Genomic DNA, 144,179 nt, shown 5'->3' with positions numbered 1-144,179 from the left:
GGAAGCTTTTGTTCATAGGCTGTGTCTGTAAGGCTGTAAGGCATTTGTAAGGTAGCTGTAGCTGGAAGACAGGCAGTGGAAGAAACCCAAAGGGAAATGGAAAAGAAAGGTAAACAGGAGGAATAGCATTCTAGCCAGAGGGCTTTAATAATTGAGCAACAAATATAGATATAAAATCGATGAGAAATGCTGATTAAGGAATGTACAGGAAAATGAATCTGTGGTGACTGAGGATATATTCCTCTCAGCACAATTAACATCTCTCAGCTGGCTTTAAGAAAAAAACACAAAATACAACACATTCCTCCAAGTCTAGAAAGAGGGGGCTGAGATGGCTCAAGGCTACAAGCTTTGAGCTGCCACCTGTGGGAGTGATCATTAAAGAAATATTTCAGGCTCATGGTGGCTAAAAATTAAATACCTTTCTGCACAAAACAAGGGCCTCCCCCTTGCTCTGTTGCTCTGATATGCGAATAGCCCTTGGGCTTGAAGCACCTAGAGCAGAAATTCTTGTGTTTTATATGTGAAAGGCTTAGGCAGTCATCGCTTAATTTTTGCTATTTATCCTTTTGACTACTTCATTAATCTGTGAAAAGCATGCTATGTATTAGAAATGAAACCCATATAATTAAAGCAGAATCTCAGGTAAGTGATTCCTCTTTCCTCCTCTGCCCCCAACAGCGAGTAACAGTTTCAAGTGCTCTTGCACAAATGCCTTTGCAACACAGTGCCTGTGTTGTTAACAATGGTGAAAATGAAGTAAGCAGCAGGCACTGGCTGTTCCATGAGGGACTAATATTAAAATACATATTCCTTACTTGATCCTCATTTATTCCAGAAAATCAGAGGCTAAAAAAAAAAAGACTCAGCTTGCAAATTAAAGGGAACAGGACTTACAAAAAACCTTAAAGTCACTAAGGCACTTGAAAAAGCAGAAGCAGAATGAGGAAGGTTGAATTACATGTGTGTAATGTTGGAAATATTTCTGAACACAGCCAGCTGCATCCCTGCTTTGCCCTGTCCGTTGTGGAGCTCTATATGAATGCTATTTCTGAAACATTCGATTGCTGGTGATACTAAAAAAAAAGACCAAGCAAACATGGAATTTCAGCAGCAAAAGACTAGTCAAGTGCAGCAGTGGGTGTGGAGAAAGAACAAAGAAATCTGTAACTGACTGTGATCAATTATAAATACCACTGCCATCGGACCAGCCGAAAGTAACTTTCGTAGGAAAATTATTTATAGGTCTGAGAAGGGTACACTGTTCTTGTTATGACGGCAAGCTAGCACACGCGCCTCGCAGAATGAGAGGACTGTGAGCTCCTCTTTTAAAAGTAATGCAGCTGTCTCTCTCCTAAAGCCGAATATATTTTATATTTGGTGTGGATGTTTTCCTCTGAGCAGCGCCGGGCGCCGCTGCATCATGGGTAAGCGGTATGCAGATGAGCACCCTACAGCCAGCAGTTGGGAACTGATGGAGAAGGGAGCTGTTGCTTAGGTTTTTTTCCCAAGTAGCGGAGCAGACATTGCAGGTGATCCCTGGCACGAGTTAAAAAAAGCTGTTTGCAGGTAATCTTTAACAAGTGAAATGTGCAGGGTTTACACGAGCAGTCCTTCATTGAGCACCGCACTCTGTGCCCGCATTTCTGCAACTGCAGCCCTCCAGAGACACATGAGCAGTGTCACAAATATATTCGTACCAATATATTGTTTCAGTTACCTCTGGTGTAGCTTATAACAGCACACAGCTCTTTCTCTGTTTGAGCTGTCTCTGAAGCCTTTATGTCACTGCTCCACAGCCCATCTAGGCTGCACATGGGATGGAGAGGCCAGTAGCAAATGGGCATGGATGGAATATGGATCTCAACAGCTGCTAAGAAACTATTGTCGCAAAACAGAACATTTTTTTAATTTTTTTTTCCCTGCAGTACTAGAGCCAAAGGGCATGAAGGAAAGAGCAAATTCAGAAGGCAGAGTTTCAGTGAAATACTCTGCTTTCATATGAAAGCAGCTGAAGAAGAGTCTTCCTCCTGTCCCAGACATTCCACCTGCTCCTCAGCAGTGCTGATAACTGCTTCTGCAGCAAACCCCCCACACACACGTGGGAGAAAGTGGCCTCGGTTTTGTAAGCCAAAAAAAAGCCCATGGAATATGTGGAGGGTCCTGGTTAGTGCAGATTAGGTCAGCAAAATAGTTTGCAGTGCTAAAGAGCACAACTGCGAGGGCAGTGCACCATAGCACTGAGTGTACAGGTTTGGACTGGGATAGAGTTGATTTTCTTCCAAGCAGCTGGTACAGTGCTGTGTTTTGGATTTAATATAAAAATAACGTTGATAACACGGTGATGATTTAGTTGCTGCTGACCAGTGCTTACCCTCAGTCAAGGACTTTTCAGTTTCCCATGATCTGCCAGCGAGCAGGTGCCCAAAAAGCTGGGAGGGAGTTGGGTCAGGGTAGCTGATTCAAACTGACCAAAGGGATATTCCATAGCATAGAACCTTATGCTCAGCAAATAAAGTTAGGGACCTGGCTGGGAATTGTTGATCACTGCTCAGGGAGAGCCTGGGCATTGGTCAGCAGGAAGTGAGCAATTGTACCGTGCATCACTTATTTCTCTTGGAATTTATTCCTCTCCCTTTCTCTCTCTCTCTTCTTTTCCTTATTATTATTATTATTATTATTATTAACTTTATTTCAATTATTAAGTGGTTCTTGTCTATGAATTTTATCTATTTCCCATTCTCCCCATCCTCCCGGATGTGGGGATGGGTAGTGAGCAAGCAGTTGTGTGTTACTTAATTGGCATCTGGGGTTAAACCACTACACTGGGGCAGTTCTTCTGCCCTCCAAAGTCAATATCTCACTCACTGCTGTTTCACTGCGCTGCAGTTCTTTTCACTGTCCCCCTTCTGATTGTCCAGCAAATGAGACCTCGCAAGCAGCTAGGGAGCCTCTTTTGTTGACCTAAACCTAAACTCCCGAGGTCACACCTTTACTCCCTGATTGCACAGTCCCACCCTCTTCCTTGTATCAACACAGCTTATCTTGGAAAGTGATACAGTGGCAAAGAACAGTTCAAATGTTACATTTTTCAGCCCAACCAGCGCACAGTGGCAGTGACCAAACAAGGAATTGCCCTGGAAAATCACCAGGAGCCTGATTTTAGATTGTCTTCAAATTGCTTTGTGTGCAGTAGCTCACTGTCTCATCTGAGGAGTAGCCTAAATGATCCTAAAGACAATAAATGTTACTCCCAGTGATTTCAGAGAGATTGGCTTACAACGTTCCAGAGACTCAATTCAGCGTGTTGTCTGTGATCTATCAAGCTTCTTTAGGCTATAAAAAAAGTGAAAATATAGACATTCCTTGCTCCAAAACCAGAATAGGAAATGTGATTATTTGCACAAATTTGGAATAACATCTGAGTTTCAGAATTCAGGCTATTTGACCTCTATAGAGGAATGCTGGTATCATGATGGCACCATGATTATTGGATTAATGTCTTCAGAACAGTACTGCATTCAGTTTTCATTCCAATACCCATGAAGTAAAATACCAGAACTTTGGTGTTCTGACACCAGAGAAACCAGGAAGTGGAAAGTCACAGCTTCATCCAAATTGTTCTTCCTGAAGGCACAACAGTCTGTTGTACTTGAGACCCAGCAAGTTCAGCTTGGGTCAGAGGAAGCTTAGTATGACACAAATAGGGTCACTGAAGCAGAGCCTCTTTCATGAGAAAGTAGTTTCCAGCCAGCAAAGTTGTGTGTTGGTTTTAATTTTGTTTGTTTGTTTTGAATGTTCTGTTTGGGTTTTGTTTGATTTTGTTTGGTTTGTTGGGGTTTTTGTTTGGTCGGGGATTTTTTGTTTGGTTTTTTTCCTCCTGCACAGTTCTTTTGGCTACATAAACCTACTGACAATAAAGGCAGGCAGGGAAAAAAAAAGTGTGTCATTGTATAAAATCAGTTAAAATGCAATGCACGGGATGCACACACTATTTGGAATGACCCTTGAGATTATTTTCTACCTCTTGTTTTTGTCAAATACATAGGTAATGATGTATGTTTGGTTAGGGATTTGTTTATACAACACAGTTCATTTACACGTTTTACATCAGAAATATTGTATCCAGGCTTTTTCAAACAAGTTCCTAATCTGACAACAACTTTTTGGACTTTATAACAGTTGGAATACATTTCACTTGCTACTACTTCGAAATCTGGGATTTTTTTTTTTTTTAAAAATTTTTCTCCTTCAAGAAGTTGCAAAATTGTGCTGCTCTCAGCTGTCTCTCAGTGCTTTTGAGTTGTTCTTACAGCAGGCTCCAGCCAGTGAATATGCATTGGAAGTAATCTCTTTTCACCCTTAAAAGGGATTGTATATTTCCCTTGAGTTTTCTTACCCCTATTTTTACATGTAGTGTTTTACAATGGGGCCCTACTTATTCTACTTACCTTCACAGATACACCTTTTACCTGTTGCAGAGATTTTCAAGGGATTAAATCCTTGGGTTAAGTAATCCCTTATCATAGCAAAGACACAAAATATTTGTAAAGCCTGGCAGACAATAGCCCATAGAAAGACATCATCTGTTCCCAGTGCATCATCTTTGCCCCTGTTCCAGCCACATCTCCACAGGCCTCAAATATGGTATTATTTTAGCACACTAATTAGATAACCTGCAGCATGGACTGGGCTTCAGAGCTAAAGATGGGGGTATTGGTCATCTTCTATACCACCTTTTTTAAGGTATATAAAATAATACAGGCTGGAGTCTTGCTACCTGTTCCAGAAGACCCCACCTACAGTGGACACCCACTTTGAATGTAGTAAGACAGGTGGTTTATTTTAATAAGAGTTAAAGAGGATTTCTTTATGTATCTTGAATTTGTCTGTGGTGAACCACTGAGCTCTCCTGACTAGCACTGTTAAGTTTAGTGCTGGCTTCTTCTCTCTCATTACCCACTATCTCTATGTTTATCTGTGTCTTTGGAGACTTAACCTACAGTCAAAATATTTGACATGTTAAGTCAGAGAGTTAATGTTGCTGCAGAAACCCATATGGATCCTTACGTAAGGTTACTTTGAATTAATTTTTACAGACTGAAAAAGGTGACAAAGATTCTACAATGTGTTTCAAATATAGTGTGCTACACAGCACACTTAAATATCTAACGTTACTGATATTTAGGGTATTGGGGTATAGGGGTATAGGCATTAACTAAAAGGAACAAATTGCCTCATTTGACACTTCAACATATACTGTAAACAACATTCCTAAAAGTGTTTGAGGAATACAAGGAAGCACACGATTTGATGAGCATCTTCACACCATCTTTACATCTGACAATGTAAAGAATAAGAGGTGTCCTCTTTTGTTGTGCAGGAAGGGAAAAGTAGCCTACATTAGTCAAAGCATCTTCATCAATAAAAGGAAATTCTTGAGAAGAGATATTTGATCAATATTGCTGATTTTAGCAAATAGTAGTATAGCTGACATCTCAGAAAAAATCTTGTTCATCAGGATACTCATTCAAAGTACTGAAAAGTAAAACTTCCTGGATTTCCATACAGCCCTAATCTAGTTAAAGAAAAGAAAGGCACCTGGAGCCAACAAGTGATTTAATGTAAACCCTTCCAAGTGAATTAATCTGGCCAGAGGGTTGTAGTGGGTGGAGATAAGGACCCAAAAACATCCCTTTTCTCCATTACCTTATAATTCCTAAGAGAAACACGATTTATTTTTTATAATGTTTTCCTGAATGTCCCTGGACTCATAAAGTTTTAAAAGCATCATAAGTGCAGCCAAGAAGCCGTGGTAAAACCAGTGTTTGGTGCTGCACATTTCATACTGATGGCTGAGCGTCCTGGTCTAAATCAACCAAATACAACAGTATAATATTCATTTTCTTTGAAATAACTTCATTTTTGTTCTCAGTACCATAAGCTCTCTAATTCATTACAGGTTTGCAAGTGTCCACTGAAGACAAAGTAATGTAAGGAGTAACTTAATTTTTTGCTAGCATATACTGCTTCCGCTTTCTTCCCAGGAGTTTTAATAAGACCATAATACTCCAGAATTATCAGAAGCCATGTGTAGCAGCAGAACAACTGCTTTGCTGTTCTGCTTTTCCTTTGTGTCTATAAATGCAGTGGTAAATGGCAGGATATTTCAGAAATTGAAGGACTAATCAGAGAAGGACATAATGAGTTGGACAGGGAGTCTTTGTTGTTTCACCTAAGGGAAAGCCTATAAATTGGCATTCATGTAATTAGAAATCTGAACATAAATACCACCTTTCAAGTATTTCCAGACATGAGGAAAAATGATTTTCTAATTTATCTCTTTCTGTTTTAAAGGTACAGCATAATTTTGTAATCTGAATAAGATAAACATTGCAATTTATTAAGATTACTAAGCATAGCAACAAGCCTTCCCATCTCTACAGGAAAGAGATCATGAGCAAAATAGCTAAAGGCTTGTGATGTTCATAGTTATTAGCTTACTTGGAAATGATCTGTTCAGAGATTAAAGCTAGTTTTATTTAATCCTGTTCAGACAAGTTTAGGAAAAGTTACATAAAAACTGATTTCTATAAATTTCAAACAAGAAAATTATCTTGTTCTTATTTTGTTCTGACAGTCCTGGCCAAATCGGTTCAAAAGTTTTTTTCAATTTATATTGCCCATCAAGGAGTCTCTTAATAGTCTCTGTAATTCATCTTTCTAATCCGACTTGTTCTTCCAAAGCTAAGTTTGTATTGCAATTTCCTAATTTCTGATGTCATGTCATTTTATTCAGTAAGCCACAGATGCTGAAATCTTAATACAGTACTAAAGTTATGCCCTGTATAAACTGGTATATCAGCTACATTTATCATTTGGAACATCTCTGCTGAATTGCTTTTGATAGGCCTGAGCAGGGAATAAGACTTTGTTGTGGTAACAGTAGGGATTTAAATATAAAAATACAAGTGACTGGCATGGATGCCAATATAATCATGTTCCAATATATCTCTGTTCCAGCTAATAAAGATTTAGGGCTATCCTTCCGAAGTGATTACATCATGGTTTTAACGCAGTGTTTCAAATAATCTTTGTTATCAGTACTTAGCACTTAACTGGCCTTCAAGAAAAAAAAAAAAGATGCCTCTTTGCATTTATTTATTTATTTTTTGTTTTCTTTACAATACATGTTTTTATTAAGTTTACCACCTTTTACTATACAGGCAGTTTATGACCAAATGCAAGCAGTTCAATGGTTTATGGCAAAGCACTGCTTAGTTAACTCTCATTTAGTAACAGTGTCAACTGAAGTCTTGATCTAGCAAAATATTTAAATATTGGCAGTATGTAAGCATGCAGTTATTTCTGTCAGTGTTGAAAATATTGTGCATAAAGCTTAATGCTGAATCAATGCCACAGAGTGTTTCACCTGTGCTGGCTGACTAGACTCTGTTACAGATATTTTGCTGCAAAGGCTTTGGCACACTGCGTATTTGTGCTACAAGTGGAAACCAGTCCTCCTCTTGCTGTTTTCACTGCAACCCTCCCCAAAACAAGTGTTAGAAAAGGCTGAGGCTTAGAGACACAAGAAACTTAGGATAATTCGGTCTTTGGCAAGCAGATGTGGAGCGCCTCCTAACTTTTTTATGCCTAAGTGTCTCTGCAAAATTGAGTCTCAATGATTTGCTGTAAAGCAAACAAAATAAAATTAACTCTTATTTCCCTTTTCGTCTTATCTCCCCTGCAGCTTAGCTTATGTTGATGTCAAAAGTGAGACATCTGATATTCTAGAAACTTAAACAACGGCTACTTTCTACACTTCAAAAATACACTATAGAATATTAAAGCAGTTTATTTTGACAGACTACAATGAACTAGGAAGGAAGGAGTCAAAATTTATGATACTAGTGATAGTAAAGATACTAATGTTTAGAATGTTAGAAAGATACTAATGTTTTTTCTATCAGGGGAAAAATAATAATAATCACTACGTTACCCTTAAACTAACAGCTTAATGTAAAAATATTTTATTCTAAGGTGTCAGTTGAGGCTAATGAAGAATTCTAACATTACTTCATCTTTCTCAGAGGACCTTTGACTAAAGTTATGTGACGCTTTAAAATGTACTTTAATAAGGAGTTAATAGCACTGGGCAAGCACATACACACACGTTACTGGATATATTCAAGCACAAGTAATGTTTATATTGCTACAACACCCAGGAATGACCTAAGGAGGCCACTTTTGGATTCAGTTTACTTTCATAGTAATGTAGACTGTTATTCAGGTTTGGGCCAGAGATTCTCATTCTGAAGGTTTTCCTTCCAGACTTTTTCTCCTTGTATTGTAAGTCTTTTTTTTAACATTAAAATGGGATGAGAAATTGAAGTTCTTCTGACTTTGGGTTCAAAACACAGCATTTAGGTAGGTTTCAGTACAAAAATCCTATGTGTTTGTGGTCGTCATCTCCTCTTCTCAAGAAAAATATTCCTTTTTATTAAAAGTGTTGGATTCTTGCCTGTAACAACATATTTTATTACTTTTATTCAAGGTGGAGTGAATATCTGGAAACATAGCTCTTAGATTATCAGCTACAGTAGGAAACTGTCTCTGCTATTTATCTTTTAGTTTAAAATTCATATAGAAACTTGTAAGAACTGGCTTAATTTACAGGTTTTCATTGTTGTTTTTTTTTCTAGGCCATTCATAAGGCAATAACCAAATACTTCACTGAAAGACATAATTTGGATTTTTGTATGATTTTAACTTTTGACACAGCCACACCTTGGAGTCTTCTAATGCCAGGCACAATAACCCCTTCTTGGTTTGCTCAGCCTTGCTCAGACTGTGACCCCAGGCAGTGCTTACCTGATACACTTGAGTGTCAGCAAGGCTCCTTGGCCTGTCTTCCTCAGTTGCCAGTCCAGAAATCTAATGAAATAAAAACGAATGAGGTGAAGTAATTTACTCACTTTGCTCATTACAAGTGTAGAGGAATTGGGGGTCCAACAGCTAAATTCACCATCGCTGTCACTGCAGCTGAACCTTGGCCAGAGGGGCAGACACGAGTCCCGACACTTCCAGAAAAGCAGCCAGATGAAGAAAGGGCCAGCACTTTTTTGTTGTATTTTCGTTTGTCTTAGATATTATATAAAACAGTTGTGATAGTTTGAAATGTAACCTACCTCACAATCTAAATCAAAATAGCATAAACCTTAAAACAAATCTAAATTACAGCTTTTGGGGCAGACACTAGAAACTCCCCAGTAGGGTGAAAATATAAATAAACCCTTCATTTTGATTTCAGTCCTCCTGCCCTAGCAGACCTTTTCACAGCAGCAGAGATACAGAGCCAGATTACACATGGCAGTAGATACAAAGTGGATGATTTTTCATCATGAACACACTGGGAAAGCCACATATTTACCATTGTTTCTGTTAGACAAGAATACTTTTGCTTACTGCTCATTGTGGGTAGAATCTACAAGAACTGCTCTGATTTTCACTGAGGCTTAATACTTAGGTCTTGTCTTAGTGAACAGAACCCATCACCTTTTTCACTGTCCCATAGAGCAAACCCATACCCTCATTATGCTCAGTGTCAGGGAGAATTGCATCAAAGTAAAGGGGATTTTTTTAGACATTCAAGATATTACTGTACAAATGTTTGACATAATAGTTAAATTACTCATCCTGGATTTCTGGAGGTACACCTTTCCTTTATGGATTCTGTTCACTTCAAGAACAGGCTTACAGCACTGTTAGCTTTCAGTGACAAGAATTTTTTATCTTTTCAATTTTTTTCTTTTAATCAAGTGTCATGTACTTTTTTTCCTAGTCACCCTTGCAAAGATAGATAAATCAGCCTATAGTCTTAAGAAATCCATCTTCAAATGACCTTTCCTACAAAACGTTTTTCATGAACACTAGTAAATCCTTCTGGAGAGCAATGCTTCTACAAGTTGTTTGCACTGTATATGTTCACCCACCTTTCACCATCTCCCATCTGGGTGAAACTTGCATTTTTCTACTGCAATATTTCCTTTCCAATTCTCTTTGGTTTTTAAAAGTAATGGTCTTTGCTTCCTTTGTTCTATTTTATTCTTTGTGGGTTAGGTAACACTGGCCACCTAAATCTTAGCAAATTGTAAATACTATTTTTTCCTCTTGCTTTTTATTTAAAGCCATCATCAGTACTATTTTGAATTCAAGAGAGTAAAACATGAAAGTTGTACTTAAAGGAGATTGTAAAATATTGCTGAGGTAACAATTTGCAAGGAAGTTTTCTTCCCTAAAGTTTGGCTTTTTATTAATTTTATGCAAATATTAATAAAATGTAACAAATGGCAGAGGATGGCAAAATCTCAAATCTTTGTGGGGTATTATGCTTTATTACCCACTTACAGAAAACACAGGCATTCATTGACTCCAGTGGGATTCACCTGTGTGCTCAAGTGAAGCTTCATAGGCCCAGACGTGACACTAAGACATCTTGCTTTCCCTGGTACTGGAATGCAGAGCTTCCTGTGGTACTTGGGAGTGGCTTGGCTGCATATATCAGTGCTGTACAATCACTTAGGAACCTTTTGAAATGCCCAGGGAAATTGTATGAATCAGACAACTAAGGTCAATCACTAGGATTCTACTTTGGTCACGAAGCCAGATTTATCATCTCTATTTTTAGGTTGTCTCCTTTAGTGGATATTATGGCCCAAGAACCTAGAATCATAAAGTTATTACTTCTGCCAAAAAAAAAAAACCACACAAATTTGAAAACTCAATGCTCCTTACATCATACAAAGAACTATTACACTCACTTTTGTTTCAGAGGTAAGTGCACCATGTAGCGAACTATCTTCTGTAAAAATTGCACCAGGCAGTGAGAACTGACTGTCACAGCACAAAGGGTTTATCTGAGGAGCTACAGGGTCACTCAAACTGCAGACTGATAAATGTGCCCCACAGCTGTCAGCCTGTTAGAAACAGTAGGCACCTAAAAGGCTTTAAAAAGACCAGTCAAGGTTAGCAGTGGGGTGGAATATAGAAAGGTTAGTGTAACTAACAGTAATAATTTCTGTGTACCCACTACTATCGGACCAGCCAGCGCTGAGCTTCACTTGGCTCTTATATAACTCTCTCAAATCACTGTTCTAGTCTAGTTAGGATGATCTATTAATTAATCCAAGCAAAGAAGGCGAATAATGTCAAGTATATTCTTCCTGTCATGGGCACTGGCAAACAACGCCTCTGCCCCCTTGCCACATTTCTTTGGCAGTTCAGAGAGCAGAACTAGTTCTTGGTTTACAACTAATTTGCATGATGGGAAATATAAGCAAATGACTGGGTTGTAAACTCGCCTTTCTGTGCTACGACAACGTTGAGTTGAGCAACTATCGAGAGAGAGCTTTAGTTACTGAATTAAAAATAATAGAGGCTGCTTTGAAACTACCATGCAGAAGCGGGTTTTGTGGGGCTAGTTCTACTTTCTGAGCTCTTCCGCGTATGATTATGAAAAAACCCCACTCCACGAGCCTGCTGATAAAATGCAGCAGATGGCGGTAACGCACAAAGGAAACATGGTCCTCGGCTGATCTCGGGATTAATCTGAGCACACAGACTTCACCCTTCCTCACACTGACTGCCTGGCCTAGAGCTGCTAAATGTCTCCATTTTACTCGTCTGGATTTCAAGTCGCTTTAGCTTATTTGTCAGCAAATGTCTTAAATCAAGAATCAGACAGGAAGATTCAAAGCTGAATGCCTTTACAAGTTCAAAAGAACATCACTGAGATGTTGTCAGCATAAATAAATAACCTGAAAAGAAATTGCTGCTGATATTAAGACACATCTACTCAGAAGTAGAATGTAATCTTGTCTTCATTTTAGCAATATTTTTAAAGCACCTGTGCCAGCAATTAAAATGGTGAATCAGATAAATTGAATTTCATGGCTTTTAAAAAACATTGATTCATGGATTCATCCCTATTTGAAAAAGAGCAGTACAACTCTCCTCAGTGCTGTCAGTTACAGTATTTCCTGCAAAAGTATAAAAACTTTCAGCTAAAATAGGGCATGTCTTACTGAGAAACGTTAAGCATTATTGACAGCTGTTGAGAGATTATTATAGAAGTTTTAGAAATATTTGACTAAAAATGGAGGGAAAAAAATCCTCCTTTTGATGCCACTTCAGCAGGAAGGTCTACCAAGTCTTTCCCACTCCCAGCTTCCATGCTGTCCCTAGCTCATTCTGTATTCTGTCAGATTAATAATTCTGGGCTCCAACTCACAGCTTGCACTGAAGTAGTGCAAGACCCAGCTTTATGATACAGACAAATTTAGAAGAATTAGCTGAAAGGTGTTGCATCTGATTTTCAGCCACTGACAAAATATGTATCAAACCTGAGATCAGTGATACCCTTAGTTAAACTCTTGGGCTGTGGTCTGTGACAAGGGGGTTGTGGCTGCCCCGGCTGTAGGGTAGTGAGAGCCAGCATTGTCAGAGATGATGAGCTGCAAAGTGGCTTGGACATGAGTCGTCAGAAATCATGAATTATGGGCTTATGTGTGCTCAGATTTCAGCCACCCTGTAGCTGCGTTTTCAAGTGGACACGATTTACACTCAGGTGAATCTCACACAACAACTACGATCTCAGTGCACATTGAGGCATGTGCTTTCAGCTGCAGCCATGGCTGAAATTCCCTAGATTATAAAAATTATATAATTATAGAAATTATACTTATATAAATTATAATTATAAAAATTATTAAAAAACCCAGATGTATAGAATTCTGTTTCCTCACCTCTTTGGCCCCATGATTTTATTTGTGTTAAAGATAGAAGCAAACTGTTGTGAGTTGGGAAAGCCCAGGCAGCACCTAATGGAGGGTACTGAAGCTCCTTTGTTTCTCCCAAATGAATCTGCCCTTGATTTTAACCAAGAGGTCAAGAAATGAGCTTAAAAAGAAAAGGCAGATGAGGTTCACTGTTAATCACAGATCTCGTTAAAAGACACCCACAAGGAGTTTATTTTGTCTTTCTGCTTTTCATCAGAGTTCCTTCGGCCCAACTGCAGGGTTTGCTTAGGCTTTCCTCTCTCTTGGGAATGCCATCAGTGGCCAATGTTTAAGTAAAGTGCCTTAATACCTAGAACTGAAGACAGTTTTGATTACTGTCTTTTAAAGATTTGTTAATTTTAAAAAGGAACAGTAATTTTTTCTCTTTTTTTTTTTTTTGGTGGCCAAGAAAGTAAATGAATGGAAAATAAAATAATAAAAAATAAAAGCTTTCTTTCTTTCTTCCTTCCTTTCTTTCTTTCTTTCTTTCTTTCTTTCTTTCTTTCTTTCTTTCTTTCTTTCTTTCTTTCTTTCTTTCTTTCTTTTTTTTTTTTTTTAATGTATAATTACATCCATATATTTTTTGGCCACAATCAGCCATCTCCACTGCAAAACAAACAAATAAAAAAAATACTATCACTAGATGATAGTAACAGCAGTTGTCTACTGCAAGCCAGTGCTGGTAGCCACTGGCTAACAGAACCTATGCTGCAGGTAAAACTTACGAACAAAGAGCCCATTTTCATTGGGGCTACCAATGCTAATAAGTGCAATACTTAAAATTATGTTTAAGCAAAAGTAATTTGATAAAGAGAAGCTGATCTAGGAATAATCCTGTAGAATTCATTGCCTTTCAGAAGGGAAACAAGCAGAGTCCAGTATGAGTGATTTGACCCAGAAACCTCAACACAGAAAACTGGGTATCTTTTCTGTGTCACAGATAGTTCAGATCATCGTGGACTGTGACACTTTCCTTTTCACAATGAGAAGACAGCGTTCTTACAGTGATTCTTACTTTTCATGTATCTACATATTTGTTGCTACCCTCAGAAAAACTATCTGAAACAAACTAGTCAATGAAAATGAAATTAATTATTTCATGACTAACAATAACATGGAGGCCAGCCTCTTGGCATCCCATCTGAATACTTCATGTGACATCTTTTGTTCTTCAGGGTTTATTTGCTTAAAAAGTTCACTGTAACATTATTTCCACTTAGAGAGAAAGCAAAACTCTATTTTCTGCCACTATTGTGATGGACGTAAAGCAATACTTCTGGCCGTAAAATAAATTAATTGAAATTACGTAAAACCTCATCTTATTCTATGCTGTATTTGGAGTGACTGTCTAAGCATTTATGTAAAATCATCTACAAGCTTTACAGTAACTACAACAGCAGCTCTTTAGTCTTTAAAAGAAAAATGTTATTACACCATATGTATCAAACAAATACAGAGAAGATAACGAAGATTACTAGTATAACCTCAGCTATCTTGGATATGTCCTTAACATAAAATTCAATCTTCTCATTTTTCACAGCCAATGAGGCATATAGAGCTGCTTCTGGCAGAATGCTTTGGTACACCTGCATTTAGAACAAATGTTCTTTCCTTATTTTGTGCATTTAATTTCAAATTATGCCTGTCACTTTACTTTAGTACCCTTTTATGGACTATTTTTTATTTTTGTGAGGAGAATTGCAGAATGTTTTCTCAAAACCCCAAACCAATTATATTAAAGGAGGTATCTGAGGCAAATTCATAATCTAAATATTCTTTCTTAAAAAAAAAAAATTCTTAATTTAGGTTTTCCTTTGATTATGGTAAAGCAGAAATGATCTGACAGTGATTAACCATACCGCAGAGTCAGTTCTTTGGATCATTGTGTGTGCAAGAAATAAGGCAGTGCTCAATCTCCTCTGCAGATGAATGCAGAGATATTGGAAAAGATTATTACAAGAAATAGTGATACTGGAAAGAATAATTATGTGAAATAGTGACTCAAGTAGGGAGAATATATTCTCTTAAAACCAGCAAAATACCAAAAGGACAAAAAAGAAAAACAACAAATGTAGAAAGTAAAAAAAAAATTAGGATCCTAGAGTTATATATTCTTGTATGTAAAAATTATCTATTCCTGCTCTACAGGAAACAGGAAAAGATAATAAAAAATGGGAAATGCATTGGATTACAAGAACTTGTTCTGTGTGTGTAAAAGGTATGCACCATTCAGAAATTTTATCTGCTTATTTTATTATAGGTTTAACTGTTTTACTTTAAATCATGGCATGTACTATTTATACAGGCTTAAACAGAATATTAATTAGAAGTGACGGTTAAGCCTGAATATAAATCAAGATGTTAAGTGAGTAGTCTCAGTGGACATTTATAATTAGCATTTGAATGTATAAGTAGATATTAATTGCAAGCAAAGAACTGTAGAAAATTCTATAGTTTTGAGAATGGCGGGGATTGGATTTTATGTGACTGCATTTATTCATGCAACTCATTTGGAAAAACACGGATTCTCTCATCTCTCATTTTCCCCAAACCCACAGCAAGCAGATTTTCTTCATGTTTGTCAAGACAATGGCTGGGGTTTTTTTCTCAGTCAAAAAAGAAGTTGGCTGGGATTTCCTTGACCCCGGGATGCTGGATGGCCTTTTACAAATCCTGCACTGAGAGCAGCAGTGCACGTGCCAAGAGGCATTCGAGCAACACGTTTAAATAACGCTCAGCCGTCAGCACCCCAAGAAAACCGGAGCACAAGTGCCCAAATAGAGCCTCATGTTGTCCTTCTCATCACAGGGCCCTGCTTACTGTGGCCTGACAGTGATCTGAGAACTCCCTTTGCTCCACATATTGCCGCTGGTAGGAAAGGAATTGGAATTTTAATGATAATTTCATTAGGGATTCATAAGTCTCAACAAACCCCAGCTGACTCTCCATCAGCTGTGCAGATCTGGAGTGTTAACAAGTAGTTAAGGGTCTACTTTTGTCAGAAGTACAAGAATGTAAAATTCAGGGAGAGAAGGGAGAGATCACGTAGTAAAATAACATTTTTTAAAATGTTGAAAACAAACACTTAAAATACTTTATATTTCTAAATATCAATATATAATAAATACAGTATTCTAAAACTAATACTTTAATTAGGAATATAAACATTTTAACTGCATTTTTTTGGGCAAAAGTATTAGTTTCTAACTAGAAACCTGCACCCAAATCAGTGTTTGTACACTGTGTTTTTGTCTGCACTACCAGAACTCAAACCAGAAAATAACACTATTATTAATTTAATCCCTTGTCCTCATTACCAGTGCATAACCTGCAGTAATATATTGTGTGTGTTAAAAATACTACATAATCCATAAGGAATATATAACACACTATTTAATTTTCCTGCATAAAGCAGTAAACCAAAATTTACATGAAGCCGATCTGAGCATTTGCATTCTGACACCTATTTAAATTTTACTTCCATAAAACAAATCAAAACAACAGTAAAGAGTGGGAAAAAAAATTAAGTGCAGTGAGCTGTGAATTTCCATCATCATTGTCATAATTGTTATCATCATTGCCATTATTATTACTACTACTCCTCTTATTTTTTTAGAGAATGCTTGGTATTTTAAAATCATGTTGGAAAATTAAAATAATTTTTAGTTATTAATTACGTTATTTTTCAGATAATTAGGTCTCTGATATTCTGCTATCCAGGGTTTATGAAGTGTTTTACAAAAGTCTGCATCATCAGTATTCTCTGATAAAAAAAAATAAAGAAACAGGTGTAAAAATTGTGAATTGCTCCAAACACTATGATACAGCTGGGAAAGCAAAGAACAAACACAAAGCTTCCAGACTCCTATCCATTTCCTCTGTTGTGTCACCAATGAAACAGAGCACCAGCAAGACGTGAAAAGGATATGTAGGCTTTGAGTGGATTTGAGTGGATTTAAATAGGAAGTAATAATGAAAGGGTGCTGGAAATTTTTTTGTTTATGGTTGGTAGATGAGCTGGTGGTCTTTCTAAAACCCATCAGCACCTTGCAGGAGATGTTTGGCATACACAGACATATTAACAACTAAAGAAGATGGGACCAAAACCAAAGAGAAAAAATTAAACCAGTGCTATACCTCACGAAGTAATCCCTCATGACTGAAGTCCTAAGATGATATATTTAGGACAGCAGTCTTAAAGGTTATTTTCTAGCTCATCTGGTCTAACAGTGGCTATCACAAGCACTAGATCCCGTAGTTTATATCACAACCCTAGCTGGATCCATAACTCTTTCTCCTTTGGCCTATTTATAGACTACCTGACATCTCAATGCCTTCCCCTTCCCGTTCTGTGCATCCCTCTTTTTGTCTGTTTTTTTTTTTTTACTGATTTACACTCAGATGTTTGTATTTCCTTCGTCTTTTCCACTCTGACTTCCTGAAAGGGATGCCTAGAAATCCCTCCCTCCTTCCCACTGCTTACCGTTCTTCTCTGTCCTTAGTCCTTATTGGCTGCACCAGGGCAGCTCCATTTCAGGGAAAGCCCTGCATAATGGTTAACACTTCAGTGTATTTGAGGAACATCAGAGTTGCTTAAAAATGCTGCAGCAAACTGAAACCCTGGAAATCTCCAGATACATAATTAATTCTTAAATGTGTATTTGTAGTTGACAAATTGTAAAATATCAGAAGAGTTGACCAGGCATACTACAAACATCTTCAACTCTTTCTGGCCTATTATACTTTTTATTTTGAATGGTTATACAATGTGTGGTAACAAGTTGGTTGTTTCAGGCCATGGTGTAATCACATAATTGTGGTCTTGAAGCATCTCATTGACTTGCTAGGCCTGACCTGCAGTTCTCAAGAGTCGACAGTGAGGATACTCAGGCAAGAGATAAAAGATAATGTGTGGATTGATCTATGCTAGTGTAAGCTTAAGTAAAACAGAACAGAAGACAAAATCAGGGAAAAGTAGCTGGAAAACACTGATTAGAAAGGACAATAATTCAATAAAATAAGAAATCAGTGAGAAGCATCAGTAAATTGTAAAACTCTATCTGTCAATCTTATTAAAGTGTAGAATGAATTACTCCATGAGACCATCACACAATCTGACGAAATCATAGCTTTCCAAGTTTCAGACCAGAGTAGCTATTTGTAATTTTTATTTTTTAATGATAAATGCTGTTCCTCTTGGTTCTTCCCCCAGTAAAAAATAATGTGTGTGTAATTTGCCCAGGTGTGACAAACCTGCCAGAAAATGGGTCTAACAGTCCAAGAGCACTTGAAATTATTATTATGTAAAGTGAAATTGTCAATACTAAAAATACTTTTCTTCATAACTGTGAAGATATTATTGTGTGCTATCCAAAAATCTTAAATAAGTTTACACTTATAAAACAGGTGTAGATATTAGCACAAAACAGACAATAAACTCTTGGAGCTTGGATGAAATGAAGTGTCATATTCTTACAATATCAGAATTCCTATGAAGTATCAAGGAAGATGAATGTTCTATATTGGACACAGTGTGCTTGTCATTTTCCAGATTTTGACATTTCAGCTGGTTGATCTTCAAAAACTGAGGCACTTGGAGACAATCCACAAAATTATTAGGATTATCCTATTTACAAAACACTATGGTTTTATTGAAGCAAGGCAGATACCAATAGTGTGTTAAATTTTGAAAGATGCTGAACTTAATGGCTGCACCTATTATTGTTTTCCAGTAATAAGGATGTGCACAGTCCTTTCCAGAGTTTGTCTTGGTATCTCTAACACATATACTGCTTTCTTTTTTTTTTTTTTTTTTAATAAAAAAAGTTCTGTAATTAGAAATAAGCTGCCCCTTTTAATACAAGATATGTATGCTTACAGAAAATGTTATTGACCTTAAGGATAGAAAACATGTATTATTTTTGGTTATTCCCAGTGTTAACATTTTGGTCTAATCCATTTTAGATCTCTGGCTAATCTCAGACATTATTTCCTAAATTAGGACACTAGCAGCTTATGAGGTATGATCACATCTCACTGAGGCATGCGATGCTAAATGAATAGAATGTCTGACTGTGATTCCGTGATACCATAACCTTGAATTTAACACTTAGGCCAACACCAGACAAAAACTACAGTGGCCACTGTAATTTGAAACACTAACCCAATATAAGCTCTCCCAGATGTTTCAAATGTGTTTATGGCCTCAGGTGGAGAACTTTGCAGTGGTAGGATTTAGGCCAGAGCAGGCTAGTCTCTCTCTCTCTGAACTACTCTGACCTTGAGATGCCTTATGGAGCCTCCATTTTACCACGGCTGATGCAAAGTCTGCATAGAAAACACACCTTCTGAATAAGTACATGTTCTCAGTAAGTCAACAGCAATATGATCAGGGAAGACTATCCTGTCAAAGACTTTTCTCTGCAGGCCTACAGTATCTTTATATAGCATGTCTAATGTGGCAGACTGGTCATAACAAAGTCACAACAGGGCCCTCTATAATTTTTCAATTACACCTAACTAACTACTTCTACACTCAAATTTGATATTATATATATTATTTATTTTGTAGGGTATTGGGACTAAGTCTGAGTATTTTTCAAACCTAGTACCAAAGCAGCCTCTACTGATGATAAGATCCCTGTCTGAATTTTGGCTATTCAACAACTGGGACTAAATCCTCTTCTGATCCCTCCTTCTCCTACTCTACGGATAGCATATACATAGGCTCTGGGTTTCCTTTCTTTCCTTTCAGTAAATGTGAATTCTAGATGTTCTTCCTCAGGGAAGACAAGAAATGGAACAGAAGAAAATTAGTTGTAGTTGATAAATTGGTGTGCTCCATAGTCTACATATGTTATAAAAAAGAACTGACTCTTTTACACACACATCATGTTTTGAAACATATACACTAAAAATTTAGAAACTATGGTATGATACATAAATGAAAAATAAAGTGCTCTTGTACCAACTCTTACATTGCTAATCCCATGAGAAATAGTCAGGGTTCATAAACGTTTTTACTGCCATTGGTTATGGACAATGAATACTAAATGGCTAAATAACAGCTACTCAAGGTCTCCACTTGCTTCTACAAGCTGCATTTCTTTTTTATTCAGCAGCCACTGCAGACTTACACAAAGAGCTTAGGAGTAACTGTTAATTTGAAACATTCACATTTTCAAGGCAGGCTTATTTGCAAGTTAGGTTGCAAATCCAGCTCTAAACATATAAGTCTGTTTCTTCTAAACAGATCAAAATTATGTGTCTCTTGGCAGACTTGACTTCAGCTAGAAGACATGACTGTAAGTAGATTTTGGGGGTAGCAGTGCAGTGTTTCTCCTAACATAATTGGGGATTTTTTTGTACATGCTATTTTTACTGGTTCTTTCAGTCAAATGAAATATCTTCTATTAAATTCAGTATAATAGTAAATAGTAAAAGGTCAGATGTTTCCTCCATTAAAAAAATTAAACAAAAACCCTCCGCCTGCCACCTCCCCCCACCAAAAAAAAAAATTATTTTATAAATATACACTGGACCACTTGAAGTCAGAAAGATTGCTGACCATTTAACTCAGGTCCCAAAAGTTATTTATGTATTATTGTGTGTGAAAAATTGTTCAGAAAATAAATTGACAAAGGTCACACATTATTTAATGAAGAACATGCCAATTAATACACATCTTTCAGCAGTCCTTAAAAGGATATGTATTTTGAGGCTGTTTCAGCAGGGAGGTGCTGGGATTCCTCTCTTTGTTAGCAACCGTCTGGATGTTGTTCACTTTGGGTTAATGAGTAGAAGATAATTAAAAACCTCTAATCTTACAGCATGGAAGTGTTCTCTAATTCACTAATGCAGGATGTTAATGCAAATATCAAGCTTCTACAGCAACATCAATGTGGTCACAATGTACATCTGGTTTCTTTTACAGTACACTTTATACAGAAGAATTACAGCAATCAAAGTATTTGGTTATTTTCATTGGAGTTCTGTTTTGTTATTAAGCAAAGGTCTAATATTTTTCCAGACAACCGTGGGCAGTTTAGTTGGTTTGATCCAGATGTTAGTATCTTATTATCAAAAATTGTCAAGTTTCTGCAGTTTGAGAGGGGCCACTATCCTGAAAAAATGTAACAAAGAAAACAGTATAAGAAAGACTATCTCCATTCAGTGTGGATTGCTGACATGAGAAAATTAGTTTTGCATTTCCTGACTTCTGCCATTTTAACTGGGTAACTGTATGTGTGTATGAATGTAGGGCTTCATTTATTTATTTTTGCATCTAATTTCCTAAGTTTTTTAAAAAAGGAGGAGAGCGAATGAAAGCACAAAGCCTTCTGTTTATGCAGTCTAATGAAGCTGATTTGGTGCTTTTGATGTGGTATTCTCTGTGTGCTGGATAAGGCACACAGGGATAAGTGTTTCTTAGCTGTGCAGTTTAGGAAAGTCCTCTAAACTGCCAGTGTCCTTTGGATACAGCTTGAATCTTGGGATTAATAAAGTTTCTCTTTACCTGCCTTCATACAGTTTTTCAGGAAAACACTGTACATACTATAAATAATTGAGCTACAGCTCTGAGAACAGGCAAAATTTACTCAAAACATGAATCTGAAGCTGTTCATGCTGGACATTCCTGCAACATTGCACAAACTGGTTTTAACGATGCAGCTTCTGCAGCAGTTTTCTTGTCTCTTGAGTCTGTACACAGGGAATGGCAGCAAAAGCTGGTGAAATAAATTTGGATACTCATAATGTGTGTTCAATGAGCAGCTGTCAAATGGCAGCAGTTCTTCATTATTGATCCTCTCTATCTTCACAGTAATGTGAACTTCTCGACCTGAGAGAGACACTTTGTGAAAGAGGCACTATGAAAGAGCATGTCATGCGCAAAGCCTATGCATTTGACTTCCACGCTCTGAGGAAGCACAGGGAGAATTCTGAATGGGTTACATGAAGTATGGGCTAAGAAGGTGGTATAAGTGCAGCACTTCCAGATGGTAGTCCATTATCTTTAATGACCCCATGCAAAAAAGTATTCATGAGGTTCTGCTTTTGTGCACGCATCACTATAAGGCAGAAGATCAAATACGAAATTAATCACTCAGATTTTGATTTATTTTTGTCTATTAGCCTAGTTTAAGAAACAGAGTGCAGTCTCATAGCTTGTCACCAGAAGAGGAAGTAACACATACTGAAGAGGCACCACTTTATAATAAATTATCAGACAGTGGGAAGCAAAATGCCCTGTTTACTGATGGATCCTGTCATATTGTAGGAAAGCATCGGAGACGGGAAGCGGTTGTATGGAGACCCCTATGACAAGCCACAGAAACTGCTGAAGGAGACGGTGACTCCAGTTAGTTTGCAGAGGTGAAAGCCATACAGTTGGCCTTAGACATTGCTGAATGAGAGAAACGGCCAAGACTTTACCTCCATACTGACTCATGGATATTGGCAAATGCCCCATGGGAGTGGTTGCAGTGATGGAAGTAGAATAACTGGCAGCACTGGCATTGTGGCATCAATACTGCTGTGGTGAGATGCTGCTACCTGGGTGGATAACCTGATTTTGAAAGTACATCACGTAGATGCTTATGTATCCAAGAGTCAGGCCACTGAAGGACATCCAGAATAATCATCAGATAGAAGAGGCTGCTAAATGTGAGTGTCCCAGGTAGATCTGGATCAGCAACATAATTGTGAATTATTTCTAGTTCAGTGGTCCCATGACACCTTGGGCCATCAAGGAAGAGATGCAAGTGATAGATGGGCTCATGACCGAGGGCTGGACTTGACCATGGACACTGTCACAAAGGTTTTCCATGAATGTGAAACATGCTCTGCGATTGAGCAGGTCAAGTGGTTAAAGCGTCTCTGATATGGAGGATGATGTTTGCAATCTAAGTATGGGGAAGTCTGGCAGATTGATTATAGAACACTCCTAAAAACCCATCAAGGCCCATGCCATGTGCTTACAGCAGTGGAAGCAGGCACTAGGTGGCTGGACACATATCCTGCCACTGTCTGAAACTATCCTGGGCCTTGAAAAGCAAGGCTTATGGTGACATGATACTCCAGAAATAACTGAGTAAGACAACAGGACTCATTCCTAAAACAACTTCATAGACACCTGGGCCAAAGAACATGGCATGGAGTGGGTGTATCACATCCCCTATCATACACTGGCCTTCAGAAAAATCTAATGGTACAATGGACTGTTAAAACGATGCGTGGTGGTGGGACCTTCAAATGTTGGGATACACATTTAGCAAAAATTGGGTGCACTTGGTGGGTGATGGGGGACAATGAGGAAGTCTGGTGTGTGCCTCAAGGGAATTTGATTTTGCATGAGAATAGCCAGTGGATTACATTGTATGATGTCAATTGCTACACAACACTGTATATCATCACTTCTGTGGTGAATATATGCCATATCATGGCTAATACAATTAATGAAGGATGAAACTTTGATGAAACTGGACAAGCACATTGGTGATGGAACCAGAGCTGGCTTTAACCTGCAACAATACAAAACCACGCACTATTTTTTCTTGCCCTGAAAGACTGTAACAACAGATCAAGTCTAAAGATTAGACTAAATTAACTAAGACTAAATTAACTCAATGGATTTTTATAGGATAGTCCATAGACTAAGGGAATGATATTTCTGTCTGTCTGTCTGTCTGTCTATTTATCTCTCTCTCTCTCTACATCTCAAAGGAAGCATGATGATGCGTTGCTGGGACCTGGCATGATGTAAATGGTATGGAGTAAGGTGTGGATACTGTTGTGGTTTTGGCTGGGATAAAGTTAATTTTCTTCCTAGTAGCTGCTACAGTGTTGTGTTTTGGATTCAGTATGAGAACAATGCTGACAATACACTGATGTTTTACTGTTGCTGAGCAGTGCTTACCCTAAGTCAAACACTTTCCAGTGTCCCGTGCTCTGCCAGACCTGAACTGGCCAAAGGGATATTCCATACCACAGAATGCCATCCTCAGTATATAAACTGGGGGAGATGGCTGGGAGCCACTGATCGCTGCTCAGAGACAGGCTGGACATTAGTCAGCGGGGAGACAGCAATTGTACTGTGTATCACTTGTTTCTCCTCGGTCTTTATTGCTCTGTCTCTCTCTCCTTTTCATCATTATTATTACTATTACTATTATTATTAAATTTATTTCAATTAATTAACTGTTATTAACTCACAGGTTTTATCTTTTTTTCTGATTCTCTTCCCCATCCACCTGGAAAGATGGGGGGACTAAGCGAGTGGCTTTGTGGTACTTAGGTTGAGGTTAAACCATGTCATAACTTCATGAAAAAAATGCTCTTCAGTTAACCTCCATGATCCATGGTAGACGTCAAGCCACTGCCCGACTGTGACCTTCTGAAGATCTGCAAGAATTACATGCAGACAAGTATTTGCATGCTCTATGGTGTAACATTGCCCTTTGTTATCTGAAAAGTTGATCCAGCTGTGGGCAAGGTTTCTCTCTCCACATATTTGGCCACCTAAAACAAATATGACATGATTTAACTCCTACTTATCTTCCAATACTGATTTCAATATTGCATTCAAATCATCCAATACAGAATGTTCTTTGAAAAGAATTTAAATATTTCACAAGTAAGTTTCCACTCTAACAATTATATCTCAAGACACTAAAGCTTCCTTTTCTCTTGGCATCAAAAGCACTTTACAAACATTCATTAATCCCATCCTCATTTTGAAAATGTGAGAATTAGCACATGGAAGTGCAGTAGCAAAAACACATGAAGTAAATTAAAGAAAGAGTAAATCACATCTGTTCCCTTATCCTGGACCATCTAGTCCTCACACCTCAAGTTCTCAGCAACTAATCCTAAACTGAAGAACTAGAATGAAATAACTCACAAACCCTATTCTTCAAAACACAATCCATTTCATAGAAATGTTGTTCAGCCTTCTCCATTCAGTAATAATGTTTGAAATTGATAGTAGGAAACTCAGCAGAATATAGGCCAATTTTCAGTTCTTAATAAATAGCTGCTAACAGTAGCCTCAGATAGAAACACGTGTTTTGATTGAAGAGATTAGTTAGAAGATTTTCACCCTTTACCAATCAGTTTAAAACATAAAGTGATAATGCACTGTTTTGCCATTTAAAACCTTTTCAATAATTTTAACCTTTATTTATTTCTGCATTTTATAAGTTTTGTCATGAATGAAATACCACCCTAGTTTTACTACTGCCTGGATAACTAGAACATACCTATGTGACTTCCATCAGAGCATAAGTCACAAATTTTTAATTTTGGTATTGGGCTTGAACACACATAGTGACTAACTCAGCTCATAAAGTCAGATAGCTCTTTTGGCTAGGTAAACCCACAGAAATTCTAAATGCTACTCCCTGTAAAGCTAGCCACATAGTTTAAGACATCCAAATCAAGACCAAATACTCTTGGAAAACACAGCAACTTATGCAGAACATCAGCATTTTGCTAAATCATTCTGTTTGCCAAATCATGTCCTTCTCTGGAGGACTGCCATCCCATACCTGAAGGCTGCAAAAAGCAAAGGATTCCTGCTTTTTAAAGAATGGCAAAATATTGTCAGATCACAAGATATATGAAAAAATATTGCCAGCTGCTCAGCGTACTGAAACATTCTGAGAGAGCACAGTGCAGATGAGAGGGCAGAAATTGGCTTAGAATCAGGAAATATCTTGTACTGGAACAATCAGCCAACATGCAAGAAAAAGCCTGAAAAAACTGTAGGATTAATTATGTAACATACATATGTTTCCCATAAACTCAATTTTCAAATTCAGAATAAATTACAGTAATTAAAAGCATTCTCCAGTTCAGGTCAAGACATCAGAGTTGTTGAAATTCTGGTAACTACTGATGGGTGATATATTTTCTTTGACCTTTTCTACTACTGGAAGTTCAAATTTTTTTTTAAAAATCTTTTTAAAACCTTTTTTTATAATTTTTGTTCATTTGTTTGAGAAAAAGGGCAAGGTAAGCAAGTCTTCAGGAAGAAAAAAAAATGTAGGGAGAAAACACCTCTATGATTTTTAAAATTCTAGACTATTTCTTTATATCCCCTCACCACACCTATGATTTGATTGAATTTTAGCAGCATAGTGTTGACTCTTCTTACTTGCATGCAGCTATTGAATGAAAAGTGACAACAGAATATGATTTATATATGACATAATAGAACAAGGTTTTATTCTGCTTCTGTTTGTGCTATTTGAAGGAATAAGCTTTTAGAGTGCCAAAATTATTGCTAGCCTTGTTAACTACTTTGGAAGCAAAATAGTTGACATAAGGATAGCCAAATCTGTTCCTTTATGAAAGTGTAATAAGACAGAAAATCATTTCTTTGTCAGATAATGCTTCAGTTTATATGACACAATTAGATTTGCAATAAACTACAAACAGATTTGATAATGTCACTTATAACAATAATCCTGGAAGAAGTAATAGTGTACCATTCAGCTCTCTGATGCCAATGAGCTGAAAGCAACCTGTCAGGGAGCAGCTGATTACCCAATCCAGAGTTACACATATGAAACCGAAAACAGACTTTGGCACAGTATAGTTCATATTTTTTTAATTTGTCTCCCAACTAGATAACAAGTTTATCTCCAGTCTACATGTATTAATATTCCAAACACTGGGCTCATTAGTCTAATCAAGCGATGGGAAGACCACACAAATGTATGGATTGTTCAGCAACCCTGACCCCACTCATTCACACGCATGTAATAGCCCTGCCATTCACTCATGCATAGAAATGATCACAAAAGCAAACAATGCCATGCTCACTCATTCACTTAATTAGTTAGTCACTGTTTCACTCACTTGGTTGACTCAGTCCTTCGTACTTACAGCCTTAGAATCTCATCTCACTTTCCCAGTGAGTAATGCCAATTAAAATTCACTTAAGACCCACATAGCTTGAGAAAATCAGAATTACACCCTCAGTCTGACAGATACTAACTTCATGAAGCAATCCCTCAATGTGACTTGGAGTATTTTAAAATCTCAGGTAGAAATTTAGTGCTGCATAGGCCTTGCCTAGCCTTCTCTTCTCTTATTTACCTCCCTTGTTTTAAAAGCAAAAGATGGGTTTCTGCCCTTGGTGTTATTTATTTAAGCAAGCATTATTAAAGGCAAAATGTGTTTTTGCACATAAATTATAGACAAGGTTTCTGCACATATGTAGTTGTCAGCAATCTATCTTTCATAAAACACTTCTCAGCATCAGTCTGAACACTCAGTTATTTCATAATTTTCTTGGCTAAAGTCCAGTTCCCTTAATTTCTCTTAATTTTATGTTTCATACCCAGAGTGAAGGCTTCAGAGAGGAAAGTGGTATGTAACATTTTAAAATTGTTAATCCAATGACCTTTTTATTCTATGATACAAGTCTGATACAAACTCAAATTGGTCATTCTTTCCATTACATATCTGACAGCATATTCAGCTGACATCTAAAATGTAATGTTGTCTGTCTCTCTCTTGACCAAGACTTGCATAATTGCATGATAGGCTTTAATGTACAGGTCTGTCTGTATTTGTACACACACATAAATCACTGCAACGGTGATTCTTTCTGTCATAAAGCACAAACAGCTTATCATCCTCTGATTTTAGAAATAGAATATTATTTTTCCAGTAATAGCTTTCTCAAACTAGCGTTGGATGATTTTTTTTTTACCATTTTGATCTTCAGAGATGTTTATATAGTAAAGAACTGCATATATGGTAAAAAAAACCCCTGCCAAATAGCTAGGAAGTAAAGTCACTGATACAATGTCTGAGTAGTGAAGGGATTTGTGTGATCCTTTTTTAAAATTTGTATTTATTTGTGAATGTTTTCATCGAGGGCTAAGACTGGAAAACAAAAAGCCCAGGGTGCAAATATGATACATATTTTGTATTTTGTACATCTTTATAAACTTTAGTCAGCATCCTATTTTTATGATTTGTATTAGCTTATTTAACAGGTGGTTGAATATAATTATCTTTTTACTTTCACTGTAAAGTCCTTACCATACATCTTCTTAAACTCAAGATTTTTCTTCTTTTTTTTTCTTCTTTTGACCATATAATTTACTAGTCATGGCAAGATTTAAGAGTTTATCAAATACACTTTCAGAGTGCAGCTCCCATAGAGATGAGAAGACTGGGTACTTTCCGTTTGGTTTAATCACATTTATATTGTTAAACAATATTTTCATTTTTACATTTATGAATTAACTAAGCTTGAGTATGTCTGATCACAGGCAGGTATACATAATATAATACGTATTATTACCTTTTAAAAAATGTAGGTAGGACCAGCACAACTGCAAATATCTCTTAACTATTTTAGATGTAAGGATTAGGTAATTCTAGGACAGAACAGGACAAGACTGCACCTTTACAAAGGAAGAGCTGAAAGTAGACACAACGTTAATATCAAAGAGAGAATGAGGAGGGGTAAATGACGCTAAAAATGGAGGCCTTCACATAGACATGGGAGGGTGGCTACATTTGGAGGTAATATTTCTTTTGGAGGTGAAATGATGAACAGAGGAAAGAGATTTCACAAATGCATTTGCTTTTGCAAACAGTTTGACTTATCACTACATGTATATTGCGCTTTGCTGTCTGAAGAAGTACCATCTGCAGCCAAACATGAAGATTTGATTCTAGTTAGTGAACCCTGTCTGCTAGGGTAATATAGCCACTGCCACTGAAGAATTTTGATGTTTCAGGAACACAATATTCAAATAGAGCTCAGGTTTTTAATCTTGGATTTGTCCCAATGGGAGAGTATCATCCATCAACACTCATTGAATACTCACTTGAATCTTGAAAATTGCAGCAAAATTCTCCCCTCTGAGTGGCACACAGCAGTATCATACAGCTACACTGCCAAAACCACCTGGAAATGGAGCCAGGGCACTGCAATTTAAGTTCTCAGGGATATGCTTTCATTGCACTTTTGCTACATAATACCATTTAGACCTTTAAGTGGTTTGAATGTAACAGTAAACACAGGTCAGATAAGGAATAAAAAAAAAGGAAAATACAAGCAGGCAAGGATAAGAGAGTATTTTTTTCACACAACTTAAGCAGCTACTGTGACCACAACATAATCAGAGGTAGACTCCTTGAAGTGAAACCATTACCTATAGATACTTTTTAAAGTCAAGTTTATTTCTAACTGAAGGCAGGGGAAGTCAATCAATCCCTTTCACAAATTGAGATGTGCAATAAGTTTTATCTCTGCATATTCAAAAAAGTTAACAGAAAATCACTTACATTGCTTCTGTTGTTGTATAAAAACAACATTGGAGCTTTCCTTTGAGCAACATTTCTCCCTAGTCAAGGGAATACTGTCCTGTATTTAATGCAGAGCCATAGTTTGAGTTAATTGTTTGCATCAATCTTGATTCAACCTTTGTTTGTCTTGCACCCCCAACAAAATCTCCTTGAACACAGTATGACAGAACTGAGGTGGCTCAGCACGTTGAAAACACTTATACTCAGTATAAAATACATTATGTACCTGTACCACAATACATGAGGCCAACATTCTGTGAAAGGTCAGGTAGCTTTCCATTACTTGGGTGTGTGTGGGGCGTGTGTGTGTGTGCGCGATGACGCGTTTACAGAGCTAAGAACCAGCTTCACGTGTCAGCTTCAGATTCAGGCAGCCCGTAAATGGCACAGAAATATGTGCATTTTCCTGTAACAGCACTTCATCAAATCCTGGTCAGTGTAATTACTGTTACACCTCCTTTCCATGCATGCAAGTCTATTTGTTTTTCATGGTGCTCTGGTGTTGGACAACATACCTCCACTTGCCACTGTACATGTTTTGCCCCGTGACTGCTTGCACCTCCTCTGGTTAGGTGAGTCCCCAGGTACTGGGTCTTGTGACAAGTGCATCAAGTCAAACGGCAACCACACGTCTGCTTGCACAACAGGCACAGAGTCTACGGCAGGAAATAACTTCTGCTGGCTGATCATCTGATTATTAAATTCAGTTCTACAGAGAAGCATATAGTAAATGGGGAAAAAAGAGGTCAGAAGGGGTTTGTGAGACAGGTCAGAAAGCTACATTTCTTTCAGAGAATTTGGTCCATAAGCACCATGAAGATATTAGTGGAAAAAACATTTTAAAACATAGTTCATCTTAAAATGGCTAGTTACAAAACAGAGGCATTAACTGTTTGCCAAAAGCTAAGTCAAACCCCTTGTTTTTTTATAGTAATGTAACAAGAGGCCAACTCTTAAAGAAGTGTAGGGTTTGTGCTGAATTCTGTGTAATCATTGCTGTGCATAACAGTTGAATATTATTACAGATTTACTGTTTTAGGCTGTACTTACATTTCCATGTATGTAAACACTTTGTAAAATCTTACAAATTCACATGAATCAAAATGCAGAATTTTAGGCACACAACAAGCCGAGGCATCAGGAAAAGTACAGATTAGCATGAGGAATTGAACGAGCAGTGTATGGAAGGCACTTTATAAATAAATAAAATACACTAAAAGAAAAAAGAATACAAAGAAACAAAGACCATGCTCCTAAACGTTCTGCTGGATGAAATATTATTTGCAGTGTTGCAGGCTTTGACTGTAGGGGTAGGGATAACCAGGACAGGTGTGCATCCTCCTTCCCTCCCCAGCATGGAACAACGGAGCTCAAACACAAGCAGACTGAACCTCTTGAGGCTGTGTGACTAACATGTGGAGTCCACCAGTCCGCGCCACAGAGGAGACCCACCCAAAAGCTGCACACAGCTTTGTTACACTGCGATTCCGAAGCACAAAGGAAAGTGACGCTGCGATCAGCAAGTCACCAGCTTATCTACAAGAATTCCAGATGCAGCTACCGGCATTCCTACTCTGGGCTGCGGAGGCCTAGCTGTGCTTCTCCTTAACAAAACCAGGCAGACAAGGGGAAAACTGGCCAACAGCTGTGGTTATTTCAGGTTAAGGTACTTCCCCGACTGGTCTTGCTTGGTTCACCCAGCCAGATGGAAGAAATACGATATGATTGTGACAGTGAGGAAATCATTAAAATAATACATAAAGAATAACCCATGCTTTGGAAATACCACCTTATTCGAGATGTCAAAAATCTCTAAAAGAAACCGCTCAATTTTAATTTTGCTTTGTAGCAAAATTTTATTTGTACCTTTTTTTTGTTGTTGTTGTTTCGCTGGATTCAAATGCTTTTCTTTTAAAAGGTGAAAACAGGCACATAAGTACACCCCCACAGAAACAATCATGGTTAGGAACATCCTGTGATACTGTCAAACAATTATTTTTATGTCTGATTGATCTTGGTGATCTAGCACTGACAAATCCTTATTCTACTACTCTAGTCATACATACAACATGAACATACATGTTACATTAACCTGCTGGGAACATGGAAAAGGCTCTTCTACAGAGTATTAACTACAACAACAAAAAAAAGGTAAAAGCTTTCAACAGTTCCAGAAGGGTCTAAAACTGATACATTTTTCCTGAGCCTCACTTTATTTCATTGTTATTGTAACACGTACATATTTCTTCAACATTAGTTACTTTTCTCAAGAGTAACTGTTGCATGCTGTGATCAGAATTCACTCCTTTCAGAATGACTCCTCAAAATACTAGATTTGGTAATTCTTTCAAGAATTGTTGCACTATTTTTGCCTAAAGCACAGACCTAAATGTCTCTGCATGACACAGATCCTTCTTTTGTCTTACAAAGTAGTAGTTCTTTAATCAGAAAAATATAGCAGAAACAGAAAACAATTTAAGTGGTTTATTCTATGAAAACAGAAAGTCTGTACAGAGTTTGTTGCAGAGTTAAACCGCTGTGTAGAGAATCGAACAGCTGCTAAAATTCTCCTGCATGTTTGAGACAGCCTGAACTATGGATCAGAAAATCAGCACCTAATGGAGTCCTTTGCCAAGAAGTTCATCACTCTAAGAGCCTCGAACAAAGCCTTGGTGGAAAGGTTGTTTTGCTACAATACAAAGCAGGAAGCGGTAACTCCATTCAAAACGTGTTCAGTTTTCCAGTAAGCATCAGTTTCAGGTGTAACCTGTGAATAATCTTCTGCGCAAGAGAGAAAAACAACATGATCTTTGCTGAGGTTTAGTTCACAGGGTAGGTTCTACAGCACAGGTTTTTCCACCTTGTGTCTGTATCTGTTACAGAAGGTTACTCCATGCTTATTTATCAATGGTAATTTTTACTTGCTGACTAAGACCAGGTCCCATGAAGTGCAAACTGATGGATCAAAATAGATCACAAAATTTAAGCTGTGAAGGGACTGGGTAGCCATTTTGGTGGTGGCAGCCATCTTGGGGCAGAATAGATTCAAAATAGCTGAATTTTCAGAAATTACTAGTATTTTGCAAATGTGATATTTTTAAGATAATCTTTCCAACTGTCAGCCACTCCACTAGCATATGAGGAAGGGCATAGCTACTTACTACACCACGACATGTAACCGTAACAGGAAACCTTTTCTGCTGCACATTTTGCTCATAGCTCACAAAACCCCAGAGATTTAAAAAATAAAATAAGCTACTAGTAGAACCTCCTTTTCAAAGCCATGATGTAAATCAAGAACATACAGTGTAGGAATGCCCACTCTTGAGATCTCACTGCAAGTTTAATATCTGATGAAGTCTGAAAATTATAAGTACTTACATACAGAGAGGCAGAGACTATAAAAGCACACAAGCACATCACCTTTGAGTAGAAGAACACTGAGCCTTATTTGACATGTAAGCCAACTGCTTGATTTGGGAATGTTGTGTTTGTGATTTATTTCCCACACGAGTGACTTTTACCAGGACCTCATTGCACTGGCCACTGCTCATTTTTGGAGCTTTGACCCTGAAGGCATACTAAGGTATTCGCAAGGAAGAGGGGAGCTGATAGTAAGGAAGGATGACGGAAGCGGACAGTAGAAGGAAGGTTTCTACTGCACTTTGGAAGCAGCACTTGATGTGGAATGCGCAGGAAAGGGACCTGGTCACAAGAGAAGGGCAAAGTACCCATTAGAAAACTTTTTCAGGCAATTTTACTTTCCACTGCTGGAGGTGAAGAAAGGCTGGAGTGACCAGAAAGTGGGATGACAGTAGAGCAAATGTGCACGAATCCTCAAGGTTTAAGTACAACCTCGAAACAAGATTGATGAGCACGGCTCACAGATTAGAAACGGGGGTAAACGATAGCAACCTTAAGAGACTGGAGACAGCACGGAGCAAGCAACAGGATCCGAGTGTGATGCTGAGCGGGCACCTCGCTGCTGCTGCTGCTGGCACCGCGATTTATGACCACCCCCTACGACAGGGGGGAAATCGCGCCGGGTGCTGAGCGGTGAGGGAGAGGAAGCGGCGGGGACAGGCGCTATGCACCAGCGCGGGGCTGGTGCCGGTAAAGTTTGGGCAAGCAAAGGTCACAGACACGACACGAGGCAGCAGCGCTGGAAAGTGACTCAGCCGGCCGAGACATCCGCCGGGGCTTCCCGGCGGGGCGGTGTGAGGGGGCGCGGGCTGTCCCCAGCCTCGGAGGCTGCGGTCCTCTCCTTTCCTTTCTGATATCCGTGAGCCGCGCTCACGGGTTCGGCGCGTCAGCCAGCGGCATCCTTTGGGAATGCGGGTGCGCCTGTGATTTATACCCACCAGTAGAGTCTTTTACCACTCGGGATCTCACCACCGCGGAGCTTTGCCCCTGAAGATGTACTGAGGCACCCATAAGGAAGAGGGGAGCTGATACTCGGTAAGGAAGGGTGAGGGAATTGTGGAAGCAAGGATGCGGCGATTGCTCCAGTGCACCCCGGAAGCATCACTCTGTGTGGGACACGCAGGAAAGGGATCTGGTCACAAGGGAAGGGCGAAGCACCCATGAGGAAAACTTATGTTGGCCATTTCATTTTTCACCGCTGAAGATGGAGAGAGGCTGGAGTGACCTCCAGCGGCTGAGCTCCCGCGCCGGAGCGGAGCAACAGGCGGAGTGGCGGGGACGGACCGACGGCCGGCCCGGAGGCTCGGGGCGTTCCCGCCCCCCGGGACCGTTACGGCCGTTGCGCCTCTCCCGCTCTCGGGCCGATTCAAACTCGGCAGCGGCGCCGAGCGGGAGCGGGAGCGCGGCCCCTCCCGGTGCCCGCCAATCCTCTCACCTCCCTCCTTGCCGTCTCCCCTCCCTCTCCCCCCTTCTCCACGTGAGGCGGCCGGAGAGTTTCAAGCCTCCCCGGCGCGGCGCGGCCCCGGGCCCGGCCCCGCCGTGCGGAGCTGTGGGGGGGGCCGGGGCGGGAGGGGCGCGAGGGGCGGGAGGGGGTTGGGGCGGGAGCGCGGGGAGCGCGAGCCCCCCGTCCCCCCGCGCGGGCAGCGCGAGAACAAAGAGTTCTGCCCACCCCTCTCTGCCCCCCCCCGCACGTGGGGAGCCGGGCCACGCCCCTCGCCCCGCCTCCCGCCGCACCCGATTGGCCCGGCGAGGCCCCGGCCGCGTCCGCCCGTCCAATGGGGGCGGCGCTCGGCGCTCGCCAATGAGCGCGATGGCGATTGGGCCGGCGCGTTTGGCGCTCGGTCCGGGAGGGTGAATCCGGCGGGCGGCGGGAGGGGAGGGCGCGGGAGAGCGGGAGCGCCGGGCGGAGCTGGCGGCGCCACCGGCACCGGCGGCAGCGGCACCGGCGGCGCGGAGCCCGGGCGGCGGGGGGGCGGGTGAGTGACAGAGCGACACCTCGCGGGCTCGAGGCGGCGGCGGCGGCGGCACCGGGAGCGGCTATTTATACCCGGGTCCTTTGTCATGGGGGAGGGGAGCAGGGGAGGGGGCGGCAGCGAGCGAGGGAGGGATGGATGGGGGCGACGGCGGCTCCTGAGGAGCAGCCTCCCCCCCGTCCCCTTCCGTCGGGGCGCCGGCGGGAAGACACGCGCGCTCCCGGCCGGTGACAGCTGGAGGGGGGAGACATGGAGTCTGGAGTGCCCTTTGTCTAAGTTGGCTCCGTCCAGCCCCGCCGGCGGCTCCCATCCCCGCCCGGCAGGGCGCAGCCCCGGGCCGGGGGCGAGCTCGCCGCCGCTCCTCTGAAGGACGGGGGGCGGCTGGCGGGAGGGAGAGCGGGGAGAGGGGGTAGACCCGTCGCTTCCCTTCCCCTCCTCCCCACTCCTGCCGGCGGCACGCGGCGGCTCCGGCGGCGGCTCGGCGCGGCAGGCGGGAGGCGTGTGTGTGAGCGGGGGAAACCCGTGTTCCTGCGGCGGGGAGCGCGGCGCCGAGCTTGCCCCGCTCCTCCCGAGAGACTGGGACAGGTCCGCCCGGGTCCCGGAAGCCGGGGCGATCCGGGCAGGCAGGCTGGGAGCGCCCCGGGCCGCCCGCCCGCACCTCGGGACACGGGGGCTGGGCGGGGGGCTCCCGGCCCTGGCTTTGGAGAGCTCCGGGTTCAGGGAGCCGGTTCAGGAGGGGCGAGTGGGTAAGGCAGTCTGGCGGCGGCTCCGGCGAACTTCCCAGTCGTGAAGGGCACCGTGCGATCCCGATCTTCTAGACCGCCGCAAAAAAGTTCATAAGGAGCTGGAAAGTCTGGTGTTTCGGATCTGATGCGGTGCGGAGCACTCTTTAAAAGTGGGGTGTCTGGGGAGGTGCGAAGGAGGGCACTGACTCGGCAAAGCCGTCTCTGAGCAACAAATGTGAGGTTGGATAAAGAAATAGGTGTGTTGTGGCATCACGCACGTGTATTTGACATTGTCACGTATTCATGGTGATTCGCGAAGTGTTACTTACACAAAAGAAAAGGAGTGCCTGTGTAGATGTGGCAGGAAGGGGATAATAAACTTCTACATTATTCAAGATACTTATTTCTAACTTACAAAAGCACTACACTGATTTTATTGGAACAAGAGAAAAGTTTTTTTGTTTTTTAAAGCTGGAAGTAAAGATTCTCAGTCTCTCTGACAAGAAACATTTAACAATTTGAAGAAGGTAATTTAATTATTGCAGGTTAAGAGTGTCTTTGCTGAAGTCTACCAACTGTAGTTTCAGCTATTGTGAGTTTGGTTCTTACTAATACAGATTTCAGTGAAGAGTTTTTACCAGCAGATTTAGTGTAATCTTCACTTCTAAATTGGGATTTTTCTCATAGATATGTTCATCTTTTTATAGGGGTTGGCACATTGAGATTCTTTATGCGACTTATAAAAAATTTAAAGGTCGTTCTTTGTTTGTCCCCAGTGTCTATATCAAATTGAGAGTCCGGGGAATGTTTATTTGTGGTAACAATAAAGCATCTTCAGAAGGGTGAGTATTACTTGTACATAGTGTACTATAACTAGTCTCACCATAGACTATTAACATTTAAATATTTAAGAGCTATGAAGTCTTTCAGAAAATGTGTTTCTAGTGTTTTAGGACTCAAAAGTTTTGTGTGACATGTGAGTGTTTTTGAGAGCTAGTACTTTATCAAGTACTGGCTATTTCATAAAAAACATTACGTTTCATGTTGTGTAGTTTCCTTTACAAAAGACAAAAAAAAATAGCAAAAATATTTTTTTCCTTCCTCTGTCTCCATGAGAAATGAAAGTAACAATTAAAGTTAAACAACCTGTGGAGAAATCTGTGTCAGTAAAATGTTCCGTGAGATGCCAACTGCTATTTTTGTCTGGAACTTTGGAAGGATTCAAGATTTTAACTTATGAGGAAAATTGGGGAAAAATTTAATTTTTACTTTTCAGGTTTTTTTTATTTTAATACGTAATCTCACCTTGAAAAGTGTCAAATACTGAAAATCCACACCATCAAAAAGTCATAAAGTGTTTCTGCTCACTTTAAAATGAGCTAAAGCAGTGGTGTGTAAACTCAGGCCAGAGACTTGAAATTCAAGCTCAGTTTTTTTTTCCCCCCCCCTGCTGTGTTTTTTTCCTTTCTTGCTAGAATTGCCAACAGGCTGAAATATGGTGATTTCTTTGAAGATATGCTTTTAATTTTTTTTTTTTGTTAGTTCCATAGCATTGCAGCATTCAGAGGTGAAATGTACGTATTCCCACACTACTTCTTACCTACAAAGAAACTTCTGCTTAGGGAGAAGGGAGTTTTTGTAGTGCATTATTGAATGCATGAGCTGTATTATATATAGGGAGAGTGCAAGCTAATGGCCACCTTTCTGTAAAGCAGCTTATGTCAGAATAAGCCACGTCTAGAATCTAGTGCAGTCCAACAGTGTTCCCAGGAAAGTTGATGCACTTTAAAACTCCTCTCAAAATTAGTCAAAAAAAAAGTGTTCTGTCACCATTCACAAGATAATTCAGCTTCTTTAGCTGTATAGATCATGCATGCATTTTAATAAGTTCGCGGCTATAATGTTAAAACTGCAAACCAATTTTAGATAACAGTACTGTATTCATGTGATTGAACAGTGAGAGTGATTTCTAAAAATGGCTGCAATACTGATAGAAGGCACACTTAATAAATGTCTGATTTACGTTGTGTTCGAGCAAAAGTGCTGTGGAAAACTTCAGTGTTGGCTGTAATCTGAAAGTTCTGTAATTCTACAGTTAGTGCTTATAGATGCATCTTTGCTGACTTGTAGAGAAGTATCTGTGAATCTTAAGAGGGAATAACATTTTTCCCAGCAGTGATGCTGAAAATCTCATGAACAGAATCTGGCTTTTGCTAAGCAAGGAAGTTCACTGAGTTGAATTGGTAATTTTTGCGGTATTACTTATCCACTCAAAATTCAACTTACCAGATTTTTAAAAAAGTGGAGGAAATGGACTGCATACTGTAAATACAACTCATAATGATTTGATGTTTGAATAATACTTACATTAGGAAACAAGACCACTGATAACAGAAGCTGTAGGATGGTAACAGAAGATTTATTTTAATGTTAAAGCTGCTACCAACCTTCTGTTCATGCTGTCAGCGAGGTCCATGGAGAGCAATGCTGGGCTCATTGAAATGGTATCTGATTTAAGAGAGCATCTGTAAATGTATCTATCTATAAATGTGTCTATACATTTAACATCTCAATATGACCTGTACAACTTTTCTAGAGTGGATAAGTCAATCTTTAAATGGACGAGTTGCTCTAGCACTGGCATAATTTAAGTAGTAATTTCAGAAAAGCAGCTACATCTGCGAGGGGGAAGGGTGAGGCAGACTAAAATCTTGTATAAAGTGTATCCAAACTGGTAAAATCTTGTATAAAATGTATGCAAAACATAGAGGGGGTGCTTCACAGGGGAGTAATGAAAACACCAATTACAAGTTATTAGAGTGCTTGGATTTTCTTTTTAGCTCAAAGTAAAAGTGCAAGAGTTTTGTTGAGCTAAAGATTAAAAGGAAAACAATATACAGAATTATTAAGTAGGTATTGTATCCATTTTCACAGAGATCAGTTAAAGACTTTGGAATGATGCTATGCATATCTAATTGTGGATGAGGCGAAACTGAGAATGAAATTTGTTGAAGGAGGGAATAGGTTCTGTGGAGCTCCAAGCAAGAAACAATGAAATTTTCTAAAACATGTGACTTTCTGTAACTGATAATAGTAGGCAGTTTAATTGTCAGTCTTTTTCTAGTTGTATGCCTTGATTTCCACTATGATGGATCAGACTGTGGACTTGAGGTCTGGAACCTCAATGAAAGTGATAAAACTACATCCAGTGTAATTGTCAGAATATGTATTCTGAATTAAAAAGATAAAGTAATACTAGTAAACTTGGGTAGAGGCAACTCTTAAGGAGAAGAGTGAAAAGTATAATTTGCATTTACTATTGGCAAATTAATCTTCTTTTAAAAAACAGTAAAAAAAAAGAAACGAATTCTTAAATATTTAATGAATTATTTAGCCACAGGCTTGTAAATTGATTGTAATTTAAAAAATACTGAGAGAGAAGAGAATGTGTGTTAGTGTTTCTGCTGTGTCCAGAAAAAATTGTAAACAAACAACACCCATGCCCCCAAATTAATGTGGGTCACACTCTTTATTTTAGGAATCTTTTGGCTACCTGGCTGAAGTCTGGATTATGGGATTTTTCATTTATTTTGCCTCTGCTCTGTTTGTGAAAATCTACTGTTGTCTTGGAATGATTTAAAATGCATACTCTGCTTCCTATCTAGTGGTAAAATCAGTAGTACTTTTAAGGTGAGAAGGCCATTTGGAAATTTAGATAGATACTGCACGTGATCTGAATGCTGTGGATAAAAATAACAGTGTAACGATGTGAGTGGATCAGCACTGTTGTCATTTGCTTGAAAATGTGATGTACTTCCAAAGCTTCTAATTGGGATATATACGATTTCATTAAAAAATGAGGTAAAACTGACACCTCACTGTGTGCAAATAAAGAATTCCCTGACACACAATTACAGAATACTCCAGAATTTGCTATTAGTTTTCTTTTTCTGTATGTGCATATGGTGCCTGCTTAAATAACGTTGTGTGTGTAATTATGCAAGCAAAGTAGTACAAATTGCAATTCCACATCCTAGGCTTTCTAAGATATGAAGTGAAAATAAATCTTTACAGGAGGGTATGATTTCTTTATACTTTAAAATTGTCTTTTAATCTAGAACCAGGCCTATTTCCCCGTCAGTTTTTTATTGTATCTGGCTCCTTTCCATTCTGCCTTTTACGTGGTTAGTTCAGTTTTTCCTGCCATGCATTCTCTTCTCACAGCCTGCATGTTCAGTTTAAATCCCAAAGCCATCAGATGTAATTTAAAGAAACAAAGTATTTGAAAGGAAGGAAACTCAAACCTTACGGTTCATTTATAATTTTAATTTTTTTTAATGTGAACTGGTTTCCTTTGCATGCTTCTTGGTGTGAGTGGATCTGGCAAGCTTTATGTTTTTGGTGTGTAGTTGTCTGATTTCGTTTCTTACTAATAAGATAAAAAATTCTAGATTTGTAACTCATTTTGCTGCTTCAGTCAGAAATCATGGGGATATAGATATAGATATAGATTCTTAAATTTACCTGAGAAATTGTACCATGGCAAATGGATTAAAGTCATTATTCTAATATCTTTTTCAGTGATACAGTTTATAGTCAGGACATCATAAATTTTGTCCTTTGTGATAACTTCTTCCTATTGTATGTCCACTACTTGTGCCATGTTTCTAGTGAGTATTTATTGCTAATGTGTTTAGTGCAAGTTAAATCGACTAATTATTGGGAGAAGAGTTTGAAATATGTTGTTTCATTCTTAAGGCAGTTTATCCATTACTGGTGTTCAGCACGTGGTTGCTTTGAAACTGGGAGATGTAATCAATCCCAAGACCTAACTATTTGCAGTTCTCTTCCATAGCCTAAAGGAAATGTTTTCTTTTTCACTGGAAGGTGGTAGTTTTTTGTTTGTATGTTGGGGTTTTTGTTTTGTTTTGGCTTTTTTGTTTGTTTGTTTTTTAAGATAAACTGTTTATTGTTAGTTTTCTCCATTAAATCAAGCTTCTGGAAAAGTAGTATCTATGTTTTTTCCCTTTATAAGCAACATTAATGTACTGGTGGATTAATCCTCATATACCTTAAAGAATAGGGATGCTGTACATTAGACCCAGTTTAATGTAAAAATCTTTAAAATGAGAGTTTTGTAAATTATTCTTACGGTTGCTTTCATCATTTGAAGCTCAGTTTGCAGTTTTTTTGAGGCAACTGGCAAATACCAGTTCAGCTTCAAAGTTTGCCAAACTGTTCTACAATAAATTCTGCATACATGGAAGGGTAATGTCTGAATTTCAAAGTTTAGGCTATTTGCCTATGAAGGGAAAGAGTAGGGAATAACTGTTTAACTGCTGACTTGTTGTGTGTCAAGGTTTTTTCTGTATGGAGTGCGTGTTGCTTTTACATGCATGGTTTGAACTGAAGAACCTGTGGCTATTTTAGTTTTTAGACTATAAAAGGTGTGTCCACAAAACAAGTTAAGGAGGAATAGTCAGTGCACTTCAAATTCACATCCTAAATTATTTTGCCTGTGGAGACATGTCTGAAGTGTTCCCAGCAAGTGTTACTTTTTCTGCCAGATTTATCCAGGATATCAAAAAGCTAAATTTTTAAGAGATGGAGGTGTTAGGCAACAGAGGTTGACTGGAATTTGCGTGGGAGTCATCTAACTTCTCTGGGTTCTGTGAATGGGTGTGAAGAGAGAAATTTGGAGGTACACATTTGAACAATTCAAAGATGAATTTCAAGTTTTATGCATGAAACTTTACTTTCTCTAGACAAATAGCCAGGCTTGGTCTGATGTGAGAAATGTGCAATGGTTTTAATGGTGACTTGTAAAAAGTATAGTAAAAACTGGACTTGAAACTTCTTGTTGTTGTTCTGCTGTTTAGGGTTTTAAAATGTATTATTTGTTTTTTGAGCCAAATAGTCTTACTCATGCATGCAAATATAGTTTAAAGTATTTATACATGCAGATATCCAAGTGAAAAGTAAATAGTTGCATTACCTGCTGCACTTCAATCTGCTGATGTTGCCCAAACTGAAGGGAGATGACAAGTCGATTTCAGTTACTGCCAGTTTTGGTTTAGTCTTAATAACAAAATACTTAGTTATGATCTCCCTGTTCTCTATTCCCCCTCCCCCACCCAAGTGGACGAGTACTTGAACTTCTTATTTTTATTTCCAAACCGGTATTTTTCTAAAAGTATCAAATGTTGAAATGTACTGGAAGAAAGTGGTAATATTGGGAATTTAGTAACTTTTTTCTGTGAAGTGGGTCACTCTTACTCCTTACATGGTATTCAGTAATGATTTCATGTCTGTTTTTGTTTCTCTAAATCCTGAAGTAGGGATACAGAGATTTTTTTTTTTTTTGAAGGAAAGAGTAGTTTGAAAGTCGCAGGCTTGCATATACAGACTAATGGAATACTCCAGTAAGGATTTATCTCTTTGTTTTAAAGACTGTTTGAAAACAAATGATACTGTGTTACTTTTTTTATTCTACTGTTGTATTTGTTTAAGGAAATATATTAGAAATCTAATTATTAGTATTGAAATCTTATTTTCTTAATAACAGGCATAACTTTTTTATTTTTCTGTACTGAAGAGAATGAAACTGAGAAGCACCCATAGCACTATTTCTTGATAAGTATATGTTCTAAATGAAGGACTCCCACAAAATGAGATAGTGTGAAAATAAATCCCAAAGGCAGTACAATTAGGAGAAAAGAAGTCATCAAACTGATGACTTCCTTTTTTATGTCTCATAGAAAATCAGAAATAAGCTTGATTTCTGGAACAGTTCTGTTGTTGGATCTTGCTCAGGTACTTTATGTTTAATCAACGTATAGTTACTGCCAAAAACTTCTAAAATGATGAGGGGGGGTTGCCAGGACCAATTTTTTTAATTATTTAAATTTCCTGAAGCAGGTTGATTGAAATTAGTTTAGATATTAAGAAACACATACAATTTTGACTGTATTGTTTGAAGTACTTCTGGAAGATCAAGAGTTACTTATAAACTCTGAGTTGCAAAGTTTTTAATATGCTGGCAGATAGGGCAAGGGATATTGAATACTGGCAGTTGCTTTGCTTTTTTAGTCTTCTAACCCAGAAAAATAAAAGATTCTCATTTAAAACCAGCAAGAAGATAAATTAAGATTTCTCATGTTTTTCCAGGAGGGAAAAGGGAGTGAAGCACCATTTCTTTTTCTTTAATATCCACGAGCTACTTGACTCCTCATTCTTCCCTTTCTTTCTTCCTTGTCCTTGGGAGTTCTGAATATCTGCCTGGTCAGTGTATAATGGTGGTAGAAACTCCTGAGAAGAATTTTAAAGCAACATAGTGTTAAACTACCTGTGTGAATGAACTATTAGGGGAGAAGGCAAGAAATAAAATACTATGGGAGGCAAACTAATATTTATATTTAAAAACATCAAATGGAGAACATGGTTGAAGAGAATGTGAATTCTGTGAGCCTGAGAGCTGACATGTTTCCTTCCTGTCTTGTGTGTCAGTAACTGAACTGCTCTGACTTACTATGTGAGGTGAGCATTTCAAATCATAAGTGGTATGAACTGAGCACATCCAGAAATTGATCTGCCGACACAGGCATTTAGTACTGTCATAAGGAGCTGAAAATTGAATGCCTAAGGCCGTAGTTCACTGTGTCCTTAGGTGGGGCCAAAGTGGCTGGATGCTCATTTTTCTTCACTCAAAAGCAACAAGATACTTTCAGCCAGAGGACTTCCTTGCTTCTGTCAATGTCTGGCTGCAGAAATGCTCATGCTCTCAGGAGGGAAATGATAGCACAGGTGCAGGGACAAGTGGCAAGTAAAAGTGCTTCTTCTTGTAGCAATGCCAGCATAAAGTAGGGGTGAGGCTTGAAAGTCAGAGCCATCTGGTCCTCCACGCAGTTTTTGTCTGGTATATATGGGCAGTAATGAGAAACTGTGTTTGAAGAGGTTAATTTAACTGTTAAAAACAGACTGGAAACAATAATGGATGAAAGAAAGTGCATGTTGTGATCAACGCAAGCCGAAGTCAGGGTTAAATATGGGGAGGGGAAACAGGTGCTCCTAACAAATCTGGACCAAGGGTTAGAATTCCTAATATCTGAGATAGGAACATTTCCTAGCAATATCTAGGCATACAATGCAGGATTTAGCTGCTTTAAAGAACTGTATGTAATTATGTTACATACTGGAGCAGAGAACAGTGACAATGAGTCTGCCTAACTGTGGTTAGCTGCAATGGCATTGCTTGAGTAGGGACTGCTGTCTGTTGACACATCAGTCTGCAGCCCTAAATGGTGTTTCTCCCTAGTAATTTTTTTCTTTTTAATGACTTCCCTGATTTTTAATTACTTTTGTTCTTTATAAAATATGTGCTCACGCTGAAGCTTTTCATGATACCAGAGCACTTGTAGTCCTTCATGAAACTTTCAGAAAATACACGTAACTTAGTGACCTGTAAGCCATTGAGGGAATTCTGTTACATTGCTTAGCTCGGATCCAAGGTATTGCTTCTGTTATAATATTTTAATGACCACTCTAGTGGTAACTAGTTTTAGTTTGGGGAATAATACTGCAAATAAAAAAATAGTCTTTGCAGTTAATAAGTTAGTTTCGTAGTAACACTACTACAAATAAGGAGTTTCATTGGATTAAGTGTGTCATGAACCTGTACTCGTAGTTCACTGATAGCCTCTCATACATAGTGTAAGAAAAAAGGGTGTGCATAGTCATTTTGTTTATGATAGATCAAGGTAGCACATGATGACTAGGTGTGAGCTTGCCACAAAATGGTCCAAAAAACACCATGTTTGGGAAGAAATAATTGAGAAGGCACATCTTTCAAGTTTCAGGGAGGAAAGTCATAGAGTAGTTGCGTATTGCGAACATGAGTACCATTTGACATGCTTAATGATTTCTTCTAGAATATGTTTAGGAATGGGGAAAAAAAAGAAAGTGGAAAAAAAACCCCCAAACCCAAAACACAACTAACAATTTAACGTTCCAGGGTGGAGATCAGGCTCCTAGTCTCAAGCATGCCAAGTTACAAGGTAAGGCTGTAGTGCCTTAAATGGCAGAAAGTGAAAGGTCTGAAAAGAGTGACACTTCAAAGGTATGAAGTGTTGGGCTATAAGAGAAGCAGAAGCCCACTAGGATAAGAAGACACCTAATTTGAAAAAAACAGCCCTTTAATTTTTTTCATTTATTTTAAACATAATGTTAGGTCTAAGCACTCTAGTTAGACTACTTTCTTAATTAGTGAAGAGCTTTCAGATCTGTCTTTTTTAATTACAGTTTTTAAGACATAGAACTGAAGGTTCTAACTGTACTGTTAACCAGACAAGGTGTCTTTCAAATGAACAAACACATGGAACAGTAGTGGGAAGGAGTGAGTGAGCTACCTAGTTGATGGCGTTGTAAAAGGAGACTAACGTAACAAATGTTTCTACTGATTATAACAGTCAGTGATTGCACACCAAACTGAAGAGTTCAGTCTGATTAAGCTCTTAATCATTTTAATTCACAAATTATTGTTCCTTTATTAGTAATGTTGTTTTTCACAATGTACCTGTAGCTGATTGAAATCCTGAGTGTTAGGATGCAGTAGTGATTGTTTTCACCTTTTGAAATATTAAACTGGAATTTATAAGGCAAGTAAATTGCATAGCATGAGCTTTAAGAACACTGTGATCCTTGGTTTTGGTATAGTGGGCCCAGCTGAGAGTTGTATTGACTTGTAAAATAGTTTAGGTTGGTGAGTACATTTAGAAATCATGTGATCCGGTCTCCCACTTGGGTAAGGCCAACACTGAAATTGTGTTTTCCAGACCACTTTTAAAACGTTTTCGAGAAGGGAGATTCTAATGCCTCTCTGCTTAATACATACCTATAATGGACCACACTCACTGCGAAAAATTTTCTTCCTATATGGAAATGAAATCCCTTGCTGAGTCTTGTCGGTTACCTCTTGTACATTCCTTTTAGGATAGATTAGCATGTCTCAGTAGAAGGGCTAGAACAGTGCTCAAATTCTGTGATTGTCCGGGTTTAGCTCAGATTTGTGTAGAAAAACATGCTGTTTAGGTAATTAATTCTTTTGTGTAGTGGTAGAAATGCTTGGAGTAACTCGTCCAATTTTGATAAGACCCAGGAACAGATAAAAACATGACATGTTCTTAAGAGTGTGTTTAGGAGGCTGGAAGCCTACCTGCAGTATTCTAAAAGAATATTGATAAGAATAAATAGAACGTGCCTGAAGCCTTAGATTTGTGCTAATACTCCTTGATGATTGATTTGAACATACCCAGTTGTTATGAATGGCTGTAGTGGGAGGTGTGAGGAAGAACTGAATTAAACGAACCTCCACTACCTTAGCTTTTCATTTGTCTTGTCTGGCAACTACAGTAGACAAGTTACAAATGGTTGCTGCTATTGTTTGCCACTCAGTACATCTTTTCAGAGCAATGTTTAGTTGATCAAGAGATAGCAGGAAACAGCTTCTTGAAAGCTACTCTGCAGAAGTAGTTAACACATTAACTGCTTTGACTGTGCAAAGTCTTGTAAAGAACAAAAAACCGACAAGGTGTGAAGAGTGTGTTTTATATGGTATGGAAGATAAGTGTTCTAGTCTAAGGCAAGTGCATGATACACCGTAATGGTTTGCTAACATCGAAGGGGAGATGGTTTTGTTGCTTTCTCTTTACTCTGGTTTCATTGTTCCTCTTCTTCCTTGCCATCTTAGGTGTTTATCTTGCCAGCATGAACACTTGTGGTCCAGTTAGGACACTGCTTCATTTGAGTGCAGAAAAGATATGAGTTGATGTAACTGATCAACTCAATTAAATTTATCATATTTGCCGTGTAAAATCTGTCTGAGATGCTGTAGTGTAGACAGACAATGAAGAGAGGAAATTAATGCCATTTTAAGATCCCACTTCCTTTCCCAGTCCTAGCTGAGAAGTACACTAGGGTGTATTTGTTATCAGCTTCCAAGAGCAAACAGGTAAGTGAATGTGCTGCTTAGTTTTTGTTAAGTTGAAATGTTCTTCCAAGCTAAATTCTGCTAGGTAACTGCTAACACTAGTAACCATTCATTACATCAAGCAGGAGAAAGCACACTGGCCTTGTGGAAGCAAAATCTTTGGGTTGTTGGTACATAAGCAACCCCACAATGTTGTAGTGACTAGGCTGCTTTTAAAAGGGATGCTACTAACTGAAATGTGTATTAGTGTTGCAAATAGAAGTTGCAGGTAACTAGCTGTCACAATAATAGGAGCTTAATCGTGATGAGACTGTTCATAGCATGCCTATTTATAGCTGCAGACCTTCTGCCTTTGGTGTTACCATATTGCCTGGAAAGCCTATTATAGCTACTATCAGTCTCTTTGGTGGTAGGGCTAACAGTAAAATATCTTGAATATATGTGGTTGTTACTGTGAAACAGGCACTTCTACTTGCAAGCCAGAGGTTTTCTGCTTACTTGAAGAGGAGGAAGAGGAAAAATTCTGAAATTTAGTTGATTTCACACAGTCATTGTTCCTTAGTTTTGGGTTGGCATTGGTACATCTGAGGCTGTTGGTGGTTCTCATCCTTACATCAAATTTGTTAAAGTTAATAGTTTTGTCTTTGACAATAGCTTATATAAGTTCCATCTCTTGACTAATCAAGAACATTCTTGCAGAACATGTAATCTTGTTAGAGTTGATCATGAGTGTTTTGTTAACCTACATCATTCGCAGCCACTGAAGCCTGTCAGGGTGAGGAAGCATAGGTGAGTCGTATGGAGTTACCTGCTTAGGTCAGTTCATGAACCAATCTTTTTCCTTTACATACTGCCAGAGAGAGCCCAGTAGAGGTTAAACCCCTGTCCCTTGTGTGCATTCAAGAATTCATGGCTTGAACAAATTTGTGGCTGCTGAACAAACCAGCATGTGGAGCTGATTTTGTTGAAAAATGGTGTTTTAAAACCAAGTATATTCATTTTCTGGGCTGTTCAGACAGATTTTTTTTTTTTTTCCCCTGACCTAGTTTGATTACAGAACCATAAGCACTTAAGCTCTTACAGGAGAGAAAGATGTGTAGAAGTGGAAATGAGTGACCACTTACACAGTGGACAGATGATGTCTTCTCCAGGTAAAACTGACACCAAATAGCATTTGAGGAAGATAGTTGAACTGATGGCAGCATTTGATGTAAGTTATCTCTCAAAATTTATACTGCTTTTAATGATATAGTACTTCAGCTTATAGAATATCAACATGAGGTAAATTTTTAAACATATATAAGTATTTTTATGTACTTCTTGTTTTAAAATCGGTTGAACTGCACTACTAAGTTAAAATACTTCATTTCTATAATATAAAATAATAAAAAACACACCACAGTTTACTCCCATCTATTTTTCTGTGACTATTATTCTAAAAGATTTAATGTACTATAGTTGTTTTTGTAGTGAAATATTATTGGTAAACTATGTTAATATTTCCTATGTTGTATTTCAGAGATAGAGATTTTTGTTAGTTCGTCTGGTTTGGTATCTGAAATATCCAAACTGACACTGGCCTTGGGAATATTTTTCTTCCCATGGAAATGAGAATGTGGTATTTTATATAGATAAGTTTAAAAGAAAACCATGTTTTGTTTTGCTTTAGAAACTCCTGAAAGCAGAGTAGCAACTACAAAGCTTCTAGGCATAGTTTTGTGTGTCTCTGCTAACAGCACAGGTAAAAAGCCCTTTGAAGTTCTGTGAGTGTCATTCTTCCCCCCACACCTACATAACTTAATGTGGAAAACGTTAACAGCTCTGAAGTCACAAGAGTGAAGAATTTTTCTTGCTTAGCCATAGAGAATATTACTGTTTCTTTACCATATTTTTTCCCCAGGAATCTCTCTGTACTGTTAACACAAGTTTGATATAAATGAAGGAGTCAGATCTGGCAGATTACAACATTAAGTTATAATTAACTTCAGGTTAGTTTTTTTGAAGTCTAGCAATATGTATGTATTTTATTGATAGTTTATTTGCAGATGCTCAGTAGTTGTAATAAGACTCTCCTGGAAACTGCTTACTCTGGAAAGGTTTAGGACAGGTTCATAGAGAGTATTGTTTTGCATTTACAGTGCATGAAGTAAAATACTAAAAGGAAATTTCCAGCAGTTTCTAAGCAGTAAAGTTTAGTTTAACATGCGTGAAAAATAATTAGCTGCAGTTGAGCAATCATTTCATTGTATTGTGCTGTGTAAAATCCTATAACAAAAAAGATTTTTTGAGGTAGCTTGGGAAAATTAACAACTTTGTACCTGAACTTGATGCTTCGGGTTTTGATACTTGAAATACCTTATTTTTTGTTTGTTTGTTGTGTTTGTTTGTTTTGTTTTGCTTTCTAGGAAGTACTGAATTTTTTTGCAGGCTTATGAAAAAAATCTGGTTAATCCCTTTTGTTGCTAAAATTCTAATTTTTGAGTTGAACATGAAAGTTGTCCTAAACTCTACTGCCCAAGTAAAAATGTTTTTAATTTGTGAAAAAACATAGAAGGGTGTGGTGGGTTGGTTGTATGGGGTTGGTTTTCTTTGGTTTTAGTTTTGGATTGTTTGTTTGTTTTGTTTGGTTTGTTTATTTTCTGTGAGTTTTGTAGATGCTTGAAGAAGTTCTGTGTTGACTTCAGATAGGGTTTATATAATGATTTGTCCATTAGTAAGATTGCATAAGCTCAGGCTGAAAGACCTGTATGCTGTCTGGATCTGATAACAGCTCACAGCTCAAGAGCATGCCTGCCACTCCAGAGCAAACTGATGTATAAAACCAGTGCCTGTTTGTGTTCTCATTGCCTGCACTAGTTTTTCTCTAGTGTTGGCCTGATTTTCTATCAAATTTCTTCTGCTTTATAACTGTGCACAGGAAGCCACAACTGTGGATGGGATAATCAAACTCATCTGTGCTTCAGATAAAGTGACTAAAAGTGAGGTTTTATTTATCCTTGGTCAGTTTAATCCAATATTTGGACAGTACTGGAGTGAGAATAAAGAGTTGGAAAGGGTGGGATGACTGTGAGGTGCCATTGCTGCTGAGGAAGTTGCTTTGGTGAGCACCTTCATTATGTAACATTGAGTCTAAATTAGTAAGTTTATAGTATTTAACATGAGAGTTCATGAAACCAGCTCAGATGCATGCTTTGGGCTTCCCAGTTAGTGGAAGTAAGTCACTGCTGACAGAGCTGTGGGCACGCTAAGGGTGAGATGGAAGAGATCAAGGAGCAGTGTGATTCAGTTCATTGAGCAGGGTGTTGCAGTAAATACATTCCTTTCGAGCTCGAGGTTCTGAGAAGCAAATGTGAAAGCATTTTGCTTTATGAAAGGTAGAAGTAGTACTTCCCCCTACCTGCCCATACCCCATGTGGATGGTTGTATTCCTTCCTTACTGTAGGCAGCAAAAAGCATGATTACTTATTTTGTTGTTCTGTTTGCATCAGATTGCATATGCAGTTTCTCTGTTGGGTTTTATATTCCCCTCCATCCTCCGCATTGAGACTGTTAGTTAGAGCAATATTGTAGCAGTTTATGCATATATTTAAAATATGTGAATGACCTTATGAGTGTAATTAATTCACAAAAAAAGAACTGATAAATTATACTGTGCAAAATATGTTTTAATTCATAAATATCTCCAAACAGGAATCCTGAGTAGAGGGAAGATAATGTAGTATTTTTACAGCTTACAATATTGTGTAATATTAAACACAATTATAAACTAATAGCGTTCTTTCAAAAGGGCAGACCCACTCATTTGTTCTTCCATGCTTTTCAGTTGAAAATTTTCATTAATTGATTTTTTTCCTGAAATTTGGCACAGTAGCCAGAGGAGCTTAAATATAGTTTTTGACAGCCATATGACTGTTTGAATAGACTGCCTAATTTAGAGAATTATCTGTGTACTTGTCTGTCACTGATGGATATTGCCAAAATGATCAAAGAAAAATAGGACGTTGTCTTTAAATAAGGCTATTTCTGTGTTCCGTAGGCAAAACAGGAGCAATTTGAGCTGAAATTGTTCTACACTTCTTTGTCTCTTTTGTGAATCCTAGATGTATTGAACACAGTTTGTCTGCTGAAAGTAAATGTTGGCTGATTTAAGCTTATAGACATGAATTTTCAGAAAAAATTACTATAAAGAATGTGGATCTTGTATGGAATTATGAAATGCTCAGCTGGGTTTATTTAAAACACAAATGTATATGCTTTAGGGGCTCTGCCATATTTTTTCATTTCCAGATATGCAAGTATGAGTAGAAACTGAAAAGAGTATCTCTTTGTTTCTATTTTCTTGTAGATTTTTTTTTTTTTCTGGCTAAATCAATGTCTAGGTGGCTTCAGTATGTCTCATTCCTAATAGCATAGTTCGATCCCCTTACTGTTCAAAAAGAGGGGTTAGTTATGTTATTTTTCTTGTGTTTGGTGGCGGTTTGTTTGAAATTGCATTGGTTCTCTCATTAGTATAGTTACCTAATGTTCAGTGCTACCTCTGCACTTAGGTACACCACTCATGGGTATATTCTATAGCTCAGGAAATTAGATATAATAGGACAAGTAATGGAAAAGAGTGGATGTCATGAGAGCTGGGGAGCAGAGTGCAGCAACGCTGAGCTGTATGTGTGGGGTAGGCAGTGTGGAGTCCCTTCAGCTCTGCAGTGCTGTGCTCCGGGAGGGCTGGCTGCGTTCAGTGCAGCTTTGGACCCAAGATGTTAAGCTTTTGCATTTAAGTGTGGCTCATGCATCTCCTAGTTTGCTGTGGAATCAGGATGATTGCCCAGTGTGGAATGAGACAGGCTGTCAGTCTGTGAGTGTTGACTCTAGAATTGCTTGGGATGTCTCACCACATTTCTCAGTGTTCCCTCTTCTGCAAAGAAGGTACAGGGAGTTAATGGCAAGGTTTCCCTCTTCAGCGTGATGCCAGGTGAGATCTGTTGAGGTCAGTTCAGGTTCTGTATGGAAGTCATTCTGCGCTTTGGGAGATGAGCTTTCTCTAGAAACAGTGTAACTGCTTTAGAGTTGTGCTTACTTTCTTTGTATCTTTGTTGGAGATGCCCTAATCTGCCCTTAAATAACTGAGTTAGCTGCTACATAGTTTCTTTCTTTTGGATAAAACTTTTCAGGACTGGGATCTTTGGCAGTTAGGTGGTTACTGCGGACCCTTTTTATCAGAAGGATAAAAAATGGGAAAGAATAAGATTTAAGAAACAATAGAAACAACTAGCAGAATTCAGAAGGGGAAATGAGGACAGAGAAGAGGGACAAGGCCTGGGGGCTCTCAGAATCAGACCATTGCACTGAGACAATCCAGTATCATGTTTTCTTTATTAAATGGAAACTGTTTAACACTGTGCAGTCTTAAGACTGGCTTAACGCTTCTTGGACAGATAGGTTTTAGCTTGTGCCACTTTGGCTGTTGTAGGGGATATTCTGAAACTTTATATGAAAAGTTGGCTAGTTCTGACAAATTGATCTTAACATTCACTGCTTTCTCTACTCTACAATCCTAGCTGATTCCCATATAACATAATTTAAGGAAAATATCCAGGGTTCTTTTCTTGTCTTACAAAGTGAAATCTGTGCAGTTTTTTACAGCTCAAAGTACTTTCATAATTTCTACTGTTCACATTTGTAAGAAAGTGATTTGGGAAGGGTTTTTCTAACACACAGGTACTAATGCAAGTAGACCAATAGTAGGCTTGAGATAACATGTACAATCCTGAATTTACCTCAGAGATTGAGTTTATGTTGATGTTTCCCTGACGTCTTTTAATTCTCTGAATTACTTTTGCTTGCAGGGATGGAGGTGATGTCCAGCAGCCCTCTTTAAGACTTCATAGTTCTGTCTCATTTTTTGCTCCCCCAAGATTCCCTGTCCTTCCCTGTGAAACTTCTTATCCTGGTTTCTCAGGTTTAGCATCTTAAATGTATAGTTTTGGGGACAACCTTTGAACTGACATTGGAAGTTGCCAGTAGTATTTGTCTGTAGTCCTAATGTGAAGAACTGCACTGTGAGAATTAACTCTGTCCACTATGAATATGCTCTTCTTGCCCTACCCCCTGCCTTGTTTTTTTTTTTTTTTACTTTTGTTGTTGTTGTTCTGTACTTTCTTCTGAGATTTGGGACAGAATTTGAGACTCCTATCATAGTACATATGTTAACAACACTGTAATTCTACTATGGTGATGTTCAATTGCCCAGAAACATAAAAGCGCAGTTCAGTTGGTTTGAAAAACTGCTGCTGAGAGTTCATTAATATATTAATTTTGAATATTGCTGAAAATTTTTTACAAACATGCATCCAGGACAGTTTTTATTTTTTCCTGAGCTATATTTTTTCTATAACCTATCTATGCATATGTTTCCTTTCCAGTCAGTGCTTTTTCTCATAATATGGACTTACCATTTAAGAGGAAGTTTTTAATTTGTTTGTACTTATTTGACTTAATATATGACGTATATCCCACCGACTATTGCACAATAATGTTATTACCTTATCTAGAAGAACTTTTTCTTGCTATAACTTGACATAAGCAACAGTGGAATTTTTTTTCACTTTCTATGATTTGTTTTTTGGTGCGCTGAACATTAAGTCATTTTCTGTATTGTGCACCAGATAGCAGCTTGAAACTAGTGGAAGAGGAGTGTTCTTATAAGTCACGTTTGTTTTCAGATGAATGACCTGAGTGTAAGTTATGCTGTTTTAAAGGGAAATGTGAATCTTCTTGTGAAGTGTTATTTTTTTAACATTTTAGTACAACAGGTAACAATGATGTTCATTGCTGGAAAATTGAATAGATTGGATTTTTTATTTGATGGAGATACATTTCTCTCACATCTTAAAACCGTGTTTGTGGGGTCTTCCTGGGGCTGTATTTAAGTTGTATGAAAGAAAGATGGAAATTCAGTTGGGTTTTGTCAGTTTGTTTTGTTGTTGTTTTTAATCCAATTATATATGATTTCCATATAGATCTGCTTTTGATGAGTAGGGCTTATCTGGCAAATTAATTTCAGTTAAGAAAGCTTTTTTAAGCCCGAGTCATTTATTATTCTCCAGGAAACTAGAATAAGAAGGGCTGTGGTTGATGCAGTATTAGCACAAGTAAATGTAATCTGTGTTTTTGTTTTATGAGCTCTGTTACTTCAGTATTACCAGCTGAGCTTTCGTTTGTCTTTGGAGTTCACTGGTACTTTTTCCATGTCTTTTGGCTGAATTGTAACTGAAGCAATTTTGACATTCTGTATTGTTTACAAATTGAGATTCTGTTATTTAATGGCACTTACTCTATATCTAATTTATTTCCAGCTAATGGGATGTTTTTCCGTATTTTTGCTTTGCTTAGTTTAACATATAATAAAATGTATTTTCTGTACTTCATGGTGTTTTTATGCTGTTCTCTAATCAATATCATAGTGCACTTTGAGTCACTGGTTGTCTTGATTGTGTTCTAACATGAATGGTCCAGGATTATTTTTTTAAATTATTATTTTATTTTTTTATTTCTTGTAACTGATGGTGTTGTGACAAATAAGATATAGGAGGATTCTACTTGCTGCCTTGTGCATGGAAGCAGTATAACTATGTTTGATGCTTTACTCTAGATTTACCTTCCTGTGCTGGTTCTCCATCCTCCCCCTCTGTGTAGTCAGGTGCATTATGTGGTACTTATTTGTATTTGGTGTCTTTTTTAATCAAAGGATATTTCCCATGATTTGGGCTGACAATTCTACTATTTGTTTGTAGATTAATTTTCCCTCTAAATCTAAAACCTAACAATTTTTCTTACAAAATATGATTATTAAGTCTTGCATGAAGATGTGTGTCAGGCTCTTATAGATTTGTTACCTTTTCTTCAGTGTAAATGAAGGCGTAATCTTGAGAATAAGAAGATTCTGTGTTAGTTCCCCCCTCCCCATCATAAAGTCTGATAGAATTCAAATCTGACCTGTACAGAGCTACTGAAAATAGAGCAACAAGCTTCCAATAACTTGGATAAAGCTGTACTTATGATTGTCAGGGGAGCTGTGGTGTGGGGCAGTGAAGAAAGCACTGGGCCTTTGACTTGAATCTGAAGATGACACCTCTGTTCACGTTGACCTGCCTTGATAATTAGAAGGGCTGTAATTGTTACTGCTCAAATTAGTTATGCTTGTTTGAGAATATATTAACCTTAGACAACTGGACATTTCAGCCTTGCATCCATGATGGCTATTGTGAATGATATTTTGAGCTATTTAGTGAAATATTGTAGGTTGTTACAATGCAGCTTTTGTGAGGAAGCCAGTCTTTGATGTAGTGGTTTAGTTTCAGGATGCTGTCAAAATAGTCTTTGCCAGCATAGTCGCAGCATACGGTCCTTGATTTTGAAAAATACTGAGCAGATTGGCACATTCCAGCAATGTGCTTGGATTATAATGTAAAAATACAACTCCATTGCCAGCAGTCCTGTAACATAAAAGTGAAGCAGTTGGCACTAGGAGGGTGATCAGCAAAAGTGGAATCAGTGGACAGTCTGGGTTTTTATAGAACGCTTGAAAAAAGAGCAAATTCTCTTATTCTGTCTATTTCAGAATTATTTGTCTATATTTCTAGAATTTCTTCAATCTTGAGTCTGGGTAGGAGGACTGTACTTGGGAGTACCTCTTTGCACTCGAGGTCAGTTCTAGAAGCCCATTGTAGGAGTTGGTGTCTTAGTGAAGAGGACCACTCCTGCAAGGAGGAAAAAGTTAGTCTGCCGTGAACATAGATCTCCAGAAGATAATTTACAAGGCTGACTGTAAGGATTCAAGTGTTTATCTTTACAGTGGGAATCTTGATTTGTTCCTCTTTCACCCCTTTAAATCCACCAGTTACCTTTTTAGAGAGGCATTAGAAGTGGTTAAAGCAAGTGTGAAGGGTCCCACTGATCTGCAATTAAAATCACTGTTTTCCAGTGTCTCTCACGTAAATGCATTTTCTTTTTTTTCTCTGTTGGTTTGGGATGGTATCATAAGTGTCTGATTGAGAGGAATTAAAGTAATTAGAATCTGAAAGGTGTTAAAGGAATATCTCTGTCCTACCTAACTTCACTCTCACTTCTTCTGTAAGCAGTGGCATCATATTTGGTAATAATAACATGATGTTGTCTCTTGTAGGATAATCATGGGTCAAACCGGAAAGAAGTCTGAGAAGGGACCAATTTGTTGGAGAAAACGCGTAAAATCAGAATATATGAGACTGAGGCAGCTTAAGAGGTTCCGACGTGCGGATGAAGTAAAGGTGCTTTGTCTTTTGGTTCTATCGCTTATGAAATTATACAAATATTGATTTCCCTCTGAAGTATGAGGTGTCTTGCAATTAACATCTGCTATAACAATTTCACTGAATACTTCATTAACCTACTGAAAACTTGTCTTAACTCTATGGTCTTATAAACAGGTGTGATACATTTATATGAGAATGTTAAGTATCAAAAGATACTGTGGAGAGCAAGTATGGCAACTTCTTTAGCTGCATACCCTTTAGAATTTAGTTCCGTGCTAAACCTTTTGAGTATCTAAATGTGCAAATGTGGTTTGAATTGAGGAAAGGGATAATGAACTGTATTGAATCTCTCTGACATTTAAACAAAATCTGTATGGTTGAGTTTTGAGCACCTTTTTTTTTTTTTTTAACCTGTCTGGTTTTGTTTATTTTTTTAGTAAATGTTATAATGCCTTAGGATGCTAGCAAATGAATTTAGAGTCTTTGATTTATCTGTAACGTTGTGATTAATTTTTAGAGTATGTTTAATTCTAATCGTCAGAAGATACTGGAAAGAACTGAAATCTTAAATCAAGAATGGAAACAACGTAGGATACAGCCTGTTCACATCATGACTTCTGTGAGCTCATTGCGCGGGACCAGGGAGGTTGGTTAACATGTGTTGTGGTAATTCCACTTACAAGGTTGTTAGCATGTTTTCGTTTTATTACTGGAAAATTGGTTGCTCTTTTCCTTCCCTCCCCTCCCCTCCCCAGCATGATATGGCTTGGTAGCTTAATATGTTTTGTATGAGTCTCTTAAAGAATTTATTTATGATTTACTTTGATCATGTGACTTCTGGAAAACAATAAATATGTAGCAGGCTACCTAGCTTTAAATGAAACACAAAAGTGAAGCTTCTTTATTTCTGGTAATACTTGGATCATATCTCAGCATCCTTTAATCAAACCGTTTTGTCTCTGTGGTATTGGGAGTTTACTCTTGCATCTGTTGGAGTTTTCCCCAAGTTGTACAAATGTGTGGTTACTTTGGTTCTTACTGAGTTAAAGCACATGAAATCTGTGAACACACCCACTTGACAAAGCCTTCTTTATATTAATTAAAGTCATTTAGCCACAAAGATCCTAAAAGGAATTAGTTAGGTTGATGAACCCTTGTGTTACACAAGCAGACTGGAAGCTAAATTTGTGAAAAACATTTCCATAATTGTGGTGCAACTTGAGCACCTAAACTGGTGTTCACAGAATCACCCAATGGGTAAGGTTAGAAGGGACTGCCTCTCTATTCAAGCAGAGTCATCCTACAGCATGTTACTCAGGATTGTGTCCTGTGTCGTGTTGGTAGCTTGAACAGTGGTTTAAGCCCATTCCAACTTTCTGTATTCAGCCCAGGTTAATTTATTTTCTTTCTCGGTTGCTCTTTAGGCATTTCTTCAAACTAAAACAGTTTGAAGACGTTTTATCTGTAATCTGAAAAGCTAGGATGAGAATGAAAAGACCTTAGTGTGAATAGGTTAAAAAAAACACTTTATGTACGGATTTTCCTTTTCCTGAAATTTTAGTGGAGAATTGAGGGACAGAGGTGTATCACAGAGGTGCATTTATGTGCATGTGTGTTCAAATGCAAGCTGACCAGGAACTTTGAGTGTTCTCTTTTAAATGTTCTTGAGTATGAAATTACAAGTACTGCTCTCTCCCTATTAAATGGCACTGTGGAATCAGAACTTCTGATAATAATTGGCACAGGTACACATCCAATTTTCACCTTTTTTTTTTGTTCGTAAAAGATCATTCCTCACAATTCCTCTTTCTTTTTATTTCCTTTTTTTAAGCTTGGTGTTCACTATTCCTTATGTCAATTTCCTGCCTGTATTGACAGAGCACACTACTTACTGCATTCAAATCCAGTCTCTGTCTCACGAGTCAGAACTCTAATGCTTGATTTAAGATTACTATGACTTATAGTGAGAGAAGTGAGACAAAGAAATGGTGGAGACTTTAAAAGATTACTTTAAAATCTCCTCTTCTTAATATGCTGAATTTCTTCAGAGTTGCATAAGACACTGGCTAGAAATTTAGTGACTTGATGGAAAGGTTCTGTGAGTGCCTTCAAACAGTGATAATAACATGTCCTGTGCTGGCCTACTAAACATCAAGCTGGGTTCCACACCAAAACAACAGAGCAACATAATGGAGACTTAGTACCAAACATTTTGAGTCATTTTGACATAGCCTATTTTTCAGCCTGAGACTTCTAGTTCCAAAGATAAAAGTAATTAGTTTTTTTACTTTTGTATTTTTCTTTAAAAATACATGAAAAATATGCTAGATGGCTGCTAGCTAGAGAATTAAACATTAACCTGAAATGGAAATAAAGCAGTAGCATAGCAGAGATAGCGTCTTAAATATTCATATACGGAGCAGAAATCTAATTTCATTTGCTGCAAATTAGAAAGAAAAGAAATAAATCTGGCTTGTGTCATTCTACTGGGGTACTGTCTCTGTATGCTGTTTGTTACATTACTTTGTGTATTTCTTTAGAAATGTGAAGCTCTGTTCATCTTTCCCTTCTGGAAAGGAGAAAGATCTTTTGTCTCCACTTTTTTCCTTTCAGGTAGCTATGATAGCTGTTCTAAGCTTTGTTTTACCTATCTCCAAATCCTCTTTGTTGTACTTCTCCTAGCTTTGTATGTTTCTGTCTGCTTTTGATTCTAACTTGTTTTTCAGAGTTCTTCATACTACTGCCCAAGTATTTGAGAGAAGTTGACCTGTGTCAGCTAACTATTGACTAGATGAAAAATAACTTAATTTTGTCTATATTTCTATGGATTGTTTATCCTTTGGAGGCTACGTAAATCTTTGAATCTCTAGAACAATAGTCCTGTAGCTGAAAAACTCATTGGCTTAATACACAGAGTTGTGTATTAAGAATTAATTTTCCTTTTTCCTTTGTAAGCAGTGAGCATAATTAAAGGCTTGAGGATAGGATGAAGGTAAACTGACAATAATGGGAAAACAAGGCAGGAGTTAAAAAGACATGGAGGTTTTATTTATGTAAGGTGCCTTGCTGGCATTAAAGTAAAATTTTATTTATTTTCATAACATAAATAATACATGATATCTGCAGTGTATTGATCTGAACCCAGGGGAATTCAGTTGGCTCTCAGATGGCTTGAGTAAATGCACTAACAGCAGTGTAGCAGCAACAGGTATTAAATCTGTTTTGAGATAACAAACTTAATTTGTATCGTAGGTTGAATAGTCTGAATAAAATACTATCACAGCCACTTAATAGTAAGTGGAAAAAACCCATCATGATCTATTAGCAAAGGTATCGACATAGAAATAATTCTTGAAGTTTTTTCCCACTGAAATTATTTGTAGTATTATGCCCTAAAAAAATGATGTGTTTTTCGAAGGTCGATGTTTTGAGAAACTCTTTGAATTTTGTACATTGAGAACTACTCTGTGTTTTATTTTTGTTTGGTTTTTTTTTTCTGATGTTACTATATAAGTGTAACTTCAACCTCTTATTTCAGTGCTCTGTCACCAGTGACATAGATTTTCCAAAACAAGTCATCCCTTTGAAGACTCTCAATGCTGTTGCTTCTGTGCCTATAATGTATTCTTGGTCTCCCCTTCAACAGAATTTTATGGTAAGTTTAAACAAGTGCTGGGAGGAGAAATGTATGGAGAAAAGGGAAGTGTTCATTTTAGAAGTAAACCAGCAAAAATCCATTGCCAACTATCCTCTCTGTCTTCAGTATTGGTAATAAGGCAGTAATAATCAGAAATAAGCCCTCCTCCCCAATAAGCCCTTCCTCAATAAAATAAAGTTAACTTTGATTTCAAACTAAATCTCTATCCTCAGTGAACCTAAGTGTCTCTAAAATCTTGATGTAAAGTTTATTTAATTCAGGTGACCTATTGTCTTGTGTGACCTTTACCAAATGTTGATTTATTTGAAAGTATATAATTAGCTTAATGAGAAATGTTGTCTGAGGAGTATGAATACTTTTAAGTAAGACAATCAATCAACATACCTGTAGCAGAATAATAATTCTTATGGCATAAAGGGAACTTAATCCTCAAATAGTCTCCCCACGTAATGGTCATTCTAATTTAGCACCCAAGTATGGCTTTTTTTTCTGATTAGCTTCACTGTATGCAGAAGCCATAACTCTAGATTTCTAAAGTAGGTATTTGAGTTATTTGAAAAGCTTAGTGTATTTCAAATCTTTGTCACATCATTTTGTGTATGACCACCTTTGTTGACTGGTTATTATGATAATAATAGTAACATGGTGATTTAAATAACCATTTTTATCAGTATATGTACAGAGTTCTTCCACACATTTTTCTACTTGCTTTCAATTCATCAGTGTTCGATATTTTGGGCTCCAGAATCTTGATCAGCACGAAAGTTTACATTTATTTTCTTAATAATAGAAGGTTCTTTTGTAGATGCAACTGAGTATCAGGGTCCATAAATTCTACTGATAAAATATGGGAGTATTAATGCATTTAGTCTATATGCAGACAAAAAAAGACAGTGGAGTTCAGATTAAATTGTCAGGCATGTTTCTGCTTGCTGTTTAGACAACTTGAATTTGGAGTCTTTTTGTGGCATATTTTCTTATCTCTGGCAAACAATGAAGGGGTGGTTTCCATTGTGGTTTCCAACATTACTGTAGAAGAGATCCACAGGAGGGCAAATGAACTTGTCAGATGTAAGTTTCCCAAAGCTAGGTAACTTAGTGGGTTTCCATAGTAGAAACTTTGTGGAAACACTGCTAACCTTGAGACTAGGAGCTAGTGTTAGTATTTTGAGCCAGTCACCATGAGTGCAAAAAATTATTGAACTTCAGTGATGGTTCTGTTTCATTTCTTTAATTAATGGTAAATGTACTAAAGCAGTGAAGCCAGTTAGTTGTGATAGCTAGACTCTTGTACATTGTGGAAAATAGCAATGCAGAAATGGTCACTTGAAAATGCAATTTAAAATAGTTTGATTATAACTGTTGTTCCTAGGTAGAGGATGAAACTGTTTTACATAACATTCCATATATGGGAGATGAAGTGCTTGACCAGGATGGTACCTTTATTGAAGAACTCATCAAGAACTATGATGGGAAAGTGCATGGAGACAGAGGTGAGCCCAAACACTCAGGTATACTAATCACTTCTTCCTACATAAATAATTGTTGTAGTATTGCTTGTTAAGGCTTGATGCTTGATTGTTACAGTAGTGTCTCTAGAATCTCTACATTGTGTAAATATTGGGTATAACTGGATTCCTTATTTAAATATATTGCTTTGCATTTTCGTAAGGCTAAGGGTTTTAAAGTAGTAGTATGGAGAAATTAAGCACATTATCTTTTCCCTATACCATACAGTGACTCTTGGCATTCAGTTTTGTGCCCAGAGCTTTGGAATAAAATATTGTAATGTCTCTGTGTGTCCTGCCTAGCAGAAAGTGGCAGGAGAAGTATGCAAAACTCTGATAATGACAACAATTGCAAATGCAATTCAATAGAATAACCTCTTGTAGCTTTGTGGGGTTTTGTATATATTTATTCTCAGATGTAGTTTACCTCTTCTCCCTTGTCGGAGCTGGACTACATGCAATGTAATCTGTCTCTTGGTTTGCTAAAGTCTCAGTGAAGTGGCGACCTTTCACTTGCTCTGTGTGCTCACTCAGAACTGGTTTATACAAGTTTTGTAGACTGAGTATACAAGTCTGTATACTGAGCTTTACAGCTGTAAAGGTTTCTCTTGACTACTTCCCTTTACAGAAACATTACCCACCCACTCTATCCTTTCACTAAAACAGGGAATAATAGTTTCTTAAAATTGATTATATTCCTGTTAATGCTGAAGTGATTGAAGAAGAGAACTACGTTTTTTGAGTTCATTATGTGCTTCTCATGAAGCTTAAGCCTGTGATTCAATAATAAATGCTACTTGGTCTTACATTAGACTTGTTAATGTCCTCAGGATAGCTAGTGCCTTCATATTTCATAAGGAACATAAAATGTTTCGTGGTGTTTGGCCTTTGGATATTTTTACAGATTTACTGATTGCTGATATCCCTGTCAGAGAACTGGTTATGTCAAAATGATGACATTAGTAGTAAATGTCTTCTATGATTTAATTTATTATTAAATGAGTCTATCTTTAAAATTAGTCCTGTTTGAGCATCTTGAGACCTAAGTTCATGATGGCAATTGTCATTATGGGATCTTCAAACCTGTATATGGAAAGTAGAAAGACTTTTTTTAGTTTCCCAATTACTCGTATTCTTGACTGACTGTAATTAAATGCTGTGGGAATCTGTAGTCCAGAGGCATTCCTGTGTAGGAGTCAGAATTCTGAACTAGCTTTATAATTGCATGTTTGGGAGATTAATTTGTACTAACCTGTGTGTGTATATTAAGAGTTCTGTTTAAAACATCCAAATGGTGTTTTCAGTGTCTACATAGTAATAAAACTATTAGTTTCTGTCAAGTTATTTTGACATCCAACACCAGTCCAACTTAAAAAGGACGGCGATAAGCACAGAAGTTCCTGTACAGTTCATGGATATTTTTTGAAAAATAGCAGTTTCTGTTAACACTGATTTTTCCTCTGTGCAGAAATGCCTTATTGTTAAATCTCTTCTGCCCTCTGAATGTCACAACAGAAAATAAACTAATAAGTAGATATATGCAGCATTGTATCCTTCAGTTTTCTCTTGAATTTTTTGTATATAACTGCATTCTTTTTTTATCACCCTGCTAGTGGTGTCTGTAGGGAAGTGGATGCTAAGGGACTACCAACCAAAAATCTCTCATGAGATTCCCCAGCTGACTGAGAATTACTTTATAGACTGTTAACATGCATTTCCAGACTGGCTTAACTTATCGTGTTGGAACTGGGATTCTGGCATAAAATCTCCTAAATAGTCTAGCTGGTAATATTTTTTTTATCTTCCAAGGAGGAGAGATTTATATATGTGTACTAGTATGAAGCATAGGAAGTAGGGAAAAGGAAAATGTCCACAAGTTTCCTTCTTGCATTCCCAATTGTCAGTCTAAGAAATGAATAATGAGTATTTTTAACTCATCTCTTGTTCATACACTGAAACTAAGAGGGGGAAAATACAAAATTGTTTTTTATAAACAACAGCATTTACCATAATTTAATTGAAGTGTAGGGAGGATTAAAAATACTTCATATACACCTTGTGCTTTTGTACTCACTCACAATTTTGCTGAATTTCAGAATGTGGATTTATCAACGATGAAATATTTGTTGAGCTGGTCAATGCCCTTGGTCAGTATAGTGACGATGAAGATGATGATGATGGAGATGACAATCCTGAGGAAAGAGATGACAAGCAAAAAGATCGGGAAGGTAACAGGATGGGTATGTCTGTCTGCAGGGGTTAAAAATCAAACCCAAAGCTTTTTATTTAACCACCAAATAAACTTGTTCAAACTCTTCTTTATACAATACAGTTTTCAGGTCTAAAGTAGCAGGATTTTCATAATTTCCTTTGTGATTTATTTCAAGAGTTGTACAGAGAATACTGCAAAGGGCACTTATGCCACTTTTTCTTTATCTGCATACTGAGGCAGTCAGATGCAACAAAAATTAGTCAGATATCTGTCTAATAAATGCTTTGATGCTCTTCAAAAAATGAAATATTATTCTAAAGTAGGCAGAGTTCTGAATTGCCGTCTCCATCTGCTGGTGAAATAATTGTTTCTCCATTTTTACTAATAGAGTTTTCTCGGCAGGAAAGATCACTTAACCCAGTTTAAGTTGTCTGTCATTTTTTCACACATTAGAATTCTGGTGAAGTCCCCCTTTGTCTGAACACCTTCTTGAGGTAGCAAAGAAACAGAAATATAATTTTCTTGTTTTCCAAATGTTTTGCTTCCTTGACAGAGAAAGAAAGCCACCCACCTCGGAGATTTCCTTCTGACAAGATATTTGAAGCCATTTCCTCCATGTTTCCGGACAAGGGTACAGCAGAAGAACTGAAAGAGAAGTAAGAAAGCATTTCTTAGGGCATATTGCTGTGTTGCTCTATGAAACAAAGATTCCTCAACTTCATTAAATATTTGTTGATTAGGAATGGTCCCCCTTGCAGCTAGTTCTGTGGCAGTTGTGTAACTACTGCAAGTGATACTTGGAGGGAATTGGCTGTTCCCACAGAGTCAAACAATAGTGTTTATTAGCCTTCGTTTTAAACTGGTAGAAAGGGTATGCTTGTGTGTCTTTAATAATCTATGTAATTTTTTGAGGTATTAAAGCAAAAGCTTCTGTTTGAAAAGAGAAATAAATCTCCTTTTCAGAGTTAGTGAGTAATATGTATGAAGAGATGATGGTCTGGAAAACAGACGTATTCTTTCCTAGTCAATTTTATATTTGTATTAATGAGTTTGAAATTAAAAACTTGTTGTATCACTAAAAGATTGACTTTTCAGCTGGCTCATATTTCTTAGTTTTTCTTTTTTTAATCTGTCATTGAAAATGCAAAGTGATACCGGAATAATAAATAACTTCCATTACTTTCTTTTAAAGATACAAAGAACTCACTGAGCAGCAGCTTCCCGGAGCTCTTCCTCCTGAATGCACACCGAACATAGATGGACCAAATGCTAAATCCGTTCAGAGGGAGCAAAGCCTGCACTCTTTTCACACACTCTTCTGTAGACGCTGTTTTAAATATGATTGCTTCTTACATCGTAAGTATGATTATAGTGTGCTTGTATATATCTTGCTTTTGCAAGTCAGGATACAGTGCAGTAGGAAGGAAAGAGAAGAAAAAATAAAAACATCAGTATCTCTGAAGTTTATGAAAACAGCCTGTCCATGTTGACGTTATTTTGCAGTGAAAACTATACCTCAAAAAACCAAATGCACCTCTGTGGGGTAGTTTGTTATCCTTTTTGCATTTAGGACTTTGTATAGAATTCCTGACTTGGACCAACCTGTAACATCACTTCTCTTTATATAGTCTGTAAGAAAACTGCATTATTTTCTACTATCAGTTCTGTGTTACACTTTCTCAGTTTATGCATGGAGAATGGAATGTATTTTTCCATAAAAATTCTTGGTTATTCATCAAACTTGTTTCATTTTCCAGTAGGGAGAGTAAACGCTTATGAACAGTTTTATCTTTTATTCTCTGAAGTTAATAACTTACTTATTTGAAGAATTATTTCAGAGAGTTGAGTTAAAAAATTTTGATATCCTTTCCACTGAATTGCTTTCATGTTGCCCCATTCTTTTGGGGGAAGGATTTAACAAGAGCTTAGCAATGATGTTAGTTTTCACTTGCAAAGTGTGAAGAGTAAGAGAGATTCTGAAGTGCTACCTGAGGCAGTTCTTGCTCAGAGAACAGAGTCAAATGTGAAGGGGAAACGAACAGTCAATTATGAACTGGTTTTGACTTGTAGTGGAACACTGTGATGCCCTCAAATTAATTTTCTCTTTTGACTTAACTGTTCATTTGCATGTTCCACTGTGAGTGCGCATGCATGTTCATTTGGAAATCTTTGTGCTTTGTCAGCAGCTCCTCATCCAGCAGACATGCAATCTGCCTGTGTTTGTACTTCACACTGAAGGCTTTGCACAATGCTGCTGCTTTTTAGTATCCCTTAGTTGCCTTTCAGTCTGAGGAGGAATTGGAGTTGTTCTCAGGTGGTGGGGAGGAGGGAAGCTTTTCACATTCCTTGTTCCAACAGTATTTGTGCCTTTTGGAGCTAGGTCTGTTAGTTTCACTTTCTGCTTATATTCTGTTGACAGCCCTTGCTTGAAAATAGGAGGAAAAAGATAAAAGGAAGCTCTTACTTCTGAATAATGTTAAAGAACAGTAAGTTTCTGGAGGTATAGCTGCTGCCTTGTCCAGCCAGATTGAACATGATGTGTTCTGTGAAGCTGTAGATTTTGTAGTAGCTTAGTTGCCTGGATGACTCATTCCAAGAAGTGCTGTGTGCAGCCTTAGTCTGCAGGCCAGGGAAGTGAAGCTGCATGCTGCCTCTTGGCAATCCATTTGTGTGGCAGGGGTTATATGAGTTCTTGACACTCTCAATAGTTTAGCAGAGAGACTAAGTGCCATTTTAAAAGGATTTTGACTTTTTAAGTCAACGAAAAAGCATTATCTGGACATAGTGAGAACAAACTCTTCCCAGGGGCACCTTTGAAGACCTTAGGTATTTCTGCAGCAGTGGTCTTAGGTCATTTTTCTCACTGATTTTATAAACTTGTAGGATTTTTCCAATGAACATGTGGGTTCCTCTAAAATATGCATATATTTCATTAGTCTGTGGATTTGCCTTTCACAGTCATTTTTGCAGATTGACAAAAGTAGAACTGAAAGGTTCCACTGACCATATGTTGGTACCTGCTACTTTGGGGAGCCTCGTATTGCCAGTTCACCGTTCTGAGGCACGAACTCTGAGAGACTTCTGTTCTCTCAGTGCTGTGAAGGATGGGTTCATAGTGTTGTACATTTTGACATGTTTTTGAGTGCCCATTTCAGCCAATGGGAAAGTCCAGAGTCTTTGGTTGAAACACTGACTGGCTGAAGGACCTCAGTTCTCACACTAGCAGCATCCTTTAAGCCGAAAGTGCTGTGCCTCCTTTCTCTATGTTCATAACCTTGAGGTGTAAGACAAAGTGTTTATGCTGAAAGATTGCCTAAGTTCTTGTTGCTGATGAGTTTTGATACGTCCCTTATTTAAGTCAGTGTTCTTTCCAACCTGGTGCATGTCCAACGCTTCATTTAAACTGTGCCTCGTACTTAAAAATGCCCAAACTTTAAATCATCCCCTCAGAATTTCAGGGCCATAGCAGCAAGAGGGATGAATAGCACTTTCACTGTGAAGGCGTTCAAGAGGTACCTTTGTGTCATGATGGAGTGTGAAATTACTGCTTATGATAATGCTCCTCATGACAGCCTATGCAGCACATGCATTGTCACTGATAATGATGTATCTGTTACTTGATCATTGCAAAGAGATCTCTTGAAGCTTGATTTACACATTCACTATGTAGCCTCTGCACTGCACACTGAATGTAGTAAACTGATGCTTCAGTCACCATTCCCTGAAAACATACCCAAATTCCACCTCAACAATGACTGCTCACTGCTTTGGATGCATTGCTTCCTTTTGCTTTTGTCCATAGCAATACCAAGGAAAGAGGATTGTTTTCTGTCTGTGTCTGTCTGTCTGCGTGTCTGTCTAGAGCTAGGAATTTATCTCTTAAAAAGTGAAAGAGTCACTTGTATGACCTCTTTGCTTCCTGTGAAATTTTAAGACTGTTGGTCAAAACTCACCAGGCTCATTGCTGGGAATAAGTAACTCATCAAAAAAAAAAAAAAAAAAAAGACCACTCTTGTTATTGGAAGGCTGCACTAAGCAATTTTCAGTGTCTCTGCAACAATTTAACTTTTAAAAAAAGTTGATAACCTTTCTACAGTTGCCTCTGTTCTACTTCTTGCACTTCCCAAGTGCTGCAGGATGATGTCCTGGCTTCTGCAGATGACATTTTTGATGAATTACTTTGGCAATGTGGTGGGCCACAGTGATCAGATTTGTACTCTGAAAGGTACAAATCTCTGGAGAAGGCAGAGAGAATAAAAAAAAAAAAATAGAGGAATTCTGTTGGATCTGGTTTTGCTTCTTGTAATTCCCCCTCTTAGATTCCATTTTTGCTAAGATCAGCCTTACTTTATGGAGTTTCCAGTCTTTGTTCTAGAACATTTGAGTTAAATATAGGAAAAGTTATCATTAGATTTTTAACATGTCAAGTCCCCTTGACGACCTGGCAATCCCTTTATGTGCAGGTGATGACATTACTGAAAAAACTTGTGTACCGACTTCATTTGCTGACAGCAAGGAATTATGCCTAAATGTCTGGACTAACAAAGAATTTAGAAGAAGGAAAAGTATCAGGTAGGGGGAATTTCCCAAATAGCTTGACTGTGAAGCAAATGTACATTTCAGGCTAAACCGTTGCCTGTGTACTTTCACAATATGAAAAATATGAGAGTTGAGCCCATTGGGGATGAGACAGATAATAAATCTCAAAGAGAAAAAATATGCTCAGTGAAGCAGTTTTAGAATTATTTTCTTGAGGAAATTATTAAAGAAATACGGACTTTAGTTATTTAGGAAACCCTACGAAGTCTTCTGTGATTTTTTTGAAAAACATTATTACTGATATTTGAAAAATTAATAATACAGCTATACAAATAGTTTTATACTTACCCTGGGTCCTTTCTTTGTAACAAGCCTTCCCCCCAAAAAAATCTCTCACAACAGTGGTGGTAGATTTTGACTACAGGTATCTTAACCATTCTATGTTGGGTGTTTTTTAAATAATTTAATACAAGATATAATTCTAATATTAAGTATCAGAGCCTACTTTTGAAGTCTCTCTGGTTTAAAAATATCAAAGGTTGATTTATTTCACTACCTTGCAAACTAACTAGGTTTTCATTGTCCAAAGGAAAACAATTTTTGAAAAAATTTTCATTCTAGGACCTCGCACAATGAACTTGTGAGAGAAGTGTTTGCATCTGCAAGCGACACGTAAAAAGAATAGTTTTGATTTCTGCACACTGCAGCACTCTGATATGGATCATGGCTTGCAAATGTTTTACTGCTCTTTTGCATTGATGTAAAATTATTTTTCTTGTGCTATGAAGAGAAAGTAAAACATTATGCAGAAAAAAAAACCTGAATGAGATTATATACTGTGCAAATTTAAAGATGCAGTGTTACAAAATGTGGAGGTTTCCCCTCTGTTTTGGGGGGGGACACTCCCATCATTTCGTTGTTCCTTAAAAGCTGGAAAAAGGTGGAATAACTTGGCATTAAATTGCTAGTTCTTTGTTATTTAGCATATTTTACCTAGAGAATGCATGAACACTTCAAGGTTACTTGAAACATATGAGAAGTGACATACTACATAAAAGCTTTTAACTGAAACCTGGGGAAAGAAAGTGCTAATAGCAACAATATGCATAAATTACATTCCTATGCTTGCTTGTAAGTAATTTTTATGAGCTACATGCCCATATGTAGAAAATTAAAGCTTTTTTGTGTTTCCTGATTTATAAAATGTAATGTATTTTTTTAATAAAGGGATGCAATATTTAATTAGTGATACTATTGTTTATAATATTGTTGATAATATTGTTTATACCATTTTAAGAAAGCCTTGGAGAATATGTTGCTTCTCTGGGGTTCCATGTGCTGTTGTCATTAATACAGGCACAACAGTATAGAATGTATGATTTGATTTTCAACCTGCCCTCCTTTATGGGAGGGGGGCATGAAGGGTTGATTCCAAGACAGAGTGGTTTCATCAGAGAAACTTTCTTAAGAAGTGCTCACCAGCACTGGTCACCCTCCTCACTGATGCTTGCAGAGCTACACTGTGAACCAGACCGCTGAAATGAAATTTGCTTTTAAAAACTTTGTCTATGAAGACATATTTGGGCTCTGCCCACATTCTTTAAAAGGGAAGGAGCTGCATTTAAAAAGCTCAGTCTTGAAAGCATAGCTGATATATAGAGAGAAGCCTTGTGCGTGATCTAGAAACAGGATAAGTAGGAAAGCCTATGGTGATGGTTAAAGAAGGAGAGGGATGTCTGTCGTGTTGGTATGGAACTGCAGTTTTAGGTTAATATGGGTAAGAGGGGAGGGATTTCATCTTTCAGTTTGAACGTTAGCATTTATAATTCACTGAATGTTTAAAAACTTCACTGTAAGTTACAGTTGCCTAACTGCAGCTGTGGTAAAACTGCAGCATAAGTACTTTTACGGAGCCTGGAAATTCCACATTTTCAGATGAGCATCTTTTCTAGGCCTTCAAGGAACATTAACAAACAGACGGCTAGCACTGAGTAGTCTCTTTTTTTTTCTTTTCTTTTCTTTTGAACTTTAGTGCATTCCCCATTTTTGTTATTTGCAGTTCTGTATGCCACTGTTAACACCTTTAGAGGGACAAAGTCTTTACTGATATGTATCTATTTGTGTATATATGTGTGTACATATATATAAAAAAACAGAATAATGTTTTCTTGCACCCAGATGAATTTTTTTTAAAAAGAATATTGCAGAAAACTAAGGATAGTATTTAAAAAAGCTCCTAAGGTAATTTGGGAGCATAAGTATATGAGTTTTGATGAGAGTCTAGTGGCAGGTTTTCCAGGCTTCAGTTAAGTAAGTGTTACGGAGAAGTTCCCAAGACTTCCAGCAAAACTATGTAAGTCAGTCTCTCTGAAAGCACCCTGCTGGCAGGGATTGCACGGGAAGACAACAGGCTCTGGCAAAGAGAATGGGTAGGAAATTCTACTATCCTGTTATAAAGATGCTCATGTTGCATGTGTAACATACCCAGTTCTGCTCTTTTCCGAGTTACTGCTCTGCAGCTTATACAGAGCTGTATAGAGTCCATCAGATAAGGAGCAGACACTTCTCTGCAAGTTGCAGACTTAACTGTGGTTGTTCTGATCCATAGTGACTGTGCAATGCTAACTTATTTTTACCCTGCAGCTGGGATACAGGAACTGAACTCTTATATCCCATCAGCTTAGTTGGAGTGCTGATAAACTAATAGAGCAAAAATGCTTACATGTCTCCTCCTTGATGAAAATATAAAGTTGGATCCATTACCTTTCCAAAGAGGGCTTGGGATTTTTTGACAAGATAGGAATTGAACAACTGAATCTAACAGATTGAAAGAATGATCATGCATTAATAGAAGCCCTGAATAATTCTTGTTTAACATGACAACAAATTAAAGTCTGTTCTTTTGTTAGGAAGGGAGATAGAGCAAATCTTCCTTGATATATGAAATAAATGTGATGATTGTCTTTGCTGATGTAAATGGGCATAATGGCTTTAAACTGAAGGGGAATAGATTTATATTTGATATAAGGAAGACGTTCTTGACTGTGAGGGTGGTGAGATACTGGAACAGATTGCCTGGAGAAGCTGTGGATGCCCCATCCCTGGAAATGTTCAAGGCCAGGTTGGATGGGGTTTTGAGCAAACTGGTCCATTAGTGGAAGGTGTCCCTGTCCAAACTAGTGGGTTTGGAACTAGATGATCTTTAAAGTCCTTTCCAAACCATTCCATGATATGTGAAACTTAACCTATGTGTCGTCTCTGTGTATTTAAGTGGTAAGTCAGATGTCACTACATGGGGTTTATTTTGTGGGTTTTTTCCCGTTTGTTAATATTTTTTTTCCGGTTTAAGTAAAGTCTCGGTAAACCTTGTGTTTTGAATACTGTTTAAGGTTAGATATTTAATAAATTTTTGTATGAAAACTTAAAAATGTGATGTTTTGATTCAACAGCATTCCATGCAACTCCTAATACTTATAAACGAAAGAATACAGAAACAGCATTAGATAATAAGCCTTGTGGACCGCACTGTTACCAACATTTGGTAAGATAATTTTATATGTTACAATTCACTGAGTGCTAGTGCTAGCTGCAGTATAGCAGGATACACTTTATATAAGGACACACTGGATCTAGGATAGTGCATATACTTGTGGGCCACTTGCAGTCAAGTAGGTTATCTTCAGTTGATGTGAAAGAAAAGATTTAACTTCCAATCATCTTAAGTAGGAATACATTTTAGATCTGTTAGATGTGGCCTGAGATACTGTAGGGAAGAAATACTATTACCTCCTAATGATGGTGTTGCTGCTATGTGTCCAATCTAGTCAAGGAACTGCAGAATAAGATCTCTTGTAGATTATATCACAACTAAACATTATAGGGGTTTTTTAGTTTGCCGAAGGCAGATTCCATAGAAATTAATAAGGTGAGATGTAATGTAATTTCAAATCTCTCTCATAATTCTCCTAAATTTTTTAGTATGAAAAACTATGCGATTTTCCGATCTAAAAACTTGCTACACATTGTCATACCGCTTTCCACTAGAAAACAAATTACCAACCCTTGCATTTTAAAAAATGCAGAACACATTGTTGAAGTGCCATGTGCAAGAAGAGTTCCTGTGTTTTGACAGGTATTCTCTGTAGGAAATTCTCATTTTTTATGTCATCTGGGAAAATAGAAACTTATACTGAGTTATTTTTCACTTGGCAGCCAAAATGAAAGGGGAACTAGAATACTGATATGAGTACTTTGTAAATGTAGATTTTTTTCATGGTAGTATTTTATGTTTATGGTTAGAGTACATTTAACTGGAATTTCTGTGTACATGATTATTTTGTAGAATAATGCAGAATTATGCAGTATACAAGCAGAATGTGCCTTTTCCCAAGCCCTGATCATGGGAGAAACCACTTTTTAATTATTTTACTAAAAATTGTGATGTTTTGTGTTTAGGAAGGAGCAAAGGAGTTTGCAGCTGCCTTGACTGCTGAGCGTATAAAGACACCACCAAAGCGCCCGGGTGGCCGCCGGAGGGGGAGACTTCCAAACAACACCAGCAGACCCAGCACGCCAACAATAAATGTCTTGGAATCAAAAGACACGGACAGTGACCGAGAAGCTGGAACGGAAACTGGAGGAGAAAACAATGATAAAGAAGAAGAAGAAAAGAAAGATGAAACATCCAGTTCCTCTGGTGAGGCTGCTCTATGGTTCTTTTTTTCAGTTTAGCTGCAGTGCTTGAGAAGACAAAATAGAACCAAACCAAACAAAAAAAGCCTACCAACGACAAAACCCACCAAAACAAGTTGGGCCACAGGAAATGCGTATTTAGAATGTATGGGACTGAATGAAAAGACAGACTAATAATATGAGTTTAATCAAACAAAATCCTGAAAGGAAATGCCCAGATTGTCTCAATTTATGTATAGATCATGTAATTGAATAGCTACTCCTAGCTTCTGCAAGAAGTGTGTGGAAAGTGCTGGGTTTTTGTGGCTCTTAGGAGACAACAACAACAACAACTTGGGATATTTTTAGCTTCAGTTAATAATTTGACATTTTTAAGGGCTGTGTAAAATTTTTGAAATTACCTTACTCTCAATTATTTGTTACAGAAGCAAATTCTAGGTGTCAAACACCGATAAAGATGAAGCCAAATATTGAGCCTCCGGAGAATGTGGAATGGAGTGGTGCAGAAGCCTCAATGTTTAGAGTTCTTATTGGCACCTACTATGACAACTTCTGTGCAATTGCCAGACTGATTGGGACCAAAACGTGCAGACAGGTAAGAAAGGAAGCTACTTGCCAGGGGTGATAGCTTTTTACTTTTAAAACTGAAGTATAGAAATACCAGTATTGATTACTAAAAGAGAAAATTACTTAATTTTCTTGGTTTTCCCAAGAATGCTGTGATCCAGAATTCATACCACAAATACATAAAAGTTAGTTTTAAAACTGTTTTTAAATTAAATTTACAGGAGGTTTAAATTAGCCTATCAGTTCTTAAATGACAAAAATAATCAGCTTTAAATGCATTGAAAAGAGACTATGACTGGATATAATCTGTAAGTTTTTGGTTGAAGGAAATCATACTAACTTAGAAAATGAGCAACTTTCTACTAGTGAGAGATTTATCGTGGATGTATTATGGTATCTCTTGTTAGGTGTATGAGTTTAGAGTAAAGGAATCTAGTATTATTGCACCAGTCCCTGCTGAAGATGTTGATACTCCTCCCAGAAAGAAGAAAAGGAAACACAGGTAAATCTGTTACTAAATAACCTTAGCATAACAATAAATTGGAAGTACAGGGGATCAGAACAGAAAGTATTTTGGAGGAAAAGTCATGCGACATTTCTTTTGCTTCCAAAACCAAAATTTGCAGCAGTAAAACAAAATGGTGTTTTGGTTTCAGACAAAAGTCTTACCACCTTGGCAAATATAATCTTCCAGTTTTCTTTCCCTCTCCCTTCTTTTTAAGCTCTTTAACAGCCAGAGTCTTGTTAGCAGATTCTTGTAGGTGTATTGCTGCAAGTAATCAAAACTCAGATTAGAAATACCCTACACAGCTTGTTGCAACATTCAAGATAGCGTGGTATAATTTTGTTTGCAGCGATAAACATTACATTTAGAAGCATTACAATGGGATTCAGTAATGATTATATATTTAATTTTGTAAATTAAAGCTATATTTTTTATGGCAAAGTGTATTCCATTAAGATTCAGATGGCTAGTAAGCAAAAATTTTGTAGCAAACTAGTAGGATTGCCTTTTTTTTCTTTAGGAGACACTATTCCTTTGTAGCATCCTAGTTTCATTAGCAACTAGCAAGAACCAGGCTAACAAGCCATTATCTGGAGTGGAGCTGCAATGAAGAACAAAATCAAGCATTTTGCTGGAGCCACGAAGACCATCTGAAACCATTTCTGTTGAAATTTTAAACTTGATGGCTACTGTCTGTCAGTAAAATGCATTTTTCTTTAAGAATACTGAGGTTCGGAATATGCAAATCTGCATGGAATTTTTTTTGTTTATTACCAGGGATAAGAACATAGGAGATAAAAAGCTGACTGAAAATTAGCAAGAGCATTTCTTTCAGCAAGCAATAAGTGCACTTTTTTTCCATATACTTTCCTACGTCTCCCTTTAACGTTCCCTCTATTCCCTGAAGTTTGTTATTCCATTTCTTCTCCCATCAGTTTTTCTTGCTTCTGTCTTAGCTTGTGTAAGCATATTTATTATTTCCAGGCTTAGTGAAATTCCTGATACTGGCTCAGAGATACTGTTGACGTGGAATGGAAGAATGTTTCTGCTTTGTAGCGTACAGGCTGGCGATGTGAGCTAGGAAGAGATTCAGTGAGCATCTGGAAGAGATTCTGCTCTCAGCAGAAGCTATTGATTTTAATGCTCTTGGCACAGTTTTCAAGTGTTTGGGCATTTGGTGGGCTTGGCAGTTTAAATTTAGGTTATTAACCATGGTGCAAAGCTTGGAATATGCAGCTGGGAATTAGCTTGCTTTCAGATTCATGCAAGTTGCTATAAAAATGGTGCCACTACATCTATTTAAAAAGAGCAACCGAAAGGCTCAAATGCATTTTGAAGCTGAAATGGATTTTATGGTTACCAGGATGACATTGTTTTGGAGGAGTTTCGAGACATTTTTTAGTTTAGTTTTTTTTCCCCAAGTAAATAAAAGCACACACCATTGCATGAGGTTTCTTGATGTTATTTTGTTTTTATTAGGTGGCAATATAAAAACTTTGATGGTAGCAATTTAGTTTTGAAATGCCATTTAATTCTTCTAACTCTCCTTGAAGGAGATAAATTTTTTTTATTTCCCAGAATATATGGCAATCAAGCCGTCTCCATTCTCCTATGTGCAGTAGTCTTTCAAAAAAGGAAAACAGTTTACCCCATCTACATACTGCTGTAATCTGAGCACTCTAAAGATGTCGCACAACCAGCAACTGGGACAAACATCTGGAAGTCTTTCTCTGTTTTTCACCTTCCTTTTAGTTGAGTTTACTCGCTCTTAGGGTAAATGCAGTCCTAGAGCTGGGAAAGCCCTTCTTTTCCTTTTGCGCTTTTCCGTTGAAAGGGTCTTACTGATCTGCAGGTTTTTCCATGTGTATGTGTGGCAGACAGCCTTTGAGCAAAAGCAATATTGACCAAAGAGAACAGCAGCAGCAGAAGGCTGCTTTTAATGGCCTCTTGTAACTGATTTGATAGCAGATTTTCTTACAAGACTCGCCTATTTGCTCATGTCATCGTGGTGCCCATATAGGCATGCTGAGCAACTAGCTGGCAAGACCACACCCCTCTGGGATAGTGAAATATATTGTCTCCTTCTTGTCCATGTCATTTTTGTTAGATGGCCATACTTAGGCTGATTAATGAGAGAAGGCGGCTTTTAATATAGTTGCTTTTTGGAGAACCGGTAAGTGTCAGAGCCTCTCCTATGTATCAGAGATTAACCTGGCAGTTTAGGAAGACTTTGCCTTCCTGAGGAGTAAGTACTTTGCTTAGAAGCCAATAAAAAACCTGAACCAAGAAAGAATTCCAAAAAGCACGTATGTGTGCTGGAGGGAAAGTACTTCAGTACTGTTCATTTTTTTTATGTGTATGTTTTTCTTCCATTGCTGGGAGCTGAACTGTATTTGCTTTAACTAATCAGCACTGCTTCTTCTATTTTGGTAAAGATTTGTTACTGATTGTAAGTCCACGTTCAGTCATGCTTCTTGATTATTTTGGTTTTCCTCTTCTCCCTCATCACGTGTTCAAATGCCACTTAGTAAATTTTATTTGAAAATATTTTCTTTTTTCCCCCCGCTTTCTCATTTTCCTCCTCCTGTCCCTACCTTATGCTGGACTGCTGTTCACTGCATGTGTTTGAATAGCTGATGTAGTTCTGCCAAGAGTTCAGGATGCCTTTTTGTATGTATTTAAAGCCTCACTGTTATTAGGTAGAAGGTGCAGCTTCTTGGCACAGATTCTTATGTGCCACCTGGTTGGAAGACTGAATCTTGGAGTGGCAGGAAGGCTGTGGATAAGATGATTTAGGAGACTGAAATCTGAATGATACCAGAAAATCAAACACTGTAAAGACTCAACTACATATTTGACATAACTGGCATGTATTTTGAATTTTCAGTGCTCTTTCTGATAGCAGAGTATCCCTGTGCAGAGCAAGAAACGCTAGAGTAGCTTCTTCCAAAGAATGCATTTTTAGTGCCTGATTAGCTGATACTGCCGCCTCCTAAAACCACTGGCAAAGTCTAGTAGGTTGTTAGGAGAGAAGAACAGTATTTTTGACAGCTTCTGTCATGATGCTTCTGGAAACACGTGTTTTCTAAGCTGGCTATCCTGCAGATGTCAGCAACCAGATGTACAAATCCACCGGCTTGCTTGGGAACCTGCCACTGAGCTTCCAGTTTGCTTTTTTTAAATGAAGCTTCAAGTCGTGAGTGCTTTCTCAACTTTGCCTTTTGCTTGCCTTTGCTTCCTGGTGCATGGGACCAGATCTTGCCTTTTGTTTCTGTTTGAGATGGCAGATTATAGGGCAGATAGAAAAATTACTCTGCCTTTAGTATGGTACCAGGCTCCAGCTCTGTGCACTAACCAGGGGAACTTGCAATGCTTCCTGGCAGTTTTGGAAAGTTACAAGCCAATGAATGTACTATTTGCTTGTGCTAATCAAAGCTCCTGTCGAGCTGGTCAGTGTTGGCAGCTTACTTTATGTTGTCCTCTGTCATTCCGCACAATTCCTGCTGACACCGTGTGTCTCCAGCTCCTTCCTCGCTGGGCTCTCCTCCTCCCATGACACCAGTCTCCTGCACAAGGGCGGCTTAGCGGGTGCCTTTCCCATCGTGATTGCCGTCTGCAGTTTTCTTTCTGCTTTTGAGTTGTTAGCACCAGTGCTTTTTTGATGGTGGCATTTTACATTTAAAATATTAGGATAAATATTAGGATAAATAATAGGAAAAATAGTAGGATTTTACCTTAGGAAAAGAAAACCCTACTAATTGCTAATGAAACAGTATTTTAAGAGGTCTAGCTACCCATCTAGAATGGCTTGGTGTGCTAGTAGATCCCTGTTATCTTGGGGTGACAGACAAGTTTCTCCGAAAGACTTTTTCAAAAATACGGTATGTTAAATTTTCCAAATACCAGACAGACAAAAAAGAAAGTAATTTGATGTGCATTAGAGTAGTTTAAGTTAAAATGACACTCCTTCTTTCAATTATATGGGAGCTGTCTTTTTACAAAGAGTCAATGGCTTGTAATATTTGTTGGTAGCCTTTTTTCTAGAGTGAGTCACTCTTAATAGCAATACTATCTATTTATTAGAGTGCTCTGTAATACTGATAGTCCTAGGGTTTTTTCCTCCCCCTCAACCTCAGTTACCAGGGCAAATCTGCCTCTGTGTGTTTCTAACATGTATGGGCCTCTTTCAAATGCTTGAAAGTAAGTTGTTTGTTGAGTTAAATCTAACAGTAAAGCTTTGTGAGGGCAATTTTGTAGAGACTATTATTTATCTGAAGCTATGTAGGGGTGCAGCACACCATTTGGTTGAAGTAGAAACTGATATGCTTTTATGAAAGAAGGAGCAGCTAAAAAGTCCTATTTAAGTAGTTACAGCAGGAGATATGTTTTTCAGAGTGCAGACTTCTGAGTGTTGCATTCACTGAAAGGCACAATAGCTTTCTAGGTGTTCTGTGCTGGGGATTTTTGAGTACCTGCGTTCATGAGTGTCCTGGGCTGCTCGGTAAATCTGCAGAGAAAGTGAGGTACCTTGATGCAGCTGGCAGTGCATCATTTGGCCAGGGAATGAGGCTTCTCCCATATTGTCTTGATGTTGCTATATGACATACTGAGAAACTCCAAGATGTATAAACTTTGAAAATCCTTAATCTTATTTTTTTATTACGTGTGTTCACTGAAGTACAAGTGCTAACTATAAAATGCATAGAAGTGAAGAAATAAATAAAACAATTGATTTCTCCTTTAATTTTAAGGCTACTGAAATCAAAAGTCTAGTTTTCCTTTCAGGTACCTAAGGTCCAGACAGCTGTTTTATGCTTGATTGTGTCTGGCATGCTGTTTATGGAATAGTTAACATTCCCTACCAAAGAGCTGGCAATCTCAAATGGATACAAAATAAAGGGGTAATTGTAACTTCCGAGACTGTTAAAGTGTAGTGAGTCATGTTATTGTAACCAAAAGCATGTTATTCTTAACACCCCCCTCAACTCTAACCCAACAAAACAACAAATCCAAAAATAAAACCCATCACACAACAAAAGGTGTGCTTAGCTTACCTGACTGAGAAAGGGGACACTGAAGGAAAACTGTAAGGACATAAGAGAAAGGCATATAGAGTTTGAAGCAGAAGGGAAAAGGCTTAGTGCAGTACCACCAGTCAGAAAAAATGGGGAAAAGTCTGTCCAGCCAGGAAAAAAAATAACACTGAGGCCACACCACTCTGGCTGTGCCAGACGGACATCATCATCTGTTGTCCACATACTTGGAGCTCATCAGGTGAAGGGTAGGACTTGGCTGTGATCTGTAGACAACAACCAGTGCTGTGCTGGGGCTGAGTCCTGTGAAGCAAACAGCCGTCAGACTTTCACTCCCCTATTTAGAGATGACCCTCCATATGTGCAGTTCCATGTCCTTCCTTCTGCTGCTGCTTCTGCCTGCTAGAAGCAGCTCCAGCATCCTGCTCTTGGCAGGTTTTCCTTCAAGGCCATCAGAATTTCAGCATTTCTAAAGCCTGGGCTGGGTGGGGACTGCTCATCTCTACAATTCTGGGACTAGAGGATTGGTGTGGGGAAGGGGGAGCAGCCTGCAGAGCTTTGGTCCTGTCAACTCCAAGAGACTGGGACAGGGTATTTGTGCATAAGCCACCTCTGACTTGTGTGCAGTTGGCAGATGTTCATATTACCAGAAACTTTCCCATCTTAAGTAAAATGTGGGGGCGAGGTGCAGCTCCCTTTCCCAGCCCACTGCAGGAGGAGTTCCTGTCAACCTTCTTGTTTGTTTTGTGTTTTTGCAGGTTGTGGGCTGCTCATTGCAGAAAGATACAGCTGAAAAAGGGTTAGCATCTTTCCATTCAATTTATGTCCTGAACTTTTAAGATTCTACTATTGCTTTTTTGGTTTTGTTTTTTGGGGGTTTTGTGTTTGTGGCTTTTTCTTTCTTCTTTTAATGTTAGGCAATTATATACATTCTGTGGGGAGCTAGAGCTCATTGGGGAATAAAAAGAAAAAAAAAGTAAGCTCTCATTACAGATATTGTAGGGACAAAAGGTAGTTTACGTAACTGGAAGAGTTTACATAACTGGAAGAGCTCTGTAAAATTCAATTAAAAAGGAAGGAGGCTGAGTTTACAATCTTTTCAATATGGCCTCATTGAAGTACAGATAAAAACGGTATAAACAGTTGGAGCTGTGGTAAAAAGTGCTTTTGTGGGTTTTTTGTAAAAAACCAGCTCATTTTAGAAATAGTTCTCTGAAAATTTGTTGAGAATAGTTGGGACTTCTAGCAACATAGATAATTAATCAGTTTGCCTCTCTCCCTTTTTGTTGCTGATTGCTAACTCGAGCACTTTTCCAAATTCATGCAAACCCAACACAAGCTCAGGAGTATTAACAGCAAATATAATTTATATGGCACCAAATTTTCCTAGCTGCTCTAGACTTGTCCTTGATATTTCCTTTCTCATCTAGAAGACTTCAGCATTGTCTGTACTGGAAAATTGACTTGGGAAAGCACAGTGGTATAATAACCAGGTATTATGTTGCCAGTGTTAACCTGCTTGAAAGTTGATTGTTGTTCCACATTAAAAATTACTTCGAGTATTTGATCAAATTTACTTTGCTGAATAATATCTGTGCTGTTCTAGAACATGTTCATGCAGGAAATTATACCATTGTAATTTCGTTTTTCAGTTTTCCACAGTGAAGAGCTTTCAGCTCTGAATATCAAAGCAGATGATTAATGGGTAGAATAAAGTGCACTAGAAAGCAGGAGCTAATGGTGTAGAACACCCCACTAATGTTACAGTTCTGGTTAGGTGTCTCTCGGGTTTTTAACCCCACTCATTTGTAGGTTTGGGTTTTTTATTCATGTTTGGGACTTTCTTAAATGACTGGAAGGGAATTTCTACCTTGAAGAGTGAGGGGAATTGTGTATTGTTTGTTTGCAACTTACAGCTTTACAAAATGTTGCTATTTTTATTCAGATGGGTCATCGAATCATGTTTACAACTATCAGCCATGTGATCACCCACGTCAGCCTTGTGATAGCTCATGCCCATGTGTAATTGCTCAAAACTTCTGTGAGAAGTTTTGTCAGTGCAGCTCAGAATGTAAGTAAAACATTTAAAAGTAATCTATAAACTTCTTTCCCTGTCCCACCCTCTAGCTTGGTACCAGCAGTCAGTCGGTACTGCAGACAGTCTTGCAGGAACAGCAAATTGTATCAAACTGTGTGAGCATGTGTTCAGTTTAATTTGGCCCTCATAGTTAGCATGAAGTTCGAAAGAGTCTTCAGACTTAAAATTGAGGAAGACTAAAATCAGGAAAGGAAAGAATTTACAGCACTTCTGAATGTTCTATACAGATATCAGGGGCTGTGTTACTATTAATATACTAATATTCTGATATGCCATAATCTGCATGGTCTTAGTTTTACACTGTACTTTTCTCACACCTGCTCTTTTCCATCTCTTCCATTGTAGGCCAAAACCGGTTTCCTGGATGCCGTTGTAAAGCGCAGTGCAACACCAAGCAGTGCCCGTGTTACCTGGCTGTGCGTGAGTGTGATCCTGACCTCTGTCTCACATGTGGAGCAGCTGACCACTGGGACAGCAAAAATGTCTCTTGCAAGAACTGCAGCATTCAGAGAGGATCCAAAAAAGTATGACCATAGTTACACAACTACATGCCTATTACCTGGGTTCTGAGGCGGTTCTATATTTTCCAGCCAGCGAATGGAATTTCTTTGACAGCCTCAGTGCTGTCAAACATGAAAACAAAACAAAAACCCCAAACCAAATGACAAGGGTGGTAGCTGTCACTTGTTAGCTTGCTTATGTGCTACTGTTAAACTCTGTCTACATTCTGTCATGTACCAATTAGTGTTTTCTGTGTAGCACTGCAATTGTGTATCTCCTTTCCCCCATTCAGGCTTTACTTGTACTTTGCAAATAGGCTGCTGTTTTAAAGAGATACCTCAGCAGTCTTTCCCTAGATCAGCGTAAGGAAGTTTGTCTCAGACTTAGAACAGCTGTTTCTCTATCCAGTTGTTGATTCTAATGCACGAACTTGAATATGGTCTACTGAAGATACCTTAAAAGCCCATTCAGCTCTGGTAAATCAATCAATCAATAAACCAAAGTTTATCTCTACTCTGGAACACCAACTCACAAACTAGTTCAGCTGAGTACTGAGCTAATGAGTAGTAGGCTTCTGTCTGCAGACCTTTCTAGGTTGAAGTCTTTAGTAAATGTGTTTTTATGTAACATCCTCATTTCTAGGTTAATCTAAAATTTTTAATGGTTTTCAAATACTCGAGGTTGTTTTTCTTTTACATACATCTTCTAATCCACCAGGTGTAATTTTAGTGTGCGTTTGATAACTAGAAGAATCTGTGTTTGTCTACTCTCCTGGAGTCCCAACATAAACATTTCATAAAGTGATACAAAACAAAACTCGAAAAAACCCCTGAACTCAAACTAAGACAGGCATGTCTAAATTTTTGTTTTTTCTGCCCCACAGCACTTACTATTGGCACCTTCAGATGTGGCAGGCTGGGGAATTTTTATTAAAGATCCTGTACAGAAGAATGAATTCATCTCTGAATACTGTGGTGAGGTAAGGATGGAGAATGCTCATTATATATGAGCTTAGTTGGTGAAGTTCTCTGTTGACAGGGAGCAACAGATTGTCTGTAACCTGGTATCATGTTTAGACAGGATGATGTGACTGGCTAAGTGGACAGACACTGGTGTCAGAGGCTCAAAACCCAGGAGCTAAACAGTTGAAATGTCACAAAAAATCTGAAGTAGGTTCTTGTGAGAATGAGATGCTTAAATGTAATTTTTATCTTAGACGTAATTTCAGTTCAGACATGCTTGGAATTTTGTGCCAAATCATTTAGTACAGTACTAAAAGTCAGTAGGTGCTCTCACTAAGTTATATTCTGTAGCAATAGAACCCTGAATCAGGTATGCAGTCTTGATTGTGAGATGAGAAGCAATTCTTGCTTTTCTTCTGCTCTGAAAGGATTTATTTATGCTGAGAGCAAATGGTGAATGTTTTGTAAGTGCAGAATGCTTACCAAAACCAACATTTTATGTTTGGGAATACTTTCAATCCCAGAGAATAAAAACCCTCCACCTGTCTCTCAGAATGTCTGAGGGTTTTTGACCTTAAGCTGCTATGGTTACAGAAGGGAAGAGTTCATCTCTTTCATAAAAGTGCTAATTTCTTTCAGATTATTTCTCAGGATGAGGCAGACAGAAGAGGAAAAGTGTACGACAAATACATGTGCAGCTTTCTGTTTAACTTGAATAATGGTATGTATGCATTAGTTTGCAACCCTTGCAGCATAAATAAAGTATGTATGCTCACCATTTTGTTCAGTCCTGTTCTTTTGCAGACAGCAGGTAACAAACACTGAGATATTTTTTCTGCATCTTTCCCTATCAGTTTGGATAGCTAGTGTTTTATTTTTTTTTCCTAAATGCTAGTCAACTAGATGTAGTGATGGAGCCTATTACACAAGTAACTACACAAGATGAGTAGAAGTTGAATTTCATGGAGCAAAATTATGTGCAGACATTAAATAAACTAAATAATTTAAAAGGCTTGCCAGGTATTGCCTGAAATAATTTTATTATGTACTTATAAGTGATGATGGTAACTATATTGAGGGGAAAGGAAAGCCACGCACAGATATGTGCTATGTGGCTACTGCCACTAGTAAAATACAGACTGCAGTGTCAAACATAAAATACCAGAAAATAGATGAAAGGAGGAAAAATCCGCTGCTTCATGTCAATATTTGCTTAGCGTATTTATGGAGCTTGTCTTTGTGGAATAAAGGTATAGAAGCTTCAAATGAGAAGCTTAGGTAGTGCCTCTGTGGCAAGAAGTAAAGGGAAAGCACAGTCTAGAGCAGCAGGAATATTTTGTCTTGCTGAATGGTACATCTATTGTGGGATGATGGGCCAGTTCTTCCATGTAGGAAGCTGTGCAGTTATCTTCTCCAGCTGTTAAAATGCAAGCACACTAGGCAATAAACACAAAAACTTGTTTGTAGGTGACTCTCCATCATTTGTGGGTTTTGTTGTTTTTTCCGCCCCCCTAGATTTTGTGGTTGATGCAACACGCAAGGGCAACAAAATTAGATTTGCAAACCATTCAGTAAATCCCAACTGCTATGCAAAAGGTAAGTTTTAAATTTACTTGCTTTTCAGCAACGTATGAAATGTTGTGAGATACTTATGTAGCATGCACACTTTATCAGTATTTGTACTAACATAAGCTTAAATTTCTTTCAAACAGTTATGATGGTTAATGGTGATCACAGAATAGGAATATTTGCTAAAAGAGCCATTCAGACTGGTGAAGAACTGTTCTTTGACTACAGGTGGGTAGATGGATTTTGTCATTTCTTTGTGTCATAGACTGGAGTAGCTTTCAGTATCTCTGCTCAGCTCACAGTTAATTTCTCCACCTGCCTGGTCCTTGCAACCGCAGGTCTCAGCAGCTGAGAAGCAGAACTGCCACCCTGTATTGTTTTTTTAAGCCAGATATCAGAGTAAGACTGAACTGAGCAAACTTGAAACAGCTGCTTGTATAGAGCAAACTTTAGCGACAAAGGGGGACAGACCTGCACAACAGACTTTAACGGGTAGGGCTCCCTCGTACTAGTACAGTGACTGAGTGACTCTCCCATCACTCAGAAAGAAGATGTTACCATAGAAAGTGCTTGCTAAGAGTGTGTTCATACTTTCTTCTAAAATCATCCCCCTTGAAGAAACCTAAGCTGTCCAGTGCCAATACTGTGCAAAGCAACCTTCAGAAATGCAGTTGCTTTCCACTAGCTAAAATGAGCTTCAGCTTTGTGAGATTCAAGGTGAAAAAGTGTGGAATTTTATTGGAATTTTGTTTCCTCTTAATCAAACTCCTCTAAAAGTAGTTTCTCGAGTGGTCAGCATTGTTGTGCACCTACAAATTCACACGAGGAGGAAAGGCCCCAGCTGGTGAGGAAACTATGGGAAATCTGAGTATTCCAGTCTGTGGTGCCTTCTGTCATGTCAGAACAATGAAGCTGAAATGTTCTGTGGTCCTGGTTTTTATTTGCCTTTTTTTTTTTTTTTAAAATTTCAGATATAGCCAAGCTGATGCCCTTAAGTATGTGGGCATTGAAAGAGAAATGGAAATCCCTTGACACCAGCTACCTCTTCTTTTAAACAAACAGCTGCCTTATCTTCAGGAATTTCTAGTACTGTGGGCAATTTTAGAAAAATAAAAATGATGCAATTTGAAATTATGTATTTGCAAAGTACTGTAACAGTAATTTATAGTAACAAATTTAAAAAAAACAAACAACTTTTTATTGCCTTCTCACCAGCTGCAAAGTGTTTTGTACCTATGAACTTTTGCAATAATGTGGTGTGGTACATTTTTCAACCTTGAATAAAGGATACTTGAACTTCTTCATTTTTACTGGAACTGAGTTGGAATTTTGTGTCAGCCAGTTGAGGAAGCAGTGTGAATTTAACTTGTAGCTTGCCAGCAAAGGCAGCTCCACACTTGTCCCCTCTTGATACTGTTACTCTGTGTCACATATAAGGTTCAAGTGAAGATTCAGACATTGTAGGAGACATCAGTCAGGTTAAGGGTGGTGCTGCAGCACCTCACACAGTCAGATCTTGCAGTGTTTGTGCTCCCCTGGCATGGCAGCTACCTTCATGTTCTCTATAGAGTAATGGCTGCAGCTGAGAAACTCCTACAATTCACCTTTACATCCCAACATCCTCCATCCTCTTAGCTCCTACCAGTAACCTTTTGTCACAGAACAGCTGCACTTCATTCTTTTTAGTCTTTCTCCACTTTTGCTGAGTGGCATTGGACAAGGGGTCTCTCCATTACCAGTAGAGGAATTTAATGGAAGGGAAGAAGGGTCTCCCCCCCTCCCCAGACAAGAACCAGAATAGCTGTGAGTTCTGCGACAAATGCTACTTTCAAGACAAAGCTGTGGTACAAGAGCAGCGGCATCTCTGAAACATCAACTGAATAATGAATGCAACAGTAATTACATACACCTTTTTCTTCTGCATCTCTTAATCTTTTTAATGTATGTTTTCATCCAAAATTATTTAGTCTGTTTGGGTCTCATACAGGGCTACCACACGCTTATTTCTTATTTGCCCATGGAGTGTGAACTCTGCAGCCTATTGCTGGATAGAACACAGTGCTCTAGTCAAAACAGCTGGAGGAGGGGGAGGGCAGGCACAGGGGCACATTGCAAAACTGATTTCAAGAAATCCTGCCCATGATGACTGTGCTACCTTCTTGCACCCAGGGCTCGTGTTCAGCACACACTGCCACTACAGCAGGCTCTCCTGCTCTGCATTGCCCTAAGAACTGAGAATTCATGAGAAAAAAAAAAAAAAAGTCCAAACATTAAAAACTTATTTTCTCCATGCTTGGGTAGAACATGGCTCTTGGTCTCACGCTGCAGGGACAGTATACAGAGTACTGCTTTAACCAGCCCTGGGTTAAGCCTTGGCTTTAAGAGGCAGCTTGGAGCAGGTAATTTCTGGCCTTCCAACTGAGAACAACATTCAGGCTGTTTGTAGCAGGATTTAAGAGTGGTATGATGACAGAAAAACAAAAATCTACTAGCCCTGAACTTTCTGCAAAAATTGTTTACAAAAGCAACACAGCATATACTACTACTACTGTTACTACTACTCAAAAAAGAAAGCCATCCCTGAAAGCTCCACTCTTCTAAATTTCCAAAACCAATTTTAAAACTGAACAGCAAGATGCTTGTAGTCCCCATGCTGGCAGTCTTTAGTACAATTAACATTAATTCAGAACATGAATTGCAAGCCTACAAAATATCAAGTGCAGATGAACGTTCCCCTGGCTTTTCCAAGTCACTTTGGATCACATCTAATATGGCTCCATTAGTTTTTTTTTAAACCCAAACATTTTTTTAGGTCAGAGTTCAGCTGTAACCATTAGTTTCCCTCAACAGAAAAACAGCAACACCAAACCTGGCTCCTTTATATCTTCTTGTCAAATCACAAATTCTAAAAGGAAAAAAGGGTTTGGCCGCAGAAGTAAAGTTCTCTTCACCATCATGATTAGAAAACACAAATTACCAAAAATGAGACTTGTGAGGATGGCAGCATTTTGCTTGTAGCATGTGGAAAGCCAATACTCATTTCACAAAACGTTGTGAGTAGAATGGAACGAAGCCTGGTCAAGCAATGTATGTGTAGTAACACTCAAAAGTATTTTAATTCCCATCACAGGTTGCATTTAATGGGAATTAATCTTTAGAAACACACTCAGTTTTCTGTTCTAGCCAAAGAAACAGGCAGCCTAAACCTCATTTATTCCAGGCAGCACTTAAGCAAGTGTGATGCATTTTATAGAACACTGAGAAATATTAAAAACAGCTCCAATTTCAGATGACCAAGGATTGCCACGTCTATCCTAAGTATTTTCTATTCTGCAGGTCTTGTGAAATCATCACAACCTCCTTTTATTTTCAAAGTGCAGACCTTTCCTCTTAAAAAAGAAATAACATGCACAGATGATGATAGATGGCAATTTCTTCAGAGAACAAAATGTGCCTAAATCACCAGAAAACAGGGAGGAAAAGCAAAACGAATTTCTAATAGCTTTCATAACCATTATACCTTTTATTTACATTTAGAAAGATAAGTCATGAAACTTAAAACAATAAAACCAAATGCAACTTGTACAGAAATCTTTTAATTTTTTTTTTTATTATTTATCACACATTAAAAAATGAAACACACTATACAAATGGTTTTTCATAGCAGATTACACATGGGTCCATTCAGACTCGCTCTCCAAGTGCTGCCAACATGTATAAGTACTGCCTGTGATGGCAGCTGTTTATCATATAGCCAATGTATTGATTTAAATGCAGTAGCATGCAACCCTTAAAGGAGAAGGGTTTGATTCCTTTCTGTTCTTAAGTTAGGTTAAATGGCATTGGTGTCCATATTTACATACTTGAAATGTATCAATCCTGAGCAGTTCTGATGTAAATCTGAGACTGGCTGATGGGAGTCCTGGTCTCAGTTATTAAAAAGGGAGGTCCAAATGGCAGCAGGGTGGCTGCTATGAAGTTCCGTCGCTTTCATCCTTTCCATCACATACCTATTTGCCGAGTGTCACACAGTCAAGTAATTGCTAATAAAAGTGTTAAGCCAAGTAACTGTAGGTGTCCTTCTCACCATCTACACGTTCCAAGTACTCCTTCTCAATGAGAATGTCGATGCATTTCTGCGGGAGGAACAGAGGTCAGTGGTGGGACACTGGCAGAAAAGCCCTCTCTGTGGTTGCTACAAACTTGGAGGGATTTTGGCCCCCGAGGGAGTTCCCTGCCAGGCTGAGGATGGGAGTCGGCAAAAGGCACAAACCACGGCAATTCACTCTCCTGTTTCCGACCACATCCAAGGAGAGGACTCTGCTAATCCATTTAACTGAATTATACCTACTTGATGCCATTGCAGGGGAGTGACTGGGAGATCAGCCCATCATCAGTATGCTGAGCAACTTCACAGTAAGACAGCAAATGTAGAATTAAACCAAGGTGCAGAGTGCTCACTGTGAGGGCACCACACGCAGCAGCTGCACTGAGGAGCTGCCTGTGGCACTGCCTGACCGGGAGCGTCTCGGCACCGGTGCCAGTTTATGCAGCTGCTCTCCACTTTGCCCTGCCCACCCCCTTGGCTGCGTAGGTAAAAAACACTGGTGAGCCCACTTTAACAAACTGATGAAGAAATGAACGCATGTTAATTAGTAATTAATATAATCTATACAATTATTAGTAAATAATTAAAAACAGTGCCTCCCATCCCGACATTTTTATCCTGAAAGAGATCCAGGAAGCTGTTTCATCAAGCCAACCTGAAGGCTGGCTGCACTCTCACAACTGGGAGAGCAGGAACAAACAGTAAGCCTGGAGCAAAGGCTACAGTAAAGCTGGCACTGATGTGAGAAGATGTAATCAAGCTGCTATTTTACCTCTGCCAACAATGTGAAACACGCATATTACCCTAAGAGAAATGCAGTATTTCTGGTTAAAACATTTCCTACTTACTTAAAACTCAAAAAAGCCTGTCTTTACCCATCCCATCTCCTTAGCTTTCCTTTTTAATTCAGAAGCGTGTGCTTTGTCTCTCTCTATATATATTTACTCCTCACCTCCTGGAACACAGGTACAGAGATATGGTTCTCACATACCTTAATTACAGGAACTCGTGGCTTGAACCTTGAGGACAGCTGTGTTAGCACTTCTCCAAGCAGTTGCTGGTGTTTTAGAACCTTCCTCATTTTCATGATTCTCACAATAGCAGCCTGCACAGGCAAAGTGGGAAAGGTGTGCTTAGGAGCAAACTACTTGTCCTGGATAACGCCACTTAACATACAACTTCCCCAGCAGATCACATCTGCTTGTGCAGAAGCACCATCACAACAAACCTGAGTACCAGACAGGGAGAAGTGTGCCCACAGATGTCAGCTACTCAGGCAGACTGTAAGAACCCAGGTTCTACACAGCACACAGGCATTAGGAGTGGCTTTGACACATGAATTTTAAGAACTCTAATCATGGTTGGTCTTATCAATAGCACCAACTGGTACCAAGAGCAGTTAAGTAGTTACTTGTGTAACAAAAAGCTGCCTTTGTATATTTAACTTTACTGTAATGCTCTCTTAGTAGCACATGTGTATTTCCTTCCCCTGCCTCTTTGCTTCTCAAGTGGATTCCAAATGAAATGATACAAAAACACAGTGGATTTCATACTGTTTGGGCATTATTAGTTTTCACCCAGGACAAGGTCTGGTGAGCACGTGCATCCATGGAACCCAAACACTATCAACATCAGGTTAGAACAAGTGTGAAGAACACGTTCTATCTGCAGAAATGCCTTCCTCCACTTTCTGTTAGACTCCAATCACCTTTAAGAGCATTTTAAACACATTTTTAACTCTTAACACAGTGCACTGCAATGGCATATTATCTTCTAATAAAAATTAAGAAAACCCCACAGCAAGCTTCATTAAAGGATTACAAAGCTGTAATTCTGAGATCATGGCAACATTCTGCAATACAACTCACCTGAATCAGTAGTTTCCTATCTTCCTCTATATTTTTGTGTGTAGTTTCTTGCTCCTGCTTCTGTTCAGTCTTCATTGGCACATTGATGTTTACCCTTAATTTTTTGCTGTAAAGACAAGCAGAAGTTAAGAAAACAATTACATTGTTAAAAACCAATCCAATAAACAAAGAACCCCCTCACCAAAATCCAACTCCAAAATAAAAGCCACACCACCACAATTACTTTACAACAAGAGAGGACTCTTGCTCTTCTGAAAATTTTAGATGTTCTTATTCAAGTTTAAAAAAAAAAATTCAAAAAAGTCCCCAACCAATCAAAAAACCAAAATAGCTTTTTGATGGGTATTCATGTATTTCATGTCTTACTGAATCCAGCTAGTGACCTGCTATGTCTAGCTAGTACTAGATAATACAATTGTACTAGACTGCAAAATTACACTGTGTCTGAAACATTTCTATGTTTAGTAAGAAGCTTTGAGTCAGTGAACAGGACGAAGAAAAGTCAGTGGAAACAGAATGACCTTTCTGATTTACAGACTGGATTCTGACCACAATGTGAAGAAATCCATCTGTTCTGTAAAAGGAATTCTGCCTTTCTTCCACACGCTCCCTGGTGCTGAAGGCTGTGCTGAAGTGAGCCCACTACCACATGTGACAACTCTCAAGACAAGGTGCGGTGTCACAAATGGGGAACAAACCTCAGCATCAGAAAACCAAGGTGCACAGGGCTCTGCTCAGCCTGTTGTCTGCACTGGAGGGGGAATCAGTTATTTATTCAACACAGTGTTGTGCATCATATATTGGGAACCAGTGAGCTGCACAGTGCAGCAACACTGATCTGCAGTGTTCCCATCACTGCATTAAGGTAAATGACCGTGAATGCTCAAACTTTTAATTACGGGTAAAAGGGAAGAGAAAACAGGTAAAGAGTGAGGTACAAGGAAAGGTTTCAAAATGGTTCTTGATATCTTCAGGAAGTACTGAACTCACTGAATTTATGTGTGTTTACATCTATGCTCTGGTAAGCATGATAAAAAGTCACCGCAAGTATTTTAAACAGCTTCAAATGCAGGACTGTTTAAAGTAGGCAGTAAAACCTACTAAAAATCATGTTTATTAAATCTTCAAATCACTGTGCACTCTGTGGTTCTAAAAAGAGCCTGATCTTCTCATGTTAGCTCTAGTGGATGAGCATTCATGACTTCGACCTTTGCTGGTCACTGCGCACAACTGTAACCTTATAAAATACCACGCATCTTGCTGAGTGCATGCGAGTCACGCACCTCAGTAAAACAACAGCACTATGTTTTACCAGAAATAAATAACTCAAGAATTAAACAAGAATCAAGGAAGAAAAAAGGACATATGAAAATACATCCAGGCCATATCAATCTTACTCATCCCCCCCCACTTGCCAGCCCTCTCCCTTAGTGCTGGTACACATCGGATCTGTATTTCAATTGGCACTTGAACCCTGAAGCTTTCATCTCCGGTATTTTAGGTTTTACACAGATTTTGAAAGCAGAGGAGGATGCTACCCATTATACACAAGTGATGTATGCTGCTCAAATTTTTCCTTACTTTTTGTAACCAAGATAGAGTTTTATTAAAGTATCTGGTTTTAACTCCACCTCATCAACATTTGCATTTTCATCTTCCAAAACCTGTAAGAAATAAACAGACAAATAAATAAATAGTCATTAACACATTTTGCTGTATGTTAAGCAGGTCATAAAAAACCAGGAGTACTTACAAGCAATTTTGATTTCAAAAGTATCTGTAGAACTTGTGCCAAGATATCCTACAAAATTAAAGAAAATATCATCAGTACAGATAGACAGCACTTTCTCTAACCTAAAAACGTGAACAAGAATACACATATTTAGACTAAGAACTAGCAAGTGCAGAACACTGCAAAATGAGGGGGGGAAAAAAGCAGTAAAAACAGAGTTCACAGAAATAAAATATAATAATGTCCCTTTTTGGGTGTTATGACATTATCCCCCTTGTGGTTGGTCAAGGAACATAAAATTCTTAAGGAAAACTAATTCCAAACAGTAGATCTTTCTAGTTGCTGGTTTAGGAAATATTTTTCAAGCAGATTTATAAGCCTAAGAAATAACTTTTCCCAAACCATGCAAATATATATATATCATGGCAAACCTAAACTTCGGAAGGAAAACACACACTTTGCTTTCTGATGAACATCTTTTTCTTTTCTTTGCTACACCAGGGATTTGTTCTGTTGATGTTGCTGGTCGGTCACCCAGATGGCTACTAGTATCAACATTCCGTGCAGGCTTGCAAAACTGCTATTTTACCACAGTGGGAATCTTCTGGGATCCAAGCAGTTAGTTTTCAGCTGTATAAAGAGTTTTATTCTGATCCAGCCATAATTTGGGCTAAATATTTATGTTACAGAAATCTCTCTCTCTCTCTGCAAAAAAGTATCTCTAATAAAGGGCAACCCCCTAAGACTTCTGGGTTTGCTGTCAATCATCATTAGCAGTAACTTTCTAGATATGAATTTCTAGCAGTAAAGATGTCACTGACTAAGAATTGCCTAACTTTCCAGAAATTGAAGCAGACTCGATTCAAACCTACTACTAAAGGCCACAGATGCTAAACAAACTGTGGGCTACAAAGTCTACTTGGAAAGAAAAGGAGGGAACCTGTTCCACAGGAGAGAGCCAATCAAAATTTCATATTTTGCTATGTTCATGTATAAAAGCCTTGAGATGCAAAGGAATGATAGATACGCAGATCAGCCATTTAGGGCCAATGCTTTTTTTTGCTACAATGTTGTCTTTTAACATTAAAATGTATGTAGCGAAAACTTCCTACTAGAGGTCAGCAGGGAGCTCGGCAATTCACTAGACAATTCAGTCATGAACAGGAATATACACACACAAAGATTCATCAGCAGACCAGGCAGTTATGATTACAGGAAAGTAAACCAGGAAAGTAAGTTGACCAAGAACAGAGCACATCTGTCACCTTCAGGACAGAAACCGACTCTGGCTTCAAGCACATGCAATCCCAGTTTCTAACAATAGCAGAAATAGCCCTGAACACCACAAGACTTGTTCACAAGAGTGTGGTAAAATGTGCAAAGTCACTACCATTTTTATTTGGGTACTGTCTGTCAGCTGCTGCACGGTATAGGCATCTTCCGTGTTGTACTGCAGTAAAATCGCCATCTGGAATGTGGATGCCTAACAGATCCAAAAACAGAGAATGAAGAGGAGAGGGGGGAAATCAGAAAATGAGAACGAACAAACACATTTTCTGAATTTGAACAGCCTGAAATTTGCCAGTTAAACACATATACTGTAATATTTGGACAATAGAGGATACCCAACTAGTGCTAATCATTACATAATACAGAAAAATCTGATTTTGCTGACCCAACCAGAACTCCACCTTGCAGCATTATCTAAACATAAATCCCAGGATTACAATCATTTAGGCTAGCTGTAGACATTTCATCAAATCTTACGGTGTCAAAGCATTATCCTTGTAGTTGCTAATATAGTTTTAAATTATTTCCCTCTGTTCCTCCCTGACTCTTACCCATTTAATCTTAATTAAAACCTACACAGACTACTGAATTATTCCTCACAACTCCAGCAGAATAAGGAAACCAAATTTATAAACAAGGCAGCTATCAGTGGCTATCACCACAGGGTTAACACATGTTGATGACAAGGTCAGGGTCTGAGATTATCTTGTTTCTTCTCACGGTTGTGAACTCCTCTCCTCTGTCGACTTTTTGACAGAAAGCAGACACGGAAGTATAACCAGCATCTGATCCTACACAAAGAGCTTGCAATTGTCTCTACACAGTGCAATTCAACACCTGTTTAGACCCCAGGCAACGTATTCCCTTTCCGAAGTCAGTTTTCTTTTAAGCACAGATCGTAAGTATCGGTACAGTAAATAAAACAAACACACAATAAAGGTTCTAGCAGCTGCATCCAGTCCTCTGAATGCAATCATCACCAATTGTTTTACTGGCATGACATTGTCCTCACCTGTAATGTGTATCTGTTTTTGAAACAGTTGGTAACCAACTCCCCTTTGGACAGCTGATACAACCATGTTAATTTTCTTCCACTATGACGACTGGCATAAAATGCAGTAAATCTCTGATAGCTCCGTTCTAACTGTATAAAAACAAGAATAAATAAATAAATAAATAAATAAATAAATGCTGTTGTTTACTGTCATTTACCATTACTAAAACGTGCTATGAAAGCAACAGATGAACATCATCAAATCTGATCACCCTCAACCACCATGTTGTCTAAATAACACAAACAGAAATCCAAAGAATTCTAATTCTGAAGACTGGATGAAAATTTCCCTCTGTTATGAGTTTCCCCTTTAAAATACCATTAACAACACAAATATAAACCTGCATTTAAGTTTCATTCCTTTTTTTATGATACACTAAGCACAACTAGGAAAAACACGTGTTTCACACAGTTCCTTCCTACTACTTTACTCAATTATCTCAGTCCAAATATCCTTAGGCCAAATAGGCAAATACCAGAGACACTTCCAATCCCCTCTCATACACAACAAAACAGAAGGAGACACCAGCCTTGTAAAATCAAATTTCTCACATGATCATTCCATGTTCAGATGAACCAAGTGCCTCACCTCAGAGGGCAGAGCAAACGTGCAGGACTGCTGGAACGGCCACGATCCAGAACTCAGCACCTGGATGCTGAAATCCACTGGAAGAGAAGTAAAGAGGCTGAGCTTGCTCCTTACCCCCTCTTCAAACACAGTCCCAGTTCTAACACAATGCCTTGTGGTCAAACTAACATGGTAAAAAAATCATTAAGCAATGATTTTTTTTTTCAGACCATAAACCAAAGACACTCATGAAAGATGTCAATGCAGCTGCAGAGCCTTAGATTTACTGTGACAGGCACTCAATTTTCTCTAATTTGGAGAAGTTATCCTGTTTCTATCCTCACAATGAACTTCTTTTTTAACAAACAAGTGTGAAAACTGTGAGCATTCATCATCACTCCACAGGACACAACTGCAAGAATAGACCCTTCACTTTTATACTTGTAAGGCATTTTGGGCAAGTCAAGTAAGAATAATATAGAAACTAAGTAAAATTTAAGCCTGACAATACACAAATCTAATTGTAATCCAAGAAATAATTATCAATTTCTGACAGAATTTGGTTCAACATGCTTCAGTTAAAAAAACAGCTATAAAAAAATGATAGGGCCGTCTAACAACCTAGAACACACTATACTTTTTTCCTCAATACCTTCACACAAGTGTGAACTTAAGACATTTTTGTGTTCAAAATCAATAGTGTTTAAAGAATAACATCCCTCCAGTCAAAAATTAAAGAAAAAGGAAAAGAAAAAGGAAAAAAGAAAAGATGGGATTCAACTTTATTTAGTTATATACCTAAACATGAGCTGCAAAATCAGGAGGAGGCTACCCACAAAAGACAAAGTGCTATCAGAATACAAAGAACAGACCTATAGGACTCATTTAAAAATCCTAGCTATCTTGGACAGAAGAACACTAACTGTAACTTCTGGCAGTACAATGTCTAAGTCAAACACTTCCCTCACACAGTTAGCTCTACAGAAATAAGAGGAAGCTAACCTATGCAACAGTAACTTAGGTAAATGTGTTACTTACAATCTAATGGTTCTGAGTTGGTCAGGTGCTTTTTAAACTGTTCATTCAAATCCTTGCTTACACCAATATCTTGAAACATCCTCTGCAGCTTGGAGGTATACTCAAAACCACAAGCTTGCTGTATTTTAAAAACACAGATACATCAGCAAGACACATTTCTGACATTGGATAATGAGAACAAAGTATCAGAACTTATTTCCTTACAAGATGTACAAAGTTTCCTATCTCCCTCACTCAAAGTACTGATCCCAACTAGATGAGGTCTTTAATTGTCACTGAAAACTGAAGAAAATTTAGTTTGACAATGAAGTAAAACACACAGTGAAACAGAATACTCAAAGAGTATTAGATCATCTTTTGCTTGACTCTGTATAAACAAGAGTTAATGAAATTAAGCTACTTTTCAGTAGTCATTCCCTTGAACAAATATATCTATGTAATTTATTTGGATAAGAATAATGAAGTTTAACTCCACTGGACAGACATGCATTACCAGCTCCTATGATTAAAAAAAAAAGAGGAAAAAAGGCAAAAAAAAAAAAGACCTAGGTTGTATATTTTTCTATTGTACATAAAATAAAGAAACGAAGGGACATACATTAATGCTTTCTAAAACAGTCGGAAGACGTGCAAGGCAGTAAATCATGGGACAGTCATGGAATACTCACTTTTAATTTAGAGATCATGCTTGCCTCAGCATCATCACTAGCACTGTTCTGATGTACAAGTCTCTTTGCCAGCATTTTAGCATAGAATTTTTGAAACACATCTTTATCCTCAATGTACTTGAAGACAACCATCTGGAAAAGCCAAGACAGTTTGTAAGGAAAAAAAAATTTTAAATGTTTCTCTTGAAAAAGCTGTAGCAGTAGTTACTTCATTTGCACCTAAATTTTCAAGGTCAGCGGTTTTGTTTGGCTTTTTATTTTTCCGATGGGAGGAAGAGGGGAGAACAGAGTGGTGGCATGTGTTTGTTTAAATGTGAATACAGTTTGAACACATGAACTTTCACACGTGCAGCCTTTTATATATACGTGCATATTTAATGATATAAAAAAATATCACAGAAATTATGTATATTATATATGTATATAAAGATGAACTAAAAGCATAAATTCAATATAGCTACTGCTGTAAAGGGCTTTTTTTTAAAACAGAAAAGAAAATAATTTTTAAAAAGCCACACAGAGATTATTACTGAAAAGCTGAAATACTAAGTAATAAAATCAAATATGCAAAAATATTTTTTTTTATCTGCCGTGTGTGACAATCGAATATTCCTAACTTGTCAAAGCTAACACAGAAGAGAACTGTATTTATAGACATCTTACCACTTGATTGAGTGTATCTTCCAATTCTGCTTCTTCTGGATTCTTTGAGCTGCAATTAAAGAAATGCATTTTTAATGAATCCCAAAACAGTAGAATTAAGCCAACACATGGATGTATGCGGAAACTTCATAAATAAATGAACACAGATTTGAGTAGTTCTGGGATCAGGGACTCTTTAAAGAGGAAACCATGTAATGAAATGAGCACTTCATTACTCCACCTGTGAGCAATTCTGAAGCACACAACTGAAGTCCAGGTTGAAGTCCTGGACAATGACTTGCTTGGGACTTCTTGATACTCGATTCTTTTCAGGATTTATGGGTTTAAACATAGACCCCTCTCTTCCTGATGCTAAACGCTATCTTCATTTCTTATCTCAGATAGTACAGTGAGAAGAAAACGGCTCATACAGTTGGGACTTGACTGAGTGAAAGCTCAAGTGGCACCACACTTTTCTGCCATGACATGATTGTCTATCAGGCATATCCCAAATTTACCCTGCAGAAAGCTAGTATTTATAAAGGAGAAACTAAAACCTTTGTTGAAGCAAGGAGGAGATGGGGAAGGGAAAAGTGAACAAGTTCTTCCATTTTTGGGCTGCTGGGTGGTGGTTTTTTTCCTCCCCCAAAACAATTAGAAACATTGCCAGTGACAAAACTGACACCAATCCAGTATGAACTGAACTAACAGACCTGCTGAACCATTTGAAGGCAAATACCTTGAATTAAAATATGAACCATCAGAAGTTAGAAAGCAGTTTTTGTCCTCCTCAATTTCTGCTCAGATGGAAGAAGGTATAGAGAAAACAACAGGAGGAAAGCAAGAGTTTTAATGGAAAAGGGAACGTGCCTCTCTTCTTTACAACATACAACCCAACTCAACTTTTTGAGGGAAAAAAAACACCTAAAACCTCCTGCTGCTTTATTAGAACCCCAGAATTTATATTCCTATAAGGAAATAAAGTTTTTCTTATTTCCCCTCCTCTTCCTTAAAAAAGAAAAGTCAAGTCAACATAATCTTTAGGAATGATCCTACTGAAATTTTCGTATCCAGAATTTGGTAGAATTAATTTCTTGAATCATTAAGTTCTGTTTCTGAAGACACAGTATAAAACAAAAGCCAACATGAAATAATAATTTGTCTTTGAAGACGTACCTTTTCTTTAGTAAAGAGTCACAGTATCGTGCCAGTAGCTCTGGGGATTTACTGGATGATTGAGCCATTTTTGTCACTGCATTATTATTTATAAATCGACCACAAGCCTATAAATCACAAAAGACAGTGAAATTTTGGGAGACAGAACACTGAATGGAAATAAAAAAAAAAAAGAAGTTCACCATATGCCACTCCATACACTTACTTTGTCTAGTGCAGCCACAAAGCCAGCATCATTGTTGAATGCAGACATGACTAAAGCATTGTATTTCTTATGGACATCCAACACTGTCTGTACATACATTTTTGGATCCTGCAATAAAGACACACTAGATTTTGCAACATGTTGATTTCCTGCTTTCTGCTTCTTCCAAAATGAACCCTACAAAGTATTAGAAATATTCTAAAGGTAAAACAGTACCTAGACTAGTTCAGGTCCTTTGTTCAGGACTGACAAGTTTTCCTTTACAGCAACCAGAGTGTACGGTGTACCACATTACACAGTACAAAAGACAAAAAACCCATTTACTCAACCACTGCAACCATTTTCAAAGACTTATGCTTAATTCAAATCAGTTTATGGCACTCACAGACTGAGTCCTATGTGCAATTACTGATCTTTGCACCTCAATAAAGACGGAGTGGAGTCAGAGTAGGGACCAGTGATGGACAAGTAAAACACCAGGCACACAAGACAGCTACTATACAACAGACTAAAAAGTCTAGAAATCTTCAATTTGGAGATCAGAAGTTTGAAACGAATATGATAACAAAAATGAATTATCACTAAAAGCCACATTTTGTAACTATTGGGCATTTGATGAAAGTGTTTAAGACAGATAAAGGCCATCTTCACACATAAAGTAGTGGACTTCCAGACCTTGCTGCCACAGGAGGTTGTTGGAAACAGATCAGCAGATTCAACCAAGCACAGAGTTACTCTTGTTACATTCCTATCTGACAGTAAGAATTCTGGATGCTGGCAAGAAATGGTAGAATACAGGTGGGGTTTTATCAGGATCCTGAAAAACGCTTTCTGTTGCCCCTGAAGACAAGGCACAGACTACAGGGACCACCAATTTAACGCTGTGGTTGAGATACAGAACTGAGATTATTGAGAACCTCATGAACAAGAAGCAAAAGAAGATTTGAAGGACATTCAGAAAAACATCTTCTGATTACAACGACTCAAAAAAACAAAAAACCAAACCAAAAGCACAAAAAGCAGCAATTTTCCAACTGAAGAGCGGTCTTATTAACATAGCTAACAGAGACCAGAGCACAACTCATTCTGCAGTAAAAATCTAAAATAGGTGAAATGAGTCAAGCTCGTATGACTATTTCTCTGCACTGACTACAGAGAAACTGAGAAGCATTTCTTCAGCTGATTATCTGTTTAGATGCAGTACGGCTAAATGAAGTCTGGTGGAATCAATCCTACCCAGGTGTGACAGAAGTGTGACAAAGCAACGATGAACAGCAACACAGTGGTGTGAGTGATACAGGAAGAACAGGCAAGATGGTTCCCAAGGGAAACAGCCAAAGGTACTGCTATGAATATGAAGAACAAATGTGTGGAATAAGAAAAGGAACAAAAGAGAAAGATGAAGAAACAAGGAACAGTGTCATGAGCAGGTAGAGTTTTGTAATTGGTTGGAGTAAAAAAAACTAATGCATACAAATCTCGGGCCTCCCCTCTCTCAAAGAGGAACCAATTCCTGGAGAAAGAGCTTTCATATTTTTTTTTTGATAAATTCTTCAAGGCCTAAACAGAAAAAACTTCAAGAGTGATGACCACTAGGGGGATGTGTCAAGCACACAATCAGAACAATTTGATTTCCAAATTTAAGGTGACGTCTACTAATGAAGCTGAAGATTCCTGACCTTGCTTCATGCTTACTTGATGATTCATAAAGGAAAAGCACTAAAAAGCTATGTACTTAAAACTACAGAAATGAACCACAGACCCTACACACATCATTACAGATTACGTCTTTAAAGATTACCAGTATGAAGTTATTTCAAGAATTTCTCAGGACAGCAAGAGTTTAAAATGAAGTTCACCAAAAACCAAAGTTAATCATAGAATATCCTGAATTGGAAGAGACCTAAAAGGATCATTGAAGAACAACTCCTGACCCTGCACAGGACCACCCCAAGGACCACACTGATGATCATCAGTGACAACGCCTGAGAACATTCTCCACGTGCTTCTTGAATTTCACTTTTAATAAAATTTACCACAATCTATATTCTATATCCTGATTTTGCCTGTGCAGTGTTCAATTTTTTTTTCCCTAGGAAACATCATATTGTCTATGATAGACAAAAAGGTCAGCAAAGGGTTTAAAGAACTTCATGTTTCCAAGATGCAACCCTAATGAATACAACTTATTATCAGACATAAGTCTGAAATTACAATTATGGGATAAAAATCAAAAGGCCAATTACATGGCTAAACGACCATAGTGTTTCAGAAGACCTGACTTGCTCCTTACATGGTGACCTTTCCAACCATTTTAGTTCTTTCTCCCCTTGTATTTCTCATTCTTTTCTAAAAAATATAAAGCCATGTACCAAAAGACTCAAACCAACAGATACTTTCTCTGGATAGTCCTACCCAAGTCAGAAATCTGTAAGATGTTGAAATAAAATACAGTCCACTGGAGATACTGCTTCTTGAAACAGTGGACTGTCAGGTCTATTTGTATTGTAAGTGTTGGGTGCTGTATTGTAAGTGTATTGTATTGGGTGTTGTATTTGCAGAGCCAGTATTCCAAGCGGCACGATGACATCCTGACAGAGAGCAAAAACTCAGACAGAAACTCACCCTCCTCCCTAAAACCAAACCAAACCAAAAAAATAAAACAACCACACCACACAAAAACCCCTCCCACCTAAACAAAACCAAAAACCACCCCCAAAACCCGCTCAAAACTCAAAGAGTGGTAACAAAGTGATGGAACTGTTGTTCTAAGCCTATTATCAACATTTGAGAATTGCCTAGTCCCTACAAATTAAATTAGCAAGAGGGAAAACATAAGCAAACCGGAAATTTTATCAGAAGGCATTCACCATCGTCTAATGTGAAACTGGCAGCAACCACACACAGACTTATTTTGGTGGGATACTTGCATTTAGAGCAGCTTCTCCACATTTCTCAATTGCAGCTAGACCCTGATTATGAATGTGGGTTTCCAAAAGTTTTTTCAGCTCTCCAAGGCCATCCTGGATTCGAGACACAAGGTTATACATGCGACCCAAGTCTGGAAAAGGCAAAAAAAGAAGAGGAAATCTAACAACTCCCATTTGCACTGGCTATGATTCCAATTTCTCATTTTCAAGTTGCCAATTGAGGTTAAACATCCACTGTCAACAAAAACACACATTCAATTGCTCCAGTAAAAAGTCAGAAAAAAATATAGTAAAAAATTATACAGTATAGCAAATCTTTGCAGCCACTTGGAAAGCTAACAGCTAGTTAAAGAGAAAAGTATCTTTCAATATTAATATGTTTTACCTTCACCATGTGACATGAATCTCAAGACTAAAAAAAACCCCAGTTGAATGATAGAAAATTTACTTCTCATTTCTAGTTTTCATAGATTAAAAGCAATAATTTTAAAATGCTGTTAAAACACTCCTTTTACATAACATTTTGAAGTGTTACCATGAATTAGAGACTGTTATTAGCATTACTGCTGGCTGCACTACAACATTCTCCAGTTGGTCACTGTCCTTTAAATCTTAATCTGAATAGGACAGTTCTCAGAGATCTAACACTACCTGCAGCCCTCTGTGTATTAATGCTTTTACTTTGGGCAGCATCAGTGGTAACGGCTGGAAATGCAAGGCAAAATGTTATGTCTTGATATGCCCTTAGTAGATAAACTGAAACCTCATAAATCAAATTTCTTTCAATAAAACACTGTTAATAAAAGACACTTCTTAAAAAAAACGAAAGCAATTACCAGAAGAAATAATTGTACCTGAAAGAGGTTATGAAAAGTATCACCAGAGAACAAAACTAATAAAGGTAAAAATAAATTGGATGTCATTTCACACATGTTAAAACTTCACATTAAATCTCACCAGTTTTCAGCCAAGACTTTCCAAATCAATTGGTAATTCTGGAAAGTCTAATACTGAAGAGGGTTTTGGTTTTATTATTCAGTTTCAACAGGGTAGACGCTTTGTACTTTCTGAGTGCAGAACTCTTTAAAATAAAAAGCAAACTTTAATATGACTATAAACCAGGTACAAAAACCCACTAGTTATCCTCTTGCAATCTTGCCCTCACTGAACAGGCACTCAAGTGAAACAGTAAACAATCAGATTATTTACTGTATGCTAATGAGGATATTTTACCCTGTCAATTCCATTTTAAGGTTGTCAGCTGCATCAAGCTCTTCTAAAGTGTAAGGACTTCTCTGCAGGGTTTATGAGCAATTTGTTACCACATGAGGACTATCAGATTAAACAAAACAGAGCAATAAAGAAGCTGGAGCTCTAACTAACTTTGAAATACAACACACAGAGCCTGATGCCTTCTAATACTGAAGCAATGACATTTAAATTCAGATTAGTTTCAGTTCCTTAGAACTTTGTTAAACTTTGGGATTAGAAAAGGAAATATTTTTTCTATGAAAACCATGACTGCAACCTGCTGTTAACTTTTATAAGAACACAAAAATACTGTATAGAATTTTAGAAAAAACATAGGAAAATAATGCCATGCATAGATATAATAAGCTGCTGCTAGATCTATCCACAAGCAAGGGTTCCCAGGTTGGTCTATCAGGATGTTTGTGTAAGTGGAAATAAGGAAGAGATGCTACAGAGCCTCGAGGAAGATTTGCACAATAACTCCAGCTACATCATTACAGTCTGCTCCCAATAAACATAATTATTTCCTACAGGGATCATACTGATGTGAACAGGTGACACGCTATTAATGTGTCCCACAACCTTAATAACCACTTTATATATTAGTTGCACAACGAGAATAAAAAGTTACAGAACACCAACAGGAGTGGCCTGTAATACGATATGCTTAAGCATGGTTCACATGGGAGGGCCTCAAAACCAGTGTACTTTCAAGAGCAAAGCAGTATGTATTTTAATTGAGAGCAAGTCTTTATTATAAGTTTATGACAGTCTATAAAAGGCTACGTTAGTATATCATAAATTTGAGAATGAACTGATTTGAGTGATTCAAGAATGAACTATCAGACAATCTTTCAAAATAAATGTTTCTAATCTTGAGACTTCATGAAACTTAGAAATGGGTCAGGGAACTACTGTAATTTGCATGAGTGAAGCCAGATAAGAGAAAAAAAAAATCTTGAAAAAGAAAAAAAAAATCAAGTGTTTTAAAAGACCTAATTAATCTTAGAAATAACCTAAACAAAAGTAAAACCAAAGATGTACAACTAGACAGTGCCCAAGACACAAGATACTTATTTTCTTTTTTTTTTACCCTGACAAACTTACAGAATTGCACCAATGCAGTAAGTGACTGTATTAAAGGCTCACATAACTCATGAGCTCCATAAAAGGGGAAAAAAAAAAGCGTGGGAAGCCTCCTGAGTCCAAAAAAACCCTGTTCTTGCTTGCTCTACTACGATTTTGATTGTCAGAAGTCATTTATAAAGTAATTTATTTCAATTAGAAAGTAAATATTTACAAATATAAACATCTGACTCAAATACTAGTACAGAATATTTATATTTGAATCAGCAAGCTTCTGACCTACTAATCATGCTGAATTGCCCTTTTCAGTTTTGAATCATCTCTTAGTTATCAACATGACTATTACAGCAATAATTCATAGTTGCTATTTTGAGACTGATATATAATGAGACAGTCACAGTTGCAATCCAAAACTTTCAGATGAACAGTATCATCATTAGTAACTTAATCATAGTATCTCTTAAATCCTTAAAAGCAGTATTTCAGCTATAGAGCCTTACTCTGTTTTCAAATATAGATTTAATTAATTCCCCAACTGGAAAATTAAGAACATCATTCACCCTTCTCATCTGCACGATCCACTATGTATTAACTCCTGAAGAAACTCATAAAACCCAACACAACTGACAATTCCTTAAAGATACCTAAACTCTGACAATCTTCACTTTTGCTAGAGGAACTGCTGAAGAAGTCTTTATTCTATGTATTCTCAATGATGGTGTATAACACGACTCATTTTCACAGCTAAAATTAACTCATCAATTAGTAATTTCCACTCTTTCCTTGTGCTGATATGGGGTTTTATGTATTTTATATAGTCTGTTTTAAAAGCTACTTATTTGCTTCTATTCCTCTTTTCACATCTCCTATACATAATTCTAAATACTCTAGATTTTAGAATTCCCACTGATGACTCAGAAAGATCCATGGATTAAACTGAAACAGCTGGTAAGAGCACTGGTCTGTTTTTCATCTCCCATCTCTCTCACACAAGCTTCAGCTCCTGCCAGAAGGATGGCCCCAGTGCTCTTGAAGCTCTTCCAGCCACGTTAACAGAAATCAAACTAGTGATGTTCTGCCTTAGTATCTAGGATTGGAATAGGTTTCCTTGAAGCAATATCATCAGACATCCCAATTTAATCAAAACCTGATTGTCAATCAGTTTAGTGACTATCTTCTCTCTTAATCTAATTCCTGAACAAATCATAGTTAGCCAGCACCAGATTTTACATTATTCACAAACCATCAGGGAGGAGAGCTCTAAGCCTAAAACCAATGTTTGAACCTCCTTACCTTCATTTTTGTCAGCATCCAACAAATTCTGAAACTCTGTATGAAATATCTCCAGGTGTTTTTCAATGAGTACTTGCTCACATTTTCGTGCTAACTCATCTTGTGTGCTCTCATGGAGATATACCTGAACTCTACGCTGTTCCTCAAGAAGGCGAGCTTCAGCCTACAGAACACAGAGGGAAACATGAAACCTGCATGGAAGGCACAACACAAATCCCACAGCAGAAAACAGATGACTGTTCAGCAAAATCATCTAGAAAACAACAATAAAAATCAAACCTCTCACTAATGTGGTGTTATGGACCACCTACTCAAGCAGCTGTTTTTCTGGAAATCACAACATATGTTTGGAATCGACGCTTATGTTGATGATAATATTATGTACTGTTTAAATGGTGGGGGAGAATCACAGCAACACTGTTTTCCCATTGCTTCTGAATAAAAAGTTTACAGATGGAAATCTGCTGTCAGAAAAAGAGAAGGCTGCTGACATGAGATGCTGGCAGTTTTAGAATCAGAAAGCTCACCAGCTACAGGGGTAGTTTTGTTTAAGACAAACATGGATGTATTTCAGGCCTCCACAAAACTAAAAGGCAGAAAACTACAATTTAACAGTATGCCCACAACAAATTTATTTGAATGATCTCATCTACGTTCTTACACAGAAAAGCCTCCTGATAAACTACAATCGTTTAAATTATACTAACATTTAATTCGGCATACGAAATGCTACATATGTGTATCTTCCTGGCAAACTAAAATTTTAAATGTCACTCGAGGAATAGTGCCTACGCCAAAATGTAAAACTGAAATTGTTTATATAACAATTATCTCTATTTTGTTTGCAAAAGTGTTAAAGATTCGCTTTACAAGCCATCTGTAATTTCAGCACATTATTAGGGATAAAGTGTGTATGTCCTCTTATCAGTCCAAATTATTTAAATTAGCAGTGTCACCAAGAAAATGACATTAGGTTAATTCATTTTCCTAATATGTCAGAGTATCAACTAAGCATGAAAGTCATAATATGGACAATAAAAAAGGAACAATTCCACTGCAAGTACACTGTATCATACGTAGACAGCTTTAAATAATCTCAGCCACCATTAGCTCCACTTCTTTCTGTAACGATTTTGCACTTAAGCTCTTGTGAAATGGTCCTGGATTACTGTCTCCTATAGCTAAATCAGTACTGATTAAAATATAGGAAATGAAATCAACAGTTTGGGAAGGAATATAAGCTCCTGCTTCAGAGTACTTGCCAGTTTCTTACCAGTATGGAATAACAATCCTTACTGACAGCAAATAGCAGCAAATCTTTCTGTTGAACACTGGGGACTGGAATCAGACTAGTAGTTCTACTGATCTTAATATTTAAGTAATTCTGTATTTCTGTAGTTCAGGAAATTCTGCTGCTTCTAATGCTGCTTCCTAAAATATCCTTAGACCATCACTTTTAACATTAGCAGTAAACTCTCACTTTGAGCTCCTTTATGAAAAGAAATATTTACTCTGACTTCATGTTTGCCTATGCTCTCAATTTTTTTGGTGTTCTTATAAGTCCGTTTTCCTTTTAAAGTCACATTTCAGAAACAAGGGAAAAATAATTAGTTCACACAAAATATTTTCACCTGTTTTAACTGTAATGATCAAAAGTTCAGTTTCAGACTATATTTCAAGGGACAGTCTTAAGAAATACTGACCTTTTTCCCTACAGCACATCAGGCTATGCCAGCTTTACTCATGAGTTCTGGCCTGAGAAGAAAAATTCACATTTCTTCTAAACTCAGTAAGTTTGCCTGTATAACTATATACACAAATCCTAATTCTAATTAAGATTTCATTGAGTATTCTACAAGAAACAACCACAATTCTGCTATAACATGGTAACACTGATGTTATGCTGGTGTGCACTAAAGGTACTCCAACAGGTTTATTTTTATTTTCCAATGCTATTTATCCTCGGTCAGAACTTAATGTACAGTGCTTCAGTGAGAATGCCAAGTAAGTGTACTAACAGCAGATTACTCTGTCAGCAGTTCATGCTTCCAACAGATTACTTTTAAGATCTTATAACCACTAGTCTGTAAGGAGATGCTAAGTCTGCCCAAATAGTTTGTATACATCTCTACTATATTAATTTGAGCAGAGACTTAAGGCTACAAGTTTTCTTGCTGAAGATCTGCCCTGTCTTCTGCCAAGTCTATAAGTGCTTTCAGCTTCAACATCAGCTTCAAGCAGTGATTTGCTCTTTTCTTGATTTTTGAAGCCTTGAGGATTGTTTGGGGTACTAATAAGTTATTTCTACTTGCCACTAATCTCTAGTTCTTGAAATAGCAATGACCTTCAGACAGCTTTTTACTGTCCTGTAAAAGACTTCCTTCCAAGGAAGCCTGGACGAGCCAGTCATTCAGGTTATGAATGACTGAAATTCCCTTACTCCCTTTTTACACATGCATTAGGATGAAAGTTAAGACAAGAAATTAAAATGGAAGTACCAAAAATAATTAATTCAACAACAGAAAAGTAAACATAAGTAGGTTGGGTAATTACTGGCAACTATCCCAACAGACTAAAGGCGTGATTCGTTTTACTGTGTTATTTCAAGGACTCCCCTGCTTTTTTTTCTTGGGTAATTCACTGACTTGAATGTCAAGAGTCAAGAGGGGATGCGTTCTGTGGTAAAAAGCATTACACGAAGGATACTGCAGGGAGGGATGTGTATCTGCATATCACATACTCAAAAAACTGTTGTTTTCTAACTAAGCTGAAAGGGAAAAAACAAGTAGCAATTCAGGAAGTAAAGAAATGTGCTCAGAAAAATATATAAAGCAGCAGTTGTCCAAGATGGAAGATGACCTATCTATTTCACATTCAGTAAGACTGACCCAATAACCAGGCTAGAAATAGTCAGTGTTTATCCTGTTTGCTCTTAGTTGCTCTGTCTGGGATCCTCAAAAGCAGAGACTAGTTAAGACTTTAAATCTGGCCTCTGTTGATCAGAATTAACTGCATAAGGTTCATTACAATGAAATATTCTTAGAGAATTAAACTTCATTAATGATCTATTTCCTCGGCCAGCTTGGTCAGGAAGACATTGCAATAAATGTGTCAACACACAGTTCCCTGTACAGGAACAGTAAACTTGTAGGTTTAAAGTAGAATTACTATTTTAGTGTCTTGAAGTCTAACAAAACCTCAATTTATTTTAACCTTCTCTTCTGTTTTGCCCATTAAGAATGTTTCAGACTTTCACCGCACTTCCTGAAATGCAGTAAGGAGACAAACTTCAGACCAGCTAAACACAGAAGCAAATCACTACAGGGAAAAAAGAGCTAACTCTTTCCATCAAAGAACCAGCATTTTAAAAACTGATAATAAAAGCCTTGAATTTATATTATTTACCCCTAAAAATATCTGTATCCAGAAAAAAAATAATCACAAAGCTGATTAAGTAACTTACCTTCTTCATGTACTCTGTGACTGGGTTCTGTTGCAAGAATTCAGTACTTTCTCGTGTATAAAATCTCTCTGTGTCAGCAAGAAACTGAGATTCAAAGGATTCTTTATAGACAGTTAGTGTAGGTCCTTTCGCAAATGCATCATCTTCATTCAGCCCCAGCTCCACTACAGGAAAGAAAACAAAAACCAAAAAAGACCAAGTCAATGACAAAATTGTTTTTTATGAAGTGGTCTCTTGCAAATAAACAAGTACACTCCTTCTAACTTAGATGAAGGTAATTGACTGGGACTGTATCAACACCACTTTTAAAAACTTTTAAAAATATACACTGATTTTACATTTACACAATAACCAGCATAAGACATTACTCATGTAAACTGCATTTTTTGATAAATTTCTTAAATGTATTACAGGATTTGGAAAACTTTACAATCTCAAAAGCTAGTTCAAATTTTTCCCCTCTTAGAGTTCCAGATAATATGCTTTTGTTTTTACTAATGAAACCTATAATCTGGATGGTAAAACTCTCAATATCACACAAATGGGAAAAAACAACCCCACACTGCTTTGTAAACTACTATACTTCCCCTTCCAGATTTAGGTTCTAAATAACAGATTTGTAAATGATGAACACTCTTGTCCACTGGCTGCACTTCCAAGTTTTACAAATATGGTATAATCAACTGCAATTGTATCAAGTGTCAGTACAAATATGAAGTTAAAAAATATATAATTGCATTCAAGTTATTATAAAAATAAAATCTTTATTGGACATTCGAGGAGGTGTGATGTTACTTCCAGATTCTGACAGGGTACATATATTTACGTATTCTTAAGAAATAATAGAACCTTAAAGAAATCTCATTTACCGTAGGATTGTACTACTCCACTGATCAGCCTTGTATTGATAGTTTCACCATTTCTTTCCTTTTCAATCAATTTCAACACCGCATTTGTTACCTTCGAAAACAGGAATTAAAAGGAAGTCAAGCACAGAAAAAGCAGCTGGCAGATCAAGAACAGTATTTAATCAGGAGTATATTCCTATACTCAAGACAAGTCAAGCCCCTTGAAAACAACATTTAAGGAGATCTGAACATAGGAAATTCCTAAAGAGTATGTTAGAACCTTTAAGTTATATAATTACAGCCTGATTAATGGTGAGGTATATATGGATATTAAAGTGCTTAGTCTTTTTCTTTTTTTTTTTTTTTAAATTTCAAAAAAGTACCTTCTAAGCCAAACTTCTTTTGTTTTATACCTGAAATACAAGACAACCCTGTGGCAAGAGCTGAACTCACCACCAGTTCTTTATACAAATGATCTGCTGCAACTACTCCATCATGAAGTACAGGTAAGTAAGTGAAATCAACATACAAACATACCTAAAAATTGTGGTGGAATGTCTTGTTTTATATTGTGTTGATTTAAGTAATTTAAAATATTTGGTTGACCTGAATCTCCCAGGCATCAGTGTAGATTTAACAATTCACAGTAACATCAGAAGAGACCAAAATTTCTGCCTGTCACTATCAGTTCTCATAAAATCTTGACTCTCAAACCTTAAGACATGACCATCATCAGCCTGGATTCCTGCCTGGCTTAGAAATAGCTGAAGTTGCTACTTCATTTCAGATGAGTTCACTTAGCTTTTTTTTCTAAAAAAAGCCAAGGGTCCTCTCAGCAAAGATATTAACAGAACAGTCTTGGTTATCAAGGTTCAATCACACATAGAGAGAAAGGTCTATTCCCTCAAATATTTATCTTTTAACATCACAAAAGAGAAGCAGAAGGCTCCCTTCTATTTGCAGGGTTTGTACACCTCCTATTCTCCGAATTCTCTCTGAAGCAGTTACTAACAATATATAAAATGAACCTAATAAAAAAACACTATAGTAATAATATATTTATATATATACCTGTTTATTTAATGGTCTGAATAAGCAGTCTCTCCAGGTCACCAAGGCAAGCTAGAAGGAAAGGAGGTGAAAAATGGAATAAAAATATTTACATATACACATATACATGCAGGATAACTCCTTAAAGAAAGCTGATATAGTACACTAAATAATCAGAACTTTTACAATTATTATATTTTGGCACACACATTTCTCAAGCAACAAGACTGTTGCACACTGAAATTACCACTTGCTTTATTATTAACTCTACCTAAGATATCCCCTTTTCTGAAAGCCATCCACTGCCAACTGTGAAAACTAACAAAGCCAGGAAGTTACTTTGACAATATACAGCTTTTTTTGTTGGAAATTTCCAGGTTGACACGGTCCTTTAGCATTAGGCTAGTAAAGTTAAGGGGAAGGGAACTAAGGATACCAACTGTTTTTCTACCATATGCAGTTATTTTAGTGAGGCAGTAAACAGCACATCACTTTCCTAATGCTTCACCAGCAAGGAAAACAATTATCCTTTCTAAAAAACCACAAACAACAAACTCTTAGTTATTTGAGATACGGAACTTCTGCTAACTAAGTTCTTCTCTTATTTATATTACTTTACATTACAAAAAAATGTATCAAGATCACATATCAATCTTTCAGAACTGTACCAAAATAACTTACACTACAAACCAAATGTTGACTGAATCTTAGCAGCTTGGATGCTAAAAAATTTGAAGAGATGTATTGAAGTCATCAGAAAAAAACTGCAATTTACTTCTTCACTTGGTATTTGAAACGCTTGGCTGAATTCTAAGTGGAATGACAAGGCCACACTGATGCACACAGACAATGGTATAAGCAGCAAATATTCAGAAACAGACAACCCTCAACATTCTAATACTGAAAGTCCCAAGACATACAAGGCAGATTGAAAATCTCACAGGCTGAGACCCTTGGAATTTTTACAAATATACTGGGGTGGGAGTATGGAAAGGGGGGAGATTTCCACTTTGTTCAACTTCTATGAACTTCCCACAAGATTCAAGCAGCGATTTGCAGGATGATAATGCAAACATGACAGATGGAATGGATAAATCACTCCCTTCAAAAAGCTACTTACTGAATAAATTTCATATATTCCTTTACGACCTTCATCGCACTCACGACGAACCCAATGTCGATTGAGGTAGGCACATATCCCATTCAATACTTTGCTTGAAAACCTATAATCTTCCCACTGTTGAGTGTAGAATTTCAGCACACTCTCATCCATCAAATCTTCACCATCCTAAGATAACAACAGTTTACCAGTACTGTTGGGTAATTTCAAGGTAAACCCAAAATATGTAAAGGGTGTACAAAACCTACACAATGCAATGTATTTATAGGAAACATTGTGCTAATACATCTAGTTCTACATTGATAAAGCACAAAGCCAGTATGAGATTTTGGAATTAAAATGCTGGGGGAAAAAATGCACAGCATAGGCAAAGCTCCAGAAGATACCCCCGTCCCTCCTGTGGGAGCGAGCATGAGGGCACCATGTTAGAATCAAACAACACTCTGATGGGTGTGCCAGGTAAAACATGCCAGTGCAATGAATGCATTCAACATGACAACCTCCATAAAATGTACCACCCGTTCCCACTGTTGCTCCTTGGGGAGCTGAAACCAGTGAGTGTGGATGGGGTCTTCCCTAGGAAGAGAAGTAGTAATGGTATTAAATGAAGCCCCATATTCATGGAAACAGGTATGGCATAATATTTGTTCTACTAAAGAAAAAAAAAAAAAGGCAAAGAAGATAAAGTTTTAAAGTTCAAGTGTCTTTTCAAACTGGACCTCTACAGCCTGAATGGACAAGGGAATAAAACCATGAGTGCATTCTGGATAATGTTAAAATACATAAATACAAGAGAGCTTAAGACTGCATGTAACAGTACTTCTATAAAACACAGGAATGCCGTTTTGGCTTGATGGGGCAAAGCAGCTCATAGGTACAACTTAGCAACTGAGGTGAAGCCTACAAAACATTCCAGTGGCTAACGAAGACAAAAGTAAATTTCAAGATAATTCTTTTTTTTTTTTGCTTCCAGTGGCTGCATACACCTCTCTCTCAGGTTTGTTGATACAAGCTTTTCTCAACCCAGCCCCTATTATTTACTACAAGTGCAGATCAATCTCACGTCCCATCTTACCTTAAGGAGATTTGTCAAGTAGTTCTTCAGAAATTCTTTTAGCCGTTTGTACAACTCCAAGCCAACAAACTGAGCACCTCCAGGTGTCTGGCCCTTTTTCGATTTAGAAGGAGGTACTCCAGCTCCCCGTGCTTGATTAGACTGGTGTACACTAGTACAGTAGTTATAAACATGACTGACAGGAGTGTTAAGGAACACATATGCACCGGTGTAAGACATTAAAAATAAAATGAAAAACTAAGTTAATTTCAATAAGCTAAATTACTTACACGACTTAAACATAATACATTACAAGATGCATTAGGGCCATGTCAAAACAAACCAAAGATAAGAAAATGAAGTAATTTTCAGCAGAATTATCTGCAGTAGAAGTCTGTAAGACTGCTGAGAGCACTGCAAGTACTGACCCCAATATTAAATTTACTTAACACTTACTTAACAAGATCACCAAGAAAATATAGCAGTGGAATTTGCTGATAAGGTTATTTTCAAGGTTTAAATGGAATTTATTTGATATTGGCCTTCTACAAACACATAAGCTTTCATTTGAACTGGAAGAAATTTCAACACTAACCCTCAAGTAACATTCAGTGGTTGAAAACACAAACAATATTTTTGCATTCTTTCAAACACAATCCTTTATAAAAGATTTGTCCACTTAACACTGGCAGACAGTGCACAAACCTGGAAAGCAGTAATGGTGAGACACATGTACATTTAAAAGATGAATAAATAAAGATTAATAAATAAATAATGGAACACAATTTTAGACCACAAGTATAATCCCAACACTTAAGTGTAAAATCACAGACTCATAGAATTGCTTAATTAAAGAAGACTTCTATGATGAGTCAAACCGTTAACCTAGTACCACCAAGTCCACCACTAAACCACCTCCCTAATCACCATGTTTATGGATCTTTTAAATACCTCCAGAGACAGTGATTTCACTGGCTGCTCCTCACAGGACTTGTGCTCTAGACCTGTCACCAGCTCTGTAGCCCTCCTCTGGACACGCTCCAGCACTTTAAAGTCTTTTGTGTAGCGAGGGGATCAAAAGGGAACACATGATTCAAGCTGCAGCTTCACCAGTGCCCAGTACAGATGGACAATCACAGCCCTGCTCCTGGTGGCCTACTGCCCATACAGGCCAGGATGCCATTGGCCTTCTTGGCCAGCTGGGCACACTGTGGGCTCATGTTCAGCCAGCTGTCCACCAGAAACCCCAGGTACCTTCCTGCTGGGCAGCCTTCCAGCCACTCTTCCCTCAGCCTGTAGTGCTGCCTGGGGTTGTTGTGACTGAAGTGCAGGACCCTGCACTTCTCCTTGTTGAACCTCATACCACTGGCCTTGGCCCAGCCTGTCCACATCCCTCTGCAGAGCCTGCCTACCCTCCAGCAGATCAACACTCTAACCAAACTTGGTGTTCAGTGCAAACTGACTGAGGGTGCACTTGATTCCCTCATCTCAGTCATCAATGAAGATATTACACAGAACTGGTGCTGGCACTGAGCCCTTGGGGAAGGACATTTGTGACTGGCTGCCTGTTTGTTGCCCGTGTTGCATGAATTGATACAGATGCACTTGAGTTGGCCTACTGAATCCAGGGTGATCCAGGGTGAGAAGTCCTAATTCCTATGCAACCAGGGTGATTCTGTGGTTTCTAACACATCAATGACCCTTTTCTCTTTGCTGTCACATGGATCTCTATCCCCTACCTCCACTGAAACAGTAGACTGAAGGACCTCACTAGCACACTACCCCTTAAACATTGATGCTGACCCCTGGTTTCATCCCTCTCCCCCTTCAAATCTAGTTTAAAGCTCTCTCAATGAGCCCTGCTATACAAACACACTTTCCCCCCCTTTGAGACAGGTGTACCCTGTTTGTTGCCAACAGGCCTGGTGTCGTATAAACCAACCCATGATGAAAAAAAAAGAGAAGAAAATCAAAATTCTGTCAATGACACCAGGCTTGGAGCCAAGGTATTGATCTGCCAGCTCTTCCTGTTTCTTCCCTTATAATTCCTTGAGACTGGAAGGAGAGGGGAGAAAAGTACTTGTATTCCTGATCTCTTAACCAGTCATCCCAAGGCCCTGAAGTGTCTCTTGATTACCCTTGAACTTCTTGCTGCAACTTCATCGCTGTCTACCTGAGGACCATACCAGGGTAGGAAGCTTTCTCCTCACATCTCCTCACATCTTTAATCCAGGCCTCACAAAGGCAGCAGACTAAGCAGACTTAGCAGACTACTACTAAGAAGTGGTAGCAATAATTTTTCCTCTTACACTAATACAGCCTGGAACTGTTAATATAACATTTCAAGAAAACACTCACTTTTCTGACCTAAAACATTCAAATATGCAGAATTCTTTCAAAGTAGTAAGTGGAAGTCACATTGCCCAAAACACTTCAAATAAGAAAGCATGCTGAAAGAAACCACTCCATGTGCAAGAAAAATAAATTAGCTGGGCAGCACCTAAGAGAACTTGATGCGGACTCAGATCTGACAACAAAAATCACCCTAAAAACTCACATGGCAAACAATCAGCCAACAGGAACAAAGCTACTGAGCACTCATGCTTCTACTGACAGTCTCAGGGTAGCCTTTTGAATCACATCCCATGTTAGAGAACATTGTATTAACCAGTCCAGAAGGTTTAATTTGGTTTTAACTTGTGCTTAACACAGGTGGGCCCAGCTTTAACCACCAGACAGGTTTACTCTACTATTCACCATATATTATGAAACTATTACGTTGCAGAGAGTTGACTTTTATCTTTCCTTTCAAAAACTCCAGCATAATGTAGTGGGAGACACCAGCACAACCAAATACCAAGGGAATTATAAACCCCAAATACATGATGCATTACAGTCATTGTGAACAGAGTTGCTTGTAGTAAATAATAAACTCAAGTAAAAAAAATTTCTTGTAAATAATTTTAAAAAAGAGCTTCATAGACAAATCATACCCCTAAACTGGGTTTAATGATCAGAGTATCTTGCATGCCACCAGGATCAAGGCTCACAGTCTTCATATCAAACAAAGGAAAGCCTGCTCACAGTCTATATTCACATATTTGTTCAGAAAGCCATTGCATTCTGTGCAAAGAAGCAATGCCCTTTGCCTAAGATCAACCCTTTCTGAAAACATACTGCATATTTTCATTTCCCATCTGTTATCCAGGTGCCAAATAACTAAATTTCCCATGGTATCAACCAGTAACATAAAGACTTCATTTCTGTTGAACTGAAGCAACTAAACTTTTAATCAGCTCTCTATCAGCCACTGAGTTTCTGGACATTAATTATTTCTTCCACCTCCTCATCATTTGTTTGTTCAAATTCCCTGGTACTGTCACTACTTTTACCATCTACACTTTGACTTTAGAATTCCCTGTTCAGGTAAGGAACACCACACAGCATAAGAATTTTTTTCTAGATACACAACTTTCTTTCCATAAACAAGAAAAGCACACTTATCTCACCGTTTGATTTTAAAGGAGTTACTATAAATTTATCTAAAAACTGTGTATGGAAAACCTCTCCATCACGATACAAGGAATTTAGGGCTGATTCATAAATACCCACTTGAGAGACTTGTCTCCTTCTTCCTCTAACTCTCCTATCCCAAGTGGCTTGGGGCAAACCTAAAAACATAAAGACCATCCAGATGACGGGTAATTCTTGTAGCTTTGAGAGTACTGCCTAACGAAAATATTCCTTCTGTTCATCTCTACAAACAATCACAACAACCCTCAGAAAAATAAAAGACCAAGGTTAGAAGGCATAAGCCTTTTTCTAACTCTATACATTTTACAATTAAACTCAGGATTCCTTGTAAAGTAAATACTGAGGGAGATTGAGACTTTTTGCCCATCCCTGATAGTAATCAACCCTGTGCTGAACAAAAGTAACATCAGTAATGCCCATCTCTGTCTTTTATTCCAGCTTGAGACTTGCTAGCCAAAGGGTTCAAGACAGCACTTTTGAAATTCTCTAATTTAGTTTTTCCATACAAGTCACACTGAAATTAGTTTGCCTGTGCAGAAGGCTGTTTGCAAGTGTAAATAACTCTTTGACATGTTACACCTAAAAGAATGCTCTCTCACACTTTGTTTACAATCTGTGTCCCCATCTGCTAAAGCCAGCCACTGACAGAAAGACTGACGTATTCAAAACAACATCAGATTTACGCTGTTACAACAAAGTATATGACAGCCCATCTCAGAATAACAAGGGGAACACTACGAAAAGAATTCTTGGTTGTAGAAGACAAAATAATCCCCTCAATGCTTTGTATGCTGGAAGCCACATAAAAACAGGTATCGGGAAACTTTTTTTGGGCGTTTGCACAATTCTGCATAGTAATTTCCAACTACAATAAGCAGAGAAGTTAATTCATCAGCAGAATAGTTGGCACCACAGTGAAGCTGTGCTGGTCCCCAAGCTTCTAGTTGTTGAATTTCAGATTTGGCCCCAGTAGACAAACCATCTATAGGAGGAACAGATCAAGACTAACCTCTTTATCTTCTTTACAGTGAAGGAGAAATTATATTTACTTATCTAAATTAAAATTTAAGGTAGAAGACTGCAAGGAAGTTTGTAAAATGATTCGGCATTGTGCTGTTCAAGATGAAAAATCTATTTCGGAATGTTATTCTCCTACAAAACTCTTCAAAATGGGATACAAAAAATAGCCAAAGACAAATTAATTTTACCACCTTTGTCATCAACATAATTTACACTACTTTTGACTTCCTTGGTTCAGTTTCTAAAGGTGGGCAGAGCAAGGGGGAAAAAAAATGCCATGCTGCCAAGCCATAATGAAATTAAGGCCTTGTATAAGATCATTTCCACAACCCACCTGGAGAGCTTCCTGGGCACCTGCCTTTTCAGTAGCACGAGAGCTCAGGCAGGCCATCAGTCATCTGGACTAGGGAAGTAACCACCACTACAACTAACGGTTGTCCCTGTTCCCAGATCCTTTGCTGTGCAGATCTGAACTTCTGTGTCCACACAAGGGAAGTGAAACAGGCTCTCTCAGTAACAGTCCATACATCTTTTGGGCAAGTATGCCATCAAAACACAAGCTTGAGCACGCCATGCTCAGCTCTAATCCGCTCTCCTCCCCAGAAAAGTACCAAAGTAATCCACACAGCTTTTTTTTTTTTTTAATTTTGTCCAAGAGCAACTACAAAAAGAAATTCTATGAGGAAAATTATCAGTTTTTGACTCAACACACAATGGGAAAGCAGTCAGACTTTACACTGATGGGTGTAAATTACTCAGTTTTGCACAAGTCCTTAGTCTTAAATTTTTTAAAAAGAAAACAGTTCTGCTGAGGTAATAACTGATTCCTCTTTCAGCAGTACAGCTGGGTCCCCACAGTTTTTCCATTTTGCTATGAAAAATTAATATAACTGGAAGAAGTCTGCTTCAGGAACAGATATGTAAAATTAAAGGAACTGAAAGGGAAGCAGAATTAACACAACACAGCACAAAACTATGGCACAGAGAGAAATGACAACAAAGCTTTTTAAAAGGAGGAAGTCCACAACAACAACAACAAAAACTGAATGCTCTAGCAAAATTTCTCTGTCATCACTTCTAGTCTCTTTATTATAAAGATCAGTTTTAGACATAAATTTGCTATCTCACAGATCTTAAGCAATAATTAACTCTATGCTCTATGTTCAGTGGCTGGTCTAAATTGAAATTCGTTCCATTTCTGTGAAAAATTTGTATTTTCCTAGATTACACCAAAGGCATGCAAGAACACTGTACAGAAAGTTACTGAAAATACTGACACATGACTGCTAAGAGTCATGAAATGTTAAAGTCACGTAGGTGTAAGTCAAACAGATGAAGGAATTTTGCAAAAGTTTTTGAAATGGTAAGATTGTCAAAAAGCAATCAATCTTCAGAACAAGTGCTTTAAACACTCAGTTTAGATTTGGGAAGAGCATCAGCAAAACAAAAAATCCAGAAACCTTCATTCTTTTCATGGAGGTATCAGCAAGAGATTTTATGTATGTTCAGTTCATCATTTAGTAAGGAAAGGTTATCCCCACAAAACAGTTCAAAGAAAACAAACAAACAAACAAAATTAAGATCCCTTCCTCAACCCTACACATTCACCACTTGTGTTACAAAGCAATTAAGTCTCTAGACTTAAATGATACATCTAAGTATTTAGATTTGATACAATTTCTGTTCAACCATCTCATTTCACTGGAACCATTTTAATCAGGGAAGGACTGAGGCAGAGAGTGAAGGAGCTATTCCAGCATCAGCTGTGCAGCTGCTATGAAAATCCAGGCATAACTCATCTCAGACACATTTCTACAAGTCTGAGATCAGAGAAACTTCCAGCAAAAACCATCTGAAGACTAACAGATAACTTCTTATTTCCCTCTTCATGGCATAAACTCAAAAGAATCACAGAGAAGCACGGAGTTACAAGAAAAACACAAATTTTCAAAGCCAAATGCATAAACAAAGTGTACAGTCTTAATGCCAGGAAAAGTAAGATCCACTGTATCTGAGGTTGCTTTTAAATTTAGCTTTCGTTGCATTGACAGAGGTTGGTTTTATACAGAATACTATTGGTTACTATAAAAAGCAAAGTAGAACAGCAAGCGATCGCTGTAGAAGAGGACATAAAAAAGGGAAATGATTGCACTAATATAAACATATTCTGCCCTTCTTTTAAACTGAAGCTGCAATTTCCGTAAATACAAAACACCATACAATGATACCTACTTTTCCACACAAGAAACAGCATGTTATGTACCCTTCAAACATGTAAACGAATACATTTACTTCTACTTTTGTGTTCCACACAAGTCCTAACTGGCACATAAACACTATGAAATAGGGTATTGAATGTAAGCAAGGCTAATACTAGCAGACAGCAGAGGCACCAAAGTGACCTTAAACAATTTGACACTGAAGTGAAAAGATGTCTTAAGAGAGAAAGTGCAAGTTTCCAAGATTAAAAAAAACTAAACAACAGCATGCCCTAATACCTCAGTACCTTTTCTGTATAGAAAAAGCATAATAATCTGTTCAGACAAAAAAAAACCCAGAAGAACACACCATGCTGCATGGTAACAACAGATACGTGTCATCAGAAAATAAAGATTTTCACAGTTTTAATAGGCTGAATAAAAATCCTACTAAAATACAGGAATTCAAGTGAAAGCCACTAGGAAAAGGATTGCAACAGAAGCAACTACAAATGGATCCCAAGAGAAGGGCTTCATGGTTTGGACTGGGGAACACGTGCTACTGGTGCTGAATCTATCCAGAGGCAAAAGAATTGCTAACTATATTTACACATTCTATTTTATGAACAGACAGATTACCCTGAGTCATCTGGTATTTTTAAAATATAAGGACACTACACTTAATTATTTAATGTTTAACACCGCATTTTCCTTTACTACTTGTCAATATCTGAGGAAAAAAAAAATCCCACCCTATGAAATGATTACAGTAACCTTTTATGATGTACAATTAGTTACATTTGGTCCAATGGATAACCAGTAACTACTTCTTTGTTAAAGTAAGTAAATAGAGAAACAAAATTGAATCACAATAAGCAAATTTTGAAACAAGGAAAGGATTTCATAAAATAATGAAATATAAAGGAACAGCCTAACCTTAAAATACTTTAAATAATTATTTTGAAAATAATTACTATTGATGGCTAATAACAGAATAATATAAGAAACACATTTCTAAAATCCAATTTACAGGTGTAAGACTTGAGTAAATTTTAAGTCATAGTAACTTCAGTCATTTTACTTCAAATTTTCACATAAGAGTCATATGATAATTATGCCAAACAACTACTCAAATGTATCACAGGTAATTTTTATGTACACATTAGAAAGACTTTGAAAGCCAATTCGGACACTGCATTTTACATCTTAGTAAAACAACCACACCACAGTATAGTGGAAAAGATTTTAAGATATCTTCACGTAAATAAAAATCTTATTTGTTATAAATTAATGGAATTTGGAATCTTTAAACAGTCTTAGTTTTCTTAATTGAATTTTTTTTTAAATGAGTTTAGGTCAAAAAAGGTAATTTTGGCATTTCAAGTAAAAAGTATATAAAAGAGAAGCACAACACTAATCTTTCCATTCAACCCTCATATCTGAAAACTGGTAAGTTGATGTGTGCTTGGATGAAGAAAATAAGTATTTTAGGAAGTCTCTAATTTCTTTGTCTAAGTCACTGTGAAAAATTATGCTACTTTCATAGTGCAAGGATGTTTTCTGACAGTCTAGTACTTGGTCTGAGAATCTGCTTAAGATACATAAAACAAGAAAATTAACAAAATTCTTTCATTCTCTCCACTGCAGAGTTTAAATACAAATGTAAGTAAATCCCAATTCATCCTCTCATACCACGAGGCCTCAGGAAAATAAACTGCAGGCTCACCATATGATTAGTCTGAAAAACAAGCAGCACCTTCCGGGAAAAAAAAAAAAAAAAGGCGAAAATAACACAAGATGTGTGATTTTATCATTGCCAGGTGAAGTTAAGAAGAGGTGGTCACAAAGACAAGTAACTTACAGCAATATAAATAAGTTGAGAAAGAATAATTCTAGTAAACAAAGTAATAAAAAAAAGTAAAAAGGTAAGTAAAGAAAAAAAAAAAGGTCTTCAACTAACAATTCAAAAAAGAAACTGGCAACTTGCTACACACAAGCACAGTCCTCTCTTGGACAGTCGAACTGAAGTTTCCTCCAAATAGACTAAATGCTGTTAAGAGATGTTCTGTCTACATATACTGCTCTAACACTGACTTTTACAAGCTAGTCCTGTGGCTCACAGCCTACAAACTAATTGTCACTAAACTAGAAATAGGGTAAACAGGCCCTTCACTCACAACATTAGTAGTGCTGTTAGAGCTACTGTTCTGAGAAATCTAGTTAATTTTATTGACTATTTCTCTTTTCTGCATGAAGTCAATGCTTGGCATGTAATTCTATGCTAGCTTGTAATACAGACTGTTAGATGATGTTAGTTACTGCTGTAGGAGCTGCTCGACACTTCAGTAGCTCCTAAAAATTACTTGATATCTGGGTAAGGAACAGAAAAGCAACCAGATTTCATTTTCAAGAATCTCATATATGGGGAAAAAAGCCCAAACACTAGAACAACAAAACACATAAGAAAGAAACAGATGATCATCTGATCTGACAAAAAAACTTGACAAAAAATCCCTCACGTCCTGTAATCAAAAGCACAAATAAATTTTAATTAGAAAAAGGAGGGATGATGACCTTGGTAACCACCATTGAGAGGAAAGATTTTTGGTTCACCTCAGTATTGTTAGATCTAGAAAAGCCCCGGAATAATCAACCTCTTTCTTCTTCCATTGAAATGAAGGGGAAAAAACCCCAAAGTACAAGCTCTGGTCTGTACTCCTAGATTGACTCTAGTGTCTCACAAAAAGCGACACTGAATAGAGAAAATGAGTGCAGGTTTGATGGAGATATAAACACTTGGAATTGCATAACTATTCTAATTCTTTTCCAGATGCGCTTGACCATGGCACAATAAAACCTTCTACATCTCCAATCAATTTTGACTGAAAAATCAATAGCAGATACAGGATTAAAGGTAGGTTTGCTTGTGCATGGTTCTCCTCCTCTTATAAATTAGAGGGATGAAATGGAACCCATTTCAGGAGCAATACCATGACAAAAAAAAAAAAAAAAAAAAGGAAAAATGGGGGATGAGAAGGGAGGAAAAGGACAAAAGAGGATGAAGAAAGACTAAAATGCCCACTGCACATGATCTAGCATCCTTTAAGTAGGGCTGATCTTCAGACCAATTACAGCTACAGCTGAAACTCATCTGCATCTGTTCTGCTTTCCAAACTAAGCTGTTTGATAGGCAGAGCTTCCTGAAATAAAAGTCCATCAATCCACTAGACTTGCTGTACACAAAGACTGAGCAAATATGTTACAGTTACTGCATTTGAAAGGAGAGTAATCTTTTAAGCACAACTTTTGAACATGTGCACATGGTATAGGATGCAAAATGCATTGTTACCTTCATAGTAGATGAAAACCTCAGCCTAACTAGTGTCAAATATTCTGAATTAGCAAACTATTACATTAATCCACAAATCAAACTTGAACAACAAAATTATCCACTAAATAAATTCACTTATGAAAGGAACAAAAACAGTCCTTAGTTTTGAACCAAATAACTCCTTGAAGAAGCAACAGGAAGAAAATGAGTAGTTAACAGTTAACAAGAATACTTGAGAACATCAGGAGAGGAAAAAGTCAGAGTTTTAACATTATAATTGAACCTAGTCTTCAGCTGCCCTGCTTAACAGACCTCACAGAACAAGGATATAATAAAGGCACTCAGAAGAAAAATCTCCCTCAGAGGTTCTGCCACATGACAAGTTTAAATCAGACATTCAACTTTTGCAGACTGGTTTCACTGAGTCAAGAACAATGCTTAACCTAGCGCTGAAAGAAATCAGTAATTTTAAGTCTTAATGAAAGGTCTGACCCAAAACAAATGTTATTACATCTTTCCATCACTATTAAAGAAGTATCCTTGAAACACACATCAGACTGCTCAGGGTTTTTCCCACCATCTCCGAGAGTATGGATTCTGCAGGCACAGATGGGTAAGTTTACACACTGATGCTGAGATTACATGTACAGAAAAACTTTTCTACTTCCCTTAGAAAGTCCAGGGAGCCACTGAATTGATTGCTTTATAGCCTTTCAAGCTCCTCTTTCTTTTATAAGAGCTCTGTCCTTTCAAAAAAATTAACACAGACTAAAATTTTATATGCTGCACTTCCAAATCAGTGCCAACAACAGCTTCAGATGTTAGTTTATGTATCAGAACAATAACTTTGTTAAAATAAAACAACCCTAAGATAAGGGAACAATAGTAGAATTACTTAAAGGAAGATAGGAAATGTATTCAGTCATCACTTCCATCATACGTCTACACACTTTGCTGTACCACCACCTTCTTAAGCAGTACTTACTCTACAGAGCAATACAAGGTAATGAGAGTCAATGCAGAATAACAGATGCAATTTTCTCACCAAATCCCTTTACATGCCACTGTATAGGTGGAATATAAAAGAATTTCTCATTTTCTAAATAAAGACCTTAAGTCAAACACTGAAGCTGTAATACAGCAGAAGACACATGTATCCTTCAAATTAGTTTTAAGAGATCCTTATGTACTACCTGACAGAAAAAAAATCTTCCTACAGTCTTCCAGCACACTCATACAAGAATGTTAACACCCCTTTTATCTTCTCTCTAAAGATAAATCCACTGGACACATTATAAAATCAACTCATGAGTAAAGTATTACTTTGAGGATGAAATCTGAAAAATTTTTCAGGTAACTGGACATTATTACCACTAAGATCTGCAGCATAATGCCAGAGACTAACATATAAAGGAAAAAGAATTTCTGTTTTCTTTGTGTGTATTGTGGACTCAAAATTACACCTATTCATAAAATCACTTTGAACATCTGCTCTATCAAAAATAATAGTAATCAAACTTGAAATACAGAGGTAGCCATAATAATTACAGAAGTCAGTTTTCCAAATAACAGAATGTTCCTGCTTATTTGCCAGTAATGTTAAATAGAAAAGGCCAATCTTCAAAATAAAAATAAGTGTTCTTAAAAGCCATTAAGTCCAATGGTTATAAAGCAATTTTGAGTTTTGAAAAGTAAAAAGCTATCTCTAATCTACTAACAGGGAAAGTACTAACTGCCACAGGCATTAGGATACGTGTAGAGTTCCATGTATCTGGATTTCGCCATACTTTGTCTGGTGTAAACCTGTTGAATTCCAGCTCTAAGGTCATCCCATATCTGGTCAAGACCAATCTGTTTAAGTCCATGCGGGTTCTGACTCCTATTCGATGACATTTTGTATTTCCTGTAAAATCTTCCAGTGCAGCAGCTTGAGATCGGGTTATTCCTCCATCAGAATCACAAGTCAAGTAACATTCTAAACTCAGTTGCAACAACTCAGCGAGATATTCTTTACATGCAAAAAGCGATTTTTCCCAGGAAGATAACCTGCAGAAGGAAAAGAAAATATACACCTTATATGACATTCTGAATTCATTCACACTAATGATACAAAAATAATTATTTCATTGAAACACTGTCTATTACATAGATGAGAAACCCATGATGAGATCTGAATTACCAAAACCAAGGAACATAATCTTGCAATTCAGCAATCCACTACAAAATGGGACAGTTAGTGCCCAGAGCTGCCCAAAGGCACTTAGGTCAGTGCAGCTGACAAAAAAATCCTAATACTAGTAACAAAACATAGCAGTCATAAATCTTTCCAAGTTGCAGACACCACCTTTTGAAGAAGTGTTTCCTCCCCATACAACAGTAAAACTCCAGTATTTCCAACTCCGGGTTCTGTGATAGCTCATTGTTTAAAAAACATCCTCAGGGATATCAAAGATTGACCAGAAGATACTACAAAGAACTTCTTACAAGAAAGAGAGAGTTATCAGTAACTCTTCCGGACTTGAGATTCTATTGCAGGTAACCTGAAAATCCAAGTTATTTTGGAAACAGAGAATTTTTCTATCTAGTAAACACATGCTTATAATGATTACTTTGCTAAGTAAGAGAACATCACTTCCTTCATGTAATTTTAACAGCAAGAGAACATGCAGTCAAAAGTGGTGGGAAGAAGGAACTACTAATGGAAGCACACAGAATAAATACTGTGTGAACTGTGAATGAAAGAATCAGAAACTAAGAAAATGCACTACTGCCATGAGTCTTAAGTGCCCACAGTTTGGGACATAGTGAAAAGATCACTTCATCACCCTCATGAAATAACAAGGCAGGAAAACAGTCACTTGGAAAGGACGACTGAAAACATCAAGCAGAGAAGATACATTTTTACACAAGTCCATAAGAATATTTTTCCAATAACATGGAATCATGTCTTTTCCACCAAAGCAACATAATTAAGATACAAAAAAAAAATAACAAGGGTGGTAGTGCAATTAAAAAAATTAGCTCAAAAATAAGAGAGTTTTAATAAGTCAGGACCAACTTAACCTTACTGCAGCCTTTCCATTTATATATGGTGCTTATAAAAAAGATGAAGACTTTTTACCAGTGACTGTAGTGACAGGACTAGGGCCAATGGTTCTAAATTAAAAGAGGGTAGATTTAGACTGGATAGAAGGAAGAAATTCTTTACTGTGAGGGTCATGGTGAGACTCTGAAACAGGTTGCCCAGAGAAGCTCTGGATGCCCCACCCTGCCAGTGTTCAAGGCTGAACTGGATGGGACTTTGAGTAACCTGATCTAGTGGAATGTGTCCCCACCCAAGGCAAGGAGACGGGACTAGATGATCTTTAGAAGTCCCTTCCAGCCCAAACCGTCCTGTTATTCTGCACCCTAGAGCCCACTGACTGAAATACTCAGAACACTATGAAAGTTGATGTTTTTCCGTTCTTCTATAGACAATACAGCTTTATGATAAACCTGTCATCAAAGGCTCACATGAACATTTCCATAATTTCAAAGATAGTATAGGCCAAGACTAGATAAATCCTATTATTTGCTTTTGGTTTCTGACAACAGAATATAAAGATATTCTTTCAGGATCTACTGTAAGTCAGAGGTGCTTTCTCACAGCCACTTCTAGGCTATTACATGTTCCACTCTAGGTTTCACAGAGTTTTAAAGATTAAGTATTGTATTACACCCTCTCTGAACCCCACCCAATTATTTGTAATTCTCTTCTGCCTTTACTCCTGGACCCTAAAAAGACCAGCTAAGATCAAGACATTTCTTCATGTTTTTCAGCCAATGACTGTGTCACTACAGTAACACAGAAATTATCACTCCTAATAGTCCTTTATTTTCCCATTACCTGTAAGCATTTAAATCTCTAGCTCTAAGTAGATACACCGAGAAATATTTTCATTATGTCAGTGTCAGCAACAAGTACTGCCTCATTTTAATCTGACATGCAACTGCTTATGTGGCTAATTTTGCTTTTTATATGGGTAACAATTACTCAGAGAATTAGGTGGAAAAACAAGAATTCAGTCAATGTATATCTTAGAAAACACACACCTAAAATTCAACCCTGCTGTTTTCCTTCTGTAATTACAGCAAACTCTTTATTAAAGAAGACGAGAATAATGCATCGTAATGCTGAAGTGTAAACTAGATCATACCTTATTTGTTTTTAACTTCTTTAATTTCTGGAAATCGAACCTGCTGTGTTACTAACGATGAAGGACTTTCATGACTGAGAAATGAAAGCCAGGAAGAACAAAGGTCCAGGAGTGGCCACTCACCTCCACTACGGAAAATACTCTGCGCATGTTACACACCCACAATCTTGGACTATGATCATAAGTCAGCACCGCAATGCAAAGCCAAGAAAATTAATTAAATGTCTACAATCCAGGAGAGCAGAAACTTTTTGATTCCTTAAATAGGGTACTATTTGAACTCTCCAATTACGAATCTGCAATTCTTCCGTGAATGTGTGCAAAAATTAACTCACCGCTTGTCTCTTATCAATCTGCCAAAGGCAAGCAGCCTAGACTTAGAGTGCATTTTTGTAAAAACATTTTGGCGTACCTAACACAAAACACTTCACTGCTGTGTAAAAGTTTGTAACAAAAGGCCAACCCCTTGCCAGCCAGCAGAATGACAGCACCATCTCACTTCTTAGGCTCAAATAATTTACCTCTTCCAGTTAATTATACTAGTTAATACAAATAGGAAATAGAGCCATAGGTGAAGCTACTATTAATTTTTTTGCAGACTTTTTCATGTGCAGAAAAATAGTAAGGTGATTATTGATATATTACCTTAACAGGAGTAAAGTTTCAATACACAGGAACACTTTGACTACAAAACCATATTTATGAATGCAACTATTTGTACTTAGTGGTTAAACTAAGTTATGATATTAAATGTATGGAAAGAGAAGGGGTAAAACAAGGCTATGTAACTCAGCGTTTTTATTATTATTATTATACACAAACACCCAGTGAAAATCTGAAATTGTATTTAACGTGAAAAGTGCTAGTTTTGTGAATCACACACACAAAAAAATTCTTGACAAGGTAAACAATTCTTGAAGGTCAAATCTGGTCCACAGCAGTATCACTGCATCTCTTCACCCAACATCCCAAAGGCTAAATGTAAAAAGAGGGAGAAAGAGTTCATAAGTCCAATTTCTCAGTGCCCGAGCTATGCACAACTGCCAGGAGCACGGTGAATTGCTACAGGTGAACTAAAACCTCATCATTAGGTCGTAACCTTCACATCAGTGGGATCTCTTGCCTTGCCAAGTGCTGTTGGCAGGACTTCTGCACAAGCTGGTCTTGAACTGATCATCACCGTGCTTTCTTGCCCAAACAGATGAGACTTTTTGCTAACTTGCTTCAAGGATAAGACCACCTGCCCAAGTTGCAACATTCCCTCTGTAGCTTTGGAGCAGAGAACCCAGATTTCATTAGAGCTTCAGGCCAACTATATTTATATGAAAAAAATTACCCTGGAGTTTCCAGACAATATATACACAGTGTGATGCAGCGTTCAACACCATCCAATCTTTCAATTCTGCATTCAAGTACTGCAATTAAAACAGTCAAACAAAACAAAAGGAGGTAACACTTCTGCCAAAACTTTAGAACAGCCTTGAAGGACTGAAGAAAATGTTATTCCCTCTTTTTCATTACTTGGGGATATACATCATCACAAGCGTCATATGCAAGGAAACACATTGTGGTTTTGTTTTCACTGATAATCTAGTAATAGAGTATTTTTTTAGATATCCCCTCTGAGGAAAATGATGTGTATGCTAGAAGAGGCCTTTAGGAAAATGCCAAAGTTAACCTTTTTATCTACAAAACATAATAAACCCCACTAGATTTACAGCATCTCAAGCCATCTGCTGAAACGAGTATCTCATTTTTATGTCCTAACACAACACAACTTTCAGCTTCACTGCTCCAAGGCCTGTGCATTACCTGTTGTTCTCCAACAACGTCTTATTTCTAAATTACAGATTTCAAGATAGTTTACTTCAGTAATTACAGATAGAATTTGAACTTGTCAGGAAGAACTTACAGGTCCAGAGCAAGGTTTCCCAGCTGACCCAAGAGCCCAGATATCATTTTTTTAAAGACACAGAGAGGAACAGATCCTAGACTTAGTCATTTCCAAGTATTTTATCTCCTGTCTAATTTCAGACGTGAGGAAAACATTCTTGTCATGTCTAATAGCATGAGCTAAGGTGACCAGATTTAATCATACTAAAAACAAACACATTAGAGAAGGGAAGAAAGTTTCACTAATAAGCTATGGTGGAATGAATGTAATTAAAAATAAGTTCAAAGACCTTTAGTGTTATGAAGTTTCCAAAGTTTACAGGCATGTGTAAAAAGTCAGAATTTCATCTCTCTACACTGCCTCAAATTTATCTTCTAAAACTGAATGCAAGTTTCTCAGTAACAAAAATAGAGAACTAGTTCATTTGGACAATGGGTGAAGGTTGGTATCTTTTGTAAAAACTGGGGCAGTGAACCATGTTCACTTTAATGGCTGCTAAAAGCAAAATATCATCCTTCTGTGATGAAAGAATAAAGCATAACGAATGTTTAATCTTTGGCTTCAAAAGACAAGAAAAAGGAGTAAGTTTAATACAGTCACACCCTTAAAAATGCAGCATGAAATTCCTCTTGCCAAACTCTTTCCTCCCCATTTTTCCAGCCTGACTCCTCTAACTTACTCTATCCTGCTCTCTTGTTGCTGTATTTCAGCAAGTCTGATCCAGAAATCCAACAGATGCTCCCGTGTTTAAGAAACGGTAACAATCAATAAAGTTCCTGACCAGTTTTACTCCCCTCAAAGTCTCTGCTACCACTACACTGGGCAAGGCAATTACTCAGGTGACCCAAGATATTCAACATTGATTGAATGCTATATGACACAAGCATACAAGTATTTTCAAAAAACTAATACAGAAGCACATTGAACAAAACCTCTGGTCTAGCACAAACTGCTTGCTTATTCCTGTATTACTTTAAAAACAACTTAAGATACTGAGTGTTTGTTTATACTCACATAAATTTCAAAATGGCTATAGTTGAAGTGACCCTTAAGTATTACCGTATCAAAATATTTGGTACGTTTTTGCCTTAAAATAAGCATTCAAAGGCAGATTTATTGTTTTCAGCTTTAGGCTTGAAACAAAACATACCAAAAAATAAACCAAACCCCTCTCCTCTCTGACCAGACAGGGACAGCTTCACAGATAGGACACCGCCAATGACCCATACTACAAACCAGCCTTAGGATTCCTCTTGAAGTCATGCAAACACATGCCTTTTAAAAAGGCACGTAAATGCAACGCACAGAGCTAAGAACAATGCACCTCCCTCTGCTGCTGGTTAGCCTGTAAGATACAATCTACATGATTAATTAGATGTAAGCGCTGGGAGACGTATATGTAAGTGTATACTTATGTAAGTATACACTTACAAAAGTATAAATATTCAAGTATAAGGCATGGAGAGATTTAAAAACTGTTTGCTTTCACCTTTTACTTCTTTGCCTTCACAGTGTATAAGCTATTTCTTGGAAATTTTTTCCAGGTTAAAAAATTGTCTCTTGACTCCTGAAGGACTCCTCCATTCCAGCACATATTTGTTTGATGGAGCAGAAAGAGACACAAGAAGTAATTCTATTTTGTCCCTATAATCATTTGCACTCACAATTTATGATTTCAAAGACACTTTTCATATCCATATACCTGCCAATTACTTTTATGTTTGCTTGACTCCAGTTGAGGTTACCATTATGAGCTCAAAATTGTAACACAGTTTAGCTGGGCCCTGGTCCTGCGTGCAACACTATTTAGCACTCACATTTCTGTCCAGAAGTATTTTAGGTCACTAAATGTAAATAAAATAATATAAAATAGACAGACAGTTTAGGCATGTGACACAATCCTTAAAGAAAGACTAGGAGAAAGTGTAACGTCCTTAGCACTTCACATGCTACAAATGTGTAATTAATCAACATGGGGAGAATCTGTCTGTAGCAGACATTTTCACTGTGCCCCAGCAAAATGACACAACTACTGTAAAAAAAAAATGTTTATTCTAGAAATCACATCAGTACCAGAAAAGAAATATTAGAATCTTTTCTCGCTTTTCAATAAAGATATTTAAGAGACAAATTATGAAAATTACAATGTTCAGTTCCTCTGTATTATTACAAAATACTGATTCACATATAGTGTGAAAAGCTTTAGCTCATTTTATTTTCAAGAGAGTTAAATTCAATTCATTATGAGAAAAAGGTAGAGATGTATGCATGCATACACTCCTCCCTTCCAAAAGTTGTCTTTGGGTGATAAAAACATTCTGTGCCACATTAAAAAAAAAATAATTTAGAGTAGAAGCAAGTACATTAAATTTGCCAGTAATTTAAGACCAAATCATGTAAATTTGTGTAAATTTTGAGCAGTTGCTACTGTTCCTTCCAAACGACAACTTAATTTAGGGCTCCAGTGTTCTCCCCACACCCTCTCCTGTACAAGTTTTAGCTCTGATCAATGGTATCTAAAGCACTATAAGGAATACACTCCTATATTACTTCGTGTGCCAATTACTTCACAGTTGATAGCTGAAAAGATAAAAAAGCCTGGACATGTTTCTCACAGCTAGAAAGACACTTAAATTCACTTTTATTTTAAAATTTAAACACAATATATGGAAGTAACTTGGAGTTGCAGTTTTCACACTTGTATTGTTTACTTAAACTATGCATGATTATGTTCACTAAAAACCTTTTTAAATGACATGGTTTTAATCTGCATGCCTGACTACAAAGATTTTCCCAAAACATCAATTACTATTCCTCAGAAGAGCACCAAGAAACTTGGAGTTTTTCACTTCTCTTTGCATACTCCTTTATTATCTCTTAAACATTCTTCCTTAATTTCTTCCTTTACTCTTGTTTTCCTTGACCAAACAATTCCTGCAGCTTTTGACAGATATCTCACTACAGTGATGCAATAGCTAACAAAAAAAAAAAAGCCCAAAACACACCAAAGCCCAACATGCACATACTGCCTCATAAACAAAGGCTAGATCTAGACTAGACAAGGTTTGCTGTTGTATTCCGTAAGAGAAAACTCTCCCTTCTGCAGTTGGCACCAAAGTAAACGTTGGTCAATATTAACAATCCCTTCAGCGTTAAAAGTTTTACAGTAGTCCTACCACACCAATTTCGGAAACAGGGTAAGGGACTACATACCTAACTACACAGATAACACTTTTCAAGTTTTGCTTGGCCATCTTTAAGAGTTCACTTTGTCATAGATGAAGTAATCCTTACATACAAAGTTTTCAGAATACTCCTAAACTGAAATGTCCTTTCTAACCTAAGGGCTCCCATATTCCTCTGCTACAAACAGCACGCAGGCCCTGCAGGGCTTTTTAACTCAGCCTGCAGTAATAAGCTTCATACCCTCTTAAAACAGCTGATCATGCTCAGCTTTTACACCTCAGAAAAAGGCAGGCCGCAGATTAGGAAAAGAGCAACACCATGCAAAGAAAACGAAGTCAAGACATGAGTGTACTGAAAAGAAAGAAGAAAGGTTTATGTAAGTTTATTGGGGTTATGTGGCCAGGTTTTGGTAGCAGGGGAACCACAGGGGGGGTTTCTGTGAGAAGCTGCCAGAAGATTCCTCCATGTCTCACAGAGCCAATGCCAGCCAGCTCCAGGCTGACCCTCCGCTGGCCAAAGCCAAGCCAATCAGAGATGGCAGTAACACCTCTGGGATAACATATTTAAGAAGTATATACACTCAAGAGAAAAAAGGAGCAAGAGTATGTGAGTGGAACAACTCTGCAGACACCAAGGTCAGCGGAGAAGGAGGGGAAGGAGATGCTCCAGCTGCTGGAGCAGAGGTTCCCCTGCAGCCCGTGGATGCAGACCATGGTGAGGCAGCTGCACCCCTGAAGCCCATGGAGGAGTGCAGAGATCCACCAACAGCCCCTGGAGGAGCCCCACACAGGAGCAGGTGGGTGCCTGGAGGCTGTGACCCCACGGGAATTCCACGCTGGAGCAGGCTCCTGGCAGGGACCTGTGGACCCATGTAGAGAGGAGCTCATGCTGGACCAGGTTTCCTGGTAGGACTTGTGACCCTGTGGATGACACATGGGAGCAGGCTGTGCTTGAAGGACTGCACCCCATGGAAAGGGACCCATGCTGTTCGTGAAGCACTGTAGCCTGTGGCAAGGATTCACAATGGAGAAGTCTGTGGAGAACTGTCTGCTGTTGGAGGGATCCCACATCTGAGGAGATGAAGGACTCCTTTCCCTGAGTAGTAGCAGAAACAGCCTGTGGTGAACTGACCATAATCCCCATTCTCCATCTCCTTTTGCTCTGGGGGAGGAGGTAGAGCCCGCGAAGGAGGGAGGGGTGGGGGGGAAGTGTTTTCAGGATTTGTTTTACTTCTCAAACCTGCTCTGATTTCAATTAGTAATAAACTCAGTTAATTTGCCCAAGTCTAGTCTGTTTTGTCAGTGATGGTAATCGATGACAGATCTGTCCCTGTCCTTGTTTCAACTCATCAGCTTTTCATTGTATTTTCCCTCCCCTGCTCACTTGTGGAGGGGAGTAATGGAGTGGCTTTGGTGGGCACCTGGCACCCGGCCAGGGTTAAACCACCACAATAAAACAAAGGGCCTTGTGTATTCCCCCATTCTCTCTCTGGCTCAAATGATATATATAATACAACCTGCATAAAACCCCAAATGAAACGAGCAAATAAAAAAACAAATAACAAAACTCAAATAAGCATAAGCCCTGAAGGACAATGCACATGAAGATACACTTCTTGAACCAGTCAGGAAGACGCAGAAAATGAAAATGAGGGAGGACAATCCACAAAATCTCAAAGCTAGATACCCAACATGCCAAGTAGAAGACAGAATAATACACCTTGTTTTCTCAGAAAGGGAAAAAAAAAAAAAAAAAAAAAGAGCAGCAGGAAGCCAGTGTAGAACCCTTAATGATCGTACAAGGACAACTCTTACACATAATTGCTTTCCCAAAACCTCTTACCAGACATCAAACCTTTAACTAAATCCAACTTAATAAGCTAAAACACCATGATCCTACTGATCTCCACCAAGAAAACCCTGGTATGTCTTACAGTTTGCTTCAGACACAACATGACCTTCACCAGAACCCACAGGGCCTCTGAACTACAACACAAATCCCCCACCATTTTAACAGCACTCAAAGCACCACAACATACACTTTCATACTGACCTGTTAAGACACAAACAGGAATTTTCACCTGCAAAAATATTCTCCCATGCTCTTGGCAGGTAGCAGTTCTTATCAATAATTTTAAACCCACGTTAACATATTGAGAACAAGCATAAAACAATTCTGGCTGGAATCTCTTCCCAACAGCTTGCTAATTGTACCACATCTTCCATCTTGTTACTTTCGCAAGAGCTCAACTGATCAAGGCAGTGCAGTTTGCCACTTCAATTTATAAATAAAGATGATGGTCACACCAATTCATCTTGCAAACAGTCTGATATTTTCAGACACTCAAATATACCACAACAGCACAGTTTAAATACTGAAGAGCTTCCTCCTATATTCACCTTCATACTCATGTTTCACTAGACTGCAACTATCAAGGACTGTTGCAGTTACATTCATTTCCAAAATCATGACTTGTGAAAGCTGCATCCTTTATATTTTCTTATTTTTCTTTTAAATCAGGTCCACATTAAGTGCACAGATATATGTACACTTAGTGATTTTGAGTCCTACTATGGTGTAATGCTGCAACCACTGCTAGGAATGAACAGTACAGTTCTCACATATTCATTCCAGATGCCTAAATACTGACAAAGGCACATGTACTCACTTTCACAGCCAGTGCAAAAAAGAATGAGAACTTTCTCATTAAAGTCTAGAAAGGGATTCATAGGTAATTTCTATGCTTCAACCACGCAATCTGAATTGTAACAGCCCTAACTTCCAGCAAAGACTTTATACTTCACAAAATGTTAGCTCTGCTTAAATTCAGTATCATTTTCACCAAACTTTTAATCAGTTTTGACCTCTAATGATTGCAACAGGCACCTCTGGTACAGAAGTGAAAAACTTTAACTTAATTTTGTAAAAGTTAAAATTGACACACATCCCTAGCAGCCACATTTAAATTCTCCTTCTTGTTCATTAAGCTTGCACCATTAAGTTTTAAAGCTAAGCCTGTGTCAGATTCTAATAAAATCCATTTAATTACTTAAGGATACCCATTTGATTTTATACTACCCCTATTAGCGATGGTACCCTAGCAAAGACCCACTTTCAGAGATAACAAAACTATTCCAAAGTTATCTCTGAAAAAGGACAGTAAGAGAATAGTCTGTTTTTTAAGAAAATGCAAGCATTCTAAAAAAGCATTTTGAATTGTACAGTGAAAAGTTTATCCCTTGGCTACCAAGAAGCAAGTAGAGCATTTCACCATGAAATTATTACCTTGAAAAGCAAGATGGAAACACTAACAGCTAATAAAACAGTATATTTCCTATAACACTCCTTTTTCCCCTAATTCAGTCCTCCAAACTTTAGACAAAACTTTCAGGTGACAGTCTCCACTGCTGTGAGACTAGAAGAGCTTGCAAATTTACATATGAAATTGAGTTTAAATTACAGAGCAAAACAGGGTGAACTAAGGTCACACCAGCAGCCTTAGTTCTGAACTCTAATCCACATTAAGATATTGTCCAAACTTAAACACACAGAGCAACAAAGAGCAAAGTTACATTGGATGCAAATTAAAAATACAAACAAGAAGTTTCTGAGTTCAGCTACAGCTGAAATTGCATTATTAATAACCCAAATTCTTGTAGATCCCTGTTGTGAGTTTTAAAAAATAACTTTTGTCTACCTTGTACATTAATGAATCGAATACATCTGGGTCCCAGTATCTCAAAAAATTGGGAAAAGAGACGCGCGTGTGTGTCGTCAAAAGATAAGTACACTACCAGAGCAGAGTGAGGAGCTGCCCACACTGCAAGGACTTTCCATCATCATGATCCTCACCATCCTATGTGTACATTTCTCCTTCAAAATAACACCAAACTTGAGACATACAGCAGCGTTAACCAGAGCAAATCTACTGAAATCCAAAGACAAGGAGCATTTTGTATCACCTGTATGTAATTCTAATTTTAAGATAAACAGAAGTCAACGGTATCGAACCAATATTCAAATCTAGTGGTAACTACAAAGACATCAGGGAAAATGTATTTGACCCTTTATTCTTAGTACTGATGTCAAGCAATGCCTTGTGCCTGCTACACCAAGTTACAGCAGTGAACCTTTTGACTCCAAAACCAGAACAATCAAAAGGGTAAGAAAAGGAGACAATATACATTTTTTTCCTCAGTTTCTGGAAGAACATCACATAAAAGTTACATAGTTTATTCAAGAACCATAAAATGGTTTGGGTTGGAAGAGACATTTAAACATCACTTAGCTCTCACCCTTCTGCTGAAGGCAGAAACATCTTGCACTAGATCAGGTTGCTCAAAGCCCCATCCAACCTGGCCTTGAACACTGCCAGGGATGGGGCATCCACAACTTCTCTGGGTAACCTGTTACAGTGCCTCACCACCCTCACAATAAAGAATTTCTTTCTTCTATCCAATTGAAACTTCTATCCAATTTAAACTTTTGCCCCTTGTCCTGTCACTGCAGGCCTTGGTAAAAAGTTTCTCTCCATCTTTCTTATAATCCCCCTTTATATATTGAAAGGCCTCAATAAGGTCTCCCTGGAACTTTGTCTTCTGCAGGCTGAAGAAGGTTGTCTCCATAGGAGAGGTGTTCTAGCTCTCAGATCACTTTTGTGGCCCTCCTCTGGATCTGCTGTAATAGGTCCATGTCTTTCTTGTGCTGGGTGCCACAGAGCTGGATGCAGTGTTCCAGGTAGGGTCACATGAGAGCAGAAGAGAGGGTGAGAATCACCTGCTTCTTTTTACAAGTTCAGGATACAACTGGCAAAGAAAGTAGTGCAATTTTGGAGAGATAAAGTATAAGAGACTCCAACTCTCGTAAGAAATCTACAAGTCTATACCAGTTTCTTGAAGTGCAAAACGGAATTACTATTCTCCTATTCTCACAGTAGCCTTCACTTATTTTTCTAAGGTTCATAGACAAAGAGGGGTTTGAAAAACACTGCATTACATAAAGTGGAATGTAGTCACAGTTTGGTTCAGTTAAAAAAATATGTATTTGATTTTGACCTGTTATCATTTATGAGAAGACGTAAGGAAGCAACATGAAGAGGTTCACTCTAGTGGCATCAGCGGTTCTGTGGGTGAAAAGTGACAGAAAACTACCCAGTGGGACACACATTATGTCCTAAACCAGTGCTCTTCCCAGCAGCTAAGATAACGCAATGAGTGTTTAAGTCCGACAGTGTTCTATCTGTGTAGTTAGATTAAAGACTACAAGTTACAGCATTACAGCAGGGCAGATCAGCTCAGAACAATTTTATTACCCAGTCATTTAGTCATGTCTGTCTGTAACAGGTCTGAACTGCAGCATTGTAAAAACATCAACAGTCAATCTGTAGTAGTTCTTCCATTGAAAAACTGACAACTCTCACAATAAAATAGGAAGTCACTTATGTAGACAAGCTCAAAAGGTCTCTATAATTTTCCAATAATGATAAATTCTTGCCTTTTTCTTACTGAAAATTCTCCTTTAACAAGGAAGAGAAACTCAATGGTCTCAATGACAAATTAAAGAAAACAGCAGTTTCAGTTTGCATGCTGTACAGATTATAACTTTTACCCAGGTCTCTAAATGTTCGTTCCAACAACCACTTCTTTGCATGGAGATTAACCTGAAAAATACAGTAACTAAAAATTTTTTATTAGTTTACTCTTACCTAAAAAACATGCTAGCATCTGAGGATTTTGTTTAAAGCAAGTTCATGCATTCCTAAAGCATATGAAGAACATGCAACACCAAATTTTCCAAATCCTTTTTCCTTCCAGCTCTGTGCAGCAGGAAGACTATATCAACCTGCAGGCTGCTAGGACTGCCTGTGCATGCCATCCTGGCATGCCCATCCAAGTGGGACACCTTCCCTGTTTTCCTCCTGATGCACACAGACAGACCCTGTTGGACAGCATGGGAAGTACAATAGCAGAGCCACGTGGATGATCAGCAGCACTGATTCAGTCACTTTACGCTTTAACCTGATCCTGCCCTCGACAAGTTAGAAAACCCTGGCTGAAAAGCCCAAGGCACTGATATCCACCTGGAACACACTGACCACCTCTTACTAGGAAATCCCCTCACTTCATGTTCATAATACAAATTTTTGATGTTGAGAGTGGGGTAAGTGCAAGTGAAACATATTTAAAACTTTCATCCACTAGGATTTTGTTGAGTTTTTTAATAATTAAAGAAACCCCAAACTTCAGTGCCAAGAGAGAAGATTCCAGGTATTCCCAATTCACGCAACAACTGACACCCAGGATATGACTCATCATTAAGCTGGGCCCTACTGAAATAATTGTGGTTATGCTAACCTAGGCACTACCTAAGAAACGCTACAGATGAAAAGAAGGACTCAGAGATTGCAACATGGAAGTTGTAAGATAAAACTTTTAAGCTGAATATCTGAGAAAACTTTCTCAAAGGACTCAGTATTGTTTTCATAACAATACAGCTAAAATCCAAGAACTTTCACCAAGACTAAAAATAAGCTAAATTCAAAAAAAGTCACCCCAAAAGCAGTATCCAAATAAGGATGTGCATCCATTTTGCTTAAATGAATTTAAAGTATTTAAATTAAAGCAATGTGATTTTTCTCAAGCTGAGAGTCTCAGTAACAGGCCTGAGTTACAAGGCCAGTTCAAACCAGTGTACAAAGGAGTGAGGTGGAAGAAGAATCATTACCTAAACCAGCACAACTATTTTGTCATCCAAGGAGCAGGATGCATATGCCTAATTTAGGTGTTCTCTACATGATCTCTAGATAGGCAATGGAAAGTTTCCTCCAGAGAGGTAATTCAGATCAGAAACCTAGTTCAGTTGTTCTGAGCTGCTGTCGAGTTTCTAGGATCTGTGGGTAGCCAGCTGAGAAAATATGAAGCTGTTAACACTAGGCACCAAACCTGGATTTTAGAGTTAGGTGTACAAATTACTCCTGAAATCAAATGTGTTCACTCTGCCTCCATGGGTCAAGTAGGTCCAGTGTTTCAGCCACACCTCAGATATGTGGAAGTGACATGACTGCGAAATGTAACCTATCTTAAGACCCAAGGTGGCTAAGAAAGACATAAAATAAGAAGTTGGACAACAAACACTGAGACACAAGAGAAGGTACAAAGCAGAGGAAAAGACTTCTTTCCAGTCGAGTCACCATCAAAGACACAAAGTGTTGACGCAGCATGGATGGACACCTAATCATTAACACACAATATTACAGCAGTTCACTTTGAGTCAAAACTATTTACCTATATAGTACCTTACTACTTCCCCAAAGAGGATGCATCCCAAACACACTCCATATCAACTACGTACCAATTCACAACATGGTATTACAAACATTATTTGGCCTAATTCAAGTTACATGGCCACTATGTATTTCTGGCTCCCACGGACCATTCTTCCCAGTCCTGCCAAAAGGATTTCCAACACAGACTTTTCCCTCCCTGACAAGCATCAGGATATATGTGTGTATTAGGGTGGAGGTACATAATTACATGTGAACACATATACCAGGTTGCTGAGGAAGTCAGTAAGAAAACAAATTAAAACAAAATAAAGTAAAACAAGTAAGTCATTTCTGCCCTCTTAAAGCTGACAAGTACACAGATAACCTAGGGTTAAACTCCTTTCTCCTGAAAGGCACAGATGAAGGATTTAAATACAAAGTGGGGTAGATAGCATATGAGTCTACAAAGGAAAGGAGTATGTGGAAAGGAGAGTATTAGGTAAGATCACAAGGAAGGTTTTAATGACAGGAAAGTAAGATCAGAAGGGCAAAAAAACATGGTGAAGGAAATGATTACTGGGAGGAAGAAAACTGAAAGGGGAAAGGTAATAGAGGGATAATGATGGTGCTGGAGTATAACTTGAAGAGGAAGTAAGAAGGATGGGGAAAGGATCGCAATAGCTTTCAGTGGCAAAGTTACAGGGAAACAAGCGAAGTGATTATTTGCAAAGGCAAAAAATGCAGGAATAGTCACCTGAATGGAGGTGATAAAAGCACAGACAGACAAAAGGTTACAGGGGGCACCTTCTCTGGTAAGGCCACAACAGTAGGTGGCAATAAGGCGAAGCCTGGTGCACAGTCCTTGACAGCAAGAGAAACCTGGAGAAGGTGACTAGGATGAACTGTGGCAAAGATCTCCCAGCAGCCAGAATGGTGCTGGGGGCACCAGGGGATCTCTCTAGGTACAATCAAACAGACCTGAGCGCCACTGGGGTTCCGGGGATGGCTGGGATACAATAAGGTGAAAGGAAGCGGCACAGAAAAGGACAGGGAGGACGGAAAGCAGGTGAACACCCGTAAACAACGTCCGGTGAGGTTATGGACAAAAGCTCACAGGGGGAAAATGAAGGCAGAGGCCTGGGACGAGCCTGGCACGGCTGGGGTGGGCAGTGCTGGGGCCAGGAGGGGAGCACAGTGAGGGCGCGGGGCTGCGGGAGGACGGGCCCGAGCTCCGAGAGCAGCCGGGGCGGCACGGAACGACAGGGGCAGCCACCGGGGCCGCCCCGGCCATGCGGGGGCCGCGGCGACGGGGCAGGGCAGGGAGGGCCGGGGCAGGGCAGGAGGTAAGGGAAGGAGGGAGCGGGCAGACAGAGCTCTCTCTGGCGGGGCCGGGGCAGCCGCTCCCGCGCCCCGACGGGGGCGATGCATTCCGAGTGCGCAGTTCGCGGCCTCCCCAGCACAGCCCGGCCCGGCCCAGCCCGGCCCGCGACTCCCGGGCCCGGATCCACGAGCGGGCCGGGCAGAGGCCCCCGCCGCCCCCGCGCCCCGGGACCGGGAGCGCGCCCGGGAGAAGAAAGGCGGGCGGGCCGAGCCCGGCCGCCCCTGCCCCCTCTCCCCGCGGCGTGACTCAGTGCCGGGCCCCGCTCCGCCGGCTCCGCGGCGCCGCCGCCGCCGCCTCGCCCCAGGCCGGGCCCGGCCTCGCTGCGACACAACGCCGCGGCCTCCCCGCACTCACCAGCATCGCGCGTCCCGCAGAGTCAGGGCCGCGTCCGCCCGCCCCTTCCGCCTCCGCCGGGCCCGGATCCGCCGCCGCCACCTCCCCCCGGCGCGGCCTGGGGATCGACGAGGCGCCGCCCCTCGCCGACCGCCCCGCCCCGGCTCTCGGCGGGCGGAGGGGACCGGGATGCGGCGGCCCGGCCATGGGGTTCGGCCTCCCGGCGAAGCCTGCCTGCTCGCAGGGGCTCCTGGCGTGGGGAGGCCGGCCGCCATCTCCTCGGCCCTGCTCCGACCCCTCCCCGAGTTAGCCCAGTGCCAGAAGAGCTGAAGGATGAGCTGAAAGACTTGAGGGTAATGGTTGACAAAAAGCTCAGCGTGAGCCGGCAGTGTGCGCCCGCAGCCCGGAAAAGCAAACAAATCCTGGGCTGCATCAAAAGGAGCGTGGCCAGGAGGTCGAAGGAGGTGATTCTGCCCCTCTACTCTGCTCTTGTGAGACCCCACCTGGAGTACTGAGTACAGTTCTGGTGTTCCCAACACAAAAAGGACATGGAACTGCTGGAGCAAGTCCGGAGGAGGGCCACGAAGTTGATAAGAGGACTTGAGCATTTCCCCTACGAAGCCAGGCTGAGAAAGTTGGGGCTGTTGAGTCTGGCGAAGAAAAGGTTGTGTGGAGACCTCATGACAACTTTCCTGTATCTGAAGGGGCCTACTGGAAAGCCGGAGAGGGACTCTTCATCAGGAACTGTAGTGATAGGACAGGGAGTAATGGGTACAAATTGAAAGAGGGGAAATTTAAGTTCAGAGTTGGATAAGGCCTTGAGCAACCTGGTCTAGTGGGAGCTGTCTTTGCGTGTGGCAGAGGGAGTTAGGACTAGGTCATCTTTAAGGTCCATTCCTACTCCCTAAGATTCTGTGATTCTGTGTGTTTCAGGATAACATCATTAGGCGTGATAACTCTTGCCTCCATCCATAACTAAGCAGCTACTTTTGTATTTCTGAGAAAGGTGGGTTTCTAGAGTATCCTGGATATACTTAGTGGCACCATACTGTGTCTGGGAGCCTGAGTGGATGGTACAGCTGTGGGATAACCGTGTATCCTTGTCAAGCAAATGTTAAACCAAGCTCTGAGGCTCCTCTGAGTTATTTGCATCAGGAATCATTACCTCAAGGTGCATGAGCATTGCTTTGAAAACTTTGATCAAAGTGTGGCTGTTGTAGGAACATAGAAGTCTTTCTGTAATTGTGAATTTCAGAACAGTAGCAAAACAACTTGGAAACAACATTACAGAGAGAAGAACAGGGTAGAAATTGAAAAAAAAGGAAATTTTATTGTTCAGCTGTGAGCTGATTGGAAGATGTGTGAACGTATTTGGTCTGATTGATTGAGGAATAATGGACCTGTTTGCAATCTGTGAATAAATTTAAGCAAAAATACCTACTGTAGATGATTTAATATGATGATAAAATGTAAATCTCCTAGCATGTTTGCATCACTTATATGTGGATTGAAAGTGGGACAGTTGATTTTTCTTTGTAATAGTATGAAATCAATGATACAAAATCATACCAAAATTAGGGCAGGTTTTAGAAAAGTAGTAGTTTGGAGTCAGTCCTGTCTTATTTATTCCTGAAGACTGTGGAATTTTATTGCTGAGGCAGTGGTGCAAAGGAAAAGAACAATGTTTGCAAAAGACGTTAAAGAAAAGATCTCATCCTTTATATTAGTATCAAGAGTTCAACCCACAAAATGCAGCAGCTTCATGTGAAAGAGAAGTGGGGAAGCAATAGGAAGAAACAGAAGATTTCTTTTCTCTGCAGAGTGCTTCACTTGCATTCTGGTTCTACCAGCCGTACACCTTTTCTGAAAATTGGCCTTCTCAAAGCTAATGGTCTTTAGTCATGTAAGTGCTTGAAAAATTATTTCCCTGTATAATAATGCCTTACTACAGCACAGGCTACTGAAGTGGACACAAGCACAGTCAGTGACACAGCCCTTCCAATGAAACAGTGCTGACTAAGCACCTGGGAAGCACCGTCTGAGGAACTGGTTTAATCTGTAGCAGGGACACTGTCTCAGTCGGCTGGGTGGCATCACGATGCTTTTATTAATTTTGCCTATGCAGATGTACTCTGCAAATAACCATTCCTAGGCATGACTGAACTTCTGGCTTGCTAACATACGTGAGTTGTGCTAGAGGAGAGTTTGCATTAGTCAGCATCAGCATGGCCAATTCTGCATGGTGTGTTAAAGACTGGGGAGATTGAGGGCAAACAAAATAGTCTGTGGGAGACAGGAACCGAATCCAAAGGAGTGATCATAAAAAATAAGGACTGATTTTTGAGTTTTGTAAAGTTGAGTTTTGGTGCTGTATTTTGCAGCAGTTGTATTTACAAGAGGTAAAGGCATTGTTGTTTTAAAAGCCTAAAACAAGGAGACAACAGAGCCATGGATAAACAAGGAAAGTGGAAGAGAAATGACAGGAAAGGAAGAAGATATAGCAAGAAGGAAGGTCTGAATTGGCACCATCTCACACAAAACTGTGGTTTTTTAGCTTTTGTGATTAACTACAATACAATCTTGAGATCTGACAGTTTAGAGTTTTGAAGGTTTGTTTCTTTTTTCCCCCTAGGATTGCATTGTGCTTTGTGTTCACTATAAAGAGGTAAGGCACAGTTCTCTGATTTTATTCATAATAGTGGTAGCTCAGCTGGCACTCTGAAAAGGTAGGCCATGACAAAAGCCTCCCTAGACAATTCAGACATGGTGCATAGCATGGCTCCTTCATACATTTGTTGAAAGTATTCCAGTGTCAGGGTAAGTAGTCACAGAGCGAAAAGGGAATTGAATGCCAAAATAAGTATTACCAACCTACTCATAGCAGGATGGCTAATGCATTTTAAATTGTCCAGTGGAATTTATGTACTTTGCATGAAAGGAGAGAAGCTTCCCCTAGAGACTGAGGCAGCCAAAATTTCAGGGACAGACTTCATGAGAGAAGTCCACTCTTTTTTTCACTAAAATGAATTTGCAGTGCTGCTGAGAGGGGCCTGTTCTCAAAGGAACTTGTAGGTTTCACACTTGTTGCATCAGCAGTGAATCAGCACACATCAAGCAAGAAAATTATCATGACAATGTTTGCTGTCAGTGCAAGTAGGTAGTTCTGTTGGCAAAGAAGAAAAACCTGAATCATTCAAAGACAGAGTTGCAGTGGCTGCTAGTTTTATATTACTGTGGGGAGTCTGGACCGATGAGGAGGGGTACTTTCCCTGCTAGTTACATCTAGAGCGATCTTCTGAAAGCAGTAATTATATCACCCCCTCCATACACCCAGGAGCACGGGCTTCATTTGGGCAGGGCAGACGATAACCAGATTTGGTAAAGATTGCATGGCTGTATTGAAAACATCTCTTGCTTTTTCTGGCAGATCCGTTTTCCTCAATGTTTTGGTCGAGAATGTTTGGCTAAGCTCATAAGTGATGGTTCCTCATTTAGATGCTTTATTCCTTCTTGGGGCTGAGCACAGTTTGCTCTCTTGCTCTGAGAGCCTCTGGTGTTGGAACTAGTGAGAGGAAGCAGGCCTGGTTTTCCCCTTACTGTTCCTTCTTGGTGGGGGTTGCAAGCCAAGATATGGGAAATATAAAACAACACTTGGAAAAGGGATATATGGTTGTGTACAGTAAGTGAACATACTACAAATTTCTACAGCTTTTTTGTTGAGTAGAAAATCTGAGTTTCAGGATTGTCCATCATTGCTAGTAAATCAGTCTGTCGTGCACATTTGTGTAAGCTGAGTAGAGGCATCACCTGTGCTTCAGGCAAAGGTGCCTGAAAAAAAAAATCTATCAATGGCAGATGGCACTTCAGTGCTCTGCTACTTCTTGTGCTGTGGGAAAGTAAAAAACATTTTGCAGAGATCAAATTGTTCTTCGCAAAGGCCAGTCTCTGCATGTGTAAGACAGGTAGTGCCAGGTTCATATGTTGAATAGAA

General features: G+C 38.3%; 2 protein-coding genes across 5 annotated transcripts; one reads left to right on the top strand and one right to left on the bottom strand.

Annotated features, from left to right (window-relative positions):
• Positions 1–33,515: 33,515 nt before the first annotated feature.
• Positions 33,516–84,723, top strand: EZH2 (enhancer of zeste 2 polycomb repressive complex 2 subunit). 4 transcript variants are annotated; one of them, XM_050318125.1, is made up of 21 exons: positions 35,382–35,439; positions 36,066–36,131; positions 55,455–55,578; positions 56,081–56,182; positions 59,102–59,218; positions 60,594–60,714; positions 62,826–62,969; positions 63,495–63,597; positions 64,134–64,297; positions 70,930–71,021; positions 71,936–72,176; positions 72,598–72,767; positions 73,147–73,241; positions 79,036–79,076; positions 80,223–80,348; positions 80,721–80,899; positions 81,760–81,855; positions 82,478–82,559; positions 83,354–83,434; positions 83,551–83,635; positions 84,379–84,723. In XM_050318125.1, the coding sequence occupies exons 1-21, from the start codon at positions 35,435–35,437 to the stop codon at positions 84,437–84,439; spliced, it is 2,295 nt and encodes a 764-aa protein (XP_050174082.1). In that variant the 5' UTR covers positions 35,382–35,434; the 3' UTR covers positions 84,440–84,723. The 4 variants fall into 4 exon arrangements, with proteins under 4 accessions (XP_050174092.1, XP_050174082.1, XP_050174073.1 ...); XM_050318116.1 differs by having other exon boundaries at positions 35,383–35,439; positions 56,081–56,209; positions 62,826–62,957; XM_050318107.1 differs by having other exon boundaries at positions 35,383–35,439; positions 56,081–56,209.
• A 2,187-nt stretch (positions 84,724–86,910) lies between these two features.
• On the bottom strand, positions 86,911–140,290 carry CUL1 (cullin 1). The gene is made up of 22 exons (XM_050311981.1): positions 140,210–140,290; positions 123,688–123,980; positions 111,873–112,047; positions 110,798–110,965; positions 109,699–109,749; positions 108,649–108,739; positions 107,780–107,943; positions 104,317–104,479; positions 100,687–100,817; positions 97,757–97,864; positions 97,552–97,658; positions 96,397–96,445; positions 95,734–95,865; positions 95,066–95,183; positions 94,049–94,125; positions 93,418–93,549; positions 92,506–92,598; positions 91,137–91,184; positions 90,965–91,047; positions 89,384–89,489; positions 88,507–88,620; positions 86,911–87,543 (listed from the first exon to the last, which is right to left on the bottom strand). The coding sequence occupies exons 2-22, from the start codon at positions 123,825–123,827 to the stop codon at positions 87,463–87,465; spliced, it is 2,331 nt and encodes a 776-aa protein (XP_050167938.1). The 5' UTR covers positions 123,828–123,980; positions 140,210–140,290; the 3' UTR covers positions 86,911–87,462.
• Positions 140,291–144,179: the final 3,889 nt, after the last annotated feature.

The sequence above is a fragment of the Myiozetetes cayanensis genome, unplaced genomic scaffold (genome assembly GCF_022539395.1).
Source record: "Myiozetetes cayanensis isolate MyiCay16 unplaced genomic scaffold, myiCay2020 scf1, whole genome shotgun sequence".
NCBI lineage: Eukaryota > Metazoa > Chordata > Aves > Passeriformes > Tyrannidae > Myiozetetes > Myiozetetes cayanensis.
This window is presented reverse-complemented; position numbering and strand designations above follow the sequence as displayed.

Coding starts and splice junctions, on each gene's coding strand:
- EZH2 (XM_050318107.1), top strand. Junction 81,856..82,477: donor TCTCTGAATACTGTGGTGAG/GTAAGGATGGAG, acceptor AATTTCTTTCAG/ATTATTTCTCAGGATGAGGC. Junction 83,435..83,550: donor TCCCAACTGCTATGCAAAAG/GTAAGTTTTAAA, acceptor TCTTTCAAACAG/TTATGATGGTTAATGGTGAT.
- CUL1 (XM_050311981.1), bottom strand. CDS start 123,827: ATGTCATCGAATAGGAGTCAGAACCCGCATGGACTTAAACAGATTGGT. Junction 94,126..95,065: donor CAACTCAGAACCATTAGATT/GTAAGTAACACA, acceptor CTTCTCTTCCAG/TGGATTTCAGCATCCAGGTG. Junction 89,490..90,964: donor CTCTATCTTGGTTACAAAAA/GTAAGGAAAAAT, acceptor TTGTCTTTACAG/CAAAAAATTAAGGGTAAACA.